This window comes from Peromyscus maniculatus, chromosome 2, assembly GCF_049852395.1.
Source record: "Peromyscus maniculatus bairdii isolate BWxNUB_F1_BW_parent chromosome 2, HU_Pman_BW_mat_3.1, whole genome shotgun sequence".
NCBI lineage: Eukaryota > Metazoa > Chordata > Mammalia > Rodentia > Cricetidae > Peromyscus > Peromyscus maniculatus.
In genome coordinates this window covers 86,050,936-86,195,114 of record NC_134853.1, presented here as the reverse complement: position 1 = coordinate 86,195,114, position 144,179 = coordinate 86,050,936, and the positions used below count along the sequence as shown (strand labels likewise).

Genomic DNA, 144,179 nt, shown 5'->3' with positions numbered 1-144,179 from the left:
ACTATATAAAACACCTAGCCCCAAAATCTCCTTTCCAACCTACACCAGGTAGAGCCTCTGTTTCAACCACATGGAAGGAAACAGATCAGAACAGAGCCCCTCTTACAAGTTGATTCATAGAGGACAGATGGACCAGCTAGTCAGTGCTTCTGCAGCTTGTGTAGGCATCAGAATCAGCAAATGGGCTTGTTAGTGCTCGGGTGCCTGGGTTCACCCACAGAGTGTCCTATTCTATAAGCCTGAACAGGGTCTAAAAATCTGCATTTCTAACACATTTCCTGATTATAGTAATTCTAATGACCCTGGAAATATATGAAAGACTTCCTAGCTAATCGAGCCCCACAACAACTTCTACCCAAATTAAGTCACTCCTTCCATATCAGTGAGGGGAGCTGGGTGGAGGACAGAGGAAAAGAATAAAAAGTTCAGGTACCTAGAGGGACTCTAGCCAATGTACCTCCCAAGTGGAGTGAGAGATGGGTGAACACACACACACACACACACACACACACACACACACACACACACACACGCACGCATGCACGCGCACACACACACCCACACACACCAACAGCTATTACATTTTTCATGTGGGTTGGCTGATCAGACAGTACTGAATTATTGGCAAAAATACTATTTTAAAGGAATTGTAGTTGTGCTTTACTATCTTGATTGTAACAATACATGTAATAGTTTCCAAAAATAGATATTCAATACTTCCAATTAAAAGTTAAGCTTATTCATTTTCAATGTTTCTGCCTATAATGGAATGAATACATGAACTAAGGGAATCAGTCTTAGCTTTAAAACACCAGCAATGATGAATTAGATTTCTCCCTGGGACTTACATGTGATCCTACTTTAAATAATTCTCAACATTTATTAAAGAACATCAATGGGATTAAGGATGTATATCAGTTAGTAGAGTGTTTTACTAAACTCTGGGTTCACTTCATAAACCAAACCACACTCAGTGTGGTCATTCGGGCCTTTAATGCTAGCTCTCGGGAGATAGGGCAAGAAGAACAGAAGTTTAAGTTTATTCTAGCTGTATAATGATGATAGTAATGTAGTAATGATGATAGCCTGGGCTACATGAAACCCTGTCTCAAAGAAATAAGGGAAGGAATGAAGAAAGGGAGGGAGGGAGGGACAGAGGGAGGGAGGGGAAGGGAGGGAGGGAGAGAGGGAAAGATTCTTACCTCCTGGCATACTGTTACTTCACAAAAAATCGTCACAGTAAATGGTACATAAAGGATTGTAGTCAATTTTGGTTTGGTTTTTTAAGTAGCTCTGAGCATGCCACATTGTCTCTCTGACCCTCTTTCTTCCGTTCTCAGACTCACAGATAACAGCATCTAAAGACAGCTTACGGATCTGTGCCCCTTCACCTTCCTCTGAAGAGCCTTGAACACTTTCTATCTCTGCAGTTCTCCTGGTGGGTGATGATTAAGAACCCTTAGAATCAGGACTGGAGAGATGGCTCAGTAGTTTATAGCACTGGCTTCTCCTCTAGAGGTCCCAGATTCAATTTCCAGCAACTACACTGCAGCTCACAACCGTCTGTAACTCCATTTTTAGGGGATCTGACAACTGCATACCAATGCACATCAAATAAAATTAAATAAATTTTTAAAAAGATACTGGCCAAAAAATCCTTAAAATCAAGCAATTTGTCTTACTGGTTAAAGAGGGGAGGAAAAATCATGGTTGTTTATTGGTGAAATGTTAGTGAAATGCTGAATGTCATCTTGGCCTTCTTTTCAGCTTCAACTGACGTGATTAAAGGAGAAGTTAAGAGTCCTCTCACCCACAGGACTGAAGACGAGATCTTTATGCTATGCAGGCAGCTGGGAGGAATTGAAACTTTCATCCAGCTCAGAATTTCTCTCGAGGTTGTAAAAGCTAAATCAAGTCAAACTGTGTCACCATCAAAGAGTTAAGAGAAATAATTCCCATCACGCAACTACTATGAGAGCACTGCTTCTCTGCCTTCTTAAGAAATTATTTAGAGGGGGGAATCAGGTCAAGAGGAAACAGCAGACATAACTGGAATAGAAAAGTGCATCAAAGATCACTTGAAAACTCATTCATCAGCCAGGAGAGGGAGTTGAGTGAGACTTAACATTTGATGCCCATAGGCAGGAACATGCTATTGAATCTAGGCAGCGCATCAAATGTCAGCAGCTATGAAAAGTCAAGTCTGGGTACAGATGATGCAGTTCACAAAACATTACACATGTGAGGGGCAGAGAAGGAAGAATCAGAGTGGTCCAAACAGGAGAATGGTTCAAACAGATGCAGAGAATACACGAGTTTCAGCCGGGTCCAATGAACACAATGTATTTCAGTGAAGATAACTGGAAAAGTAAGAACCAGAACATGGTTACTGGCTTGACCTCAGTGAGAACATGAATAGGAAAGGGGATGGAGTAGGAGGAAATCTGATTAAAATGAAATGGCAAGAGAAGGAGATGAAAAGAGATGGTAAATACAGACTGTGGGGGTAAGTTTGACAGCCTGAAGCTGGATATGTGATCAGAAACATGGAGCTTAAACAACAACAAAAAAAGGATAAAGGAAAATGAAGAGACATATACACAGTCATGCAGAGCACAGCTGAAGATGAAGCAGCTCGGGTTTCTGTGGGGTGCTCTTAGGTGAACCAATACTTACGTCTTATTCCACGATGCGTGTCCATGAATAGCCACAAGCCTGAAGGAACAGCTTACAAGAAGGTCTCTCTTCCCTCTGGACATACTCTTTGCATCTTTGGCACATTGTCTATTCAGTCTAAATATTTATAGAGACAGCTTTGCTTGTAGTAGTTGGATGTGCCCTTGCCTTGAAGGGATGTTAGAAACAGTGATATAGGACTGGAAAGATGACGACAGATGTGGGGTGTGTGGTATCGAGGGTAGGAATGCTGAGACCAAGGGTGAAGGATACTTTGATTTCTGCAGAGGTGACTGGATGGAATCTGATTTGGGGAGTAGGAATACGTGCATCATAACTCATAGTGACATCTCAAGGTGTGCAATCAAAATGGAATATTTGCACCCAATTTCTTTTTCTCTGTGCTCTGGTGTCACAGGATTGTCAGTGATGCTGACCAAGAAGAAATGGAAATGCTTTTCTTCACTTTACACCAAATGCTCAGATGCAGTGTGTGACCTGGTCCCTTTTAGGTTTCTTTCTATGTTTGTTACCTCAGAAGCCTTGACTACTCTATCCAGACACATTTTAATATTTTTTAATTAATTAATGTATCTGTATAGGTGTTTTGCCTCTGTGTATGTCTATGCACCATGCATATTACAGGTGCCCACAGAAGCTAGAAGAGGGCACTGGATCCCGTAGAACTAGAGTTAGAGATGGTTGTGAGTCACCATGCAGATGCCAATAGTCAAACCTGGGTCCTCTAGAAAAGCATCAAGTGCTCTTGATAGCTGAGCGGTCCCATCAGCCCCAGTGGTTTAATCATTTAAATTCCATACACTGGTTTCTGATTCAAGACATCGGTCCCATCTTTCCCTCTCCCCAGGGAACGGTTAGTGCAACTATCAGAAAAGTTCTTCTTTGTCACCTCCTTTAGTTTTCTGATCAAAAGACATTCACTAAAGTAGGCTTCCCTGGACACCCTTTCATAAATGAATCCTCAGCCAAACATGTTGGTGCATATCTGAAATCTCAGCACTTAGGAGACTGAGGCAGGATTGTGAGTTCCATGCCAGACTTGGCTACATAGCAAGATCCTCCCTCCTCTCCCTCCCTCACACTCTCTCTCACACAACAAACAGCTGTGTAAATTCTCAGCTTCATACCACTTTCTAGATATTTTCCTCACTGTACTCTCCTTCAGTATTACTACTTTGAATAAGATTCAGTTTAGTTATGAATACTGTACTCCTCAGATACAGGAAGAAATACTTTTGCTTCTTTGCTTCCCAAGTGCAGCATCTCTTAGTATCTGAAGAGTATCTGACCCAATGAGGTCCTACTAATTGGTTAAATTAATTATGTCTCCCCAAAAGTGCATATCATTTCTCTGACTTTGATAGATATCTCTGTCTCTGCTTCTGCACCTCACATGTGTCTGTGACATGTGACTTTATAATAAAATAAAGTAACTTTTCATATCTGACTTTCCAGCTTGTGAATGAGTTGTTAAGTTCATAAACCATGACCAATCCATTTTTTATTCCCCATACCTTCATATAGAACTGTTCTCTGAACTGACTGGAGAGGCCAAATTCTGATACCTACAAGCCAGGAAGTCAAGAATCAATGGAAAGTTCGATTCCTAGGGGTTAGAAGCTGGTCTCCTAGAAAACGAAAGAAAAATAGTTGCTATATATTACATTTTTTAAACAATTTTTAATTTTTTTGAAAATTCATGTTTCAGTACTATGTTTACAGCATTTTCCCTTCTATCTCCCCCTCCAACTCCTCATAAGCCATGCCTCCTTCTCAAATTCATGACTTCTTTGTTATTTGCGTGCGCGCGCGCACGCGCGCACACACACACGCACACACACACTATTGAGTTCATGTAGTGTTTCTCTGATGTATGTGTGTTTAGAGCAGACTACTTAGGGCTGGATAACCTGTCAAGGAACTCATTCCTAGAGAAAACCTATTATCTCTTAGCAGCTATTGGTTGCCTATAGCTCTTCAACTGGAGGGATGGCCTTGCTTTTGATCAAGATTTCTATTCAGAGTAGCAGATTTCTATTCAGAGTAGCAGATCTGATTAGAAACATTCTAAACTGGGTTCAGCCGATCTCTGTTCTGGAACTAGCCTCTGTGTGTGACAAACACTTCACTTTCTCTTGGTCCATTCTCACTAGTACAGTCACAGTTCTGACTATACTGTGAGAAACTTAAGTTTCTTCCAGGCTTCATGTGCCAGGATTCTACACACCTAGATGCAGATAATGCAATGAAAGAAGAAAATGTGGATATGGAATGGCCCTGTTCTCCTGAGAGGCAACTGCACAAGTTAGGGACACATAAAGTTGGGTGTCCAGCCAGACTCTGGAACTTAAACCTGAGGAGCTTGGGAAACACTCACCATCTATGTAAGATTCCATAAAATGGTAATAGTAATTGCTAGTCACATACTTGTAAAGAACTCCTCTCTCATGTGTCTCACAATTGGTAATTTAAGTCAAGCCAACTCAAGATCCATAATATTGTCTTACAAACACCATCCTGGAAGTTTGGGTATCTCAAATACTGCTGCCTTTTCAGTTGCCCTCAGCACAGGAGTGGACATCCTCTCTCCCAAGGCTGAAGTTTTCCAGTACTCTGCTTTGGTGTCTCTGAGCAGCATGTATTCATATCATCCTGGAAGTCTCTCGAGCTATTTCTTTTGCTAGAATTCCACAGTAAACATTCTTAGAGATGACTTACTGCCTGTGACAACTTCTGTGGCAGCCTTTCCAGAAAGAATTCCTACAGAATGAGGTCAGTCACTTACTAACCATGATTTCCATTTTTTTTTTCACCCCATTTGGTCTTCCTGATCAGATGCTGAGCAACTGTTGCCAACTTCATCAACGGGTCACTTCCAACAGCTGTGAGAGCAAAATCTTTCAGCAGTCCCAGACAGAGCCCAGAAGATCACAGGATGAAGCACAGACTCCAAATCTAGTCAGAGGGCCAATGGGGAAATTTCAAGCTAGTAGATCCAGTAACCATGGGGTGGAGAAACTGAAAATTTAGCCATGATTCTAAAGGGTTCAGAAGCATATGATTCACAAAGGTCCCTGCATTCCCACCAACCTTCTCCATTCAGCTATGATCTGGCAATGCCAGGATGATGCTGCTTCCCACCATGCATCCAGAATGCTGGGAACTCTTAAGAGAACAGAGATAAACATGCTGTAGAATACATGGACCCTCTCCCTGTCCATGATAGAGTATAAGCAGATGCTCCATGTAAATATTCTTACTGTTCTCAGGAACATGGCGGGTCTCAAAGGACTGTGCACTGAGCACTCGGGCATGTTCTCACCTTCATGGTAGTCTCAAATTGCTGAACTGTAAATGAACTTGCTAAGCCACTCTATCTTACTTCTTTTGTAGCTAAAGCTATGTGCATAATAGTTAGGAAAATACAGGTTTGTAGATAGACAGAACTAGATAACCCTTTGGGTATTACTGCCCCTATTCCCATCTTCAGAATTCATCTCCCTGTGATTTCTTACCAAAAGAACATTTCAGGAAGTGTCACATTTCATTCCATCAATCGATCTTCTATTCAGTTATCCCATAGGTCTCTATGAGGCCCTAAGAGAAATATAGGCTCTACAGTTACAGCATCAGAACTTCAGTCTTAGTCTTTTAAGCAGATCATATAAACTCTCTAGTGCTCATTTTCTTAAAGCATAAAATGGCAATAATAGCAGAATCTATATCCTGATGGAAGACATGATTAAGGGTCTATATACATAAAGTGGTATCTGGAATAAAAAAAACTCAGTAGGTGTTAGTCATTATCTCTGGTAGCAGTACTATAAAAGAAATATGTGGAAGTAATAACAGAACTAATGGTATAATAGTAGAAATATAGTGTACTACTAGTACTGTGGTCGTGATGGTGATACAACAGTACTAATACCACAGGTATGATAGTGGGAAGAGCAGTATCAGCACATTGGTAGTAATAATGTGTTATAAAACAGTGCTTGGGATAACAGAAGTAGAGTGTCTGTGGTTGTACAAGTATCATGCTGGTATAGATACAAACAGTGTAGTATACAAATCAAGTTAGAATAATAGGAACAGATAGAAGAGTGTTGTAGCATGGCAGTAATGGTAGCAATATCTGTCAAACACCAGGCACAAGCCATCCTTTGAACTCATGACACTCCTATACCCACCCTTTATATTAACTGACCATCCAAGTTAGAACAAGGCTTCCGAATTCAGAGAATATATGATACATGTTATACAAATAAGGAGATTGATGTTAAGTGAAATGGCCAACATTATCCATAAGGCCTGCCCAGATATGCTCTCCTCCATTCATATAACAAAGTAAAAGCTCTTAAACCTGCTATGCCCTCTCTGTCTGTCTACTTTTGCTTATTCTCCCTACCCTTATCTTGAGACCTTATTCATTTTATAAGACTCGCCTCCTTTTTTAAAATGTCTTTTGAGTGGTTAGGGAGGTGGCACAGTGGTTAATAGTGTGGTAATGTTCTTGCAGAGGACCCGTTTGATTCCCAGCCCCCACATCAGAAGGTTCACAAGCACTCATAACTCTAGCTCCAGAGGGTCCAATACCTCTGGCCTCCAAGGGCACCTGCTGTCACATGCCCCCCTACACACACACACACACACACACACACACACGAGTGAATGAATGAATGAATGAATAAATAAATAAATAAATAAATAAATAAATGTAAATCTTAAATAAATGTCTCTTCTGGGTGCTCTCTCTATCCTGCCTCTCAAGCTGAATTACAGCCTCACTCCTCTTCACCCTTAGTTCTTTGCAATGAGCTTTAGCCTGAGATTAGTTATACAACAACACATTGCATTTTAAGATGCAAGCATTATTCTAAGTACTTTACATATTAATTCACTTAAAACTTTGAGCTGGGTATAACAGCATGGTCTTATAAACCCAGCACTGTGGAGGAGGAAGCAGGGGAATTGTAGTTCAATGTCATCTTCATTTCTATAGTAAGCTCAAGGCCAGCCTAGACTGTGTGAGATGATGTCCCAAGAATACAAAGCATGAAGAGTCCCTGTGATGTTCTTAAAGTTAGCTTGACCTGTCTGTTTGACAGGCCATTTTTACATGCAGGGAATAGTTACTAAACAGCCACTATTGGCCGTGCACTTGCCACATATCTAACAGGATTATTTCACACCTGTCCTTCAGAAGCAGACAGGCGAGGAAGAAGTGGATAGAAGTACAGTCGGTTACAGTACTGCATGACAAGTGTCATGAAAGAAGGAGCCGTTCAAGTACATGAAAGGGAGCAAACCTTGGGTGGAGGGAGATGTCAGAGCAGGTTTCCTGGGGATTTGATGTCCTGTTTAGACTAGAAGAATGAGGAGGTTGTATAGAGACAGAGTGGAGAGTTGTGTGGGGAAGAAGTGTAAAGAAGAGCATAAACACAGAACACAAGTAGGGGTAGATGGGATCATGCAATAAGGTGAACAGTAGTGGTAACAGAGAAAAGATAGCGAGAAATCCATGGGAGTCTGCTTAAGGAGTATTAGGGGATGTATTAGGATATAAATTAAGGAGATACACTCACAAATACAGAACCAAGTAAACAGGTCAAGTCTGTTCTGACCAGGAGCAAATCCACCTGGCAGCCCAATCACACCAGGATAATACATACATACATACATACATACATAAGTAAATAAATAAATAAATGGGAGAAGGGACCTCATGACCCCTCCCTCTTTCCTTTTAAGAGGTCACATAGGATGGGCAAGAAGCACCGCCCCCTTTATGCTGTATAGCCCGAGGTCATAGGCAGAGCAAATGCCACTACAAATGATGGCACCCAAGAGGGAAACAATCTTCAGATGAAGACAGCACTCTACAAGACACATGCCTCAGGCAGCCAGTGCAATGAACCATGAGCTCCTAGAGAATGGGATTTTATATGACCTTCCAGTACCTTCTTCACATCCAGCACCATGTCCACCTCAGAGAAAATCCTAGGCAAGCATCTGTCCACTGAGGACATGCATAATATTCAGCCAATAAACAGAAATTCCATTGGGGAAATTCCCTTCCCTTGCTTCTCTTACTTTCTCAGTTTCTAGGGGACAGGGATAGAAGGGGTGTCTGCAATTACAGAGGGATGTTTTCATCCCCAAATACTGCACCTCCTGGGGCTTATTGTGCCCAAATGGCTGTCTGCTGGGATCTTCCTATAATCAATTGCCCCAGGGTTTTCTGGTTTCTGGCATGTGTTTGGTATTCCACAGATGAGAGGAGGAAAAGGCAGATTCCATTGACACGTCAAGCTGAGCCCACATGATAAGAGAAATACCGAGGGAAAGAACATGAAAATGAAACATTTTTAAAGTTCTCGGAGTACATAAATCACTCTGTAACCATGCTGTCCTGATTAGAAATCTAAAATAGAAAAAGAAAGCTCTTCTGTGCTAGCATTTCGTCAGAACCAGCAGCTCGATGCCCAGGGGAGCCAGTGTGTGAGGATCTTTGAGTTGGGAGCTGGAAGGACTGACTCAGAGAACATTACCATGCAGCCATGCAACCAGCGCTCAGGCAAAAACCCCAGCACAGAGTGTGGGCTTCCAGATCCTTGTGGTAACTTCTCATTCCAGTTGAGCTGCGAAGAAGAAACAAGCCTTCCTGGGGGGTTGGCCAACAATCGAAAGGAACGGTTCAGGGATAGGCTCATACCAGGCATGATGCCAAACCCCAAGCAGTTCTTGAGGTCACTGCCAAAGGTCTAGGCTGTTAGGGGACTGTCACTCAGCCATGGTGCAGCACACTCTGTGTCTGTGATGCTATGAGGTTCACTGTGACCACAGACCTGACCAACGTATGTATTAGGGTAGAAGAATAGATGCAGTTCTTCAGTAGAGTCTAACACTGGTCTAATCACTATGCATGGATTAGCCAGGCTGAGCTTCAAAATTCTTCAATATAAAAAAAGAAGAAAAGGAAAACTGCTGTAATAAGAACTAAGTAAAATTATACATGTAAAATAATCTACAGACACAACATAGCCCTGTTAAATTTTAGTCTCCAGTCGTACTTTCCCTCGATATCAAATTAAAATTCTTTTAGATTTTCCTTATTACTCGGTTTAAAAGGCCCCAAATGTATGGAAATGTATAAGTGTTAGCTACACTGCCTCCAACCAGATGAATAAAAAGTTACATATGCTAATCATTTGGAGGCTTGTTTATTTGGATTGGGGACAGGAAGAATGTATGTGCCTGTTGGTTGCACCATGCACATGTAGACATGTCAATGATCATTCCTCATGCTTGCCAAACCCTCTAATATAGTGATATATTACTCACCCTAATAAACTTGCCTGGGGATCGGAGGACAGAGTCAGCCACTAGATTAGACATAGAGGCCAGACAGGGGTGGCACACACCCTTGATCCTGTCACTCAGGAGGCAGAGATCCATCTGGATCTATGTGAGTTCAAGGCCACACTGGAAACAGAGCCAGGCAGTGGTGGCACACACCTTTAATCCCAGCACTAGGAAGCACACACACCTTTAATCCCAGGAAGTGATGTCTGGGCAGAGAACGGTATATAAGGCATGAGGAAATGGGGCCTAAGGCAGTTCGGCTGAGAACCTTTTGGGTGAAGACTCAGAGGATTTGTGGAGATGGTGAGGTAATAGGTGTTGGCTGTGGCTTGCTCTGCTTCTCTGATCTTTCAGCTTTCACCTCAATATCTGACTCTGTTTTTTTTTTATTATAAGACCATCTAAGATTAGAACAACACTCTAATATTTCAGGCTTTGAAAAATCCAGAATCCTGGTTATCTAAGAGGTAGATTTGGGATCCACTAAGTCAAAATGAAAATCTCAGTTCAATCCAATACTGGCTAAGTGGGTCTGGAAGCACTGCTTACCCTGTGACACTCAATGCCCTTAGCCATAAATGAATATGGTATTTCTGTCTTGCAGATTATGCATCAAATGACATCACATTTGAAATTGCCTAACACAGGAAGTGCTCATTAACATCATTCATTCTATAATGTACATCAAGTACATCCAAGGTACCAGATGTTCTAAAAAAAAAATAATAATATATCATGACCTAAATAATATCATTACATTGTGGAGCCTTTGTCTACCAGAGAAGGCAAGCAATTGATGGATAAACAAACAGATCTCTCTCGGGTGAAATAAGTGCTATGAAGAAAATGAATTGAGTAATGGATTGTACAGTGATTAAGCATGGTGATGTTAGACAGATGCCAAAGACTCCTTCCTTCTGGGTGTACACAGTTTTTCCCCCTTTGGAGTCCTAACTCTCCTACCCCCTGAGCATGGGCCTCCAGTAAAGATGAATAAGGAGTTATAATCTGATGAACTGAACCATGTGACAAACTTTAAATGAAGTCGTAGATAGCATTAGAACAGTACATGTCTATCGAGCAAGCTGGACAGAGCTGGGTATCGCTTTGGAGACTCTTGGAAAAGCACAGCTATGCTGTCTCCAGGCTTGTCACAGTTGAAATTACAGAGGCTATTCTTGGAGAATAAAACTTCTCCCCTAAAGAAGGCAATCCTCAACAACAAAATCTTTGTTGCAGAAGGACATCAGTGACCCTGTTCTGAGCTTGGTCCAAGCTGAGGGAGAGAGGAGAATGGCCAGTTGTGAAAAGATCAATTTGCTTCCAATCTACTTTTCTTATAGTCAGACAGAAAAGCTGGCTCCTTCAAGTTGCAGCATCTGTCAGAGACAGATGCCAAGTAGGGCACAGGCTGAAGAAACACCCCTGTTCCCACTGTAGTAGGCACCTTCAGCCTGGAGTAGAGTCTGTGATACTAGCTGTTCCCCAGCTGTAATGCTTTGGGGAGAACCCATATTGAAATAGCCAAGAAGGAGGCTTCAAGTTCAAGTCTGATTCAAAGCTATAGCTATTCAAACTCTTCATTCATTCATATCTGAAAATACCCAGTGTTGACCAGATGTGGGAAAGCAGGAATTCCCATATATCACAATTGGGAGTGTAAATTGGTATGACCTCTTCAGAGACCCACTTGGCAAAAACTATGGAAACTGAATGTGCATAGTTCTTTCATTGTAGCTAGATCACTCCTAGGAATTTATCCTCCAGATAAATTCTCAGAAATGCACAAAGATGAGAATGTAGGGAAGATGTTTATCACAGTGTCATTTAGGAAAGTAGGAGTCTAGAATAGCTGATCATTATGTGTTGTAGAATAAAATTTCAAGTACATGGAGATGCATGTTAAACAGACAAAAAGGAAAAGGAGAAAAACGGTATTATTTCCTATGTGTGGGAAAGTCCACTTATACAGAAAAAAAGTGTACCCCTCCTCCTGTGTGTATGTCTTACTGTCCTCTGCTAATACCTGACTCCTCCCATGCCAATCCCAACATCTGGTGGTACCAAATGACAAGAGTATCACTTAAGTCCCCACGGATATGCAAGATGTTAGAACTGAATGGCTACCAAGAAGAAATATAAAAGGATAGGGCCCACAAGGCCCTGTCTACTCATCTCTGTAGATCTGTGTCCCTGAACTAGGATGAAGTAGAAGCAATAGCCAGATGTGTACAAAGTTGCTTATATGTCTTCTGTTTTTTTCAGAGCCTCCATTTGATGGGCAACTAAGACTGTGTTCAGAGTTATCCACTTTCCCCTCTTTTCATAATGGATGACCCAATTCCTCTTTTTGTCAAATAGCACAGAGAACAAACACAAAGGAAGCTGATAGTCTCCAAAAGAAAGGAAGCCCAGTTTTTTCACAAAAAAAAACCATTTGCTCCTTTCTAACTCTAAAACATCCCCAAATTTTCCATTTGCAAATGTTACCAGCAAGTTCGCAATGAATCCCAAATGTCGAAGAAGAAAAAAAAAAAAGTAATTCTACCCATACTGCCACTAGTTAGCTGTAGAATTGTGGTCAAGCTTTCTGCTCACACTGGGAATGTTTCCCCTTCAGTCCAGATGATAAGGACTATGTGTCCTTCAGACAGCTTAGGGATAAAAACCACAGAGCACTGAGACCCATTCCTTTCAGCTTCCCATAATAAGCATAACTAATTGATCACAGCATTTTCTACAGATCTCAAATGAGTCCTCTGAATCCTTCTTGACATAGAACTCTAAGCAGTCACTAGCAATTCAAGTTGACATAAAAAAGAACCCTAATTTTATTCTCCAGATTAGGTGAGATCTGAAGTTCATTCCTGACTTGGAATTCAATTTGCATAGCAGAAGAATTCAACTGAATTGTAGCTAGTTTATAAAGGCCATCTATCTAGATCATTAAAATACAGAGTATGTCATCTGCTTCTGAGTTTTAGAAACTGGTCTACATAAGTCCATGTGAACTTGGTTTCTAGCTACTCCGTTGTCACATGTATATGTACACAATTCTATCTGGAAGAAGTAATTTAATCATAACAATTTTGAAAATATGGTTCTGTACTGACTGTATACTCAGAGATAGGAAAGGATTTTCTAAGGGACCCAGTCAGCTAGAAAAGTTTTAAGGGATATTTCCTCATGTACTGTTTATACTGTCTAAGACTTTTTCATAAATGCTTTTTCCCCTGACAAAATAAAGCAATGTCCCTCATTCTTCATTCCCCTTGAGCTGCTTTTGGGGTGGAAAAAATCAAACAAAGACAGAATTTAAACTTCTTTTTTTTTTAAATAAAGTATTTATTGATTCTTAGGGAATTTCACATCATGCACCCCAATCTTGCTTACCTCCCAATCCCTCCACATTCACCCTTCACTCCTGCAGCATGCCCCAAAAAACTTCCTTAAAATTAGTTTAAAAATAAAAACAAAACAAACAACAAAAATACTCAACTTGATCCTTGATCATCTTTACAATACCTCTTCATTCATCCTAGTGGCACTGGGAGCTATGTTGTGTCACACAGTACACTCTTTTATCCAATCAGCCCCAGGTCCAGAATGTTCATTGCTATGAGTTATTGGTCTGATTCAAGGCCTCTGACACACCATCCTCACTGGATCCTCACCAAAACTCCTCTCAGACCTCCTGCTGAAGCCCCAGTCATGGAGATCCTGCTGCTATTGTTCTGGCAGACCAATCTCTTCATTCACTCAAGCAGGTCATAGCTGAGGTGGATGTTAAGATGGCCCAATCCAAGTCCCAGGATGTCGGTCTGGGTGGTAGCTAATCTGGTCAGTCCGGGCCACTGGTACCTCCTGAGTGCAGAGTCCTGTTCTTGGGAGAGGGTGGGAACCTATTGTCGTGCCACGTCATCCAGCTATGGACAGGGCCAGGCATCCCAGAGCCAGGGAGGAGTGGTGCTGGTTCAGCGTGGCTCTCAGATTTCAACAGGCCTGCTTCCCATGACCCCCTGTGGCAACACAGGCCATGGACATGATCACAGACCCCAGCTACAGCAGGAACACAGACCCAGACGTGCTCTAGGCAGCAACCTTGGCCTAGACGACACCATGGCCCCAGGGGACAGCGCGAGACACTCAGATGAGCACGGCCCAGATTTTAAACTTCTGTTGAAACTTTGAGAAAAGGAATGAGTGATGTATGTCGTGGTAACAGATTATTTTGCAAGTCAGATGATTGCCAGGTTTTTGTTACAACAAAACTGAGCTGAAACCTAGTTAAAATTCAGCAGAGAAATCATCAAAATGCTTTGTGAAATATATTACAATCGTCGTGGAGTATAGCTAGCCTGCTATGCTATAGACCCCTCTTATCTAACCACATTTGGATACCCATTAAGTAGCTGAAGGTTCTCAACACATGGAAATCATAAATATTTGAGGTGGAAATACCCATTACCATAATTTAATCATCACAAATTTACATGTACCAAATTATTGTCCTGGACCTCATCAATTTTTTAACTATGCGCCAATTAAATACATTTTAAAATGAAAATTGATACAAAAAGTTTTTTCTTGAAAATCTGTTCACAAAATATAACATTCCACTTAATTTTTAAATGAACAGAAAATACTTTTTATAATAATTTATCCCTTCTGATCTTCAGTACATGACAAGTAAATTATAACCTTATTATACAAAGACTCTTCTTTTCCCATTGACTTATTTTTGTGGATAGATTTTGTTTTAAAATGCTTCCAAACAAAAACTGAAAAGTAGGAATAGAATTCAAATACTATAGCATGACAGCAAGCATTATATTCCAATTCTAATATATTGTTTACACTTAAAAATATTTCATTCAGAGAAACATTACCAATAGAAATCTGTGTTTCATGTTATACTTACCAAAATCTTAATAAATGCATAGTACATTAGCCAGTTGGGTACAACTAGAAATTCTTATGAGGACCCAATCTAGAAGAAATTAGTTCCTATTTGAATGTAATACTTACAGACCACTGCAGATGTGTTGATATTGACTTGTAAACATGTTTTGTTTCAGAAAAATACAATAAAGCAATTAGTGAAAGAACGTCAAAGATTAAAATGGACCTTACTAAGTCAAGCCTCTGTGGAATGGAAACATATTTAAGAGGAAAAATAATCTGAATGTTAAGAAAGATATTTTCTTTCTTTTCTTTTTTTTTTAATTTTTTTATTATTATTATTATTTTTTTTTTTTTTGGTTTTTCAAGACAGGGTTTCTCTGTGTGTAGCTTTGCGCCTTTCCTGGAACTAACTCGGTAGCCCAGGCTGGCCTCAAACTCACAGAGATCCACCTGGCTCTGCCTCCCGAGTGCTGGGATTAAAGGCGTGCGCCGCCGCCACCGCCACCACCAGGCCGAAAGACATTTTCATATATGTTTCTTTTTATTTATTTTCCAAGTAAATCATGCAAGCAGAAAGGCATGAGACTGATCTCCAAAATCCTTATGAAAAATGACGATGTGTGGTGGCATCTTCTTAGAGTCCTATTGTAGGAGAGGTGGAGAGGGTGGTCCCTGGGGATCCCTGAAGTCAGCTTAACCATCTTGTTGAGTTGAAATCCAGTGAGAGACCCTATCTCTGGAAAAGTTTTTAAAAGGTGGAAGTTGTTCTTAAAGAATGGCACCTGATAAATGAAGACCACATGAGAAAAGGAAGAAACAAAGAGCGAAAGAGGCCCACAGAAATCCACAAAGATACTCCCACAAAAGACTGCTGGCAATGGTCGAGAGACAGCCGGGACTGACCTACTCTGGTGATGGGATGGCCAAACACCCTAATAGTTGGGCCATAAACCCCATCCAAGGACTGAGGAATCTGGATGCAGACATCCACGGCTAGGCCCCTGGTAGAGCGCTGGGAGTCTAATTAGTGAGAAAGAGGAGGGTTTATATGAGCGAGAATTGTTGAAACCAAGGCTGGATAAAGCACAGGGACAAATAACCAAATGAATGGAAAAACATGAACTATGAACCAAAGGCTGAGGGTCCCCCAACTGGATCAGGCCCTCTGAATGGGTGAGACAGTCGATTGACTTGATCTGTTTGGGAGGCATCTAGGCAGTGGTACCAGGTCCTGGGCTCGTTGCATGAATTAGCTGTTTGAAACCTGGGACTTATGCAGGGACGCTTGGCTCAATCTGGGAGGAGGGTACTGGACCTGCCTGGACTGAGTCTATCAGGTCGATCCCAGTCCTCGGGGGAGACCTTGATCTGGAGGAGGTGGGAATTGGGGGTGGCCTGGGGGGAAGGGGAGGGGGGCAGGAAGGGAGAGAACAAGGGAATCTGTGGCTATTATGTAGAACTGAATAGTATTGTAAAATAAATAAAATAAAATAAAATTTAAAAAAAAAAGAAAAAAGAAAAAACAAACAAACAAACAAACAAAAAATGAATGGCACCTGAGACTGTCCTGTGGCCTCTTTCACACACATGTGCAGGCATGTGAACATACACACACAAAGGTACCCACTTAGACACCAACACACACACACACACACACACACACACACACGTAAGTGTGCATGCACATGAGCTCGCAACAATGTTTCTTTTGTTGTTTTTGTTTTCTTTTGTTTTTGTTTTTGTTTTCAGAGATAGGGTTTCCTTGTGTAGTTTTGGTGCCTGTCCTGGATCTCTCTCTGTAGACCAGGCTGGCCTCGAAATCAGAGAGATCTGCCTGGCTCTGTCTCCTGAGTGCTGGGATTAAAGGGGTGTGCCACCACCACCTGGCTGAAACAATGTTTCTAATGACAATATACCATGCTGGTATCTATGCTGATGTTTTTCTGGGGAATACAACAGAGAGTTACACAGTTTCCTCAGAGATCCTTTTTTCTTTTATTATTCTCTTATACATTCAAGACAGATTGCTGAATAGCAATGAAGACAAAGATGGTGGAAGACAAAGAGAAGAAGGAAAAGAAAAAAAAACTGTCATCTGTCTACTGTCCTCCAGTTGTAAGTGGGATTTCCTTATGCACTTATTCATTCAGCAACCCCCTTCTGACCACAGGCCCCATGTTAAGTTGTAGATTAAGGATTGGAAGCCACAAGACCAGGAAACCATAGACCCTACCTTTGAGTTCTGCTCACAGGTTATTAAAACTAAAAAAACAAAGACACAAACAAATGATTACAATATCCAGAAGTGCTACATTAGAAAACCCATGACTATGCTAGAGATTAGAGAGGATGGTGATCAGTTCACTTAAGCAGAGTCTTTGTTAGGAAGTAAGAAAGCCTAGGAGCATGTTCTAGCACAGAGCAGATGTGATTTGAGATTTTTTATGAATAAAGGGTACAGCATGAAGAAAGTAGACAATAGAGTCAACACTAAGTAAGTGGAGGCAGGAGTTACAGCTAAGGAAACAAGATGAGTACAGATTGCAAAGGATCTTGAAAGCTGTCTTAGTCTGTTAAAGTTATAACTAGACCAAAGACTAGGTGGCTTGTAAAGCATAAATTTTTGTTTCAGAGTTGTGGAAGCTGAGAAGTCCACGATCACGGCATCAGTTGAATCAGAGTCTAGTAAAAGTCCATTTCCTAGTTCTTAGATTATATTCCTTAGCTTTGTCTCCATATGGTAGAAGGGGAAAACAGCTGCCTTGGACCTCTGTTATAAGGACACTAATTCTATTCTCTGAAGCCTCTGATCTTGTTTCCTAATCAATTCCCAAAGGACCAAACTCCCAATACTATCAGACTGACAATTAGCTCTCCAAGTCTGGGTCACAGATAGACATTTGGACTATAGTGGAACCTTTGCCTAGGCATTTAGAATTTGAATTTGATCTTTTGAGGAAAATGGAGATGTAAAACCAAATAAGAACTTTAAGGTGATAATTATAGGTTACATTGAGACAGAAGACATAATTAAAAGCACATAGCTCAGCTCTAGCTACAGTGGATTAACCCCTTCAGAAGAGGTCTCTGAATCTACAAAGTACAATACATCACTAAGAATTTTGTACTTCAGTGAGGAAGAAATGAATCAAAATAGGCCTGGAATATTAATTTTAATTAATATTTATCAGATGCCTACTCTTTTACATACAAGTTTAGACAATTTGTTTTTTACAAGAAATTTGTCAAGTAACAATTACAATTCCTATTCTTTAAATGTGGGTACTGAATCATAGATGGCTTGACTATCTCACCTAAATTGACAAAATAGCTAAAGAGAGTTCAATAATCAATGAACACAAGCCATCCAGACTGCACTTATGTAGACAAAGTGCTGTCTCTATGCAAGTACTGTGGTTACTTCCTGCTGGGAACTGCAAGAATCAAATCAAATCAAAACAGTGGGCAGACAGCCTCTAGGCAAGGACCTTGCCTATACTTGTCTCAGTCTCAAGTGAAGGTAGACTATGTATGGGAGCCCACAAGCCAAGTATGGAGATGAGTGGAGTGCCAGCATGGTCTCCCTCTGTAGTTAGACCTAAAAGAAGCCCTTGAGCTTATTCCTGAGCTAAGTCTACTGGATCACCCTTCACTCTTCCTTCCTATCCTCCACATGAAAGGTATCACCATTATGAACCTCACCAAGAACATTCTCAAAACAGCCACCCTGCCCCAAGCCACCATTCTCTCTTACTTGAGTGACTACAGTGGCCCTCATCAGTGGCCCTGAATCTAAATTGCTCCTTACTTTTTACTCTACTCCACTGCATCCATTGTAGGCAGATTGATGCTTCCAAAGCATGAAGTTACCCTTATTCCTTGTTGATACCTTGGGATGGTTTCTTATCATATTCCTAGCAAAGAATCTGGGATTCTTCCCATGACCCCTGAAGGAGAACCTTCCAGGGTAGTGTGTATCACCAGTGAGAGCCCCAATATTCCTCTATGATCCAAGGCCATGGCTCTAATGCTGCATATTCTCAGCTCTATGCTTGTGAAGGGTAGAGCCCTTTGACCTCTCACATTCCATCCTTTCTTCTCCTCGACTTGAAATTATGTTCAAGTTTATGTTTCTCTAGCAAGATTTCCCCACATTTCAACCATCACTGGTTCCTAAGTGCTCTGATTGCATTGTCATAGCACTAATCATCTTGGTTAACAAGTGTCATGTTTGCTTGTCTATCTTCTCTTCTGAGCTCTTGGCACTATGATTCATCTAAATCCAATAGAGTGGCCATCAGACTACTGGATGGAAACCATTCTCTCTTTTTCCTCCACCCCCCAAAGCACGCATGTGCTTGTGGATACTCACACTTACACCCCGAGAGACAGAGAAAGAGTGGAGGAGGTTGAGGAGTGGGATTGACACGTGGAAGAGCTGTGTTTCATAAGCTGTGTCATCAAGATAAACATTCATTGCATTCGTTAAAGGTCAAGAGGAAGAGGGCTGAAGGCAGAAGATGGGGCAGGCCAGCTGACCAAGATGCACCCACACTGTGACACACAGCTGCTTGGAAACAGAGATTTGCAAGTCTAACCCTGGAATATTCTATGATATCAGCAAGCATTCTATCATAGTGAAACCCAGAACAATGCAAACCCCTTAACTTGTAGTAAAAGCGTGGAACGAGAACCTAAGATATTTAATGCCCTTATTCCTAGGATACATCACTGCTAAATTTTCCTATTTCATTTTTCTAATTTAAAATGAAACTTGGATAGATAGTGCACTACTTAAGCCAGAAAAAGAAGGAAGTGAAGGATTTCAAAGAAAGTTACCCTAATTCCTATTGTAACTGGGAAGCTTCTAGAACATGAGACATGATAAAAACAGTTTTCAGCTCTCCAGATACTTTAAATCTAGGATCTGCCATTGACTCATTTTTAATATTGAGGCTTTAACATCTGTTCATAGTCTACTTAAAAAGATTCCATGAAATCCAACATATAAAACAATTATCTCAGTACCTGACACATAAAAGCTTGTAATAAATGTTTCTCTCCTCATTTTTATAATCACATGAGAGGATGCATATGGAAGCAATTATAAAGAATCCAGGCAAAGTGGGATAATCAAGGAACAGAACTATAGATAAAGCATTTGGAATTGAAGATTGAGGAATGATTTAAAGATCAGGTGGCATGATAGATGAGGACATCATGGGAATAGGAAGAGGCAGGGTGTTGGGGAGACTCTCAGGAATCCACAAGGATGACCCCACCTGGGAGTGCTGGCAGTGGTCTAGAGGGTGCCTGAACTGGTCTACTCTGGTGACCAGCCTAGTGAATACCCTGACCGCCATCATAGAGCCTTTGTCCACTGACTGATGGAAGCAGATGCAGAGATCCAGAGATCCACGGCCAGGAAGAGCTCCGGGAATCCAATCAATCAATGAGAGAGAGGAAGGATTCTGCAGGTGGAGGACATCGAGATCATGATGGGAAGACATGCAGAGATGACCAGCCGCACTGGTGGAAGCCCATGAACTGTAGACTAGTGGCTGTGGAGCCCCCATGGGACTGGACTAGGCCCTCTTGATATGAAAGATAGTTGTTTGGCTCAAACTATTTGGGGGGCACCCAGACAGGGGCATTGGGATCCATCTCTGGTGCATAGGCAGGCTTTTGGGAATCCAGTGTCTGTGGTGTAAAACCTTGCGCAGCCTTGGTGCAGTGGGAAAGGGTTTGGATCTGCCTAGTCTCAGTATGCAGGGCTCTGCTGACTCCCCATGGGAGACCTTGATTTGGGGGATGTGGGGATGTGGAGTGGCTTAGGAGGGAGGGCTGGAGAGTGGGAGGAGAGAGGAGGGGTTCTCTGGGTGGTATGTAGAGTGAGTAGAAAATTTCTTAATAAAGAAAAATGAAAAAAAAGATCAGGTGACGCTTGGGTTGAGCACCGGAAGAGGGGGCTGCATTGTAGACAGTATGAGAAGGCGTTCTTTCCAGAACTGTGAGCTACTAAAGTGCATCACTGGAGAGTGGAAAGAAGCACTTCCTGGCTCTGCTAATTCTGATTGTGTCATTTGTTAACATTATTAAATCTCTTCCATGTGGCTCTGCTTCATATCCAAAAATAGATTATAGGAGCAACTGCATTTCTAGTGTCCACTTCATCCTTTTGCCATCCTTATCATCGCTCTCTTCCACAAAAACTGATGAATAGAAGGTACCAAGCCTTCAAATAATGGCAATGCTGCAATCCAAACTTCTCTGAAGAGTAGAAGCAGCCATCAGTCTTCTTGAGGATGGAAGGAAAGAAGATATAATTTTATTAGTGAGTCCTTGGCAAACAAGAGAATGGCAGATAGGTTTTTGGTGCCCATTTGGCGTTCATCATAGCTGTAGAAGATTTGATGAGTAGCAGAGTTTGTATGTGGAGGGCAGCTTTGAGAAACATGCCTAGTAGAATTTTCTCATCTACCAATAAGCACAGGGGTTATTGACGATGCCAAAATCACTACAGAAGAGCAACAGTTTCTTGTTGGGGCCAACTACGGGCAGTTATATAAACCAATGTTCTCTGAAAATGTCCCAAAATGATTTTGTCATTTGGGGAAGGTTTGAAAAGCTACTGAATGTGAACTACTCTCTATGAGAGTTCATAAGCTCCCATCTCCCTGTGCCCCAAACACTGCTCCTGAGTCTCTTCCACACCTGCCTGACTTCACACACTCTATCATGCCCACCAGAACACTTCCAAAACTACTTTGCTGTCAGTAGCTTTACAACTTGTTCAGGAGTAAATCAGCTAATCGTTGCCACAACTGAGCATCAGACTAGGTGACCTTCACCTCCTATCTCCCTCCACTCTAAGACTTCTTCTCCTGGACCCATTCTGTTTCCCATGCTTAATGAAGATTCTGAATAGTGGGTACTACAAGTGTAGGTCTCTGGTGCCTAATTTTATAAGCAGCATACAGGAAACACATAAAACAGGAAGTGACGGCCTCAGGTGTATATTGGGGCAGGCATGGATAGATGTTTAAGTGCTATGGGAGGCCTTTGAAACCAGATTGTATTTGCTAAAGTTTGGTGCCAACAGGATTCTCTCAAGGATACTGGCATCATTCAGCAGCTGGGAGCTCTTGGGTTACCCATGCTTTCTACAGATTAGTTCTCTCCTCATTAGGACAGAAGGGAACCACCTAGTAAGAGGCATCTTATGTAGTAGTAAGAGCTAGATCTGGAAAGGAGTGAGACTCATGCTGGAATCCTAGCTTTTCTACTGGGAGCTGCTTCCCCTTGGTTGAGCCTGCTTCACTGGACATTCATATCAACTCTGACATGATGGCAATCTACCGCTGCTGCTTCTGGGTTACAAGAGAAAGTGAGCTATACACTTCTGGCAATAGTAGGCCTATTTCAGCTGCTCCAGTATTTAAGATCCAGTAGTAGTCTGAAGGAAACCACAGTAAACTGAATGTCCCACAGTAAACTGAATGTCCCTTCCCAAAAATTTTATCTGAAAACATAGTCTCCAGTGTGATCTCAGAATGTGAAGCATGTGAGAAGTGATTAGGTCATGAATGTAGGTCTCTTGTAAATGGAATTAGGATTCTCATAATTGAAGCTCCAAAGAGCATGTTAGCTCCTTCAGCCACTGTGAAAGCAAGTGAGGAGGTGACCTTATGAGCCAGGAAGCAGATCCTCACCAAACACAGCATCTGCCAGTGTGTTGATCTTGAACTCTATAGCCTTTAAAAGTGTAAAAACTAAATCTCTCTTCTCCAAAGGCTACCCGGTCCCTGGCATTCTCTTGCGGCAAACAGCATTGACTAAGACACACATGCCATACAACTCCATGAAGATTTCTATCTTCATGTATATTTCTTTTAAAATGTTGCTGAATACTTATCACCTCTTGTAATAAGCACAATGAAACAAGAACAGTAAATCCAGGCTCTGCTCTCAACACAGGGTATGAGTATCCATTTGGCTTTGTGTATTTCTCAGCCTCCTTCCTTTGGATAGAAACTACAAACAACCCTTGCCCAGTTGCCAATCTTTGGGTGAGTCCAGGTCCTGGAAGATAAAGAGCCAACTCAGACCACACCAGGCAACTTTGGTCTCACAGCACCAGAGCTGTTGGCCATGTAATCCGATCTGGCTGGAGGGAGTGTGACTAAGTGAAAGCCCATCTGCTGTGAGGTTTCCCTGGGCTCCCAGGAGGGACCTGAGCAGGATATGAGGAGGCGGCGGTGGTGAGGTGAGGGGTCTGCATACACGGAAATGGCGAGATCCTTGGACAGAGAATGTCTCGCCACAGCAGGCGTGGGTCTCCCCAGCATGACATCATCCTGGCACTCACTCATGGTCTAATCTCTGTATGCTGCTCTTTTCATGGAAGCAGAGAACTAAAAGTATGCCTGTGTGCATGTGGATATGTGGGTGATTTATGTGGGTGTGCATCCATCCACACATGCATATTGTACATGCTGTATGTGGTGACAGAGGGTATAAGCCAGGGTTGTGCAGTCATGGCACATGGGCATTTTTTTCAGCTGGGAAAAATAGGCTGTCCTCTCCATTGTGGGTGATCAATGGCAATTCTGATCTCTGTGTTCTAATTGGTAGTGGCACCTCCATCCGCTCCACTTGTCACAGCCTAAAACATTTCCATTCAATTCTGAATTTTCCTTGCGAGGGAGATGAAACTATAGCCAGCAAAGAATTCCCACAGTGAAAGAAATCAGAACACCTTCCTTTTGAAGAAAGGGGGGAAATTCAGGACACAGTAGAGTACAGTGAGTCTCTAACTCCTTATACTGTTTTAGACACAAATTAAAACTGAGCAGGGGGTAGACAAGGCAGTTCCTAGAATCTCAGCACTGGGGAAATTGAGGCAAGAAGATTGCCACATGTTTGAGGCCAGCCTGCTTTACATAGCAAGTTTCAAGCTAATCTGATTATATATATATATATATATATATATATATATATATATATATATATATATATATATGTATATATATCATAAGACTTTGTCTCAAGAAACTTGAGTGGTTTTGAGTTGTGGGTCACATGACAGTTGTTAAGGAAGAGAAAATCCAGAAGGAATTGTGACAGAGCTCTTCATCACATTGTATCCTAAACTCATAGCAGGAGAGACTGAGCATTTACTTCCATTTCATACATGGACACTGAGGCTCAGAAAGTGAACACTTTTGTCCAGTACATACAACTGATAAACCCCTGAACTTTGACTTGGATTCAGATTTTGGACCTGGGGAGATGGCTTTTCAGATAAAAGATATTTCTGTGCAAGCATGAGGAAACTGAATTCAAATCCACAGGCTCCCGCATAAAGATTTTGGCATGGCTAGAACCCCCTGTATCTCCAGTGCAGTGAGGGGCAGAGAAGGCCTTGCTGGCCACCAACATAGCTCCAGGTTCAGTGAGAGAATCTGATTCAAGAGAATAAGGTTGAGAGTTGATAGAGGAGGCCATCCAAGATCTTCTTCTAGCCTCTGTGCATGTGTGCAAGCTACAAATAACACCGTGATAAATCAAATACAAATAAATATAAATCCTGACCTTCATGATTTATATAGCGGAACTCTGAAGCACTGGGTTCTCTCAGTCTATTACTTTGGTACCTATAATCAACACTATAACAGTATCAAAGCCTCTGATTTCAACTAAGCATTTATTAAGAACATTTTCATCTAACATCATCCTCAACTGAAGTGTGTGAGTTTGAGTATAAAAATCAGGCGTTCTAAGTGCTCATTGAGACAGAATTAACCCACACTTATGAAAACATGAGATAGTGCAAAATCTGTCCCTGAGTGGGTGACACGTACTGGCTGGGTGGAAAGAACATGTTTTAATAAATGTATTTCTAGTAAGTTAAGCTTCTCCTGCATGGGGGTTGAGGGAGAGCTGTGAACCATGAGATTCATCACTTGACAGTATGAACTTGGCTTTGTACAGCCCTGGGTTCTAATTCCCAGTCTACCTGTTGTATAATCTATCACTTTATCTGTTGTATAAGTCTGGAAAGACAATTTATAGCTGAGAGCCTCAGTTAATGCCCCAGCAAATTGCAGATTAAAGTCCCCATTCTTAGGATGGATTGGAATAACTAAAACTAGGTCCTGGGAATTAATATAGACTGCTCCATAATGTCTTGGCTTTTTTCTCTTAGATACTTTCCTCACTGCTATGACCAGATGCCTGACAAGAAGCAACTTCAGGAAGGGTTGATTGTGGTTCACAATTCTAGGGGATGCAGCTCATCACAGTGGGAGAGGTATGTCCGCAGGAAGAAGATGTGGCTGATCACATAGTATCTGCAGTCAGAAAGCAGAGCACAGGGAAAGTGGAACCAAGATAAAGACTTCAAGGTCCATTTTCAGTGACCTACCTCCTCCTACCATCAAGTCCCGCCATCAACTGGGGACCAAGTAAGTGTTCAAACACATGAACCGATGTGAGATATTCTACATTCATACAACAGGACTTTTTCAATTACATTCACCATTCTGCAATCAAATGTGTGTTTGTGTATATATGGGTTTCATAGTTGTTTTACTTGTGAGTCTGAAAGTTTTGTGAATGAGAGACCGTACCTTTTTTATTGTTCCAAGACCTTCTATGGCTCCTGGCTCAGCTAAAGTATGCTCAGTGAACATAAAGAAAGTGTTTGGATATAATCTCTTCCTGTATTCCCACCTAATACAGTGAGTTTTCAGATAATAAACCATTTAAATAATGGAAAAACTAGGTTCTCTCTTCCTCTGTGCTCCTGATCATTTTAGCTTCAACACCTATCACATTGTTTTGCAATTACTGTTTCTATGGCAATAAAATCCTTCAGAGCTAAATGGCTCACTTTCCAATCCCCATAATCTTATTCCATTACCTATACTCAGGGTGTGATACATGTCTGAGTCCAATAAGTGTTTGTAGAATTAAAAAAAAGTGATGCCTTAGGGGAAATCTGTCCACCAAGTTAGAACTCAGACAAAATTAACCTTCTCATATCTCACAACCCATAAATTCTAACTACTGCCAACTCTACCTGTACAACATCTGACAAGCAAGAACCAATGGGGGGCAGTGGAGTTATTTTTATTATTCCTGAAAAAAATATAACCAAACAATAATTATGTATCAAATTGAATTGGATGCTCTTAAAAAGAGCTGTGAGCCAAATTTCCATATCTCAAGAGGTGTCAATATCAATTATTCATACATATAACAAATATCTATATGGTAGTTTTTAAGAGTCATGAGATGCTCAAGATTATAGTTAAAGCTTCCTGGGTCTTTGAAAACGTAAAGAATGAGGCTGGGGAGATGGTTCATTGGCTAAGAGCAGTGGCTGCTCTTCCAGAGGACCCAGGTTCAATTCCCAGCACCCACACTATGGCTCACAACTATTTATAACTCCAACCCCACAGTATCCAATGCCCTTTTCAGGCTGATACTCTTTTCTGACTTCCAAGGGGCAGTAGACAGACATGTGGTACACATACAGACAGACAGGCATAGCATCCATGCACATTAAATAAATTATTAAAAAGTAATTTTAAATAGAACTTATTAGAGAAGTGTTCTTATTGACCAAAAATAAATCCCAGCTATTCATATTGTGTTGCTTGGGGCAGATAGTAGTAAAACCCTTAAGAGCCTCAGTGAAAAATTTCTCTTTTGTTGGTCTCAGCACCATTAGTGGAGGAAAACACTGATACACAAAGGAAATGGTCTGTAAATGAAGACCAAAACAGAATGCTTAGGGGCTGCAAAGTTTGGTACACCTGTGGGTATCATCTCCCCAACCAATGAAAACTCTTTGAAAACAGGAAAAGCTACTACTTCATATGTCGTTGTTCTCCACAGGAAGAAAGAAGGAAACTAGCTCCTGTTGCAGCCAGTCTACCTATAGTTAGGAGTGTTCTTCACGCAGCCCTGTCATGGTTTCATACCGACACGAAGGGCAAGACAGATCTAGTTTCTTTGCTTGTCTCCACTGTGCCATCTTCCTCTGAGTTTTCCCCAAAGTGGTGCATAGGAATTCACTTTCCCTCATGTTGTGAGCTGTCCCCTTTGCCCACTGGTTTATTCAGGAATCCAAGAATTATAGATGGTCCAGGACATTTAAGAACCATTTTCTGCCTGCTTCTGCCCTTGCAATGTCAGGAATCCTCATTGCCCAACATCTGACAGAGGACTGATCTCCAAAATATATAAAGAACTCAAGAAACTAGACATCAAAATGCCTAACAATCTCATTTTTAAAAAAAAAAAAAAATGGTCTACAGAACTAAACAGAGAATTCTCAACAGAAGGATCTCAAATGGCCGAAAGACATTTAAGGAACTGCTCAACATCCTTAGTCACCAGAGAAATACAACTCAAAATGGCTGAGATATCATCTTACACCTGTCAGAATGGCTAAAATTGAAAACAGCTTCTGTTGGGGAGGATGTGGAGAAGGGGGAACACTCCTCCACTGTTGATGTGAATGCAAACTTGTATAGCCACTTTGGAAATCAGTATGGTGGTTTCTCAGAAAATTGGGAATCAGTCTTCCTCAAGATCCAGCTATATCACTCTTGGGTATATACCCAAGGAATGCTCAATCATATCACAAGGACACATGTTCAACCATGTTCATAGCAGCATTATTCATAATAGCCAGAACAGGAAACAACCTAGATGCTCCTCAACTGAAGAATGGATTTAAAAAATGTGGTACATATACACAATGGAGTACTACTCAGTAGAGAAAAATAATGACATCATGAAATTTGGAGGCAAATGAATGGAACTAGAAAATATCATTCTGAGTGAGGTAACCCAGACTCAGAAGGACAAACATAGTATGCACTCACTCATAAGTCAATACTAGATGTAAAGCAAAGGATAACCAGACTGCAATACACAGCTTCAGGGAGACTAGCTAGCAAGGAGGACCCTAGGAAGGATGCATGGATCACCCAGTGAAGGAGAAATAGATGAAATCTACATAAGCAAATTGAGGGGGTTAATGGAGAGCAAGGATTTGGGGATAAGAAAATAGGGGAATGGGAGTTTAGAGCTGAAACAGGGACAGAGTGGGAGAGCAAGGAAAGAGATGCCATGATAAATGAAGATATCATGGGAATAGGGAGAAACAGAATGCTAAGGAAGTTTGCAGGAACTCACAAGAATGACCCCAACTTAGATAGACTACTGGCAGTAGTGGAGAGGGTGCCTGAACTACTCTGGTCATCAGATGACTGTATACCCTAACTGTCATCATAGAGCCCTCATCCAGTGACTGAAGGAAGAAGATACAGAGATCCATGGCCGGGTGCCAGGCCGAGCTCCAGTTCTATTGATGAGAGAGAGAAAGGATTCTATGAGCAAGGGACATCGAGATCATGATGGGAAAATGTACAGAGATGGCCAATCAAACTAGTGGAAATGCATGAACTGTGGACCAATAGCTGAGGAGCCCCCATGGTACTGGACTAGGCCCTCTGGATAGGTGAGATGGTTGTTTAGCTTGAACTGTTTAGGGGGCCCCCATGAAGTGGGATCAGGACCCGTCCCTGATGCATAGCCTAGTGCCTATGGTGGGACACTTTGCTCAGCCTTGGTGTAGGGAGGAGGGGCTTGGACCTGCCTCGACTGAATGTACCAGGCTCTGCTGACTCCCCATGGGAGACCTTGCCTTGGAGGAGTAGGAATGGGGGGTGAATTGTGGGGGAAGGTGGGGGGGGGCAGGAGGAGGGAGTAGAGGGGAATCTGTGGTTGGTATGTAAAATTAATAGAAAATCTCTTAACAATAAAAAAAGAAAATACATGCATATAATCTATATCTAGAATCAAACAGCCCTGCTCCTTCCATACCCAGCTGTGATACTAGGATTTGGGCAAGGCCTGGGAACTCCCCTTAGAACACAATCTCAGGATGTGCTCCACAACTGACCAAAAAAAATTTTTTTTTCTCCTCACCTGTGATGGCACTATATTACAAGAAGATGCCAGTTTCATATTTCATAAAACCTGCAATTACTCATACATACTGTCCCATGGAAAGTCTGTTAGCTAAATTTTGCCCATGATCATGTATATTACAATATATTAACTTCAGGTCTTCCCAGTCTGAGCTGTTTGATATTGTCACTTTTTTTTAAATTTTTCTATCTGCTTGCTATATTAATATTATTCAAATTTGGAACTAGTGACATTTTGAGCCAGATAGTGCTTTTCCATGAGATGTCATCCTGTACATTACAAAGTTTTAACAGAGTCCCGGCCATAGGTCCACTTGGTGCTAATAGCAACTCAAAATTGTGGCAGCTAAAATATCCATAGGCGTCACTAAACATCACTGGGGAACAAACATACCCCTAGTTGAGAAATGTCTTTAAAGACAAAATTCACAAGGGTGAGATTGTGTCTGCCATGCCTGTAACTATGTTCTCAACATTTACTAGGGATTGTGTGTCCCATCCATGTGTATAGACTGGACAGACAAGTCATCGAAAGAATGAATCCGTGAAAGTATTATCCTGTCCTTTCCCAATTCCCTCTCCATGAGAGAGAGAGAGAGAGAGAGAGAGAGAGAGAGGGGGGGGGGGTAACTAAAAAGTGAAGACACAGATAATATTAAGACACCATAAGAAATGGAATCCCACACAAAGTGAAGAGTCTTGGATCCTAACCACACACCTGACACCAGCTGTGGTTATCCTTTTTGGTCAAGTAACTTCTCTTCCTCAGGTCTCCATTTAAACTAATAAAGATATTTATCCATAAAGTGCTACAAAAATTAAATCAGTTTAGCACAAGTAAAGTTCTAAGGATAAAAGCAGCACATAATAAATAACTACAAACAGTACTTGAAGTGATAAAGAAAACCTACTTTCCTTCTTGAGAGTCCCTTTCTAAAGCTACTATCCTCGTATACTTCCTAGTTGTGGGGCTAACAACACTACACCTCTTCCCCTTGCTCCATGTTAATCTCCCTGGCTTCCTAGAGCCTGTGCCTGTCCTTTACTACTCAATATCACCTTGTAGAATCTCCTTGGTCAGTGTAGTATTAGTATCTTTGCATCATTATAAAACTATATGGCTGATACAAACTATTAAAGAAGCAAAAAGAGGTTTATCTTGGTTTATACTTTCAGGGATTCAAGTCCAAGACCAGACATCTCTTTGGTTTAGACATATACCCAAGGTGGATAAGACAGAAGAAAAGGATCCATTTTCTATGGCTATCAGAACAGTATGAGCTGGGGCACCTCACTGCCCTTTCAGAAGACTGCCATGACAAGATTGACAGTGGGCAAAGCCTTAAAATTTAGTCAAAGTTAAGTCCAAGTGTAGAATTTATCTTTGTCACAGACTTGTGGATATAGCTCAGAATGTACTATGTGTAACTCTATTCTTGTGGGTCAAATATGGCTGTTCAAGAACAATTTCACATCAGATTGGTTGTCAATAAGATCATAGCTTGCAAAAGAACCAAGGCACTTCCATTTGCTTCCAAAGCAATTCTTTACTGCTGACTCCAGTCCTTTACACCAGGCTCTCAGCAGGTCTTGCCTGGCAATGCTTTTCCACTTAACTGAGCCCCTGACGGAATCCACTTCAAAGCAAGCCCCCTTCAGTTGTTCTTACCATGCAGCTGTCTCACTGATTCATCCTGGCCCCCATCCCTGCCTGTCCACAGGGATTATCAAGGCTTTGCTGTCATTTCCTTATAAAGTATTTCCATGCAAGGAAGCTTCTGTCATCTGTCTCAGTGAGTCATCTTTCTATACCCACTTCAGAGCACTCCAATGTACCATTCATCCATAAGCCAAGTTCAATCCTGGCCTAGACAGGTGTTTCTGGAGATCTGTAAAGTCTTCAAACTCCCCGTATGGAGGGTGCTCTACAGGATGGTTTCTGCAAAGCTTACTGAGTGTCTAGTGAGCGGATCCCCAGATACAACAGCCACATCTGCCAAGGTTGCTGATTTCAGTGGAAACCAGAGAGAAACTGAAGAGAAAGACCAGACCTGTGGGCTGTTTTCAGAAGTACTAAGGGAACAAGGAGCCTGGTATGGTTCCACTCAACTTGCTCCTCTCAAATCCCTTTTGATGTTTTCCCTGGCTGTGTCGGGGCAGTCAGATGTGTGAGAAGGAGTTCTGAAGCTATGCACTAGGCCATTTTGTATGGTTGTACGGAGAACTAGACTAGCTCCTTTCCCCACGTGGGATGCTGAATCAGGATGAGCAGACATGGATGCAGACCTCAGCTGTCCCACAGAGTGTGAGACATGCAGGCAAAGCTCTATGCCCCACTTTCTCATGTCCGGCTTAAGCATAATCATCCCCTAGCCCTTCAGTTTGACAAAGCATCCTGTGGAGGAATCCTTGTAGTTATCGATGAGTATCCGCCCACATAAAGCCTGACACTTCTTGGAGTCAGGCTGCCCCTCAGATGATAAGGATGAAATGTGTCAGTTCAGATTCTATCTTCTTTTCTGTCCTAAATCACTCAACACTTCAAAGTTCCCACATCAACAGACCACTGCAAAAACTGTCTGATTGAGGAAGAAGGTTGCAACTCCCAGGCAATTTTCCTATTCTCTGTTCTCTGGACCAACCTGTGCAATTAAATAAAAGGAGCTGCAATAAAAGAATATTTAGGAAAACACAGATGTGTGTTTACGTCATGGAACTACATGCATGTAGAAGTGTCATTTCAAATTTCAAAGGACATTAATATGATCTCTCACTGATAATCTCAGACAATCAAAAATGATCAAAGCCCCACTGTGCAGAAGACAGAAATAATAACATCTCAGAGATACTGTCCTTAGATCCATCTCTATTGGTGTTCTATCAAATTATTCCCAAGGTTAATGAATTCAAACTGAAGAAATGTATTCTCTTATAGCTATGAATGGCAGAAGCACGGAGAGTTTAAGTAATGAACTTAAAAGTAGTAAAATCTTTCTAGAGACTACAGAGAATCACTCTTGCCTCTTTCAACTTTTGGTGACCACTGGCATGACCTGGCTTGTGGACACAATACCTTATAATCTATGGACCCTTGCCATATTGCATTCTTATTCCCTGTGGTAGTTACCAACCCACCCACCCTGACTTCCTCTAATGGGTACACTTGCAATTACATCCAGGGCAATACTCCCATCTCAACATCCTTAAGGACACTTCTCTACAACCACAAAATACCCTTTGTCACACAAGGTAATACTCACAGGTCTTGTGGATGAAGTCTTTAACCCCATGGTCCAAACACCTCCCTGTTGACCTCACCTCCCAATACTGCCTCAGTGCAATCAACTTTCAATATGAGTTGGGGGACAGGAGTGAAGAAACCATATTCAGAACATAGTAGGTGGGGAAGAAGTACAGGTAAGGACTGTTTAGTCAGAATAGAGGGACAGCCTAGGGTTCTTCTCATAAGGACAAGTAACGAGTCATATAGCTATATGAGGCTAGTCCACCAACTCCCGGGTTCTGCTGAGGCAGCTTCTATCTCTGAGTTGGCTGAAATTAGCTGACTCTGCATGGGGGAATCATCCTGCTTGAGAATCAGAATGTGCATCCTTAAAAAGCGATGAAAGAACAAAGATATTCTTCAACATATGCTGTTGGAGGGCAGGCAAAGGGAGTTCTACTTTTCAAAGGCAATTAATAATATTAGTTCCAGACATTAATCTCTCAGAGCAACATTGAACATCCTTGCAGGAAAGTATTCATTTTTATAAGTTCTTGCCTCCGGTACATTGTGTGAATAAGCATCAATACACACACAAGAGAAATAAAGAGAAGGAGAGAGACAGAGAGAAACAGAGACAGAGACAGAGAGAGACGGAGGGTGTTCATATGTGTGGTAAGAAAGAAATGTAATTCCTGAAAGCTGTGTGAGCAGAGTGATTGCTACAAATTGGCCAAGAAGGGATCTCCACATTCTGTCCCAAAAGGAAATATGTATTTTTTATTTTCTCGTTTATTTTATTAATCCTTTATACTTGAATGAGTACATTTCTAGAAAATATGTCCAAGATTATCTTTTCAGGTTACAAATGAGTAAAAAAAGAAAGAGAGAGAGAATCTCAGGCTAGACTAAGTCCCTGATTTCTAGTGGCTGACAGCACCACTAGAAAGAAAAGAAAGAAAGAGCATAAGCATTTGACAAAGTATTGTTTCTTAAACTTTGAGGAAAATGTCAAGAAGCACCAGTCATTTTTGTTACATTTATATCCAAGGAATCTAGGAAAGATGAATAACTCACCCTAGGTCCCCTTCTTAATTCAAACATAGTAGTAGTTGAAATAGGATTAGAACCAAGATCACACTGGATAGCCACACAATTTCAGAATTAGCACAGTCACTTTGCTACCTCCCGTTGCCCCAGAGGTCAAAGCAATATAGCCAAGTCCTCCTCACATCATTAGGTCACCATGCTCAGACTCCAAAATCACTCACCACAATCCATCTGAGTCTAAGAATGTCATCTTTGCCTCTGAGTGACTACCAGTTAAATATACATAAACACACCCCTAATATTGTTAGAAATTTGGGAAGGGGAAATCTTCTTGAAGGATTTGAAATCTTTCACTATAATTTATTATCCATGTACCATAGTGTTTATCTCACATCCCCATTCTTCACAACTCTCATTTGAAATAAATGGGGTAATGATAGAATCTATCCAACAGGCTCATGGTAAAGAACTGGAGATTTAACACATGCAAACAGCCCAAGTAGTGCCTAAATCACAGCAACAGCTCCATAAATGTTAACCACCATCATTCTTTGATGTCCACAGAAGAAATCTAAGAAAAAATATAGGAAAAGCCACACTTCTTTGCATGTATCCCACCCAGCTGTGGGAAATCAAGCCACGAAGTTCAATCTTTATTAATTTCACAGCTATACATTCCTGTGACCTGTATAAAGCTCAAGACACTTGTACTTACCACCACAGCCTATGCTCAGACCAATGAACATGACCAAAGCCACCTTCCATCCCTCTCTGTAGAGAATACAGAACTCAGATCCTCTGGATTGACTTTTGGCCAAAACTGCTCTATTAAGATATTACTCTGGCACCGGGCGGTGGTGGCGCACGCCTTTAATCCCAGCACTCGGGAGGCAGAGCCAGGCGGATCTCTGTGAGTTCGAGGCCAGCCTGGACTACCAAGTGAGTCCCAGGAAAGGCGCAAAGCTACACAGAGAAACCCTGTCTCGAAAAACCAAAAAAAAAAAAAAAGATATTACTCTGTCTCTTCAGACTCTGAATAAAAAAAAAATCTGCCTTAAAATGTGAACAAGATAGTACCATGGGACATCAACTTCCTTGCCCTCCAAACCCCGCACTGCTAATCCATGCAAAGCTAGGTATTTCAGACAGAAGATTGGACTCACATTTTCATAATACAATATAGCTATGTCAGACAGTGCTTGCTGTGGGATGGTCTGTATGTCAAATGCTCTGATTGGTCAATAAATAAAACACTGATTGGCCAGTGGCCAGGCAGGAAGTATAGGCAGAACTAACAGAGAGGAAAATTGAGAGAACAGGAAGGTGGGAGGAGACACTGCCAGCCGCCGCCATGACAAGCAGCATGTGAAGATGCCAGTAAGCCATGAGCCACGTGGCAAGGTAAAGATTTATAGAAATGGATTAATTTAAGATGTAAGAACTAGATAGCTAGAAGCCTGAGCCATTAGGCCAAACAGTTTAAACAATATAAGTCTCTATGTGTTTACTTGGTTGGGTCAAAGTGGCTGTGGGACTGGTGGGTGAGAGAGATTTGTCCTGACTGTGGACCAGGCAGGACTGGAGAAAACTCCAGCTACAAGTGCTTCAGCTGAATTTTTCACAGAAGATAAGGAATTGAAACATCAGTCACTATCAACATCAAGAACCCAGCATAGGCCACCAGTATGCAGAGAATTTTCTCTCTTGATCCTTATGTGAGCTTCATACCAACCCTGGGAGGTACTCAGGGTTTGGGGTTTTATCTGAGTCTCACCAAAACTGAAAATGAACTTGAGAGAAGGTACAGATTTTTTCCTTGAAATGATTTACCTTCTGAATATTCCAGCTGAATGGAACCCAAGACTGACTGTGCCGCCTTATGTCTTTACCATATTCCCTATCATGAATCCAAGTCAATTGGTGTGCCAGTCATTTTTGTGGAAGCATGAATGGACTTCCTGTGGTTTGGGCATGTGCAGTAGGAAAAATGTTGCCTGCCTTCGAGGAGCTGTCATGGAATGGCTAAGAAAATGGACAAGGAAATCAGTGATAACATTCATGGCTGTAATCATCAAGAAAATAATTTTAAAGAATGATTTTGTTGTTCACCTCCAAAATATATTATATGTGCTGTTTTGAAAAAGAATGTTATTCAAAATTATTAGCAAATGTCAGGGTATAAGCATTGGCCATAAACAGATGCTAGCTATAAACATCTGTGCCAGTAAACAGACAGCAAGACAGTGCCAGCCATCAGGTGTCCATGGCCTAGTAGAGCAAGGAGCTAAGGGAGACAGTGTGCACTGTATTAACAATGAAAAATGGCAGTGTAAATGAGCACAGAGGAGGAGTCCTTCTGTCTGGATGCAAGAGCTCTGGAAACATTCTCAGAAAATGCCATGAAATGAAACTTGAAAATATAATTTATCATGAGGATGAAACATGGCTCCTCCTAGCAAACTGGATAGACAAAGGCACTCAGGCTTCTAAATTAGTTCTTTAAATTTCAACTTTTATTTGAGCTTCTAATATCCTTAGAAAGTGCCCATTTGATATCAAGCCAAAGAGCTAGTGGGTGGAAAAGACATGCCCAAAGTCACACCTTCAATAAATCACTTCTGGAACTTGAACTCAATATCAAAGCACTTTTTACCCAGTTTCCACCACACAACTGACTTGGTTAATTGTGTACCTGACTTATCCTCTTGTACCAGGCAAACTCCCATCTGTCTTGTTTATCATTCAGTAACATCTTTGAGGGTTTGGGGTTTTGCTTTTTTATTAGTTAGTTGGTTTTTCTTGTTGTGTGGGAAAGTGAGAAGAGGTAAAAAAAATAATAGTAATCAGTGAAGATGTTCAGACAAGATGGGAAAAGTTCACTCTAAGCAATGACTTTCATTGGAGGACAGTCTATGTTAGATCTAAGCTATTTCAATTTGTTTGAGAAGATTTCTGATCACTATAGAGTCATATGGAACTTTGAGATGAGTTTTGGCATGCTAAATCAGTCCCAAGAGGAAGAGGATAAGGGTAGGGGCAGCAGAGGAGAATGTCATCAGAGTTGGGAGCCAGAGATGCTGACAGGAAGTGATCACTTGACTTCCTCCAGAAAGCTAGTTCTGGCCAATATTCTATTCACTGTCCAGTCCATCTTGAAAAAAAATGTGCTACGTGTAACAGACCATTAAGAAAAAAAGAATTATCTCACCTGTGTCAATCATCCATACTCTGGCCTCCAACAACAGCCTCCACCAGCAACCCATGAATGAGAAGAGCAAACAAGCAATAACAAAGTCATCCTTGGCAGGAATTGATGCACAGAGGTGATGTTCACAAGCCTTCATTCTGCCCTCTCAAATGGGAAAAAAAAATGCTCACAGTACTGAGAAGGATATACCCATGCAAGACCAGATGCCAAAAACCATGGTGTCCTTTCCCAAATGGGAAGATGAGTGACTATTAATTTATATGAGCATCCTCTGCCTTAATGCCTGGTAGATTTTGGAGGCTCAGTTCCAACTGCTGCATGAGCAGCAGCCATACTGGCCTATGTTTAGTCGTTTCTTCTTGCTGAGATCCCTTTCCTTATCAGTGCAATGAATGTATTGGACATTATAATCCAATGCTTCCTTAGGTTCTGTTTCTATCCCTTAAGGTAGAAAGAGAAAAAGACTAATTATAAAGCACAGTATGTCAAATAGTTGTGTCCATTACATCATATATTCAACAACTACTCCCTCAGCTTCTACAATGTCCAAGTCTCTTTATTAGGCACAAAGACAGACAGCCCTAATCATAGACCCACAGGAAGCCTAACATCTAGGATAGAAAATTAGAAATACACGTGTAAAACTACATCATGTGTTACTGATGAGTATACTAACAGAGCTGAGCTACGTGCATGGGAGCATTTTTGTTATTATTTTTTATCTATTTGTTTTCAGAGAATTTACAAGTTTGTTTCATCAACTTGACATAAACCTAGACGTAGCTGGGGAAAGGAAATCTTAATTGAAGAAATGCCACCATAAGATTGTACTATAGGCAAATATTTAATATGGTCTCTTAATGACTGATGTGGTAGGGCCATCCCACTGCAGGTCGTGTGTATCAGGAATCTTAAAAGTTCTTATTAATAAAATCAAACCTGATGCCAGTTATTGGGGTGAATACTGGAAGGTCAGAGAGACAGAACAAGCCACAGCTATCTCACCTCACCAGTTCCTCAGCTGGTCCTGTTTCCTCAGACTGGAAGCCTCTGAGTCCTCATTCAGAATGAATCCCAGCTAAACTGTGCTGCTTCAAAGCCTGAAAGCTTAACCAGCCGAATGCTTAACTAGGCCAAAATGCTTCTTTCTAGTTTCTGGTCCTCACGCCTATATATCTTTCTGCTTTCTACCACCACTCTCTGGGATTAAAGGCTGGCTTTCTGGGATTAAAGGCGTGTGTCACCATGCTTGGCTGTTTCCAATGTGGCCATGAACTCACAGAGATCCAGAGGGATTTCTATCTCTGGAATGCTAAAATTAAAGGTGTGAGTGCCACCATTTTCTAGCCTTTGTATCTAGTGGCTGTCTGTTCTCTGACCCCAGATAAGTTTATCAGGGTGCACGATATTTTGGGGAACACAGTACCACCACAGTAGTGCCACTCTTAAACTAGTGGTACTGTGCACTATAAGAAAGCAGGCTGAGCAAGCAATGAGAAGTAAGCCAGTAAGAAGCACTCCTACATGACATCTGCTTCAATTCCTACCTCCAGGTTCCTACTTTTAATTCCTGCCTTGACTTTCTTCAATGATATAATTGTGACCTGAGAATTGTAAATGAAATAAGTCTTTTCTTCCTTTTAGCCACAGTATTTTATCATTGTAACTAAGACAAGCAGATTCTCACTACATAGCCCAAACTGGCCTGGAACTTGATATGTAGACCAGGCTGGCCTTTAACTCACAGAGGTTTGTATATTTCTGCCTCCTCAGTGCTGGGATCAAAAGGATGAGATAACACACCTGGCCTGGAAGGATTTTTGTTGTTGTTGTTGTTTTGTTTTGTTTTGTTTTTGTTTTTGTTTTTCGAGACAGGGTTTCTCTGTGTAGCTTTGCGCCTTTCCTGGAACTCACTTGGTAGCCCAGGCTGGCCTCGAACTCACAGAGATCCGCCTGCCTCTGCCTCCTGAGTGCTGGGATTAAAGGCATGCGCCACCACCACCTGGCAAGATTTTTAATAAACAAATCTATGCAGGAAGCTTCAAAGTAAAGTTGGATCAGAACCAGATGACAAACGATTATGAGAGATGGACATGAGCATAAGTAAAGTTCAGCACAAACAAAGGCTCATGTCTTGGAGAGTACATGATCTACACAGACCCATATTCCCAGAACAAAGGCTTCAAAAATAATTAGATGGCCATTAGATGGCCAGGAAGAACTCCTGGATAGCAAATGGAACAGTTAGTTACCCAAGGGAGTAGACAACCTATGGTGTGGTAGAAAATTCTCAACAGCTATTCATCTTATAGGAAATTAATATCTACAATGTATGAAAATCTTAAATACACATACACACACACACACACACACACACACACACACACACACACACACACACAAATTCAATGAGCCAACGAGCAAAGGAGCTGAACAAACAGTTTCCAAAAGAGGTAGCAATAAATACATTGGAACCACTTAGCCCCCTTCACCATCAGGGAAATATCCAGTTGCTCTGAGAATCCATCTGACCCCTGTCAGAATGGCTGTCTCAAGAAAACAAAACCTAACCATCTTGGCTAGGGTGTCTTATACCTAGTGGGAATGCAAATTCATTTTGTCCAATAACTGAAAATCAGTGTCAGGACATCTTCAATAAATTGAAACCAGGACTGCCATATGATCCATGGGGCATATAGTCTAAAATATCAGAGTCAGCTTACTGTGGAGATACTGGAATACTAGCATAACCACCTTGATCATGGAGCTGTCACAATCCATCGAAGTGTCACCAATAGAAGAGAGGATAAAGAAAAGGCAGTAGGTATGCCCAGTGGAGTTTTATTTAGTCATAAAGAAGACTACAGCAATGTCATCTGTAGGAAAATGGATAGAACTGGAGATCACGTGCTAACTGAAATAAGCTAAACTCACGAAGACAAACGCCAATGCTTTCTCTCGTATATGTAATTTAGGAGAGAAAAAACAAGCAAAAGGAGGAATATCAGTGATACTGAAGGACAAGGATAGGAAAGGCATTAGACAACTGAACATCAAAGTGTATTGTGTGCACAATGGAAATGGCACGACCAACACATTACTTTGTGTAAGTACCATATGCAAAAATAAAAATGGTCCAAGGGGGACAGAACAAGGCCAAGTCTTGGTGGACTTCCTCACTTCAAGGCCAAGGTATAGCTAGAATTAACACGTTTCATAGCTTTTTGGAGAAAACATTTTTTGTCGGTGGTGAAAAGGTATCTTGTTTTTGTTTGTTATTAGGGGTTTTGGTTGGTTGGTTGTGTTTGTTTGTCTTTGAGAAAAGATCTCATTCTGTAGCCCAGGCTAGCCTCAGACTCCTGGTGATCCTCTCAAATGCCAGAATTACTAAAGAGTGAGCCTCCACACCCAATTGAAAATGCATTGTACAAGTAGACTGTACTGCAAATGTGTCTATGGTGTCACGATATGCCCCTGTGGTAGCTGACGGTTGTATTCTTAAGTGTCAGAGTTACTGGCTGTTTCCTTCCTCAGAACGAGCCTGGTCACATTTGGTTCTGCTTTCCTCTGATTGGTTAAACAGTTTATAGTAGCTGTGAATCAGTGGCCTGGGATGTAGAACATTGTGAGAAGAAGCCCAACTAATCATCCAGTTTTTTTTAGCAGACTCTCTCAACTTATTTAAATACCTTCTTCAAATACCTGTAATTAATTACCAATAAATTGATTGTATGTTGTGTGTAAACATAACTCGTAGGACACATGGCATAATACACTTCCAACACTTTATTTGCTAGCTGAGAAGATGTAGCCTGGGTCCACTTAGGAAAGCCCAGAGGCATGGAAGCGCTCACTAGTGGTGGAAAGACAGGCTCGTGCCACTGAAATATGTTTTGGCTAAATGCAGAAGGAAAAAATTCTCCAAACAACCAACATTTGAATCGGCCAAAATGGTTTAAAATTTCAAATGAGTTCAAAAGTACAAATGTTTTATGACATGATGATTTATGGGCTTTCTTGCTGTCTGGGGAGTAGGGGTGTAGGAGTCATTTAAGCAGAAAGTCCTAGAATCCTGGAGTTGGTGCTAATGTAGGGATAGCCTAATCACGTTTTTTGCCTTTTTAAACCACTAGGGAAACTGAGACCAACTGTTATGATAAAGGCTGAAGGGTGGTATCAACCAGTATTAAAGGTAAGTGGATGGTTGAAACCTCCATTACTAACTGTTAATTAAAATATCAGAAGTCTCTTCTGAATGACAGAACAAAAGAGATGCATTTCCCATAGTCCAACATGGCAGTGGAATCTGTACTACCATGGGACAGTCTCCTATTGAAGTGTCAACACTCACTATTTCTGGTCAGTAGTATGTCATGGAGCCATGAGTTGACAATCCTTCTCAGGCAGAGACCACCGATGATGCCATTAAACTACTTCTCTAAAGTGAGGGCTACAAGCTCTGTCCCCAACAAGGCCAGACATACCTGTCCCTTGAGGGTGGCTGTTCCTACTCTCTCCCTGCAAACGCCCCCATGTGCCCTCTGGCTACTCTAAGTTGCTGAATATCAAACCCAGAGATGACTCAGTAGTGATCTTTGACCTTAAAGATGAAGTTGTTACTTTTTGAAAAGGATTACTGAGTTTTTCTTTTTTAGAAAAAAGTCTGGATTGAGCATCTCTGGGCACTGGGAGCTCAGGAGTCACCCCCAAGAGACCCTGCTAAGTAGAAGGCACTTAGCACTTGGCATAAACAATGTCAAAAGTGGCTCCTGCAGGACACTGGGATCAGGATAATGATTCCTCCGGGCAGCTGGGCATGGCTGGCTCCCACTTCAGAAAAGCCCACTCTTCTAAGTTTCCAGCGTGATCCCCACCTGCTGAGAACCGATCTTGGGTTATCTCCGTGGGGCCAAGAGAAACCTGAGCTGCCCTGGACTTGTGCAGCCCTCTGTCTCCTCTTTCCAGGAACTGGGTTCAGCCCTTGGGCTTTTTCTGAGGTGCCACCCGGCAGCTGCTGTCCAGAGCCCAAGGGAACCCAGGTCGGGTTTCCAGCTTGCTAGAGTCCAGGAGCAGAGCCAGGATCCCGTTCCCTCTTGCTCAGCTCCAGAGGCTTCTGTTTCACAATTAGAATACTTGAGTGTGGAGCAAAGCAAAAATCACACTTTGCTAACAGCTACTCTGCGGGGGCGGAGGGAACTGGAATCCCTACTCTTTTTGTTGTTCACTGTAAATTGTATGCAAATGGTCCGTTAGCTGGCTGGGTGCCTGGAGTGAGTGCGTCTTTCATGAGCTAACCCTGCTCCTCTGAGAGGGCTGTTCCTTTAACTCGCAAACTGAAAAAAAAAAAAAAGAAAAAAAAATGGGAAAGGATGTCTGGAGGCGAGGCGTCCCATTACAGAGGAAGGAGCTCCCTATATAAGCCAGCCAAAGCTGGCTGCTCTGGCCACAGCCTGCCTACTGTCACACGCCTCTCCCGCGCAGACATACACCCCAGCCTCTGGTGGGCACAAAGACCGGGCTTGGGGAGGCGCTGCGCCCCGTGGGAAGTCGCCGCGGCTCAGCCCAGGTACTTCTTCAGGGAGCCTATGTGCCCAGCGACCTAGATTTCCCCGACCTGGAAAAGGTGAGTCTGTTGATCCCATCATCCAGGGTCTTTCTGATGTGCCTTTGGCATTCCTGGTACTCAGTAAGTTGTGGGTTTGTAACTATAAAACTTCTCTTTTATTTCCACTCCCGGTAAAAGAGTGTTTCTCTGGGTGCAGTCTACGTGCCCTGGTTATCCCGGCTTGCCGTCCTTCTCGCTTGTATTTGGTGCTGATCTGTCAATAGTCACCACTCAGAGGAACTTCTGGTAAAGTTTTTCTCTCTGCTTTTCTTTAGAGGAAAAAATAAGAGTTTTTCTCTTAACCCTTTACCTAGCTGATTCACACCTGTGGATTTTTCCCCTGTTGAATGTTAGAAAAGTGGTGTTTGAACGAGGCGTTCTCTCACAGTCACGGGGTGGAATGATAAAGGATTGTAGTAGGAAGAACACAATTGTGTATCCTAACAGTCTCAGCACTTGACAGCTTTCCATCACCCCCACCCCCACCCCATTTTGGTCTTCACAATGCCCACTCTGTGTAAAGGTAAGCGTTAGGATACCAAAGTGAGGAGATGAGTTCTAGGCACCAATGAACCAAAGTGAGAAGATGAGTTCTGGGCACAGATGAACAACCCACAGGCTGCCAGATGAGACTGGTGGGCAAGCTTATGGAGCAGGGTGCCAATCTCTGGTGAAAAGCTCCTGGTTCACCAACCTCAGGTGGGGCCTTTGCATGTTTAGAAGTTCAGGGCTATCCAAATCCCATATTGCTCCCAAATCAGGGTCTTTCTTTAAACTTCATAGGGGGAAGCCTCTGGTAACATCTTTCCTAAATATGGGAAGACACCTCCCCTGGCAAACTTTGAAAAAAACACGGAGATTCTTTGATGCCATCTGTGCTGCAGGGGGCTTCAGAGGTCTGGTTTTGTCCCCAGAGGTGACTTGGGCATTCCCACTAGTGCCGCCACAATACTAAAGAGACAGGAAAATATGTAACCTCTGTGGACCTTAGTTTCCACTACTCTAAATTGGGGACAACAGCTGCCCTTATAATGAGGAGCAAATGAGGTACAAAAAGAGTGGATGAGTAACTGGGCAAGCTCTGTCATGGCCCAAAGCTGCCTTCATGCTGGAAGTGAAAAGCATCACTTACCCAATTCTGGAGTGTTTCTGCTTACCCCCACCCCCAGTCTTTGTCTTTTTATCTTGCCCAATCTGAGAGTGCCTGGCAGGTATTTTATAAGAGGTTGTGTTGGCACCATTAGAAGACAAGGTGGCAGCCTAGGTCTGGATGTGAATGTGGATCTCTGACTCCAGAAAGTCCTCAGATCAGACATTACAGGCTCAAGAGCTTGGCTATGGAGTGCTGTGTGGCTGGTGATTCTTCAGAAATGCTTTGCATCAAAAGGCGAGCTAGACAGGGTGCTCTCTTTAAGAATGAATGCCTCTTTTTCATGCTTTTGTGGACCTTTTCTCCTTGCTTTTTAGAGCTTTACCCTATGAACCCTATGAAAGCTGCTTCCCACCCTAGCACCTTGTCCTGAGATAGAACAAGCCACATCGGGATTGGGGAGGGGTTTGTTCAGTCTAAATAAACTGATGGAAAGTGTTCCTTCCCATATGAGCCAAGCCCTTTGCAGGGCATGAGAGGCAGTGTGCCTTGGCTTTGTGCATTCCAAGAAAGTGACCGCATCTGGGGAAAGAAGGGGGTGCAGAGTGTGAATATTCTCTGGGTTGCTCAAATGGTATGACCAGGAGAGAGAACCGAAAAGGGTGTTCCCAAGGTCTCTGATCACCCACCCTCCACTTTGTTCAAAACACTTAGCTTCCTGCTCCTAGGCCCTCCTTACCCTGTCTCAAGAGGTGACCAGGTTTCCAGCCATCAGTTTTGTCATTCATACAATGTGGGTGAGGAATTACCTCTCCTAGGGCTCTGTGGCAGTCACCTGGTATAGACGGGCTGGCTCTGAGAGAGAGGTAATTCTGTTTACCTGATGGTCAGTTCACAGACACCTTCAATACCCATGTTCTAAACAAATGTTGGTCAAGTTTAACAATGGAAGTATTTACTAATAGAATTTGGAGAATAACTCCAGTTTCTGACAGTTAAACATGAGGCTGTTTGGGCTGACATGGGGTTAAAGGGTCCAAACCTCACCCCATTGTTCATCTCCTGAAACATTTTTACCAGATTGCAAACAACAGGACACACAGCTTCAGATCTCACAGCCAGGCAGTGCTCGTTCAGGTTGGAGTCCTAAACTCCACCAGCTGTGTGAGTAAGGACAGTTCCCCAAATGAAACTGTAGACAGGAATTTTAGAGGTGTGAGAAAGCCTGGTTATTTTAATCAATGTCAGCCATAGACACCACCAGCATGTAGTCAGCCCAGTGTGTAAGCTGTGGGCTCTTGATGTCTCCTTGGGTATCATAGCCCCAAAAGATCGCAGCATATCTCTGAAACATGGATGTACTTATGAGACATAGAAACTCAGAGTGCAAAGAGTTTGAGTCTTAGAACTTAAGCCATGGGGCCAGAATCTCAGCCCATGTCTCTGCTCAGAGGCATATTGTGCCTCTGCTGTGTTCCTTTTCAATGTATCAGCTTCATATATAGCCCTCAGAAGGAAAGCACTTCCTTTTTGACTAAGTATGCTCCTCCAGGCAGACTGTGGCCACTCATAAATACAGCAATAGCCTGATCATATAACCAGAATAGAATTTGGAAAGGGAATTCAAGCTGACAGAATGACTCCCTGCCACCCGCCCCCGGAATCCTACCCTTTCTGATCTTCACAATGAACTAAAAGCACCTCTTGGATTCTCTTCCTGCATTTCCATGAACTGACAAACCAGAGTTTCTGATGGAAAAACATCCCCAGAATGCACAAAGCACAAAGGCTCCTCCATACTGAGGCTATTTCGGTTTGAAAAGTAGAACTTGAGCTACAAATATTTAGTTGGCTCTCAACACACAGTTCCTCTCTGAAAAATCAAACACAGACACACACAAAAAAGCTAACAGTCAGGGCTGACAGCGTGACACATGTATGATGGGGAAGACAGTCTATGGTGTCTCACCTAATTTTCTGATACTGCAAATGATGAACTAACAGCTCCATTTAATGGAAGGAGAAATTAAGGCTCAAGGAAGCTGAGTGGCTCAGCTCAGGTCTTTCCATAAAAGAGTCAGAACTGGCTGCAAACACGAGCTCTCTAAGTAAAACCCTACTGTTTTGTCTCTTATGCCACACTGCCTCCTGACGTCAGGCTTGGCTAACCAAGTGCAGAGCCCTACATGGTGTCCTTTGGGGGATGGCCAAAAGAGTACAGAAGACTCCAGCTGGCATCAGTGCCTCTTGATTTCACAGAGGAGCCCTGCAGCTATCATTTTTCATGGTGCACAGGAAAGGTTAGCTGGTGGTGGTGCAACTCACTGCCCAGAAACAGAAATATTCAAAGAGACAGAGAGGGGGAAGGGGAGGGAGGTAGATGGAGAGGTAGCATTCATGTCATTTCTGGTGACTTGCATGTCAGAAAAGTCAGCACACACTTTCCCAGGCTGTGGAGGTGGAACCTTCAAATGGAAGAACAGAACAGAGCCATACCTGAATCTTCTAAGGTGTAGTTCAGCTGGCTGTGTGGTTTGAAAGGGGCTACTGGGGAGAAAAAAAAATGGGGCTATGCCTAGCCTCTGAGGAATGAATCTCAGGACAGTGAGGGAGTAAGATTAGATAGTCTCCAAACTACAGATTCTGCCAAAGCCTCAGAGAGAAAGGTTATGATTCAAACACCTCTAACTGTGGAAGATAGTTGGGAATCCCCTTGAATCCCATCCCAGACCAGCCTGAACACCTTCAACATGTGGGAAATATTAGACGGAGGCCCCTTTCCAAGAAGGAAAACCCCTTAGTGTAGTGAGACTAGCCTCCTGCAAACTCTATTTCTTTCCAACACAAAACACACTGGTGGCTTTGCCTACTGTAAATTCTGCACACACTCTAAGACTGCTTGTGGAGGATAGACCACTACATAGTGACCTGATGACCTGATTTTAACCCTGGTGACCAGACTTTTGTTCAGTGGTGCCATTAAATCTGATAATCTTTGTTCTGTTTCCTTCCGCTCTGCCATATACACTTCCCAGACTTTAAGAGCCACCTAGAGTCCAGTGCTCTCATTGCCATCTTTGACCTCCACTATGAAACAAAAGCAAAATGCCCACACTGAAAATAGGTTGTGAATGGAAAATCCTTTCCATGTGTATTTTCACTCTATTTGTGAGTGGAATTTTTAAAAATATTATTTCCTTCCAAGCTGTCTCAGATGTTAGAAATTTCCTGACAGTCTCAGGTCCTGAAATGTGGCCATTATAACTCAAATAGCTTTGGCTGGTCCTTTAACCGTCCTCGAACAGAATGCCAAGAGACAAAGGTATTTCATAAGACTGGCAAGTAGATAGTTTGCTCCAGAATCAGCCAAAGGTCACCTTTTATGCAGAGGAGGGAAGGTGGCTTCTGCTAGAAGCTCTAAGGATGTTCCAACATGTCTCCAATGAAGGAGAATGAGGGACAATTGGGAAAGTAGCAGCATTAGTTACTGTGTTCATCATCACAGGGACAAATACCTGTCAGGAAGCAACTAGGGAGGGGAAAGGTCTTTTTGGCTTACAGTTTGTAGGGACACAGCCCATCATGGAAGGGAAGGCATGGTAATAGAGGCTTGAGGCAGCTGGACACACAGTATCCATGCTCAGGAAGCAGAGTCATCAAAGCTGGTGCTCAACTAGCTTTCTCTTTTGTATGAAGTGCAGAAACCCCAGTCCGTGGACTGATGCCACCCTCACTTAGCATAGATCTTCACACTTCAGTTAACCTAGTCTAAAAAATGGCTCACAGATGTGCCCAGAGGTTTGTTTCTAGACTAGTTTTCAAATCCTATCAAGTTGATGATCAAAATTAGCCAACACACTAAATTTTGCCATATAGTCTACCAGTACTGCCCCATTTTACCACTGCCCATTATTTCCAATATCATTGCCATTCCTTTATTGAAATAGTGGGGAGCTGGGCTGAATCAGTTTAAGTAGCTTACTCAATACTATGCAGACAGATTGCAGGGAGGACCTCAACCCAAACTCAGTTCCAAGTCTCTAGAAGCTGGTAATGACCATTAGGGTAAGCAAGCCATGCCAGGCACCATGCTTCTGCTCATCCTGTCTTAGGGAGCTTGTTATCTCCGCAGTCTATGTGCAGGCATCAGACACTCAGAATGTAATGTCTATGAAGTGTCCTGCTATTCCTAACACAACAGGGGTTGGCTTCTGAAGGTGTGGTGAGAAGCTCTTTCACAAGTCTGTTTCACGACTTACCAAGTTTCCCTGTGAGCAGGACAGATCTTCACAACATAACATACTCATGAAGCAATACATTTATGAAATACTTCTATGCACATCACTTTCATGCACTCCCAGCACGTATATAAGACTTTGCAGGAAGGCAAACCGAGGTCTTTGTTACTTGCGTAAAACAGAAAGCAAAGGCATTCAGAGCTCCTTCCCTGTGTTTCTCTCACTATGCAGTATGGCTTCTAAGGAATCAATCCAAGTTTCCAGCTAATAAAAACAGTTTAGAGACAACTGGCTATTTGGTAGACAAATATTTATATTTTTAAGATTTATTTTATTTTTAATTATGTATATGCATGTGTGTCTCTGTAAGGGTAATGCACAAGAGGACAATTTCCCTTGGAGGTCAAAAGAGGGTGTCAGATCCCTGAAGCTGGAGTTGTAGGCAGTTGTGAGCATTCCTACTTAGACTCCAAGAACTGAACTCAGCTCCTCTGAAAGAGCAGCATAAGCCATCTCTACAGCCTCATACTTGCATTTTTACAGAAGTAGTTCAGTAAGACAGGCAACACTTAAATTGGTGAGTGAATTATGGATGAAGGCCTTTTGACAAGTCTGTGGATACTATGCAGTGTAAGAATCAAATTTTATCACCCAGCACATGTGCAAGAGAGTTGAGGTAACACTTGTTAGATTAAACAATGGAAGAGGCTCAAGACTGTGGGGAAAAGCATTAGTTTTATTCAAAATGTTAAGGCTACAGATACTTGAGGAACACTGAATGAAAGCACAGGGTTAGGGGAGTTTGGGAAGATAGGCACTATGCCACTATTGCATGTCACCTGCAGAAGCAACCTGCTATGTGCAGAGGGAGACAGCTCAGAGTTCCACTAGACCATCTGCTGGCCAGAGATCCTTGCAAAGACCAAATGTGAGCACCAGTATATGAAATGATAATATTTTTAAAAAACAGAAATGTGTACAGCTGATAACAAAGCCACCTAGGGAAGTAGAACTCTGGTGCTGTGAACTACAGAAGGTGCTTTAACATAACAGAAGGAGTCTGCCTTCTGGAGAGGACCGGAAGCCAGAACAGCTCCAGAAGTGGGCAGGAGCATCATGAATAGCTTCCCCTACCCTGTGTCACTAACAAGTGTACAGAAGTAGTGGAACACAGAAATGTTACAGGACAGTGCTCTTGCGGGAAGGTTACTTTTGCTAAAATGTACAGAATGTCGAAGATGAAGAGGCTAATTGATGGGCATCCCCAAAGCCCGGAGCTTGCAGCTCGGCTACACAATGACCATGAGGTGATTCAGGTGATGCCATGGAGAGATGGAGAGGTGAGGCAAGGGGCCACATTCAACCTTCTTTCAAGTACATTTATCTGTTTTGTGCATGGAACTCCCACATGAGACAATATTTGTTAAAACTCTTCTCTGGCACAAGAAGAAGAAGGGAGAGGAAGAGGTAGAGGAGGAGGAGGAGGAGGAGGAGGAAGAGGAGGAAAATGTTTGTACAAATCACTGACCTACTTTAACATCTTATTTTAAAAATGGTGAAACTGAGACATGGAGAAGAGCGAGCTTTTCCTAAGATGTCATGCCAGGTGGCAGTGGGTCAAGGCAGAATCTTGGGTCTTCTGATTTTGCTTTTAGGATCCAGGGACAACATAAAACTCTGCAGTGAACACATTCTCTTACAAAAAAAATATGAACTGTCTTGTTCTCTAAACAGTATAGCATATGTGGAGTGACTAACAACTCCATTAGTTATTTACTCATCGCAAAGCATCGTCATTTAAAACAACAGTAATTGTCTTACGGCTTCTTTAGCTCTGGAATCAGAGCACAGCTGGGCTGAGCTGAGCTTTCTAGGTTAATTTGTCATTGCTGTTGGCCTGGGTTTGGGTCATATCTTAAAGCTTGACTGGGGTATGGTCAGCTTCCAGGCTGTGTTTATTGGCTGGGCTCTGTTCCTCAGAATTTTCTAGTCTGAAGGTTTCAGTCCCATGCTGTCTTAATTCCTTCCCTCATGGGGCATTTCAACAAAGCCCTTTATCTCGCTCAAGCCAAGAAGAGAAGAGAAGAGAAGAGAAGAGAAGAGAAGAGAAGAGAAGAGAAGAGAAGAGAAGAGAAGGAGGAGGAAGGAGGAAGGAGGAAGAAAAAGGAGGAGGAGGAGGAGGAGAGCAACAACAACAGGAGGAGGAGGAGGAGGAGGAGGAAGAGGAGAAAACATTTGGTTTCAACTAAAGGAAAATCTTTAGGCTGTACCACAAGGAAAGGCAGATACACAAGTATGGGTCTTTTGAGGGGCAGTGTCAGTGCAGTCATTTTTGAGTCAGCCTGCTACAGTCTCCAACAATCCAGTGTCATCATTCCCTGCATCTTCTTATAGATGACAAATTCATTCATCCCATCTGCACTTCTATTAATGGGCAATAAGTAATTGTGTCAACCACTAAGTGAATTGTGTCTTAACTTTTCTCATCATTAGTAAGGTAAGTTATCACAGATCATTGAAGTAGCACTGACTTCCTTCAAATATCACCCCAAGCTAACATTTTGCAAGACAATAACTCCAAATGTATTAGTCAAAATTCTGTAAAAGAACAGAACTGATTAAATATCAAAAAGAGATTTGTTATTTTGGCTCACATGATGTGATCTGAGTACCCCAACAATGACTGTCTCACACTGAGGCATCCAGTAGTTGTTGAGTTCATAAGACTGGATGTCTCAGCAGTCCCATCTGGTACTAAAGGCCTGGAAGATTCCTGGAGAACCACTGGCCCTCAGTCTGTGTTGGGATTCCAGAGAAGCTGTTTCTACTATTGCTAAAGGAATGCCTTAGCAGCAGGATAGATTAATGTGTCAGGAAAAGTGAGGACAAGCAGGTAAAAAGTCAAGTTTTCTTCTCCCATGACCTTTCATATGGGCTGCCACCAGAAGGTACTGCCCGGATTTAAGTGAGGAATCTTCCTGTGTCAAATAATCTGATCAAGAAAATCCCTCACAGGAATGCCCAGTAGCTTGGATTTTAGTTGATTCTAGATTTAGTCAATTGACAAGGAAGATTAGCCATCACACTGCATATGTTTTATTGAAAGGCAAAACATTCAAGGTGACAAATTAACCGAATTCCTTCTCTCCAATCTAGCTCTTGCAGCATATAAATTAAGACTAAAATGTGGAATTCTGTTTTTTTTCTTTCCTTTCTACTATATACAGTATTTTGTGTTCTCTATTGCTGTTATGGTTTGAATATGAAATGTTGCCCAAGATTTGTGCTCTGAATACTTAATTATGAGTTGCTGTCACTATTCAGGATACTAACAATTCTATAGTCTACTATAGAACTTTCAAGAGATGGGGCCTCGCAGGCAGAAATAGTATGCCTTTGAAAGCTCTACCCAATCCCACTCCCTGTCTTTATCTCTGTCTTGGTGCTTCCCGGTTGGTTTTATGTGAGCAGTTTCTGTCACATGCTTCAGCCACCACACCTTCTGGTGAGTCAGGGTTCTCTTGAGAAACAAAACTGATAGTATGAATATATATTTTAAAGTATTATTATATTGGCTTACAAGATATGGTCTAGGTAGTCCAACAATAGCTGTCTTCATACTGGAGAGTCAGAGAAATTGTGGCTACTCAGTCCACAAGAATGGGTGCTCCGGAAGACCCAATCTGGTATAAAGACCTGGAAGCATCCTAAAGAGCCACTAGTCTTCAGTCCATATTGGAAATCTGAAGAATCTGGGTCCTCATGTCTGTGAAAGATGGAAGCAGCAGAGGTAGTAGTGGCAACAGAGTAGATGCAGTCACCAACTCGAAGAGAATGCAAGCAGGCAAAAAGGAAATAGCTTTTCCCTAGGGTCTTCTTATATATGAACATCACAGGAAGGCACCATATATGCTAGGGGAGAATCCTTCCCCTTCAGTTAAATTTTCTAGGAAATATCCTCACATACCTGCCTTGATACATGCCTCTGAGTTGATTCCAGATCAAGTCAAGTTGAAAACCAGGATTAATCATCAGAAGTCCACCCCTCGCTAAACTGACACCCAACCACATCTCCTTATGTTATGCTTAAATTCTAAATGAAGATTATAAAAGGGTCACAATTCTGCTAAGCATGATGTAACCATCTGTAAATGTGCTACACCACCCCCACCCACCATCCACAATAGACGGCAAAGTCTCTTGAGGAATGCTTAGTCTTTTACTGTCTCATAGCTTCAGAAATATATTCTGTCTTGATGAACTAAAACTCTCTGAAACAGTGAGCCAAAATGAACTTTTCCTCCCTTAAGTTGTTTCTGTTGGGGATTTTAATCAAATCAATGAAAAAGTAATTAACACAAGTCAATCACTTCACTGCCACCTGCCATCATTCTCAGCATCTTATAAATGGGCCAGTGCAACAGATTCCTACCAGGGTCCCATCACACCAGCTTTCCCCTTTGATCTGTGTCACAGTTTAGGATTATAGAGGTCAGAATATCTATGCCAAATATTCCCAAGTAGTTATTTTCTACAAAGAAAATTAACACCACCTAACTGACATTCAAGATTTCCCATGATCCAGATCTCTGACTGCCCAGGTTCTGTGCCTCAGCCACCACCATCCTGTGCACACCTGGCTCTGATACTTTTTTTCCTTGTGAATGTCATTCCCTCTTACATAGAATGGCATTCTTTATGTTTTACACCTAATTCATCTTCTCTCTTCAATTGTTAGTTCAGGTGCCACCTCCTCCAGGTACATAAATGTCCCTCCCCTGTCTCCTTTGCACAACCTGACATATTCCACCATCCCCTGCATCAAATTGCCATTGCTATCCAACAGACCAAGATTTCTGACAAGGCAGTTCTTAAGAGATGTTTCTTACCTGATTCACCTGAAACTCAGTATGACTTGAAGTTAACCTTAAATACCTGATAAAAGTCCTTGTTCCCAAGATTCAAAGATCCCATTTCACATGAGGCTTGCTTAGAAAAACTAGAGTTAGACATTATTTACATGGTTCATCCTCTGGGCTCACACCTAGGCAGGGTGGTAACATACCTTATGCCTGAAGGAAGCCATGCCAGTCGTGGGACAGAAAACCATGTCAGGACAAGGACTGTGTTAACTTTCAAAGCTGGTCCCAAAAATAACTGCTGCCATTACTTAGGATTTGGCAAAAGCCAGTACCAAGGACAGAGGACATCTGTCCAGGGATTTGAAACTGAGTCAGAGTATGGATCAGTCAACAACTAGTGAGAGGAGTGGATAGTCTCAGGGAAGATATGAGGACAAAGATATCTGTCTTTGGACATGAAGAAAATCACAACCCGTGGGAAGGGATGAATCATAAATAAGAGTATGGCTTTGGTATCTGAAAGATCTGGGTTCAAAACACTTGTGTTTGCTAGGCAAACTTGACTAAATAACTGCCCCAAGTTTCACTACATATATATGGCACAATATAACAACACCTGTTTTAGAAGATCATGGTAGTTATTAAATGATATTGTGTATTATATTGCTTATCAAGGAAACTGGCATGTGACATAGATGGTCACAGAGGTTGACACCTGTTTTTAAGGTGGTTCTTGGTGCTAAGACCCCACTGGGTAAGAAGTTCTCTAATTGTATCCTGTGAAACAGATCCTTATGAGAGTCCCTTAAAGAGCATTCTCTGGCCAGTGAGTTTGGCAAACACTTGACAACATCCTGGAAATTCAGGGCTCACATAGTCATTTCATCTGTAGTGCTAAAGGCTGAAAACACAGTAAAAAAAAAACAATATGGCAATATCCTATAATTCACTATAGTGGTGTCCTATTCTATATGGTCTTCGATGACAACATTTTGTGGACTAGGTAGTGTGGAAACAACAGAAATCTACTTTTCTGGAGACTTACAAATCTTAAGAATAAAGCACCAGTAGATTCTGTGTTTTTGGGGTGCCCACATCCTGGATCATAGATTAAGATTTACAACAGTTCCTACCCTGGATGGAAGAGACTAGGAAGCATCCCTGGTGCATCATTTTGAAGAACATTGATCCCTAAACTGATGGCAGCCCTGACACCCTTCTCCTCATGACATCTGCCTTAAAATGTGTTGGACCATAGTCTGGAAAACTCTACACCAGAGTACCAGGCTCCACATACTCTTAAGGGAACTGTAAATTTGCCCTCACACATCTAAATTGACAGTGAAAAGCCAAACAAACCACTTGAGCCAAAACAGGCATGCCTGGGTCAGGAAACCTAGTTGGAGAGGCAGAGACATGCAGAGTGTCATCCCAATTAGCAACTCTTTCTGGCTAAGGTACCCAGTGAGCACAGCCAAACCTCAGCAGATTCTGCAACCCTGTCTAGGGCAAAGGGAACTTGCCAACACATACCCAGGAGCTAATAACCACTTGCAAACAGCTCACCTTGGCTTCAGCGTCCTCCAAAGAAGAAGTGTACAAAGTGGGAGCGCCAGCCAGAGCTCAAAGAGAAAGGCAGAGGTCAAATGCTCTGGGACTTACACATGGACAACCACCAGACAGCTGCTAGGGGGTATGGGAAGCAGAAGATAAAGGAATCCTTTTGCACCCCTCGTCTTTTTGCTTACTGGGCAGCTCAAATGTTAAGTTTTCACTTTTTTAAGAACTGAAAAAAACTGTTTGAGGAGCTCCACAGTGTGGCACAATGAGTTGAAATTTCACGCATCAGAGCCACGAGAGGGGCTTCAAAAGAACTGCCTCTGTTTCATAGGCTAGTTCTTGAGCTACCTCAAGTCTCAGTTTGACTCCTAAACAGGCTTAGTAAGTAATACTCAGCTCGCTATATTCTCAGAACAATGATAAGATCAATAAGAAAAGCTTAAACATAACGTGTGGCCCAAGACAAGTGCAAGTGTGTGCACAGGAACAGGCACATGCCTTTGTAGAAGTCAAAGGACAACAAGGGAGTCAGTTCTCTTTCTTTCACGTGGGTCCTAGGGATTGAACTCAGGTCATCAGAACTGAAGGCAGATGCCTTTATCCATTAAACTATTTCACCAGCTCACAAGACAGGTTTACGGTAGTTAAATTTAAAAAAAAAAGTGTTGGTTTTACTGCCTATCCATCTATATTTGGTTTTAAAACAGCAGCAGTGATAATTACTATATTCTGGCAGGAGTCAGCAAACTGTGAATTAGCAGCCTATTTTTGTAAATAGTGTTGTATTAAAACACAGCCATGTTTGTTTGGCTTGTTTTCTATAACAATATTCTCTACAGTAGTAAAGTTGGATACTTGTGGAGTCTATTAGTTACTTTTATGTCTATGCAACTAAGGTACTTGACAGAAATGACATATATAGGCTAGAAGGTTTATTTGGGTCCATGGTTTCAAAGTTATACTCCAGGATGGCAGGGGAGGCTTGCAGCTCAGGGCTCAGTCTGAGGTGTCAGAAGCATGCAGCCCTCACTCACGTACCTAAAGGACAGTGAGCACAGGACATTAGACTGAAAGGGGCAGTGGCTATAAACCCACAATGGTCCTTCTCCCTAGCCTCCTTCCACCAGCCAGACCCTGCATCCAAAAAGGCTCTGCAGCCTTCAAATTAGTCCCACAGCTGAGGACCAAGTTTTAAACTGTGAACCAAAGGATATGGTCCCGATTCAAACCCTAGGAGAAAGAGGTGATCTGACAGCACATTTACTCTCTGCTCATTTAAGGAAATGTTGACTGACCCTTCCAATCAGTATGCTGGATTTCTAGGAACAGTTTTCAGTCACTATAACCCCAACAAACTGCATGTTATTACACACATAATGAGAATGAGACAGAAATAAAAGTTAGTCTGATTAGTCTTCCAGCACAGGTAGGGACACAACACAAAACTCTATACTAGATGGAAGTTTAGAAGAGTGACAGACACTTCTGTGACCTACCCTCCCTTTATCCATTTTGTGTCCTCTCTTTCTCTCTTACTCTCTTCCTCCCTCCCTCTTCCCCTCCCTTCTTTACCCTCTCGCTTTCTCTCTCCCCTCCTTTATAGCTGAAGTTTTTCTGGTCCTGCCCAGCTCCCATGTCCCCTCGGTACCACAGCCGCTCAGACCCAAATGAACACATAGAGGCTTACATTATTTAGGAACTGTATGGCCTAATGGCTCAGGCTTCTTGCTAGCTAGCTCTTACATCTTGAATTAACCCATTTCTTTAAATCTATACTTTGCCACGTGGCTCGGGGCTTACCAGTACCTTTACATCTTGCTTCTCATGGCAGCGGCTGGCAGCAGCTCTTCTGCCCTCCTTTCTCCTTCCTCCCTCTCTAGTTAGAATGTCCCGCCTAACCTTGTTCTGCCATTGGCCAAACAGCTTTATTTATCAACTAATCAGAGCAACACATATTCACAGCATACAGAACAACATCACCAATCACTTCTTCCTCTCCCTTTCCTTCTCCCTATGGTCTCTCCTAATCCTGCTTCCTCAGGTTAAATATCCCCCCTCCCCCACACCATATGCTGAAAAAAATGATTCTGCCCAGAAGGAACTTAATTCCCTTTTCTTACTTGTACATTTGCTTGTTTAGACATGAAATGCTGCTTATTTTTGTTTCCTGTTTCTGTGTAAAGCAACTTAAGGGAGAAGGGATTGATTTTGTTCACAATTCTGGATCCATCATTTTAGGAAAATCAAAGCATCATCACTTGAAGCATTACATTACATTCAAGGTCAAAAGAAGGGAATTGAGTTAAAGTATGCATGTATGTATTCAGATCACTTTCTCTGCTCTTCTACAATCCAGGATACCTTGGCTAGGGAATGGTACCACCCATGATGGGCAGATCATTCTGCCTCAATTAACATAATCAATCAAACAAACAAACCCACAACCCCATCTAGACAATCCCTCATTGAGTCTTTCTTCCTAGGTGATTCAGGATTGTGTCCTTAACAAACCTAATCTAATATTTCTTACCTTCAGAAAAGAATTTTGTGGTGGTGGTTGTTGTTTGCTTGTTTAGTTGGTTGGTTTGGTTGTTTGATTTGTTTTGGGTTTTTTGGATACAAGATTTCTCTGTGTAACAGCCCTGACTGTCCTAGAACTCACTTGATAGACCAAACTGGCCTCAAATTCCCAGAGATCCTCCTGCCTCTGCCTCCCAAGTGCTGGGAGCTGGAGTTAAAGGCATGCACCACCACAACCTAGTCCAGAAAAGAAAGTTTTAAGTGTCAGAGTTTCTGAAATACTCTTACAATCTGATTGATTTCTTGGCAATACATAGTGCAAAGCCCAATTTTTCAGGACCTCTTGATTTTTAAGCTCCTCTGTCTGGTGCTTCCCACTTTATCATCCTCTCATTCATTAATCTTCTCTCTGGGCCAACTGAAGGAGGGCAGGCTGTTCCCAGCAGCTCTAGAAATCTGCTGGAGATTTAGACATTTTAGTTCACTTGGCTTTGTGCCCTCTCCTCAAGTCCAAAATGGTAAATGAAACTACCATGTGCACTCCATTTTCCCAACTCCATTCTCCCTCTCTATGACCCCAACAAATGCATCCACATTAATGAAACTGAGTGTTCCTCCAATATATATTACATAAATGTTAATTCCGTAAACCAAACAATAAATCTTGTTTCAAAAAACCACCTGGTAGAAGAAAAAGAACCTAAACTTTGGCCTCATGAGACAGTACCCTTCATTCTGATTCAAGTAGCACTGAACTGATGACTTGCTCAACAGTCTCAAGCCTGTGCATCTGATAGCAGGAAAATATAAAGAGTGTTCCCAGATTGCCTAAGCTTGAATCATGATGAAAAGACATTTGTAAATGGCCAAGCACCAAATAAATAATACTGATTTTTTTTCCACTTTGGGTTCAGTTGCTTAAGATCTTCCTGGGGCTTCACCTTTGATGATAGACAGCTACTGGCCAGGTATAGCATCATTTCTAACTAACATATGAGAGACTGAAAGGGGAGAAGGTCTAGGTTTGCTCTGTACCAGTGCTTGCCTCCCTTGTGTGCCATCAAACCCAATCCTGTGACGTACTTCAAACACAAAAGAATCAAGTATGTTTGGGAAACACGCTGTAAACGATCTTCTTGGAGGTTTCCACAAACTCATAAAAGACCCTGGAAAATCCTGAAGTAAAGAAAGATGCGTAATTTGTTTGCCTTAAAATGACATTGGTTTTAAAAATAGCCTTTCCAAACATGATTAACTAGGAAATACTTTTTGCTCCACATTAATACCTCCCAGCATGCCACAGATTACATGTTAGGAAATAAGCTCCTGCACTAACTAAGCCCAAGTCTGAGCTCAGACTTATCTCTATTTTTCTGGCTCTCGTGCAGCCTCATGAAGACTTTTTACTGTTAATATTTGGGGGGAAGGAGGTGCAAACCCTGGGTTCTTTTGAAGTTAGTCCTTTGAACTTCGTCATGCAAACCATCCTTTGGCATTTCTAGATTGCTGCAGGAAAACTGGGGGTTAAGAATGTTGTCTGTGACTGGTGAGTCATTTCACCTGAATTAAACTCTGCTGTACCCCTTTCTAGTTATATGACCTCAGTTTTCTCATCCTTGAGGAGTGAAAAAGAAAGGAAGCTGTATCAGGGATCTTAGGGAGGAGCCAGTGAAATAACCCATCTAGGGCACAGGAAGGACAGATGTTTTCAATCAGGGAGGCTGGTTATTATTTTAGCTTTTAGGTGATCCCGGTTTGAGAGAGGAAAAGTAGACACTGCATGTCTGCATGCCTTTTTTGGAACCACACTAATTAATTACTGGAGTGGACTTAGTTTTCCATAGTGTCTGGTTCTTGCTACCAATCTTAGAGACCTATTTTTATTTCAGGAGTCCACTGCTATCAAAGTGCATCAAGGCTGGTTTATCTTGATGCCTCCTGGGTTTGGTAATTGTCAGTGTTTCTCTCTGGCTCCATCTGACAGCAAACTTCAGTCCAGCAGAATTCCATTCATTCAAATACCAGGACGATTATTTCAGAAAAGGTTTCTGAACACTCTAGTGCCCCAATGCCAAATAATTAGCGCATGTGTTCACACTGCCCTGCTCCTGTGTTGCACTCTATCTATAACCTGTGCCTCCTGAATAAATATCTTTAATTTTTCACCCTTGGCTCAAGTATTTGAGACCTGTGAAAGATAGCCAACTGCATTTTATAAAATTCTGGTAGAAATAGAAAATAGAGGAGCTATTGTTCCAGGATAAATGAATTCAAATTTATTTTTGAAAAGATTTTTCCAGAATTTTATAGGAATCTATAGTATTGCCATTTGGTCAGACCTACTTTTTATTTTCTTTTATGTCTAGGCAAGAAGCAGAAGAGAGAACACTACTGCTCTGCAGAAATTTTATTTCAAAAATTGAAACCAGACCATAGCAAGGTAGCTTGTGGTCTGAATGTATCAATAGACCTAGTCATTTTTCATCAGAGCTGTTCTTAGGTATACTAAACCACAAATATGAATCTCATTATGGTGTCTAGATGGAAATATTTTATGGATTAAAAATTTGGGCATTTAATTTGGTTGGTAATGAAACTTCTTTTCAAGGAATGGGAGGAAGGGAGCCACAAAATACCACCAGTGATTCATCCAAATACCTTATGAAAGGAAAAATCAATATAATATCTGGGTACCTTTGTATTTAATATTGGCCATTTTGCTTGGGTCTAAAGTGGAATGCTAAATTTGGTTAGACAGAACTATTGCCAAATTAGCAACAGTTCGCAGATCATTACGACCAAGAGCGTTCTAAAACTGGGGTTCACTGTATTCTAGGTGCAGTCTTTGGTGCTAGGTATACAGGGCTAGACACCTCATATAACAGTCCTTGTCTTTGTGGAACCAAAACCCCTATATAATCTAACTCTATGTGGACAAATCATAACTAAATCAGCCTACCATAAAAATGAAACAGAATCTACACATTTCTAAAGACATCAAAGTCTCTCAGCACCTTTTTAAACAATAGTATTATTCGGTTCAGATGAGAGGATAGGAGATAACTAACTTCTAATAACAGAGGTTATTTTAGTCTCAGTTGTAGGACAGATGAAGTCTATCCACTCAACAGTAGGGCAAGTGGGCTTTCTAGAAGTCTTCAAGCACCAGGAATCCCATCCAAAAATATGTTAGATTCAGTAGCAACTCAAAGGTGCCCATCAGCTTGCTTCACTCCGCAGCAGCACATCGGGTTCTGGTCCCAGGGGACTGACAGGCTCACCTTCAGCCTGCCATTGGAAGGTCAGATGGACAGAGCAGCACCTGCTCTTAAATGCTAACGCCCTTCTTTGGCCTCCAATGCAAAAGCCAAAGAGAGATGATGGACTCTGAGGGACTTGGGTTCATACCCTCACTCCTCAGTGTCATCCCAGTACACGCATGTGACATAAAACTATACTTCAGTTTCTTCATCTGCAAAATGAAGACAAAATTTTCACCTTGTGATTTGGAAAGAATTTGAAATTGTATATTCAAAATGCTTAGCTCAAATTCTGGAAAAGTACAGCCAATAGCTAAAACATAACAATCTTGTGTCCTTCTATTATCACCATTGGTATACTTCTTGGTCTTCCAAGGCCTCCTCAGTGAGTATTCGGTTCATCTAGGCCTTTCCTCCTCCAGTATGCCCTCCATGAGCTCCTTAACCAAGAATACCACTCCCTTCCTTAACCCTTTCATTGAGGCTGGTACTGTCCCTGCCCTTATTCATGCATATTCTCCTAAATTCCATGATGATGTCTGAGACCAGGGCACAGCTCCTTACTCAGTCCCTCTTGCCCAGTGTCCCGCACACTGTGAAGCCCACAATGAGTGAGAAGCAGTTATCACTGGAGAGAATCTCAACATACCTGTTTTTTTCTATTGACTTAGAACCACACAACATGTTCCCGGTTTTTAGTGATACTTGAGAGTATCATGACCATTTAAAACAACCATGAATAGGCTGAGAAGAAGTTATAGTAGTGACTGTACAGAGGGAGATTTTAAACTTTTTTATTATAGAGAACACATTTGTTTTGGCTACTGTGGTATCACTCATGCTTAACTAGGGGCTTGGCACATGGTAGGTATTTGATAAGGATGGATGGGTGGATGGGATAAAGATATACAGAATCAGAAATTCTAGAAAGTTCTTAGCACAGTAGCCCTCCCAGTTTTTCCCTGATAGTTGTCTCTGGAGATCATTACAATGGACTCAGGCTAAGCATTAATGGAAACTTTTCATATGCACTTCCTTGTTTTTATTATTTTTATTTTAGTTTTGAGACTATAATATAATTATAGTGTTTCTCTCTCCCCCTTTCTCCCTCCAAGTCTTGCCATATCCCCCTCCCTGCTACTCTTCAAATTCATGGCTTTTGTTTTCTTTGTTATTGCATACATCTATGAATATGTACACACACAGATATTCCTACCGATAACTTGTTTGGTCCATATAATATTACTTACATGTATGTTTTCAGGGTTGGCCTTTTGGCACTGGATAACCCATTGGTGCATTCTTCCCTGGAGAGGACCACCTCTCTGGTTCCCAGCATTCCACAGTTACTTAAAGCTCTTTGTGTAGGGTTGAGGCCTCCTGGGCTTTCCCCGTCCACTTTCTCGTGTTCATTGGTATCATCTTCATTCAGCTGCTTTTTGGTTAGTCATGTTGGTGAGACTTTATGGGTATAGCTTCAGACATTACTAGGAGACACAATCTCACAGAAAGTTCCCCTATCCTCTGGCTCGCACAATCTTTCTGCCCTCCCTCCGCTTCTGCAGTGTTCCCTGAACCTTATGTGTGGGAATGTTTTGTAGATACATCCATCAGGACTGGGCGCTACAAGTATGCATTTTGATTGGCTGTGGGCTCCTGTAGTGGTCTCCCTCTGTTGTAAAGAGAAATTTCCTTAGCCTATTTTATGTTTTTTTTCCCAGTTTTACTAAGGTAGAGTTGAAAAGCACTGATGTATAATGTGATTATTGATAGACACATAGATAGAAATGGTTTACACAATATAAAGGTAATAAACAACGTATCTACTCATATAGCTGCTTTGTTTATATATGCTAATAACACCAAAGACCTGCTATCTTAGCAAATTCCAAATACACAATGTAGTATTACTAATCTATTTCAACATAAGGATTCTCATAAATAAGTATATGCTATGGAAACTGTGTATGGTTGCTTAGGGTAATAAATGCCGTATAATCCTACAGTGGGACTTCCCACAAGTATCTCATCATTTGTCAACAACATCTGCATGTGCATCAAATGCATGGGTACCACTAATGTGCCACTTTTAGACTCAGTGATCCTTTACTATTGGTTGTAATCCCTGCTCAAGATTCTGATTCTATAATCTGATTTCTGTCTGTGTATGGAAAGCACTGTGAAGCTAGGACAAGTGTTTTCCATTAAGAGAACAGTTTTGAAAGACTAAACCACAGACAGTCTGTTCTGAAGAAATCGCTGGCCCGGTATCATGGACAACCATCCCAGCAGCAGCTCTGGGCCTCAGAGAAGCCTTGGCCAAAGTTCTGACCTCCCAGAAAAGAGCTCCACCCAACTCATTCACTCCCTTGTTCCTGCTACTGAATTAGACTAAGGCTAAGGGAATCCCGGGTCTGGAGCCACAGTCTTTTCCTTCTCCTAAGGATTTCAGAATGTCCCAGGTACTAGGCTAACTGAAACCCTGAGGATTGTACATTTCCATAGAGGAAGTCACAGTGGGAACTAGAGAGATGATTCAGTAAGTAAAGGTGTTAACAATATAAGCCTGGTTACCTGAGTTCAGATCCCTAGAACTATGTAAATAACCAGATGAAATAGCAACAGTATGTAATCCCAGCGCTCCTTCAGCAGGATGAGAGACAGAGACAGAATCACTTGGAAGTTCATGGACCAGTTAGCCCAGTATGCTCAGTGCAGCAGAGATGCAAGAAAAACCTTGCCTCTAACAGGGTGGAAGATGATAACTGGCTCCCAAAAGTTGGCCTCTGCCCACCCCATATGCACACATGCATGCATACAGACACGCATGCAAAACTAAATAATTCTTTTAAAAAAAATAGGAAGATGGGGAAAGATAAATAAACAGCGGGCTTAAGAAAAATATGAATTGGTGTTTGGAGAAGGAAGGACTTCTCAACAGTACCTTAAGAATTTATTTTCAGTCGGAGAGCAGCCTTTTGCTAAACTCCTTCTCCAAACAAGACACAAACAATGCCCACTAGATATAAAGCCTACTTTCTTTTAATTCAGAGCTAAGAAGTGTTTTGCATAAATTATCTCATTTCTTCTCACCTGCAGTTGGTATTTGTGTTGTCATTTTACAGATGCTAACATAGAGGCCCAGACAAGCATTGTCTTATATCCCCTGCCATAGCTACTAAGTGGAATTATGTGGAATTGCTATCACCCAGTCATGTTTTATCTCAAGACAACTTGCAACTCCCATGACTCATAATAATAGGAAGAACAAAGTCAAGCTATAATGATATTTAACTTCCCCAAGAGCAGATGTTCTCAAACATCATATAGTCTCTTTTATGACATTTGTCCATTTTAGCATTTATAATTCCTTTCAGGAAAAATCTGTTTTCATGTCTGCTTCCTTGACTGACCTGTGACTTCATTAATAGCAACACAGAGCTTTCCATCACTGGTCTCTGAAATTCTCTACTATTCCAAGGCTATTCCAAGGCCTATTATGACATCATTTAACTAATCTCTATTGAAAGAAAAAAAACAAAAATTTTTAAATGAATTAAGTGACAAGTTTCTGGGACAATTGGCAGTCCCACTGACATGTTCCTAGGTACCAATTAAGGCACTGGCACTCTATCTCAAATAGATAATGACTAGCCAGTGCTGAAATTCAGGCCCTCAGGGTTCAAAAGGATCTTCAGCTTGTCAGTTTTCTCTGTGTTTTTTCACCCAGAGTGTGCTGGACTCACTCAAGTGAGGGGGTCAGATATCCTTGGAAAACAAATCCACACTTAAGGCTGTTTCCTGGCTCCTGGTTCTTCCTGACACATTCCAAGAAGGAATTTATGGATGCTGGGAGGGACAAAGGGCGAGGAATTTGTAGACCATTTTAGAAGCCTGTGTTAACAGCCCCATGCTTGACTGACTGAGCACAATAAAATTCGTTTCCCTGTAAGCCAGAAGAAAATTTTGCTGTAATACCTTAGAGTTGCCAAAATGATGTGGAAACAAATTTCATCTGCATTTGAAAAAATGGAATTATTGTTGTCTATCCAAGTCAAGGACTTTCCATGTATGTACCTAAGTCAAAAAGATAAACACATTCCATGAGCTACTAATCACACTTTCACCAGAAGTGTCTCTCCAACCACATAAAGCTATCCAGATAAAGATGATACTGTCTAAAACAGAAACCATGTATTGTGTATTCTCCAGCTGTGACCAGGGAAAATATTCAAGGATGAACTCCTTTATCTCACAATAGTCTCTGGCCTGTGGAGAGATGTCAAAAAATAACCCTTAGTTTATCTCATGCTGTTCCTTAAAGGTTAAAATCTCCAAGTGCTGATGTGCACATTCTTGTCATCAATTTTGTCATCTATAAACTACAACAGCACTTGTTCCTTTGGAGACATGAAGACAACACCAGACCCATTTCCCTGGGATTGATGTGTGCTAATCCTGCCCAACTTAACGTTGGCTTTCTCAGCTTTGAGTAAAGAAGCCCAAGTTATCAGCCTCTGACAATATGTTCCAGTCCCTTTATTATCACTCACTTCCCATGAATAGAAGAGTCTAGGGGGCTGGAGAGATGATGCTGCCATTAAGAGCATTTGCTGCACTTCTAGGGGATTTGGGTGTGATTCCCAGCACCTACATGGAAGCTCACAACTACCTATAACTTGAGTTGCAAAGGGTTCGACTCCCTCTTCTGGCCACAAGAGTTAACAAGCATTCATGTGGTTTACTGATACATATTAGGTAAACACATAATAAATCTTTTCAATGATAATCATCTATCTGTGTTTTTTATGGTCTTTGTAGATTAAATTGTCCCTCCTGAAATTATAAAAGCACAGTTATCCAATCTTGACTCCCCATGTCTAACCTAATCTCTCAAACTGCAGCCTCAACTAATTTCCCCAAACTCTGCCCTCAAAGAAGACATAAACCAGCCAGTTGTCTGCATGCAGGAGAATATTTTGTATTGCTAACATCATTACTTCTCTCCATTTCTACCCTCTCTAGAGCACATCTTTCTACTTCTAGCAAATTGATCTTCACAAGACTTACTTTCTCATACACCAGTGATTTCTACAGCTTCTCTAATCCAGGTCCAAGTTGCCACTGAATTTGGGAATGGATTACAGAAAGAGGTCAAGTTCTGGCTTAAGCAAAAGGAACTGTTAGCACAGATTCTATGTTATGATCCCAAAGTGCAACAGAATGACGTGTCTTGTTGACTGAGTGTCTATAATGGGCCAGACAATGTACTCAAGCTTTAGTACAGATCTCTAGTCCTTGCTTGATTCCCTCTGATGTGTGTGTGTGTTGTTGTTGTTGTTGTTGTTATTGTTGCAGAAGCCAGACGTCAACCTCAAATGCCTTTTATCAGTTTCAATTTCCTCAAGGACCATGAACTTCGCTTGTGATTGTGTGTGTGTGTGTGTGTGTGTGTGTGTGTGTGTGTGTGTGTGTTTTATTTGTTTGTTTGGTTTGTTTGTTTGTCTGTTTTTGAGATTAGGCCTCTTACTGCCAAAAGTTACTAAGCCAGAAAGTGCTTAGATGTGTCTTCTATAACACTGAAGATGTGGTTAACTGTTCCCAAATCACAGAAGCATCCCCAATCCTCTGAGCACCATGAGCTTATGTGACAGGTAATCCTCCCCTATGGATCTCTTAACCACACAATGAAATAACCTCCTTCTTCCCACATTGTCCTTAATTTTTACTTTAGGGTCTCAACCAATAGCTCAAGCACATGTCATAGTGAAAGAAAACCATAGGTAACTTTATATCAACTATAGATTACTCCCATATGTATGTATAAGTCATTGTTTTGTAAGTCTTAAAATCAGCCTGAGTTTAGAGAGGCACTCATATTTTCACACAGTAATTTCTCAACCACCTTTGACAGTTCCCCTCTCCTTTCTGAATGTCTATCGTATGAGTAATTATGTGACAGATAAATAAGATAGCTTAGCAGTCAGAACTACTTGGAGGTATATCTTTCTCCACGCTTGGTCTCATATACTCCTGACTACTTACTTCTCAACATAAATTGCATCCTTTCCAATAACCCATACTCTGCCATTCTTTGGACCCTTCCTTTGTTTTTCAAAGCCATAAGCAGTTGACTCCTGTACCCAGAAAACAAATCATCTGCACTCTTGTTTTTCTTTGTTCCCTAAATACTGAAGGAATTATTCCATTTTCTCCCTAGTTCTGTTGCTAAGTCCTAAAAGAGTAGACACTTTGTCTTATATTTATTTCTACCACCCACAGAACTTTGGTTGCTATAGAAAATTCAGTATAAATTCTGTGTGTACCGGTCAATCTGAAGCTCATAAAGCTCATGAACATCTCTTAATTTGGACACTTGGTTCAAAAGTATTCTGTCAAGTTCTTCTGAAGTCAAGACTGTGAGTTGTTCTGGAAAGATAAATCAAGGAGAAGAGGGTCTGAGGTGAAAAGAATAAAATAAATATGTGAGAGCCATGTGACTAGGAAGAAGCAGTTGGAATTAAAGCATCATTTCTCCTCTGAGTCCTTTGCCTTCCCCTCTGTCTCCCATGCTAGAGAAACAGCAGTGCTTACCTCAGCCTGGAGACTGAGTAATTACAATCAGGAGTCACTGAACATCTCCTGGTGCAAGCCTTCACAGCACCATAAAAATTCCCTCAGAAGGCATGACTAGTCAATACTGGGAGACAATGAATGATTTCTACATAATGTTCTCATTACATCAGTCTTTTAACCCTGCCATTGGCCCTGATTTCCACAGTAAAAAGTGAAATAAGGAAGAAAATTAAATAACCCATGCCCAACTTATTCTAACATTTTGCTATGGTTTTCTATTCTCTACCGTCACCTTACATTTCTGAAAGTTGAATAATGCATAACATCATTCCTTCAAACTTGCAAGATTCTTCTAGGGGGAATATAAAAGCTTCAGACACCTGAGACATTAAATGAAACTTTACCCAGAATTGCAGCTGCTCTACAGTGTGCGTCAGTGGTACACACAAATAACTATTGTTTTTCTTTGTTTAAATAGATTGTTCTTCTAAGAAGATTGAGGAGTATTCTATTAAGTACATCTAAATATCAAATCCTACTAGAAGTGAAGACAGCTTACAGATCTAAAGACATCTAGCCAATCCAACCTCCACCATGGGGGCCATGACCTGGCTATTGCCAGGCATCTTTCTAGCTTTGCTTGCCCACACTTCTGAAGGTGGGGTCATCAAGAAAGTCATCCGGCACAAGCGACAGAGTGGGGTAAACATGACCCTGCCAGAGGACAATCAGCCAGTGGTGTTCAACCACGTCTACAACATCAAGTTGCCCATGGGCTCCCAGTGCTCAGTGGATCTGGAGTCAGTGAATGGAGAGAAAGACCTAACCCCCACCCCAGAGTCCAGTGGAAGCTTCCAGGAACACACAGTGGATGGAGAAAACCAGATTGTGTTCACACACCGCATCAACATCCCCCGCCGGGCCTGTGGCTGTGCTGCAGCTCCAGATGTGAAGGAGCTCCTGAGCAGGTTGGAGGAGCTGGAGATGCTGGTATCTTCTCTAAGGGAGCAGTGCACCATGGGTACAGGCTGTTGTCTCCAACCTGCAGAAGGTAAGAGCCGGGATTGGTTGTCCTGTTTCTGTGCAAACAGGAAAAATGATGAGCAGAAAAGAATCCATGAGTGGTTTCTAACCATAGTTTCCTGAGAAACTAGACAGTCACAATGTTCATTTAAAAAAATGAGGTCCAGTAAATGCGGAGAGTGCAACCATCTCTCTTCTGTTCTTGGAAAAGTCATGGTAATAATAGTTCTCACACCAATTTTCCAGCTTTTGAAAAAATCTGCTTCTTAAGGCCCTATTTTACTTTAATTGTATCTTTTAGATTTATTAGTATGGACAGTTGGCTCAGCAGTTAAGAGTATTTGCTCTCCCAGAGGATCCAGGTTCCATTCCCATCACCTACATGGACACTCACAGCATCTGTTACTCCACTCTCAGGGGATCGACACATTCTTCTAACCTCAGCGTGCACCAGGCACACAAGTGGTACATGCACACACATACAGGCAAAGCACTCTACACACAAAATAATAAAATAAACAAATCTAAGTATTAAGATTTATGGTTTTACTATTTCCATGTGTGTATGTCTGTGTGTGACTGTGTGCACATATGTGTGTGTTTACAGGTATGCATTCTTGTATACATGCACTAAGGCCAGAAGAGCATTGAGAATCCTTCTCTATCACTCTCTGACTATTCATTTGAGGTAGCATCTCTCCTTGAACTTAGGGTTCTCATTTTCTCAGCTAGGTTAGAAACCAGCAAGCCCCAGTGATCCCCTTGTCTCTACTCACCCAGGAGATGAGATTATCGGCATAAATGAGACACACAGCTCTTGGGCACTGGGATCTGAATGCTGCTCCTCATGATTACACAGCAAGTACTCTGAAATGCTGAGCCGTTGTCTCTCCAGTGCCCACTTTAATTATACCTTAGTCAAACATGTTTGACCCTGAAATCTAATTCTTAGTTACCCTAAAATGTCTGAGAATAACCCACCATTCCTTCTCCCGAGAGTACCTTCTCAAAGAGACTGCTGTAGCCCCATCCCTTCATTGTATAAATAGGGAAGCAAAGACCCGGAGAGCAGTGAGATTCTCGGGGTCCTGCTGAGTTAACATGATCTTCCACAATCCTCTGTTCTTACAGATGCATGTTTCTGTCTGGGTGATGCTGCGTCTGAGGGAATCGGGAAGAGCGTATTCAAATATGATAGAACACAGTGTGATGATGTGAAGGTGGTCTGGTCAAGGCTGGTACATACAGCCACCTCTATGCACCCGATACTGTGATTATCTTGTATGATCCTCCAAACAATCCTTTAAGATAGGGTTAACATCCTCCTGTAAATCTAAAAACTGGATTTGAAAAGTTGACCAACTGTCACAGGATAACTGGATGACAAAGAAGGACATAGACTTTGGGTGTGCCTGGGTGTCTTCACTCTCCTTGAAGAATATCCTGGGCCCTTGTGCATCCATTCCAGGAGTTCTGCTGCTTTGGAGTTAATTAATTCCATTCACCAAGGTTCATGGAACTACAGAAGCTTTAACTTCAAATCAGAAATGAGTATCTGTTTCTACCACTTAGAAAATGCTTGCCGGGCGGTGGTAGCGCACGCCTTTAATCCCAGCACTCGGGAGGCAGAGCCAGGCGGATCTCTGTGAGTTCGAGGCCAGCCTGGGGTACCAAGTGAGCTCCAGGAAAGGCGCAAAGCTACGCAGAGAAACCCTGTCTCGAAAAACCAAAAAAAAAAAAAAAAAAAAAAAAAAAAAAAAAAAAAAAAAAAAAAAAAAAAAAAAAGAAAATAAAATAAAAAAGAAAATGCTATCAGAAGGGAAATTGATTAACTATTTCAAGAATGGACCTGACTGCTGTATGCAAGGAGTGCTGTGAGATGCTAGGCTTCTAAGGCAATTTTAATAAGTTTATCTTTATTAATAAACCAATTTGTTTTCTAGCTGTCAACCCCCTTGGGAGGAAATGCAAGCAAAAAGACACAGTAGGTTTAATGATAGTGTAGATTGAATGTGAATTCCTTCTTATTTTCTCCACTGAGCACCTGCTCTCCAAGCCAGTTGATGCCTAAACATGAAGCTGAATTTGGGTTAGGGTTTTTCATGTGATCAAGAAACTTCTCTGGTGGAACTCTGCTAAGTACCTGTTATCTTCCCTGCAGGCCGTCTGGACTCTAGGCCCTTCTGCAGTGGCCGAGGAAACTTCAGCGCCGAAGGATGTGGCTGTGTCTGTGAACCAGGCTGGAAAGGCCCCAACTGCTCTGAGCCCGAATGTCCCGGAAACTGTAACCTCCGAGGCCAGTGCCTTGACGGACAGTGTGTCTGTGACCAGGGTTTCACGGGTGAGGACTGCAGCCAGCTGGCCTGTCCCAATGACTGCAACGACCAGGGCAGGTGTGTGAACGGAGTCTGTGTGTGCTTTGAAGGCTATGCCGGGGTTGACTGTGGCCTAGAAGTCTGCCCGGTGCCCTGCAGTGAGGAACATGGGATGTGTGTGGACGGCCAGTGTGTGTGCAAGGATGGCTTTGCTGGTGATGATTGCAATGAGCCCCTGTGCCTCAACAACTGCTACAACCGTGGGCGGTGCGTAGAGAACGAGTGCGTGTGTGATGAGGGCTTCACAGGTGAGGACTGCAGTGAGCTCATCTGCCCCAATGACTGCTTCGACCGCGGCCGCTGTGTCAACGGCACCTGCTACTGTGAGGAAGGTTTCACGGGCGAAGACTGCGGTGAGCTCACCTGCCCCAACAACTGCCAGGGCCATGGCCAGTGCGAGGAGGGACAGTGTGTTTGCGACGAGGGCTTTGCCGGTGCAGACTGCAGTGAAAAGCGGTGTCCTGCAGATTGCCACCACCGTGGCCGCTGCCTCAATGGGCAGTGTGAGTGTGATGATGGGTTCACAGGGGCCGACTGTGGGGACCTACAGTGCCCCAACGGCTGCAGTGGGCACGGTCGCTGCGTCAATGGGCAGTGTGTGTGTGATGAGGGCTACGCTGGAGAAGACTGCAGCCAGCAGCGATGCCCGAATGACTGCCACAACCGGGGCCTTTGTGTACAGGGCAAGTGCATATGTGAACAAGGCTTCAAGGGCTTTGACTGTAGTGAGATGAGCTGTCCCAATGACTGCCACGGCCACGGCCGCTGTGTGAACGGCATGTGCGTCTGTGATGATGACCACACTGGGGAAGACTGCAGAGACCGACGCTGTCCCCGGGACTGCAGCCAGCGGGGCCACTGTGTAGCTGGACAATGCATATGTGAGGATGGCTTCACCGGTCCTGACTGTGCTGAGCTCTCCTGCCCCAATGACTGCCATGGTCATGGCCGCTGTGTGAATGGCCAGTGCATCTGCCATGAGGGCTTCACTGGCAAAGACTGTAAAGAGCAAAGGTGCCCCAGTGACTGCCACGGCCAAGGCCGCTGTGAGGACGGCCAGTGCATCTGTCATGAAGGCTTCACAGGCCTGGACTGTGGGCAACGCTCCTGCCCCAGTGACTGCAGCAATCTGGGACAATGTGTTTCAGGCCGCTGCATCTGCAATGAAGGCTACATGGGCGAAGACTGCTCTGAGGGTGAGTATCAGCAAGCTGGCATCAGGTGGTCCTGATGATGTACATCCCGGATGCCTATCAGAGAACAATCTTTGGATTTATCAACACACCAATTTTTTAATGCATCCTGTTAGTGCATTTCTGTTAAACACACACTCTTTTTCTGACCCTTTGAGGGGTTGTGGTCAGTCTCTTGGCACAGGGCAATCTGGACTCAAAGGCTCAACAAGTGATATTGTTGTCCAAAGGATTCAGAGCTGATACTTAAACCTATCTACCTCATCTATATTGAGTCTACCATCCAATGCCCTTTTCTAAGTATCAGCTTCCTTTCCTTCTCTGCTCTGGCTTTAAACCAACAGCAAACAAACTTCTTCCATTTGAAGGGAAATGATAATTCAGCTGGACTGAATAGACATTGCGGTTAAATAAGGTGAAGTTATTAATGCAGTTTGCTGGTTACCTGGGAACTAGACCTGTCCCTTACGTTTTCTTTTGGTGCTAGCTTTATCCAAGGTCTGTGAGCATCTCCCAAAGGAACACTGTTCCCAGCAGTTAGCACAAGCAGAGAGATAAAGTATTATTCAGGAAACATTGACTAAATGAAAACACAGTAAAGAACAAAGACACTCATGTTCAAAGACAGTCTTCTCTATTTCTCTCATCTGCATATCATGATTGAGAACATCTTCCAAAGGTATATAGGAACAAATAAATAGCCCAAGTGTTTAGTATGGTAGAGTTGCACAGGCTTAGCAAAGAAATGTGAGCCCCAAACCTGATGAAGACAACTGCAGGAAAACCTCTTGGCCTCACTCACATCTAGGGAACAGAAGAGTCTGGCTAGATGAACCTTTTAAGACTACTCACAGGAGGGCAGGCTGAGATAATGCTTTCCTGTACCCATGGTCTAAGTCTGGGGTAGGACCCAGAAAGTGGAGAAGTGGGAGGAACCAGGTCACATGCAGAGTTGAAAGCAAAACTCTAGGCCAGGGATTTCAGCAGGAAGACAATGGACTAATGGATTACAAAGCTACTTCTGATGTCAAAGGTCTACAAACCCAGCCACTACAGAAGCTGAGATACGGGATCTCAAGTTTAAGAAATAGAGGAGGGGAATTTGGTTACAGGAAACGTGACAGAACCCCTTTAAATATTATTTTAGATTTGTTTATTTTATTTTATAGGTATTAGTGTTTGTCTTACATGTATGTATATGCACCATAGGTGAGCCTGTACGTGAAGATGTTAAAAGAGAGCATCAGACCCCCTGGGACTGGAGTTATGGGCAATTGTGAGCCACCATGTGGGTGATGGAAATGAAATCCTGGTCCTCTGCAAGAGCAAAAGTGCATAATCTCTCTACCACTAGTATGCACAGGACCCTAGGTTTGAAGAACACTAAAAAGAAAAGATTAATCATAGCAGGGTTCTGGCTGAGTCCGGAATGTTAGGAGCAACGTGAAGAAGAGACAACCTCAAGTCTCTATTGCAAACAATAGAAGAGACTTGTCAAGGGAGTTAAACCCATAGGGCACTAGAGGTATTCTCTTGACCCTCAATATCCTTTCTTCTTCTTCCCAGTGTCCCCTCCCAAAGACCTTATTGTGACAGAAGTAACAGAAGAGACTGTAAACCTGGCATGGGACAATGAGATGCGGGTCACTGAGTATCTCATTATGTACACACCCACCCATGCTGATGGCCTGGAGATGCAGTTCCGTGTGCCTGGGGACCAGACGTCCACTACCATCAGGGAGCTGGAGCCAGGAGTGGAGTACTTCATCCGTGTGTTCGCCATCTTGGAGAACAAGAGGAGCATCCCTGTCAGTGCCAGGGTTGCCACCTGTGAGTAGTCAAGGGATTCTGTATAGACCCACCAGGCCTTGGCCTAGCTCTGTAGCACTATACACACTTTGTTTTAGTGCTCAATAGATACTAACAAACTTCACCCAATGAGATAAAAGTATTCGTTTATGAGGAAACTGAGACTAAATAGTTTATTATCTCATCTCAAACCCCACAGCTAACAAAGATGGAGTTGGGCTTTAACCTGGGCAGTCTTGGAAGAGTAGACTTAGCCATCTTAGCATCATTATATGGAGTTATGTTCTACCAAATTCACTGTCTGTTTCAAGTTGTTCTTGTAAGAGTCTCACATTGGTGCAATTACTTTCATGCCCGAAAAGCAAGCTGTGGCTAGAAACTGGCCCTTACTTGCTTAGTAATAACAGCATCAGCCTCTCCTTACTGACTGTACACTGCATGCCAAGAGCCAGGCCAGCAGACTTCACGGAACGTATCACTCAGTCTTTGGTTCATTCCCAAGGCAGACACAGTTAGTTACCACCTTCTCCCAGGAAAAGAAATGAATGATCTCAGCGCTTTGTGTAAACCTTGTCGAAAGTCACAATGTTATCAGTGGGGGAGTTAGATGCTGGTCTGTGTCTGCTTCCAAATCCTATGCATGCTTTGTTAGTTCAACCATATGACACTGCAAATAGACAGTCATATGATTTCTCATAATAGGGATTTTCATATTTCCTCACATAATACACAGCATGCCAGAAGAACCTTTAAGTAGACTCCAGATCTGGTTATCGGCCTCAAAGTGACAGCTATCCATCATGGGTTTAGCGGATCCATAGCTGCACGGCCTCTACTGATCATGCCCTCCTTACATCCCAGTTGTGCTGTTTCTTACAGACTTGCCTGCACCCGAAGGACTAAAATTCAAATCTATCAAGGAGACATCCGTGGAAGTAGAGTGGGATCCTCTAGACATTGCTTTCGAGACTTGGGAGATCATCTTCCGGAATATGGTGAGGAGCTCCAAGGAGGAGGAGTGTTTGACATAGAGGATCCACAGGGTCATCAAAAGTTCCTCCAGACATTCGTATCACTCAGCTTCCTTAGCTTTGTGTGGAAGACTGGGCACTATCACTTTGTGTGTTCACATACATAGTTGAAGTTGATTTTCCCCTACCATTAGTAAGTGAAAAAGTGTAGCACCTAGGGATGAAAGTCCAGATGAATGTAAATTAAGTCATCTATAGGTGCCATCTTTCAAATCTCCATTTGAAGGCAACAGAACCAGAGCCAGTCTATCCCATACAGTATCTCCTGGGATGTCTCAAATTTGAGTAGATATCCCAAAGCCCCAAAGAGCAGCTAAAGCAGGTTGCTGGTCATAACTTGGGCCCTGTTCCCAATTATCTGTGAGCCCACGGGACAATCTGCCAACTTCTCTGATGTCAACCACTGGATTATCGAAGGATAGGTTGAGTGGTGGCTCTCACTCTATGCCATTTGACAGGGTAAGTGCAGGTGTGTGCAGGAGGAAGGAATGAACTCAAGAAGCAGCCTTCCCATCCTTGTATTCTCAGCATTGAACTTCCCAATCTGCTGTGAGACAAAGGGGCAACCAATGAATAAGTGAAACAAAAGGCAGAAATAAATAAAGCATGTAAATGAAAGGCTGTTACAGCCTCTGAATCTTAGCACTGTGCTTCCATCTTGCAGAATAAAGAAGATGAGGAAGAGATCACCAAAAGCTTAAGGCGACCAGAGACCTCTTACCGACAAACTGGCCTTGCTCCTGGGCAAGAATATGAAATATCTTTGCACATTGTGAAAAACAACACCCGAGGCCCAGGCTTGAAGAAAGTGACCACAACCCGTGAGTATCACCCGAGACCCATGATAGAGCTGTGTCTCATTGTGCTTTCTGGCTTAAGGCATGCCCTCTGACACAGCAGACGCATCAGTGAGAGTTTGCTTAAGTGTAATTCTGCAGGTTTGTGGTTTCGCCTTAGACTTGGCTATGTGGTGTTTGTCCTTGACTGGGATCACTCGTGTATCTCTATGGACTGGGACTGCTTGGCCTAGGATGGCCCCAGTCAAGATAGTTACCTGTAATCCTAGTACTCTGCTGGCTGAAACAGGAGTATTGACATGAGTTCAAGACCATCCTAGGCTCCATAGTGAAGTCCAGGATAGTGTAAGCTAGAGAGTAAGACACTGTCTCAATAAAACAAAAGCAAAGCACAACAAGATGGTGATTTTCTATTCTGTGGGGTGTTGGCATGTTGGTGTGGCTGTGGAGTAGACTCCAAACTGGCATTTCTATCACTACTCTCAGAGTAAATACTCAGTCCAGTCCAAGTATGAGAGACAGAGAAACAGATATATCTCCTCTCTAAAGTTCCTCAAGGTCACATTCTCAGAAACTGTGGGTGCAGAAAGAGACATTATTGAGATTATCACCAGCCATCTACCACATTATCTCATTTAATGCTCATACTAAGTCTCCCATGACAGAGGTGAGCCATGTGTTCATGGTAGTGTGCATGAAGAGTAGTGACTAAGCCTTGGAGAAGGTGAATCACTTTACCATCATGCAGTCCAGACAGTCATGGTCATGACTCTAAGCATTGCTGCTTTTAGAACCTTTATTCCACTAGCCTTGACTACACTGTGGTTGTTGCAGAATATTGATTTCATGTCTCAATAGAAACCTAAAGAAAATCTTACTTGAAGGGCTTAGAGCGATATTTCAGTCAGAAGAACACTGGCTACACAAGCATGAGAACCCGAGTTCAGTCCACAGCAGTCACATAAGAAGCCAGGCATGCAGACAAATAATGTAATCCAGAGCTGAGGAGTGGGGAAAGGAGCATCCCTGAGACTTGCTGGTCAGACCAAGGCTAGCCAGAGCCCTGTCTCAAAGAGCGAGGCGGACGGTTTCTAATGAATGATACCTGAGGTTGACCTGACCTACAAACGTGCGCGCGTGCACACACACACATACACACACACACACATATTCTTTCACAAATATATACACACACACTCATACACATTTATACAATACATATAACTCACACACATATACACATATATCCAAACACACACTCACGTAAATACACACATAAACTCATATATTCACATACACACACATACACTTTCACAATGTCACACACAAACACATACACACTTACAAATTCACACACACATTGTCAAACACATACATACACATATACACACACACATACACATACACACACACACACACACACACACACACACACACACACAGAAATTCTTAGGGTGGAATAGGATTTAACACAACTAGAGACTTCTATGGGCTAAAAGTGAATTTGGAATTGTCCTAACAGGAAACAATTTTTTAAAAAGATAAAGGAAGAATAGAGAAAACAATCCCGCTTTGCTGTTTAGTACAAAAATGTCTTATTTTCTTCAAGAGAACAGATGTGCCAGCTCTTTGAGAAATTAACACTTGTTGGCAGGGGGTTGCTGGGAAATTTAAATCTGTTGACGAATGGCAAGAAGGAACATCTTGCACTTGGACGCTTGCACATTTTGCATAGCTCAGGGCCAATTCAGGGGACCATCTCCTTCGTAAGCAAGTGTTTTCCATCATCCTGACAAGAACTCTCTGTGGTAGGTACAAGGCAGGTACCGACAGGAAAAAATCATTAGATCACCAGCAAGGCAGCGAAGAGATCAAGGAAATGCTTATCCACTGCAGAAAAGCACACTGAAGAGACAGATGGCATTTCTTTTACCTGCCATTTGCTCTTTAATCCAAATTTGAGTCTTGGCTGCTTTATATCCTGCTTGTTGAAGGACAAAAGCCCAGCCTTGGAAGTTCCAGAACATGTAAATACCAACATTGATGGACACACACTTTCCTGTTCCTTTTGCAGAAGTTTCTGAGATTTTTTTTTTTCCCAGAATTAAAGAACCTTAACTTTTTGTTGCAAAATGCATTTTATTCTTTCTCTCTGGCATCTCAAGGAGGTTTATTGTGATCATTTTTGACACGTAAATGCCGATGAAATCCATTGTCCTATGAAAGTGAAAGGGTGTGGTGTCCTGAGTTTAAATTCCTTCCTCACCATTCTCTATCACTTTAAAATATCCACTTCTTTAAGTCTTGGATCCAATGTTTGGAAAAAATGGCTTCATAGCATCTTTCTCATGAAGTTGTCACAAGCATGAGGCACAGATGGCACAGAACCATGAGACAGGGCCAGCACAGAGTGATGTCAGTCTTCACTGTTCAAGGGATCCAAAGTTGGGGGTGTCAGTATCCTTAGCCACAACCCAACCTCCTTAGCAGTTTAAGTGGCCTTGTGGCTTACTTGTGACTGTAAGAATGCAAGGCAGTGTCATTGCCCACATATAACATCATTCTCATGATTTTGTGGATTCATTAACCACTAGCTGATACATAACCACTTAGACTGCAAAAATAAACCATGAAGCATCCTCATAATATATCAGAAACTGGTCCTCTTCCTATACTCTGCATGAATACCAGCTGCCTGTTCAAAAGTGCTTTTTAGGTGGATGCTGAAAGCATAGACTATACTGCTTTTAAAAATAAGAAACATATTAAATGCCCAGGATGACCTGAGGATCACAAATGCCAAACGTCATTTTCTGAATAAAGGAATGACCCAATCTTAAATGTATCTAAACTGTATAAACATCTTTAACAAGACAGTGAGATAAGGGTTCTATCACAAAACTCTCTCAGGGCAGTAGTGGCTACAAGGAGGGCGGATGCACATACCTGGTTACAACAGAGGGGACGAGGCTCCTGCCTAGGCTGTGACATATAAGTGGCATTTGAAAGGATGGACAGGACAGGTTTGGTGAAGGGCCATCTCAGGAGATGAAACATAAGAACAGCCTTGGAAATACTCAGAGGTAAGGAAGCATGGGATCAAGGAAGATGGGACCGGAAATGAGTTTCACAGGGCCACACAGGACACCCAGGATGAGGAGACAATAAGGGGCAAGGCTTGAAATAGCAGTGACTCCTACCTACCCTAGTTCTTTTTGTCAAAAACAACTTCGAGGCTGGCAAGGTGGCTCAGCTGGGGGAAGGGGGTTTATCACTGAGCCTGATAACCTGAATTCAACCTCCAGGTCCCACATGGTGGAAGAAAAAACCAAACCCCAGAAATTGCCTTCTGAACTCGAAATATGGGTTGTGTGTGTACATGCAACAGACACACACACACACACACACACACACACACACACACACACACAAATAAATGTAGTAAAAACATTTCAACCCCTCAGGACAGCCCATTGTCTCATATCTCCTCCATAATCCTAACAGAAAAGTTATCTGTCATCCAGGAAATTTTGCCTAATGAAATCAGACTTGGCTGAGGAGAGGACTCAGCTGGTAAAGGCTTTGCCTTGCAAACAGGAGGACTTGACATCTCATTAAAAATCTGGGTTGATGGTATGCTCCTGTAGTACCAGTTCTGCAGTGCTGGCAAACTGGAGATAGGTAGAACCTGGCTTACTAGGTGAGTTTTGGGTCCATGAAAGACTGGGGCTCAAGAAAATAGGTGGGCATCCATGAGGAATGACACTTGAGGTTGTTCTCTGACCTCTGTATACACACACACACACACACACACACACACACACACACACACACACACACAATTTCTTCAGTTCATGAGAACAGTAGCTGCTAACAGTGATGCTCATGGTGATGCCAGCAAAGGAAGGACTTCTACCATGGATCTGCCGTGTGCCAGGCTCCATTCTAGATGCTTTATAGGCTTCATCTGTTTTATTATTTATAAAATGAGCACAAGAGCCCTCGAGGTAGATACCATAGTCTCTTCATGGAGCTTGCCCAACAGAAACTGAGACTCCCTAGGGCAAAAGAAAGTAAGGGATCATTATGAATCAAATGCCTACCATGGTCTGCTGCAAAGCACTCCCCACCCTATGCTCAGCCCCTGCTCCTGGCCTTGACCTCTGAAGCTGCTGTTCTCTTGCTGGTCACAGGCCTGGATGCCCCCAGCCAGATCGAGGTGAGAGACGTCACAGACACCACAGCCTTGATCACCTGGTTCAAGCCCCTGGCTGAGATTGATAGCATCGAGCTCTCCTATGGCATCAAGGACGTGCCTGGAGACCGCACCACCATTGACCTCACACATGAGGAGAACCAGTATTCCATTGGGAACCTGAAGCCTGATACCGAGTATGAGGTGTCCCTTGTCTCCCGAAGGGTGGACATGTCGAGCAACCCTGCCAAGGAGACCTTCACCACAGGTGAGGCCTGCCCTGCTGACAGGTGCAGAAAAGACAGAGAACCAGCACAGAGAGTTCTGTCCTCCTCTATCTGTGAGTCCTCCAGGCTCATGTGACACTGAAGACAGGCAAGAGGGCCTGGCCACCTCTGTAACTGGTGACTTTTTCAAAGAAAAAAAAAAAGGCTTAAATAACCTTCCAAAACATACCCAGGCACACATGTACATACGTGCATATATGCGTGCATGTATGAGAGAGACAGAGCTGGGAGTGAGAAGTGGAGAAGAGAAAAGAGAGAGGGGCTGGTCTGATGCTCCAGACAAATTCCTGGTTAAAATGTAGTGGCTCAGTGGGTAAAGGCATTTGCCTGACACCTTGGCAAATGGCATTACTTCAGAGGTGTCCAAATGCCAAGCATTCATTCTGTACACACTTTATAGGAGCTTAGTAAGAAGCAGGTGGTCAGCACTAAGTTACTGAGAGTACACTGACTCAACAGAGCAGTTTTCACACTCACAGGCTTATTTTGGGAGCTTTGTATTGTTCTTCAGACACACAAAAAAAAGTTTAAAAAATGCCGCTGATTAAAAATGCCATATATCAATCATTAAGAAATGAGTCAGGCCTGTGTTCTTTGTTTAAATTCATGTATCAGCTACCAGGACAGGAGCTGGGAGGGGGAAGATTCTAACATTCCCATCCACTGGCAGGTGCCTTTTGAATCTCTGATAGAAATGTCAAATCTCCTACTCTCCTGGTGCCTGGCATAATGCCAATCTTCCTTTCTCTTCCTAAACAGGCCTGGATGCGCCCAAGAATCTTCGCCGTGTCTCCCAGACAGACAGCAGCATCACCCTGGAATGGCGGAATGTCAAAGCGGACATCGACAGTTACAGAATTAAGTACGCACCTATCTCAGGAGGTGACCATGCTGAAGCTGATGTTCCAAAGAGCCAGCAAGCCACAACCAAAACCACTCTCACAGGTGAGCTCTGACCAGAAGGATGGGAGCCTGCTGCCATGTGCCCCTGTTTTCCAACCTGCCAGAGATCAGGTTCTAGCCATTCCTCCCACTGTAAATGCTTCAAGTTAGTTTGTAACAGGGGATGGGCGTAAGGAAATCACAGTGGCCAGGTCCGGTCTGGGGTCACTCTTATAGTCCTCTGAGAGCCTGAACTCTTCTAGACTGATCCCCACCTGCACATTCTCTTTCAGGTCTGAGGCCAGGAACTGAATATGGGGTTGGCGTTTCTGCTGTGAAGGGAGACAAGGAGAGTGATCCAGCAACCATCAATGCAGCCACAGGTAAGGTACACGGGAGTCCCACCATTGCTGAAGTAGACTGAACAGGCAAGACAGAGCTGATGAGAGAAGTTTACTTACAAATTAAAAGTAGGAAGCCAAGGGAGAAAGGGGTCTCTAGTACCAAGGAGCTCAAGGGAACTACCCTAACACAATGCTCTATAGAAGAAAGGGAAAAAAAAGAAATTTGAAAGAAAAATTGGAATCATACCTCATAAAAATGCCTACATTTTTATTTTGCCAACCTACCATTTTAAAATAAGCCAGTTTAATTGGTACACATACGAAGGTTTACCCTTAGCACTTGAGAAAATACCTCCATCGGGCAAATAGCCAAATAGCCATATAGACAGTGCAGCCCCAGGGTTCCCATTGTATCCTATAGTGCCAACCCTGGATAAAAACCAGCAAGAAGCAAGGGCTAAAGTGTTGGGAACCATTGCTTCTTTCCTAAAGTGTTTTTCTGAAAAATCCGTATTTTGCAAAGAAAACTTCCCCTCTGTCTCCCACCAGCTTCCACTGGACCTCTCCTGGCACTGTGAGGGGAGGAGGGGTTGGGGGTGTATGTGAGATGTAGATCAGACTTGGTTGGGCTTCCTTGGGATGCAAAGTCTAGTGCTGTGCATTTATATGCACCGTCTTTATTTATGTATATTTATAACATATTCATATGTGTGCATAAGACAATTTATATGCAATTAATGAGATATTATTCAAAGACACTTCTGAACCCTTCACTTGGTTCCTCTCCAAGTAATAGACTGCATAAATGAAGGATAATTCTATTATTGGATATAAACTTTTGGCTTTAGATTTCAGCATTGTCGCATACACGGTGTGTGTGTGTGTGTGCGTGTGTTAGTCCTGGATATCACATAACATGTAGGTTTGTAAAAACATGGACAACAGAGACTCAGAATCATTGCATTGCATCCTGAGTATCCATGTTGGACTATCCCACAATAGCCTCTTTCCTCTTGCCCTTTCTGCATATCCCTGGGAATTCTATTAGCATCCTCCATCACAGCTATAATTTCACCATTTCACAGACATTAAATCAGTAGAATGGGGCTGGAGAGATTACTTAGTCCTTAAAAGATGGGCTCACAACCAAAACTGTAAGTGGGATGTATCAGTCCATTTGGGCTGCAGCAACAAAATGCCTTAGACCAGGTGGCTTTATAAAGAAAATGATCTCTTTCTCACAGTCTTGGTGCTAAGAAGAAAAGCTAAAAAGGGCCAGAAAATTCAGTGCCTGTTGAAGGCACTCTGTCTTGTCCATTGAGATGTCTGTGTTTGCTGTCTTTGCTGTGTCTTCAGATGACAGAATGGACTGGAGTCTTTCTGAGGTCTCTGTGGTTAGGCCACTGAACCTATCCATGGGGCCTTATGATGATCCTCACATCTGAATAGCATCCTTTTGGGCATTAGGTTTCAATATATTGGTTTTAAGGGGACACAGTCTACAGTCCATAACAAAATAGCATGTCATATTTTGAAACTGGCTTTTGTCCTTTCTTGAGACCAAGAGTCTGTCTCTTGGAAATACTTTGTTAAGTAGTACCTCATAGTTTGGATAAACAACTACATTTTAATTTTCCTCCAAGTCCCAAAAGGTAGTATGTAATGGCACCCGTCTATAAAAGGTTGATCAGGTGACTATCTTGCAGCTACACAACGCCATTTTCTTTGCAGCCTAAAGCAGATCCTTCCTGATTCTCTCCCCAGAAATTGATGCACCCAAGGATTTGCAGGTGTCTGAAACCACACAGGACAGTCTGACTCTATTCTGGAAGACACCATTGGCCAAGTTCGACCGATACCGCCTCAACTACAGCCTCCCCACAGGCCAGTCGATAGAGGTCCAGTTGCCAAAGGATGCTACCTCCCATGTCCTGACAGATCTGGAGCCAGGGCAAGAATACACTCTCCTCCTCACTGCCGAGAAGGGCAGGCACAAGAGCAAGCCTGCACGTGTGAAGGCATCCACAGGTAGGTGACCCTGAAATCCCCCAAGCCCTCTGCTGACTCTGGGTGGCAGAGCTTTGCATCAGCTGGCTGGTCTGGAATGTGATGCCCAGGGGAGAAACCTGCTCCTTTCTCTCCTCAAGAAGCCCACTCCACCACACTGAAATGGCAGCATCCTTGTCTCTCCTGAAGGTTGACTTTTCCTCCTGTCAGTCAGCTGAACCAAGTTCCCTCATTAAAAAATGCTGACTTTTAAGCATTTCTGACTGGGAGAATGCAAAGCATTAGGATCTGTGTTTGACTTGTCTCTTGTTGCTCTTTTTAGAATGGTGTGCTCCATGGAATCTTTTAAATTCCTTAGTTCTCTTCTTTAATATAATGACAATTTTACTTTTCATTGCCTTAAAGATGCCTGGGATGTTGGGAGTCATTGTTTGGACTTCTTCCTTGGAGTGTTTTTTATTACAGGTCTCTTGTTTTCCTCAAGATGGCCCAGGAGAGTTGCTCTTGTTTCCCAAGCCTGCCTCAGCACCCTTCTCACTTTCTTGACAGGAGTCAAGAAGGGGTTCCTGGCTCTCCCAGGCTGATCCAGAGTCCCTTCCAGCAATGCTAGCCTGCTCACCAATCTTCCTTCCTATCACATTTCTTTAGGAATTGAAGAGAGAATCTGGGGGAAAATGATTCTTTCTATATGAAAAAATGACACATTCAATTTTAGCTATTAAGTTTTCAAGATTCTTTGAGGTTCAGCAATCATGATAGTCTTCGCTTCCATTTTCATTAGCAAGCATGTAATAAGCAGCTACTACATACACTACACTGTGAAGGTGTCAGAGGAAAAATGTGTCCCGTGGTCATCATGGCCTGGTTGACTCCCATACTGCTTCTCGGAGTCTTTGGAGAAAACTAGAAGTTGAGAAGATCAGAGAACACAAAGGAAGAAAGAGATCAGGAGGATCAGGAGTCATTAGTTGGTTACATGACACAGATGTCACCAGCTGGGCCTCAATAATCTAAAGGGGATGACAATGGGGCAATTTAGAAATGCCTTACAGGACCTGTGTTACTTATTAATATCTTCAACTCAATACAACAGAATTCTTGGATGTCTGTCCCTCCATTAAGTGAATCTTCTGCCAGGTAGTACAAGAGAGTACATAATAATTTCAAATTGTTGAGGATCCAGCTTGCTTCTGCCTTACTATTGCACCATTTTTAGGGCTTGGCTCCTCTTCTCAAAATGACATCAATATCACAATATAGCTGCTGCAATAGTATCATCCCATCCATGTTGTAGACAGCAGAATGGAGGAAGAAACTTTGCTCCAAACCATGGATCTTTGGAGAGATTTTATCAGTCCTTTCTCTCTACAAGTCATTGGTTATTTTTAACTCTAAGTAACTCTGAGAAAGATAGTCTCCTATCAGAACATGTCACTGTATATCAGTTATTTTTTAAGGAAAATAGAGAAATTTATGAAACAAAGGAACAGGCTCTAACCCTGTGAAATGAATTCAGCGGTTAATTCTGTGAATGGTGCAGAGTGCTCCCACTGAGCTATGAGTGGCGGACGCTGTCAGAGATGCATGGAAGGAAAAGCTAATCAAAGGTAGGGAAATAGAATCGAATAGAGATGGATCTTATAGACAGACTTTAATTATTCAGCCTTATATGAGCTTATTCAATGTTTCAAGGCATAAAAAAATGAATCAAAAAGGTAAGAAGGAAGAAAATGCTCTCCTCCTTCCTCCATTCCCCTCTTCTCCTCTGCTCTCTCCTCTTTCCAGAGTCATTATTTCAACCCGCAGAAGAAAGGAACGCCAGCCCTGCATCTCTAGAGTCAAAGGCAGATACTACTTCTAATCTGTGGATGTTGTGAGAAAATGGAGAATCGGTGGCCCAAGCGTAGGCCTCTTCCATGCACCATATAGCAAATATGGTTAATCTTCCTACACATAGTTCTACCTGCATGGCTAGCTTATTCTACCAGAAATCAAAAGAGCAAATAACTTTTGCATGGGCTGGGTGGCCCTTCAGACTCTGGACTCTCTGGCCTAGCTTCCACTACTTATGTCCTTGGCCATCACATGACAATCACCCTGTTTGTTCACTGAGCCTGCCTCCACCCCAAGCCTTAGGACCCTTTGTTATATTCCTCTCCCAGTTTTCCATATAGCATTCTCTCTAGTCTCACAGACTTCAAGTGTTCCTTGAAACAAAGGCATCCACTGAACACTCTGTGAAAGTACTCATCCTGACCCATCCCTGCTGCTGCTCCAAGGTTCCTTGGGCACTTAATGTCTTGAGAGTGGGCAGTAACCACCTCATTGTCTCTGACCTCCTCCCACCCATGGCCAGAATGTAGGGACAGTCTCCTTTGTCTGCTGCTGCCTGCAGTATCTGGAACACATCCAAAGCAAGACTGAGTGTCACAAACATCTGCAGAGATCCAGCTGCCCTGAGGCCAGCATCACCACATTTTGTTTTCTCCTTTTAGTCCTTCTCTGCTTTAGCAGCTGATTAACACCCTTCAGGACAAAGGGGCAGGGTAGTCATTCCCTAGGAATTCCTTAAGTCTGTTTAATATGGCTGTTACAAAGAGTGAGAATAAAAGGAGGAAGGGACAGAAGGAGAGAGATAAAGAGAAGATAAAGAGAGTGGGGTAAGGAAAAAGACATGCTCCCTTTCAGCATATAAGAAAAATCAGTGTGTGCTAGCTATATTCTCTTCTCCCTCTCCCTCCTCCCAACTCTCCTGTCTTCTCATCCCTTCTCTCAGTTTTTCCTCTCCTCTTTCTTCTTTTGCATTCTCATGAACTAAACTCAGCCTAAAACCAAAGCTATGAATTCATTGTGATCAGGAAGAGACATAAGGAAGGACAATAGGCAGGAGCCAAGGGCCATGAAGCTTATTTCCACAACCACCTAAGACTCACTAGTGGCACCCCAGTGACTCGAATGAATTTGGGAGACAGAAAACTGAAATTTTGGTCCTAACCACAGTTTCAAGTATTAGAGAACATTTTGCTCTGATTTACCATTTTGACTTTCTATGGATCAAACTAAAGTTTAGCCAAATATTTACCCTATCAGTGCTCATTTTTTAATATACTGATTGCCTGCAGCATCAGACAGAATAGGGGCACATTCAGGAGAGAAGGACACTAGAAACAGCGCATTGCAGTTAGAAAGATGAACCCAAAACTCAGGGGATGTCATTCTACTGTGGCAGAGGCAGGGAGGAGGGTAGAGGCAGGTCCCCATCTCCCACCGGCCAAAGGGGGCAAAGAGTCAGGGGAATCTCAGAAAAGATGTTACTGGCTGAGTCCTCACAGAGCAAAAGGAAGGATGTGTGGGGAGGTGCAGTCTCATTGCCAAAAGGTAGAACAGCATCTGATCTGCGAGGCTCAGAATCATAAGATGCTACATAGTCATGAAATAAGCTTGGCCAGGCTGTGTGCCCAAGTAGAAGAACATGAGGCTTAAGGCCTGATGGGGACGGCTGCAAAGTATGGACGCTCAGGGGCTTTAGCTCCATTCTTGGTAATTACTGAGAAACACCAGAAAGTTTCAGGTCAGTCAAGACTTTCTATTTCGAGTATGTTCTCTCTAGAAAATGAGCATGGATCCATTTGCAGCCTTGCTGTGGTCTTCAGACTTGCATTGAACCTTCCCCTTGCTGTGAAAGGATCACTCTCTCACAAATACAAAGAGCAAGCAGGCTGCCAAACAGTGGTGACCACCATCTATCTGATGGTGGGAATCTGAAGGGCTAAAGGCACGGCCAGAAATTCCTCACTGCAGCTGCTCAGCCAACTATGAGCACAGATGACACAAGATTTGGAAATTCTGGTTTCCTAGCCCCACTGACATTGCTCGGAGGGTAGATTCCAAAGCACAGCTGTGAGAGAATAACAATAGCCTTTTCATCATGGGATGCCAGGAAAGCTGGGGTGCAAGCAGGCAATGGGAACCCTTGGCTGAGGCTGCACTGAGCCATAAATACATCATTCATATTGGAAATGAAGAGTCAGCACTTACATACAGCTGTCCAGTACCCACTTCAACTATCCTTAGTCAGAGCACCCCACACACTTCTCCCACAGTTGTCATTCATCTAAGTTTATTAGTGGAAGTTTCACTCTTTACTTATCTGAGCCTGTCTGTGTTTGGTAGCCAGGTCAGGGGTGGTCCGCCAACAGCATCCATTGTAGATGTGACCACACACCACTCACAGGTAGCAAGTCTTAGATCTTTCTTGATATACCTATGGAAGAGAAAGGGGGAAGGTGGAGGAATCGATAGCCAAACTAGATGGAAGCTGAGCACCACATCTACTGCTGTTGACAGAAGTAAAGCACAGTGTGAGGGTCACCAAGTTGGAGCATCAGTGACACGGACAAAACCTGAAGTCCAGAAATGAAAGGAGTCTCAGCAGGAAGAGGCACGCTCTAATGTGCGGCTCCTCCTCTCTTTGTATCTGTGGACGCTCTAACAGCTTCACCTGTGGTGATCCCAAATCTCTCCTCTCTTCTTCCTCCTTCTCCTCCTCTACATCAGGCAGTTCTCCCTGTACTGCACACAGCCTCACATCCAAAATCCTTTTCTTAGGAAACAATATGATTTATGTCATGATGAGAGACAAGCTTAAGACAAACACCTGGCGAGGAAAGGTTGTGACTTCGTCCACAACATGGTGCCAATTCACAATGCCAGCTAAGTTTCTGATTAGTGATTTTGGACAGCAGGAGAAGGGGGGAAAAGGAGGAAAATGAGCTAAGAAGAAGAGTGTGGGAGACAGAAGCAGCTAGCTTGGATTTTTGTGTTTTGTTTTTTGTTTTGCTTAGGTATCAGCTTGCCTTATATCTCTTTTCACATAAGGACGTTTAGAATACTTGAGAAAGGCAGACTGAGAATTGAGCTGGCTTAAATCCCAACACCAAAAATTGAATCATGTTTGGAGGCCCTGATTCTGGCCTCACGAGGGCACACAGGTTTAAACGTAACTGACCCTCTTCATGTCTCCCAAATCCATACATATCACCTTGAGTTTGAGATCTCCCTCATAGGGAGTATGTGTGGGTGGCTAAGAACTTGGACATGTGCTCCAAGACGTAAATTTGGGTTAAAAGAAGAATACATAGACTGTAGTTCAATGTTAGGTGTCATAAGTAAATGTTTTCTGTACAAGGACGCATGATACTCTAGACTTTGGTGGCCAGGCCGTCTCTGTGACAATTACTCAGTCATGATATCTCAACACAAAAGCACCCATCAGCCATGTAGAAGTGAAAATGTGTGGCTATGTTCCACTAAAGCTCCATTTCTAGCACAAAAATTTGAATTTCATTTGACTTCTAGGCATTGTGAATTATTCTTTGAATTTTTTTAATCAATGATTTCCAAATGTAAAAGTTGGTATGAGCCTACTAACTCTCAAATTAGGCATCAAGCCAGATGTACCCCACTAGTTTGTCCTAGTTCATGTACCCATATTCCATAGGTAAAAATATACTTAAAAAAGAAATTTGAAGCATTATACCATTAGTAGTATGAGATGACTGGAAAAACTAAATTAAATAGATTCTAGAGACACAATGGGTATTTCCTACTGACTGAATGACCCCTGTCAATTTGCAGGCTGGCTTTTCCAAGTTAAAAGGCTGTTTTCATGGTCATGTAGGGCTCATTTGAAATCAGCAGCCATGTAAACAGGAAAAATGACTTGTTTTTTCAAAGGAGAAAAGGCAGTTCCTACCCTCCCAATTTCAGGATCCATTTCCAGAGAGATCTTTGTCTGCAGGTCACACACAGTCCACTTAAACTTAGCACAGGCAAATGACCCCATAGGCAGATTCTGACAAAAGAGACTGCCACATTTCTGTGTTCTGGAGACAAAGATGATATATCCAATTATAATAGAGCCTAATAAATTGCCTCTCTCCAGTCCTAGCCAATAAGGAATGGCATTTCAAAAGCATGTCAGCTGTCTTGGTTCAGCCTTAGCAGTAATATTATCTCTACACTGGAGTGATTTGAAAAAATTTATCTGAGCCCCAGAAACTGAAAGGTCCAAACTAAACTGCATCAGACCTTTCAGGAGAGGTCGAGGCAGCACAAAGAGAAGCCTAAGCAGATCTAAGGGTGCAAAGCACAGAGTGCTGGACAATGACCCAAGACCAGCTGAGGCTAAATTATAATAAAAACTACTTTGCCAACTGGAAACTGAAGTGTGGAGTCTAACTAACACCTATCTAGAGTTTCCTAGAACACTTTTCAATAGGAAAATGTATTTCCAAGAGAAAACACAGCTATGTACAAAGGCAAAATCAGTACCATACTATTTATTGCATTTTATGAGGACAGCGCTGCTGGGAATTCAGTGACAGCGGCTTGGCGCAGACTCTACTGGCTTTGGCCAATGGATTTGTTGCGTTCTTAAAGGGCAAGCATTTGAGAAATAATATAATTGACCTTGTCTCTGTCATTGTTCAGAACAAGCGCCTTCCCTGGAAAATCTCACCGTGACTGAGGCTGGCTGGGATGGCCTCAGACTCAACTGGACTGCAGATGACCTGGCCTATGAGTACTTTGTCATTCAGGTGCAGGAGGCCAACAAGGTGGAGACTGCTCACAACTTCACAGTACGTGGCAACCTCCGGGCTGCAGACATCCCGGGTCTCAAGGCTGCCACTCCTTATAGAGTCTCCATCTATGGGGTAGCCCGAGGCTCTCAAACACCAGTGATCTCTGCTGAGGCCTCCACAGGTACTTTCTACCTTCATATCTAAAGCTTCTGATTTTCCCAACAGGAAACTGACCAAGGATAATCGCACGCCATGAATTTTGAAATGGCTGTGTCCACCACAAGCTGTAGTGCCATGGGGCCTGATGCTGGATAGTCAGGCCATCAAGTAACGCAGTTCCAAGGCCATCTTAACATTTCACATAAGTACCACATTGCTGTTGTATGGAGTCTATCATCTGGGACAGTCCACATAAACCAGGCATGGTGACTCTACATTAGGGCTGACTAAGGGCTGCAGCCAAAAGGAAACTAGCCAGAGAATTGATTCCTGAATTCCCTGAAATTTAGGACAATTTCTCCATAATCTAAGAAAACAAATACTCCCCTCCACCTTTCTTCTGCTCTTTCTAAAGCTTAGAAACTTGCATGGTGCATGTTTGTCTTAAGAAAGTCGTGTTTTCAGGGGATATGAATGAAGCCTGTTTGTGTTCAGGACTCCGTAGATCTCACAATGCAGTTTAAACCCCTTCTCTGTCCTTCTCTAGGGAAAACTCCCGATTTGGGAGAAGTCTCTGTCGCTGAGGTGGGCTGGGATGCCCTCAAGCTCAACTGGACTGCTCCAGAAGGGGCCTATCAGAACTTTTTCATTCAGGTGCTAGAGGCTGACACGACTCAGCCTGTCCAGAACGTCACAGTCCCTGGAGGACTGAGGTCAGTGGACCTGCCTGGGCTCAAAGCGGCCACTCGCTATCATGTCACCATCCGAGGGGTCACTCAGGACTTCAGCACGGCCCCTCTCTCTATTGAAGTCTTGACAGGTACTCCAGAATCATTCACTCCTTTTCTCTCACTCTTGTCTCTGCTCCAGGGGAATCAAATCTGTAAATGGGGCTTATCCCCTTCCATGTTGGGGAAGTACCAGTGAATCACTCTTGCTTTGTTCCAAATGTCTTATCCATTATTTGGCCAGCTCCTGCACTAACCCTAGTAGCTAGTTCCATGGAAAATTCCACCTAATCTTCTTTTTCAAAAAAAAAAAAAAAAAGAGAGAGGTGACTTCTCTTGCAAAGTAAGTTTTAATTATAACAGCTAAGAAGCTGGAAAGCACAATTTGTAAGTGAAAAATAAAATCGATCTGAGCTCATTTTAAGACTACTCAAGAGCTTCCCAGGGCGGTGGTGGCACACACCTTTAATCCCAGCACTCGCGGGCGGATCTCTGTGAGTTCGAGGCCAGCCTGGTCTACAAAGTGAGTTCCAGGAAAGGCGCAAAACTACACAGAGAAACCCTGTCTCAAAAAAAAAAAAAAAAAAAAAAAAAAAAAAAAAAAAAAAAGCTTCCCATAGCCCTATTTGTGTGTCAAGAATGGAAGTTTTGAGCAATTCCAAAAACTACCTTTCATTCCCAAAGGCTGAAAGAAAACATGGCTTTATTGCCAACAACAGGAATATGCTCAATATTGAAGTAAATAACACATCTGTAGTCAACACCAACCAGACAGCTCATCCCAGCTTCAGCCAAACCCCATCTCACCTGAACCCCAGAATGCAGTTCCCTTTTTAGTAATTCCATCCCTCTGTGTCCTCACACAGAAGAATTTCCAGGTCTGGGAAACCTCACAGTAACGGGCTTAGCTGGGATGCTCTCAGCCTGGACTGGACCACACCAGACAGGACTTATGACCAGTTAGTTATCACTTGGGTCCATGAAACTGGCCCCGCAAAAGGAACTCACCACTTCACCATTCCTGGTAGCCTATACTCCACAGAAATCCAAGGCCTCAGTATTCCCTTCACAGTCACCCTGCATGGTAATATCAGGGTCCTACACACTAAACCGCTTATTATAGAGGTCAGCAGAGGGACATGACCCTTCTGGACCAGAAATGTGATATATGACAGCCTATTCTTAGAGTAGGAAAAATTCCTCATAGTTTGGAAGTCTTACCTAAATATGATTGCAGGTGACATGAATCTGTAACTTAGCAGGTCTGGAATAAACTTCCATATTACAGGCTGAATATTATTTCTGGATGTATTGCTTTGTATCCCTGGACCTTCTTTTCTCATGTTTAAAACAAAAATAATATCCCTGCTTTAGACCCCTGCTGTGAGAAATAGGTAAACTAAGAAATAAAAGCTCTTGACAAAGTGTCCATCATCTAGCCAGTGTTGAACTGTGAACAACTAAGGTCATAGTCGTGTTATTCAGGGTCCTCCAGAGGAACCGAACTTGTAGAATGAATGAATGAATATATATATATATATTCATATATATATATATATATATATATATATATATATATATATATATATACATATGGAATTTATTAGAATAGCTTACAAGCTATAATCCAACAGTGGCTGTCTAGCAACAGAAGGTCCAAGAATCCAGTAATGGTTCAGTCCACGAGGCTGAATGTCTCAGCTGGCCTTTAGTATACACTGGAATCCCGAAATAGTCGGCTCTAATGCCAGTGATGGAATGGACTTGCCAGTGAGAGTGAGAGCAAGCAGGCAGAGAGGGTGTATCCTTCCTCTGTGTGCTCTATACAGGCTGCCAGCAGAAGGGGTGGCCCAGAGGAAAGCTGGATCGTCCCACATCAAAAGATCAGGATTAAAGAGTCTTCCAACTTCAAATGATTTAATTAAGAAAAAAACCCTCACAGGTGTACCCAGCTGCTTGAGTTTTACATAATTCCAGATGTATGAAGCTGACAACCAAGAATAGCCTCCACAGTTGTAAAGCCAACCATAATAAGGAATAGCACAGGCAGCAGGCTTCTGATACAGGGACCAGAACTTTCTAAAGAAGTCTTTTCATTACTGCCCTCAGAGGCATTAAGTAATACCAAGTTCCTAGTCAGATCTCTTTAGATCTGGGAAATGATCTAGCCATTTTGGGCAGAAATTATCCAAGACTCTCTCTATAAAAGACCCTTGGGATATGAACATTTCCTAGAAGCGACAGTGCATTAAGTTCAGTGCTGTTCATTTAAGCTGAAGAAAAAAAAAAAGCAATTCATCTCAATTTGTCCCTTGAAAATATGCTGTTCCATCTATCACAGAAAGCTGTGTGCTATTCATAAAGGGTCCAGAAATAGCTTCCAAGTGGGCTGCAATAGATGGTCAAAAGTGTGGTGATAAAGCTGTAGTACTTGGCCCTTCTCCATGTGCTTAGTATTTTAACAATGCCACCAAATCACCTAATTCACACCATCGGTTTTCATGCATACACACATACATACATATATACATACACACACACACACACACACACACACACACACATATATATATACTTAATTATATATATATATATATAAAGTAAATTTGGCCATTGCTGTGAAGTACACACATGCCAGATATAAGGAAGAGGATAGCAATCATTTACCTAAGTTGGCCAGGTTATCATTTTGCCTTATTCACTGTGTTGAGATAAAATACAGGGCCTCTGAGATATATGATCTGGGTTGGAGATGCTGATGACTGGCATTTATAGTCTGCAAGCCTTGGTCTGAAGCTGCACAGCTCCTTTAGTAAGTGGGAATTCCCAGTGAAGTCTTCTGTGCATCAGATAAACAGTTCTAAGTGAGTGTGCCTGTGTCCCCAGCCCCTCCAGAAAAGCCCCAGCTCTGTGTGGGACACCTACCTTTAAGGATCCTGGGACAATTCAGAACAAGAGTTAAGCACTTTAAAAAAAAAAGTTGAGACCTCTGCAGATAAATTCCTCCCCAACTTCTAACTCATGGCTACTTCCATTTTAAGAAGGCGAAGAGATGAGCATGCACTTCAGTTTGTAAAGGGCTTGCCTCTCAAGCATGAGGACCAGAGTTCAACCCTCAGTGCCTGCATAATGGTACAGGGGTATATATAGCTATAATACTAGATGGGGGAATTGGACACAAGATCTTTGATGTTTGCTGGAGAGCGGATTAAGCTGAACTGGTGTACTCCAGATTCAGTGTGAGACCCTGTCAAAAGCTAAGGTGGGGAGTAATTGAGGAAGACACCTGATGCTAACTCTGGCCTCCTGCACATTTGTACACACAACTGCATACATATAAACACACTCCTCCCTCCCTCTCTCTCAGAATGAGAGCCTGAGACTGTACCAAATCCAAAATAAGGAATTTTTCCTCACCCCAAATTCATACTTTCTTAATCAGCAGCAATGACCACATTAAATATCCTTCCTACATAGTAAAACAAAACTAAGAGTGGGCCCTGCTTTGCACCATTTACTGGGCAACACAGAATTACTTTTAATTAAAAGAAGGCATGCTCATTTCACCCAGTCTTGCTTTTGTGACACATGCATCATGCCAAAGGTTAATGATGTAGGAGAGTGAGAGCCAAGCCAAGAAAAGCTCAGAGGTAAACCAGAAGGTTTGTCAGAACCTGAGACAGTGCATGTTTCAGAAGTCCAGGTGCAGTGCAGGTAACCAGCCATAAGATGTTCTTTAACCTCAAGTAATAAAACGAGGGAAGTCAGTCTCTCCCATGTGACTGCGATGTCCCAAAACACATCCTCAGGCTCAATCTTTGATGTTGCCATTTATCAGACACTTGCTATGCTTAATGTATGATATGAAGATGTTGATAACTATCAAGTCATCGTCATAGAACCTAATGATATGGTACCATCAGTTCTATTTAAAACTGAAGGCTCAGAGAGAAAACAAGATGCCCAAGACAACACAACTTGACAATACCTGTGTCAGAATTCTAACCCAGATCTATGGACCTCCAAATCCTGTGCTTTTAACTACTACTTCCTCATCCCCTCCCCAACCCCATCTTGTCCCTGTTTCCTTTAGCCATTGGCTGTGCATTTCTGGAAACTTCCATGTTTCTGCCCTTCACGGAGGCATGATTCAAATTTTCCTTTTCTGACTGACTATTTTCAATGCTTCAACAAAACTATAATCAGAGTAGCAAAATCTGAATACAAAATTACCCAGAGACCAGGAGTTACCAAAACCAAAACAAATCTTTCTTTCTTTCCTCCTTTTGCTTTCCGGGAGTTGTGGGGTTGTGGGGCATTTGGCTTTCTTGCTCTGTTTGCAGCACTGACAGAAACCTCTCTGCCTTCTCCAGAGGAGCTCCCTCATCTGGGAAGCTTATCCGTGACTGAGGTCAGCTGGGATGGCCTCAGACTCAACTGGACTGCAGGTGACCTGGCCTATGAGTACTTTGTCATTCAGGTACAGGAGGCCAACAATGTGGAAGCTGCTCAGAATCTCACAGTGCCCGGCAGCCTCAGGGCTGTGGACATCCCGGGTCTCAAGGCTGCCACTCCTTATAGAGTCTCCATCTATGGGGTGATCCAGGGTTATAGAACACCAATGCTCTCTGCTGATGCCTCCACAGGTATTTTCTCCCATGCCCATGCTCAGTCCTCATGGTTCTCTGCTCCCGATTTCTCTCTCTCTCTCTCTCTCTCTCTCTCTCTCTCTCTCTCTCTCTCTCTCTCTCTCTCTCTCTCTCTCAGTCTCTAGAGACTAAGAGGTAGCAACAGAAGTAGCTTTTCTCCATGGCTGAATCCTTTTCATGCATGATGCTTGCTCAGAGCCCTCTCTGTGAGCTGTTCCTTCACCCAAATGCCTTGGCCACAGCAATGATGAGGCATGTAAGATACTGCTCCTTCTGGCCTCCAGCATCCTCTCTCATGATTTACCTGGACAATCCTCCAATGGCATCTCTGCATGAAGGCCTTTGGGGAACCAGCCTGTTGGTTTTAACTCCCATCTCCAAGCCTGACAAAGAAAAAGCCCATCTTCCCACACATGAATTTTGATAGAGAACATACCATTTATTTTAGAGACTCTTTTGTTGTTTGAAAATGATGCTGCACTATTTCAAAATCCCTCCTGGAGAGTGGCCCTACAGTGCTTACACTTAACCAATGATTCTTTTAAACTAAGTGAGAAGAACAAGAGAACTGAATTACCCTCCTGTAGGCAACTGCCTCAGATGCCGAGTCGTTGTTAGAACACCAAATTACTAAGTCGCTGACCAACAAGAGGAAACATCCTACAATGATGGTTGGAGGACATACCAAAGAGAACGTTTTTTTAGCAGTAGGACACTCAGTAGCCCTAGGAGAAAGGAGTATCCCAGGCTACAAATGTAACAGTGCTGATATCCCCTTTTTGCTCTGTGAACCAAGGGTTGTTCCCTGAAACATTGGTCCTTGAGTGGCAAGTTCTCAATCCCAACACCAGTGGTGCATTCTGGTTTGCTCATCACACTATTCCAGTTATAAAGCATTCAATGGTCCCTGGGAGTCTGCCCAAGAGAACAGCCCTCCCTAACCCTGTTTTCCACAGCTCATCTTACGGTGTGCCCTGATGAGTTGTTTTCCATGAGACTGCCTCCCCTTTTTATATAGTCACTGTGACTAAACTCTCACAGCAAACGTTTACATCTTTGTTGATTCAAAGGGACAGCTCTGCGATTTTGCCTCACTCATTGGAGCATTGTCACTGATACATACCCAAAACACGGGCAACCACTATGTGGACAGTGACCTCAGAATGCCTGGAGATTGCAGTTGAGGCTTTCCTGAATGTTCCTCTGGGTTCTTTCTGACATCCACAAACTACTCCTTCCCAGAAGGCAGAGCAATCACCCACCACTTCTGATCTTTCCTGCAGATCTTGTGGTTTGGATGGCATCTGTATTCTGTTTTATGGTAGCAGCATTCCTGTCTCTGATGAGTTAGCTCGTGGAGGGGAAGGGCTGTAACTCATCTGTGTCTCTGAGATTAGGGGTCTTACTCCTTACTGGACAGGTACACAAACCTCTCCCATGCACACCTTTTGCATGCTATATTGTTACCGCTCAGAAAAGCAAAAGCACCGGCGGGACATCTCTTAGGCGAAGTGTTATTTGTTGGCTAAAGTGGGCTGTCTGAACTGCTTGGCTCAGCTGTCTTGGCTGGCAATGAAGGACTAGCCTTCTTGGCCCACATAGACACAAGGAAGAAAGGACATGCTATTTTAACAGATGATGAGAATGGCTGGCTATCCCTTATCTAAAGTATGAAAAATTACCAAGAGTTACACTGAGAGGTGGGTGGATCCTTTCAAGCGACAAAATCAGATGCCTCCAGGTCCCACCCATGGAGGGCCATAGTGTCAGAATTACTTAGCACTCATTTAGATAGATGGGCACTCTCTCAGAGCAAAGGATAGCTAAAGCAGGAATCCAAGCAATTTTGGTCCCTGGGTGCAGCTCAAGAGCCTAGAAGCTGTCAGGCCTCTTATCTTTTGACTGATGGCCAATGACCCTGAGGCAGGGCTCTTGGAGGCAGGTCCTGCTAAGAAGAAGCCATTCCCACTGAGACAAGTCAGCCTGTCCTGAAGTGTCTTGCCAGGCCTGATCATGAGTGGCAAATGCAGAGTAGAGAAATCTAATACCATACCTTTCTTTGTTCATTTTTCTCTTAACAAAACCCTTTTCTCTTTCATTGGCACTGACTTTTACTGGTAGCATTGCTTTGTCTCGCTGTAACCCTGAACTATGAGATCTTTCTCCCCAGGCATGGTTTTATTAACCACCTCCACTTCAAAATACAGTCAAACAACTAATCAGTTTGTTTCTTCTCTCTTACCCTCCCATTTTTCAGCCAACGAACCTGAAATTGGAAACTTAACTGTTTCTGACGTCACTCCCGAGAGCTTCAATCTCTCTTGGACGGCAACCGACGGGATCTTCGACATGTTTACTATTGAAATTATTGATTCCAATAGGTTGCTGCAGACTGCAGAACATAATATATCTGGTGCTGAACGAACTGCCCACATCTCAGGGCTTCCCCCTAGTACTGATTTCATTATCTACCTCTCTGGAATTGCTCCCAGCATCCGGACCAAAACCATCAGTACCACAGCCACCACAGGTACATGAGCATTTGTTTCTGACACTCTATCTCTCCACAGTCTTTGTCAGCAGGATGAAGCTACTTCATTTCACTGGCCAATGGGGTACAAGCCATGGAATACTAGCTTTCCTAGGTTGATGGGATGCACCATTGCCTAACAGAATTCTCTTCCAACAGCCACCTAAATGGTACTTTTGCAGGAATCCATGTGTCTGATTTATCATAAGCAGATCATTATAAGTATCATATGATGCTTTATCCAGGTTGCCATAAAGCATTGAAGAAAGGAACTCTCTCCTTGGTAACTTCCAAATCATCATGAGGATTGTCCTGGGCTTGCAAAGATGTCTCTTTCAGTCAAATTTACATTGTTTTGTTATCCTAGCTTCTTTGCCTCCCTAGAGCCTTGAATAGCCTCATACCCAATTATCCTAGTAATTTAAGGAAATTGTCAACAGTGTCCTGTTTGTTGTTGTTTGTTTGTTTGTTTTCTCCAGTTGGGAAAATTAAAAGAAAAAGCAAAGGTAGTTAACTCATCAGATAAGCAGGAGGTAGTCACATCATCTACATCACCTCAACCTCAATGCCAGCTGTAGAGGAAAAACTGCCCCCTGTCCAGAATGTTGAGAGACACATAACAAAAAGGAGATGATAGTCATATTCAGATAAGGAGAAGTCCCAAAGGGAGCAAACTGTTCTTGCTCTTGATACCTACTACTGTGGCATGTGTTCTGTGCCAGATGATTTCTGTTGTGCAGCAAGAAGGAATCATCTGTGAATTTAAGGAGGAAAGGTTTGTCCACTCTAGCAGTATTCTTAGCACATTTGAGGCAATGCCTTCTCTTTATAGTTAAATTGGTGCACCCCACACTATATATATATATATATATATAATGTGTGTGTGTGTGTGTGTGTGTGTGTGTGTGTGTGTGTGTGTGTGTGTATAAAATGCAGTTTTTTCCTATAGTTCACAAAAGAGGGTCTATGTTCTGGGGAACCCAAGAAAAGGATTGTTATTACAACATCAAAATTATCTTCTACTTAGGTCACCAATGGTTGACAGAGACCTCATTTGTATGCTATTTTAGACTGCAAACTATGATCAGGGTGGTAGAAAGAGGGAGCCAGGAATACTTGGTCCCCAGACCATTAATATTAAAGTATAATAAAACAGAGGGGGCAAAAATCAGTCAAACATATGCACTTGGTTTGAATTGGTTTTCAACAAAGAACAATTCCTTATCTGAAAGGTGGAGTCTAAAACCTTACGAATTTAGTCTTCTGTATTTTAATTTTGATTATAATAGTGATTCAGATGGACATATTTTCGTATATAATCTTCTTGCTTTCATAGACAGCTTTCTTCCTAGCCACATCCCTACCTCAAATATGACCTTAGGAACTTGCCCTTAATAGCTTTCTTATAGAAGTTAGCTGTTTTGATCATACTCTGTCCTGTGTTATCCTGAAACTCTGCCATCCCTAGCCTCAAACAAGTCTTCTTCTAATTACACCATTTACCTGCACAGGCCAATAGGTAGGCAGCATCCTCAGATTCTCAGTCCGTGCAGCCACAAGTGCTTCCCACTGGGGGTTCTTCAGTCTCCATTGAGCCCCTTCTGAACAACGTTTTAAAAATCAGCTACTGCCCATTTTTCATCCTCTTACTTCTACCAGATCCTTCTCAGTTTAATAAAACTATCTAACCAGAGCTTTACAGCTTTAAAATAAATGTCACCACAAATTAAGGAACTTTGGAGTCTAAATGCTCTTCCCTAAATAGCCACTCCCATCTGGAGTTGCTCTGTTTGTATTGAGTTAACATGACTCATTTTCTTTCAATTCCTAAACCATCTTTTCCTCCACCCTTAAGTGATATTTCCTCATAGTATCCATTCTCATCTGCCTGTGATCTTTCTAATCAATGTCTCCTGTGTCTCACTCAAAGGACTGTGTGTGTGCTGTTTTGGGTCAAAGTGATCTACAGTCTTTTTCCATCTGCCAGGATTTTATATATCAGTGCCCTTAGAATGTTAAGAAAGAGACCCTAAATTGCAACCAAAACACCTCATGGGAAGACCAGTCATGGCCATCTTGTTCTTGAGATTTTCGTTTGTCTGGATTCGTGACAAATAGGCTGCTCTCTTTTGACATCTACTCTGTCAAGCATACACTGTCACCCACTCTTGTCTGTTCCAAAGCACCAGAACTTTCTTCCCATCCATCAACTTGTCAAAATCACAGTGCATGTGGTGAATATGCAGAGCACTCAATCTTTAAACATGTCTGTCTCTCTTAGAAGCAGACAGCATGTCAAGGAAGTCTTTGTAAAGGTTTGACAAGGTGGGAGAAAAATGTCCCTTGTTTGCATGGAATGCTGGACACACCCTAACTAGCATTCTCTTCCTGGGATTTGTCTTCTGTCTCACATTTCAGTGTGGCTGCATCCTCTGGGCATTGAATGAAGGTAACACTAACCTCAGGAACCAAGGCCCCCGTCTGCATGATGAATGCTCAGGCACTAACAATCTTCTTGCAGTCCCGCAAGAAGAGTCATAGGCTGCATCTTTAATTCAGGAGATTGCTTCTACAACAAAAGATGGTGGAGAACTCATTCCATCTGGAAGACTTCATCCTCTCTGTGGTTGAAAAAACTTGCCAATGTGGTAGTGAAAACTCCAGCATTATCAACACCTCAAATTGACAGGGAAGAACAGCCGTGCCATTGCTATGGCTGTAAGCTGTTCCTGAGCCAGATGGGTTTGACCCTTAGAGACCTTAGAATAGTTGTGCCAGGCCGTTTTGCAGTTAAAATTCACTCAAAGGAGCCCATTCTTATCTCTGAATATCGGAGCTGAAGGGAAACAGCTTCCAGGTTTGGAAAAATAGTCTGCCTCTTTCCAACCCTAAATCCTATTACTAGCTCAGTCTTCTAGGACTACTGCTTCTCTTTAAAATGCAACCTGGTTTGACTTACTTCACATTATTATTATTCAATAAATGACTAGGAGTCTGGTACCACATACATCTCAGTTGACACTAGTTGTGAAGGGCTGTTATGTTAATATGCTCATTATTGACTGTTTAAGGGACAAGAGAAGTTTTACCTCAACAGAGCTCCCTTTTTAAAGTGGTTCCATTAAATAAATTCCCTAATCAAGGAACTCTAGCTTAACTTCAAGTTTCCTCCAGCTTTTATAGCTACCAGATGTTCGTTAATAGAAATCATCTTCACTTTCACAGCATTTGGGGTGAAATATGGATTTTCCTAATATGCATACATTCCAATGCCCTTGATGAAATTCCACATAAGTATGGATGTTAGCCTTTAATTTGTGCATCAATACAGGTCAGATGAACACTAAGAAAACCCCAAGAAGTACTCTCTAAAGGATGCTCAGTAGGACAGCAGCTTCTTGAGGCACTGGGAGAGATTCCTAAGATAGGGGATTCATTGGTCACTAAGTCTATGCAATGCTGGGGTGAACTAGATTGCATAGATTCATTTAAAGAACAAACTTATCAAAGCCTTTGAAGGGAAACATGCTCTGGGAATCTTTATGGTAAAAGAAAATGGTTGCTGATTATGGATGATTATGATTATGCTTCAGCCTGGAGCTCTCTTTCCCTGGGACATCTTGTAAGGCCAGTGGCCCTCAGAGATTTGGGAAAATATAGCCACATTAACTTTTTTATGAGTCCTGTCTATACTTCTGATGACTGGTTAGCTTCCATTCATAAATGACTGCCAAAGCTCTTTCACTTTATATGAGCATCTGCAGAAAAAGCAGTAACTTCTTAATCATATAGCCAATGCAAGCAAAGACACTGCCTAACATTCTTTTTTATTTACTTTTTCTGCAAGTATTTGGATATATACATACATTCAAATTCTACGGCAAAATTCTGAAGAAATCTACTGCTTCCTTTAATAATACCTCTCTCTTTGTTTCTGCCCATGTTCCTTCCCTTCAGAGCCAGAACCACAGTTGAGCACGCTAATCCTTAGCAATATTACTCCTGACAGCTTCAACGTGTCATGGACCACACAAGCTGGGCTTTTTGCAAAGATTGTTATCAATGTGAGCGATGCTCATTCACTGCATGAGTCTCAGCAACTCACAGTCCCGGGAGACGCACAGCAAGCTCACATCACGGGCTTGGTGGAGAACACTGCCTATGATGTCAGTGTGACAGGGACCACCTGGGCTGGTGACCCCACCAGACCCCTCACTGCCTTTGTTGTTACAGGTATTCAAAGGTTCTCATTGTCTCTTTAGGATTCTGGGAAAAGGAGATAGGCATTCTAAAGGAAAATCCAATCCCAAACATAGTCTTGACTCCATATGCAAATGTCTTTATTTTTATTTTTAATCTACTTGTTATATATATATTACAAGTTAATTAATATATGTTGCAAAGTAATATTTAACATATGTATATATTGTAGAATCACTAAAGCAAATCAAATAATGTATCAATCATGCCATCTACCTTTTGTGATGAGGATATTTAAAATCTAACCTTTCAACAGTTTTGGAACATCCAAGTTGTTATTATTAACTGAGGCCACTATTCTGTGCAATAGCTCATCCAAGCTTATTCCTCTTGTCCAATTGAACTTTGTACCTTTTGACCAATGGCAATCGGTCAACCCCAGCCTTTGGTAACCACTCTTCTCCTCTCTGCTTCCATCTATTCAATTCATTTAGAGTCTTCAAAAAAAGAGAGATCATGAAGTGATTTCTTTTCCTGTGTCTGACTTATCTTAATGTGCTCCAGGTTTACCTGTGGAGTCAATAATGACAGAAGTCTCTGCATATTCATATATATATATACACATATATATATGTATATATACATATATATAGTGTATTTACCATATTTTCTTACCAGCTTATCCACTGATAGGAATGGGTTGCTAACAATAGCAAAGACACCAAATGTAAATTTCTAACCCTGAAAAGCAATGCCACTCCTCAGAAGGAGAGGACTATCACAGCCCCTCATGGGAGCTCTTACACTTGTATAGAGCTTCAGGAATCTTCGTGCCCATTTTATAGGATGTTTTATCCACAACACAGAGAGTCTGAATAAAGAGTAAAACCTATATTAGTGAAAATCTATAGCAGAAATTTTGCCCATAAATTATGGCAGGTAGGATGTAAAGTGCCTATCCTAGTATCCTTGAAGTCCTCCAAATACTATAGCTTGTCATTTAAAAAAGAAAAAAAAAAAATCCCAAACCAAACAAAAAACTTACAAGCCAAGCACAACAAACTGACAAGTTCAACCTAGGAAGTCAGGTTAATGCTAAACTTTCCCTACCTATCAAATCTGACCTGTGGCATCTCTTTGAATCACACAAAGGCATGACGCCTATTGTTTGTCCTGATCTTACCTAAGTCAATGGTAAAGGTTTCACATGGTTTCAGAAAAGTAAATTTCTAACCTGACAAACCTCAAAAAAATGCTTAGAAATTCTCTTCTACTAATGGTAACTCTAAGAAGACAGATGTTGTCATCTGCCTTTACTAAGCCAGTCCTTCCCAGAGTCTAAATTACTATAAGTGAGATATGTCAATAAGTACAACTAAATATTTATGGTAGCTGAGATCAAGCCTGGTTGATTTCTAAAACTCTCTTACATCATCTTACCAACACAGCCTTGGCAAGTTGCAAATTTATTTGAACCCCAATTTCCTTATGTTAGGGAAGAGAGAGCCCGCTGGTGCTCCTGTCCACCTACATTAAGAATCCAGCAAACACAGGTCAAATGTAACTACTTTGCATCCTCTGGATGTCCTATGGATACTATGTCCCTCCTGCTGTTTGCCAACAGTAAAGCTGTCTTTTTCAAAGTAAACAACAAGGCTGGGGTGTAGCTCAGAGGTGAAGTCCTTTGCCCAGCATGAGTAAGGTCTTAAATTTCTCTTCATCCCTGCACATAAATAACTAAAAGAACCAACAAGCCCAGATGAAACAATAGAAACATGCATTACAATTTCCTCTTAGTAGAACATTGGGTGTATAGCATAAGACTTTAAATGCTTATTTTATTTTTCTATTCAATCATCAAATGTGAACGTAAGCCGTTTCTTAAGTACAGTGGAAAATGAGAGGTGAGTCTTCCTACCCTGAGCACACAGATCCCATCAGGCCCTTACTTGTCACCTTCTGCAGGACCTCCCACAGAACAGAGAGAAGAGAGGGAGGCAGAAAGAGCCACTCTCAGGAAGGAAGCGTAGATCCAGTTACAGTATTGTTTCTGCTAATCCATAATGTGAAAAGACTCTTCACTTTGAAAGAGGCATACCAAAAAAGAAAAAAAATGAATAGGAAAGACTGGGGGTGTCGGGGGAGACAAGCATTTGACTGACTAATTAGCCTGAAAGTACCTGTTTTCACTGGAATTCACTGCTTTGATGGCATGGAGTTACAGAGGGCAGCTATAAAAGAAAGTCAGCTCTTATCTAAACAAAAGCAACATTTGAGACCCTTGTTTTACAAACCAAGACTGTTTGAACAGTAAATATGATTTCATCTTTGCTTTGATAAAGTTACAATTCTTGGGAAATCTTCTCATGAAAAAAAAAAATCTCGCAAAACAAACAGCAACTATTTCCAAATCACCACAGGAAGTCCAAGACATAGCAAAATTTAAGTCTCTGCGTCTGGATGAAGGCATTCATAGCAGATGCCAATTACTTCTTTTTTTTTTTTTTTTTTTTTTTTTTTTTTTTTTTTTTTTTTTGGTTTTTTGAGACAGGGTTTCTCTGTGTAGCTTTGCGCCTTTCCTGGAGCTTGCTTTGGAGACCAGGCTGGCCTCGAACTCACAGAGATCCGCCTGCCTCTGCCTCCCAAGTGCTGGGATTAAAGGCGTGCGCCACCAACGCCCGGCGCCAATTACTTCTTTTTAAAACATTTTCTTTATATCTCAGAGATTAGTAAAAGATTATTTATCACTTTGAAACTTCTCAATTAGCTGGAAAAAAAGAAAGGTAGGAAGGAAGGAAGGAAGGAAGGAAGGAAGGAAGGAAGGAAGGAAGGAAGGAAGGAAGGAAGGAAGGAAGGAAGGAAGTTAGATTCAGCATTGCTGTGGAGTGCCATTGTACTGGAGAGGATGTGTTGGGGCTTCTCCTCCAATCTTCTCTATGCCTCAGGATGTGCCAGCACTGGGGCTTTACTAATTTAGGCACTGGGTTAGGATGTGGAAAGAATACTGAACTCAGAGTAAGAAGCCCATGTTGGATCCCAGCTTACCCATGTACTAGATCTGGGACCTTGGACAAGTCTTCCTTTTCCCATTAATGTAATGAAGGTTAGCAGGCTGGTAGCAATGCCTCCCTTACAGTATCATTATGTTACACTGGATCAAGGATGTGCAGCCTCCTCAACTGGGAGTTTTTTTTTTTTTTTCCAGAAACTTGGCTGCCATAAGGTCACTCTTTGGGAAACCCAAAAGGTGTGTGAAAAGACCCCTTGGCAACTAGGGGGAAAAAAGTGTCTGGGACATAGATGTTTGGTGAATGGTGGGCAAGGCATGAAAACAAAACATGTTCTTGCTTTCTAACTTTACCCAGAAAAGTAAACAGCACAAGAATTGCCAAACCTTAGAATCTCTTCCTGGACCATAAACGTAAACTGCTAATTTGGACAAACAACAACACAACAAATCTTACTGGTTGATCCCGTGATCCAAGCTTATGAAGCTGGGTCACTCACTAATTGGCCCAATTGACTAGATTGAAAATATGAACCAGAGTAAGATATGAAAAATATCAAAAAAGAGAGTATGCTTGCAACAACAATAAAAAAATTTGATTTGCTTTAAAATCAGAAACAGCAAAAAATATATAAAGGTCCCAAACTGATGCAAGGTGTCATATTTCTATAGTGAAAAGTGCATGGCCTGAGTGCAAGACCTTGCTCTATCACATGCTAGATTCAACCACTTAGAAACTTTTTTTTAACCTATGAATGGGAATGACACTTGCTGCATAATCTTGTTGAGAAAATCACCCTACATAACATCATCAGGTATCCAAGACATTATTGCTAAATGTTTCTTTTCTGAGCATCTAACTTATGGGATGATTGACTGGGAACCTATCACTGTTCTTGGAGTCATGAGCATTAACTCATGGGATGATTGGCTAGGAATCTATCAGTGTTCTGGGAGTCATGAGCATTAACTCATGGGATGATTGACTGGGAATCTATCACTGTTCTTGGAGTCAGGAGCATCAGCTCATGGGATGATTGGCTGGGCATCAGTCTATCAGTGTTCTGGGAGTCATATGCTGCCCTAGCCAAATCAAGGCTGCTAACCTGAGTCATTTTCACCCCTCCCTTCTTTCAGAGGCCTTGCCCCTTCTGGAAAATTTAACCATTTCCGACACTAATCCCTACGGGTTCACAGTTTCCTGGATGGCATCGGAGAATGCCTTTGACAGCTTTGTAGTAACGGTGGTGGATTCTGGGAAGCTGCTGGACCCCCAGGAATTCACACTTTCAGGAACCCAGAGGAAGCTGGAGCTTAGAGGCCTCATAACTGGTATTGGCTATGAGGTCCTGGTCTCTGGCTTCACCCAAGGGCATCAAACCAAGCCCTTGAGGGCTGAGGCTGTTACAGGTATTTCAGTTCAAGAGAGCCATATTCTCTTCTCCCTAGTCCCTTTTTGTGTAGTCTGTTCACAGGACCACTGTGATATTAACATTTCGTCTGTATTCCCAACTTAATCCACAAATGTGGCTTGTTCTTTCATGTTTTCCCCATGCTTTCTCTTGTTTCCAATATCTAATTAGTACTCGTTCCTCCCATCCTAGAAAGGAGAAGGTCGAAATGTTTCCCTTCAATGTTCCAAGTCCTTTAGTCCATGTCTTGCCCAATGCCCTCACATGCTTACTCCACTGACCTCCCTTTGTGTCCATCCTGATTGGTCCCCAGCTATATTTCAGCCTTCTCAAAAGAAATATACCAATGAGTATATTTTGAAAAAGTATTTTAAAATCTTTGCTATCTGAGTCTCAACCTGGGATCTTAACCAATCTGCCTAGTTGTCGTATCATTGGAAACTAAATGAATTCATTAAATTGGTCTTTTATAAAAACTAATATCAAAGAGGTTCTTCAACACAGACTAAATCCATAATGTTCTCAAGACTAATACTTCCTACAGAAATATCACATTAACGATCTTAACAGTCAAAAATCTGTGTTTCCCAAAGTATTTCTAGAGAAAACAAGCTCTGGGGACTGTTCAAAGGTCTCATTTGATGACATTTCATTTTCAGATAAGTTTGAAAGCAGGATCTTTGACCGCACAGGCTTTTCAGAATATCTTACTGCGTATCTCACAGGGAGCAGTATCCCCCAAACTTGTTTGACAAGAGATACTTTGTAAAGGAAAGGGATAAAACAGGAATAGTTTGTTCTGAACACGCTTTGGGAAACCCAGCTTCAGATTGATTTCGACATCGAGTTTTGTCTAGTTACCAAAATGAAACCCTGGGTAGAAAGTATGTTTAAATATATTCCATGAGGTTTCAAGCCTCCTTCTACCATCTAAACACTTACTTGATGCCTAAACCAGCAAGAAAATAAAATGGACGGAAAAGAAAGTGAAGAATGGCAGCTTTCTTCTGTGTAGCAGCTCCTGCGAACAAAGCCAAAAGACCAGAGTATTTTAAGTCATTTTGCTCAGGCTTGAGGGAAATATGATCATCAGAATCATTATGGACAGTTCCACAGATCATTAAAGTTGGTTTATTTGTCTTTTCAAAAGAAAAGAGAAGGCGCTCACAGAGGATGGGCACTCAGCCACTGGAAGACAGAGAGCAAATGTAAACAAGTTATGGCTTTGAACTTGTTTAATAATGCCTGGGAGGGGCCAATGCTAAGTCCAGATGTGGATTTATGCAGTTACTTTCAGACAAAACTCACAGATGCAAGAGTATGCTTGGCTTGTATTGAATGTGTCAACTCCATGTTTTCCCTCTCCTCACCCTACTAGACATATTAATATGGAATGATTTCCTTTCCTGCTATCTCAGGACACTCTGTCTCTGAAAACTGAGGCATCACTGCATTCTGATTATCCACCAGAAAGAAGACTGTATGGACTGCAAATTAATGCTCTGTTTCCTCCTTCTCCCACCACTTTCTCTCCCTCTAGAAGCTGAACCGGAAGTTGACAACCTTCTAGTTTCAGATGTCACTCCAGGCGGTTTCCGTCTGTCCTGGACTGCTGATGAAGGGATTTTCGACAGTTTTGTTCTCAGGATCAGAGATACTAAAAAGCAATCCGAACCACAAGAAATAACCCTCCCTTCCCCCGAACGTACCAGGGACATAACAGGTCTCAGAGAGGCCACTGAGTATGAAATTGAACTCTATGGAATAAGCGGTGGAAGGCGATCCCAGCCTGTCAGTGCCATAGCAACAACAGGTACTGTAAACAAACAGGTGCCATAGCAATGATGGATACTATTAACAAACAAGAGAGGAGAGAGGAAAGTCTAGAATCCCCTTCCTGTAGGGCTGTGTAATTACAAGAGCTCTTGATGCAGACAGGCTGGAATTTGCATCCTGGTTCCTTCAAGACTGGGTGGGCAAGTCTTTACATCAAAAAAGAGTTTGATGACAATTACCTAGCAGGGTGGTAAGGATTCAGTGAATTAATTCATGTAAAACCCATGGCGTGGGATCTGGCATGTAGCAAAGGCTCTGTGAAGGAGAGCTAGTCATGGTATCTCTCATATATCGTCATCTTGGCAACTACAGGACATTTTAAATTCCAAAAACTCTTCCTTCTTTTCACTGTACATATCCAAGAACACAATCCTTTGTTCTTTGGTCAAATATTCCAGTTGCACTAGGTGAGGGACAATGGAGACATGGTACCCAGATCTGCAAAGATTAATGTTTATGAGATGTCCTACGTGAACCATCAATACCATGGCTAGCAAACTGAATGATGGAGCGGGCAAGACTATAAGGACAGTCTTCCTGAGATTCATGAACTTGAATGGACACATTTAGCATATGTAAGCGCCCTCTAGAGGGGAAATAAGACCCTATTCCCTGTCAGCTATGCCAAGGAGAAAGGAAAAGATGGCTAGATGCATAGTTGTTATGGCCATAAAACTTATGTGACTCTTTAGAGGGAGAAAGAAAGACCTGGAAGTATGGTCATACTTTTAGAAAATGGAGGGAAGAGTCAAGATGGCATTCTATAGAGACAGCTACCTCAAAGGAAGTAGAGGAAGAAATCAGAAAATCCTAGGGAAAGGATAAAACCTGAGAAATGATCAGCTAGCTACACACAGAGGGCCTCAGCCTCCTCTATTGATGCACCAAGAATCTGAGACCCAGAAAACTGAAGTGCTGTGCCTAAGGTCATTCTACTATGAAGAGCTTATTTTGAGTGTTACTGTAGTTATTTTAATAAGCAAACCGGATGACCAATAACTAATGAATGTATATACTTACTTGTCTGACAGACACTGAGCCTATTAGGCCCAATTTCCTACTCTCTATGTTAAGACATGTTTTGTTGTATTGGGAGTGCAGGAGTGGGTTTGTGGTGAGAGAGAGAGAGAGAGAGAGAGAGAGAGAGAGAGAGAGAGAGAGAGTGACAGAGACAGAGAGACAGTATAGACAGAGATATACTGTGTGTCCCTTATATATGTGTGATATGGTATGTGCACAAGTGTGAGTATGCAGGTGCCCAAGCCTACGTGTGCACAGGAGCCAGGAGCGGAAGTGAGGTGTCCTGCTCTATCACTCTCTACCTTGAGACAAAGTTTGTCACTGACCCTGGAGCTGGACTTACAGCCAGAAAGCTCCAGAGATCAGAGAGAGAGAGAGAGAGAGAGAGAGAGAGAGAGAGAGAGAGAGAGAGAGAGAGAGAGAGAGCAATAGAATTATACACACAAGGCGATGCCTGGATTCTTTACGCAGGTGCAGGAGATTTCATCTCAGGGTCAGGACCTCCCTTCCCACCAAGCCATCTCCCAGGCCACCTTGTTTTTTCATGCGATAGCTCTGACTGAGACTAGGGGCTCAGCAGTTCAGGTAGCCTGGCAGGCGAGCAAGTCCCAGGGATCCTGTCACTACTTCCCTAAAGGATTAGATTACAAGTGTGACATCATGCCATTCTCCACATGGCTGCTGAGGGTTGAACTCAGGGCAGAATGCTTGCGCAGTAAGCACACTACAGGCTGAATTATCTTCCCAGCACCAAGACAGACATGTTATTGTATTAAGAGACAGGATGTAAGGGGCTGCAAGAATCAACCCACAGAAACTATAACCAGTACTTGTAGACATGGAGACAGTGCATTAATTTAGTGGGAGGGAAAGCACGGCTCCTCTTGCACACAGCCTCCCCACTTCATGCATTGGTGGCCCGGTGTTTAGCACAGCTGCCTTCCAGAGTCCCCCAGCCCAACTTTGATCTCCTTCTCCCCGTGGCTGCCACAGAATGGCTCCAGATCAGAGGCACAGACTGATCTTGGTTTATAAACACTGCTCTTCAAAGTTTACATCTGATCACTGATTATTGTTTTGCTGAGTTTTTTTTCTCTAGAAGCCCTGTAGTTCTAAAGGAAAAAAAAGAAATTAGCATGAGTTGATTTGCTTTCTTAAGAACAAAAGGAAAGGCAGAGCCTGCTTCTTTGGGGAAGACCCCCTCTGAGCCTCCCCTCTATGGGGTCTTAAATTCACAGCCAAAGAGAAAAGAGCATATATGCATATGAACTGTGTGTAACCATGCTTGTGTCCATGTGCGCCTGCGCATCCATGCTCTGGAACTAGGAGAGGCCAGAAGAGGTCGTCTAAACACAGCAAGTACATGCCTAACGTCACCTTCAGCCCCTAGCTTCAAACTCCCTTGAATTTGCTCATCCCCTTTTTCCTCTCTTTCTTCTGTGAACCCTCCTCAACGTCAGGCTGTCCCCCTCTTACCTCCTGATAACGGTCTGCCATGATTCCCCTTTATAAGAGATCTCTGTCTGGCTACCAGCTGTCCACACTTGAGTACCCAGAACTGCAGGGAAGGCAGTGCAACCTAGCGGTTAGCCAGTGGTCTCTGAACAAACTCTCAGAGACTAGGCGTGTTTCTCGAGCTTAGCATCTGTGTGACCTTGGGCAAGTCTCAAGCCCCTCATCTGGAAAACAAAACTCAACTCAAAGGTCAGCATAAGATTTAAACATGACACAAAGAGTGACTGTTTAACTCTTTCCTTGCCTGTTTTAACAATGCTAGCTATTACATGCTTGATGAACTGGAAATTGTATTTCTAATAGACAACAAAATCCAAGAGTTAAAAAGAAAATAGCGGTGGGGTCTGGCTGTGTCGCTGCACATGGTTCTACCTCGAGGCAGTACATATTACCGCTTTTTCTTGTCTCCAGAAGTATGTAAATACACAGAATTCAACAGACACTGAATTCTCTGAGCACTGTGTTTGAAGGCATCACTCACTCCTGGTGTTTTGTGCTGCATGTGCACGTCTTATCAGTGGACCTGAGATGATCCCATAGTCACCATTTAGTCGTCCTCCTATGTATGGACACTTGGCTTATTATTTGTGGTGTTCCTCTGTCCGTGCACTAGCAGGAGCTTCTCTTCCCCACTGTGGTCAGACCTCCATAGAGAGACGCTCCCTCCTCCTCTAGGAAGAAAAGCACCGCCAGACCCCTGTGCATGATCCTGAGAGTCCCTCCAAATTAGGCAAGCAGCCCATTAACAGAGAATCATGATTGCCCTTCTCTTTCAGAGACTCCCGCAGCCAACCAATGGTGCTCACATAAGAACCTGAAAAGATTTTCTTGGTCTGTCCGTACACATATGTTCCTGCAGCTCTCTTCAGTCTGAAGGCCTAAAGTGTAATTAACACCTCTTTTCTCACCCTCCAGAACAAAGGCCCCGCTGTAACCTGCCCACATTTCCCAGTCAGGCAGGCACCCTCTGAACTCTTCAGCTCCATTTCAATCAAGATGAACTTGAAGACACACCACAGAGTTGCAATTACATCATTTTGAAAGCCCGATCAGCATATTTCAAAAATACCTGCTTAGCGAAACTCCCTCCCTATGATATAACGCAGGCTTTTCATGTCTGATGCCTCTGATTCAGAGTCACACCTTTTCCCAAGAAGCATAAAGACGAAAACCACCAACTGAAAAGCACAAGCTTTATGCCACACACACAGCCAGACATGTCGCTAAATGTCTAGTACACAGGCAGACCGAGGGAGAACCACCTTCAGCCCCATTTCACAGATGTAAATACTGAGCCTCAGTGTGCTAAGGTCTTTTTAGGGTGTAAAGCCAAGGTGGAACTCTTACCAAGGTTATTTCTGCTCCAGAGTTCTTGTCCATAAACCCACCAGCTGTCCTCTTAACTGAGCACAAACCTAATGCGTATTAAGTAACCAACACAAATTTGTGGAAAGGGAACTAATTTCTAAATGGTTAACAATTGCCGCTGATAAAGGCATTCATTATGGATTTTGAGAGGCAAGGCTTTATGTGGAGAGCAAGCAGAGGCCCTTTGAGAGCTTTTTTTGAAAAATCAATTCCATGTATTTAGCTAATGGAAGTTCTTTTTTTTTTTTTTAATTGAGTCTAATTATAAAGAAAGCATTACCTAGGTCTTCCCTACATTTTGTTGTTGTTTTGTTTTGTTTTGTTTTGTTTTGTGTGTGTGTGTGTGTGTGTGTGTGTGTGTGTGTGTGTGTGATGAATGTGTATTCACACATGTGTCACCATAGATGTTTGAGAGATGTAGGTACATGTGTGTGCTCATGCTTACAGAGCCAGAGGATGGATATCATCCTCTATCACCCTGCACCTTATATACAGAGACAATATCTCTCACTAAAACCCAGAGCTTGCCAATTCAGTGGATCTAGCTACCTGAAGCTCATAGAAGGGAATGGATATCTTGCCTCTACTTCCTTAGGACCCGGGTTACAGGTGGGTCACTGTGTCTACCCAGCTTTTATGTGGATACTGGGCATCTAAACTCAGATTCTCACATTTGTGAAGCTAGAGTTTTACCTGTTAAGCCACATCCCTAGCCCCTTCCCCAGCTTTTAAATAGACGTGATTCCATTGTTCTGTGCTTAGCTATCTGTTGTAAGGCTCAAGATTTGAGGACCCTATTCACAGCAGAAAGTTACACACTGAAGTTCTTCAGTATGAAAATATCATGCCCAGTGGAATTCCACCACGGTTGTGACATTGCTACTGATGATACCCGGCTGCTCTCCTACCACCTCTTTTACCAAACACATTCCCCTGAGTATATAATAGACCAGGCCACTGATTCTTACAGCGTATAAGACAGTGTAGATATTGTCGGCATTTTCTGAATGAGAAACTGAGATCTAGAGGAGAAAGCTTTGTCTACAAGATACCAGCTTCTAAAATGTGGCATAACCTACATCAACCAGCAAGGTTTCCAGTTAGAACAAGTCAGTGAATCAAGCAGACAGGGAAATCTTCCAAGGCAGAGTTCACGCACATCAGTAGGGTCTGCTCACAGCTAGACTCATCTAGCTCCTCTCTGGGGGTACCTGACAGTGCAGGGTAGCCTGTGTAACAAAGGGTCACATAAGGAAGAAAAGAAAAAGGACAATTACATCTAGTGAATTCTCTGCATGCCAGAGGCTATGCTAAGGGTTTTACATCCATTATCTCCACTAATCCTTAGAACATTCCTGTGGGTACCACTTTCCCCATTGGAGAGATGTAGCAACCAAAGCTCATAGAAGGGAAGGGACTTGCCCCAGGTTGCCCAGCCTCTCAGTGGTATTTGAACAATTAAGATCTTGTAGGTTCCTGGGACCCTGTGGTTTAAAAAAAAAAAAAAAAAGACTTGCCATGGACAGGTTGAATTAAAAAGAAAATAAAGGCAGCCACAGAGACCCGGGTCACAGAAGAAAGTTGTAGGAGGAGATGAGGAGATGTCTCTGATCAGAGAAAAGGACAGAAATGGATAGGAAAAAATTTCTCTCCTCAAATCTCTATGTGCCTCTAAACTTAATGACCACAGTGGGTTGAAGCAGGGAAGCGATAAGGAAGCAGGCTATCTAGGGTCCAGAAATTGTTTCCTGGGCTAGTATGTCAGCTGAAGCAGGCAGAATCCTAAGCCAAAAAATACAGAGAAAAGCCAAAGGAAACCAAATTTGGAGAGGAGAAAGTAAGGCAGCAGAAATGTCCCCTGGGCATGGGCTTCCCACAGGCAGACAGACCCCATGTCCACTGATGGGAGCTTTAGTGATGACCTGACTTTGCTTCTTGGCTTTGGAGCTCCTTGAAGATTCAGGAGTGGGTTGTCAAGACTAGTTCCCAAGCAAGCTTAATTTCTGAATGCCATGCTGTTCTTGGATCAGCGGCCCTATCCAGTGATCCAGAAACGTCCCATTGGAAGAATGTAGTTAGAGAAGGAAAGCTTACTTTGGTCCTCTGTATAAAGCTACAAATGCATTTTCATCTCGGGCATTTCTATATGAGAAGTAAGCCTTGTGATTTGGAAAACTATATGTTTTTAAGACTTAGCATTAAAAAGAAACAGAAAACAAAGATCTGAAAAATACTAAAAATGAAATCAAAGAAAGTTATTCAGGTCTGTGGAGGCACTCTCCTTGCCTCTATGGAAGCCAGCAAACATGCTAACATCCATCTTTGGTGAAGTCAAACCGTGAAGCCCAGTCACTCCTGGTCTACACAGTCACTGTATCTGTAGTGGATTTTCTTTCATGTCACAATGTGAGCATGTATCACGCATTCTCTATTCCTAAGGCTTGGCTCGTACATCAACTCCAGATACTATGTTTTTCCTGGTAAGAAACCCAGGAAAAATTACTGATGGACAAGATAGGTGATGTTTCAGAGTTCCTATCTTATTTTTTCCTTGACAGCCATGGGTTCTCCAAAGGAAATCATGTTCTCAGACATCACTGACAGCGCAGCCACGGTCAGCTGGAAGGCACCTACTGCCCAAGTGGAGAGCTTCCGGATTACCTATGTGCCTATGACAGGAGGTAGGGGACCTGTGGATGAAAGAGGGTGGGAAGAGCATGCAAGATTACAATTAAATGGTGAATGAGACCCTGGTTGTTCTTATCACACCCCCCCCACACACCCCCCAAAAAAAATCATGGCTAATGAAAACCACTTCCCTCTCTCTGAGACCATCTAGAAAGACTTCTTTTGTGAAGTTCTGTAAGACATTTGAAAGACACTATCTTAGGGAAAGTCACTTGATTAACACCCTTTCTGGTCTTGAAATTGTAAAAACATCTTCCAGGAAATTGGTTCCCCCTATTGTTTGAACACAAGAACAGAAGATTTGCATCCTGCTTCCCTCTTTGATCACAGTCATCTGGAAAGCTAGTCTGAGCTATGTGTAAGGTTTTGCCCTTGGGGCCTGCATCTGCCTGGCTCACTACAGACTTAGCCAAGTTACCACTCAGAACACAGAGACTTTAATGAAGACCTCGGGAAGTATAGCCCGAACACAGCTTTTCATGGTGACTCTCATCCTCCCGAAAACTGTGACCCTTGGGTACAGTTCCTCGTGTTGTGGTGACTCCCAATCATACACTTATTTTTGTTGCTGTTTCATAACTGTAATTTTGCTAACTTTATGAATTGCAAAGTAGATATCTGTGTTTTCTGGTGGTCTTAGGCAACCCCTGTGAAAGGGTCTGGATCCACAGGTTGAAAACCGACATCCTAGTATGTAGCAAGCTGCCCATGGTTGGATGTTTGCAAAGGCACACTGGTTGGTAGCATCAGCACCGTAGCATCTCCATGAGGAGTTTGAACAGCTGGTTTGCAAACTCTTCACGAGTCCTGAAATTTTAAGAAATATAATTTCCAGACTCCCTAATAAATTTAAGAGCACAAACTTAACTGGGACCATCTTTATATCATGAATAGAATCTCTCAAAGTAAGGGAGAGATTAGTATTCTAAGTGAAGTCAATGAGTTAAGTATTCCAGATATAGGCTACACTGTAAGCTTCACATAGAGTTCATGGAGGGGAAAAAAATAAAGAAAAAAAAAATTGTGCAACATGCCAACACCTTCCCGAAAGGAAACTTGCCATTTTTAGTATACTGTGACTTCATGATTTTTTCCTTTCCTGACTGGGTTTTTGGCATCTGCACCAATGGAAAAAGCATTATACAAAAGTAAGGGCTTTTCCTTCATGCCAGTGGGTGGGAGAAAAGGAGAGGAAGTCAAGAAAATGAAATTTTATAAAGATATCATTTCATCTCTCAGTTGGATACACCTATTCAGCCGTGATGAATAAGTGTGAAAGAGTCTCCCCATCCCTGATCTTGCTTTGTTGGTTTCCAGGTGCCCCCTCTATGGTGACCGTGGATGGAACTGATACTGAGACCCGTCTGGTGAAGCTCACTCCTGGGGTAGAGTACCACGTCAGCATTATTGCCATGAAGGGCTTTGAAGAAAGTGATCCCGTCTCGGGGTCACTAACCACAGGTGTGTGCAGTAATCGGTGTTTTATCCTTACCCTCAGCTTGATGACTCATGACTGAGAATTTCAGAAAGCTGGCTCCAGTGGAAAGTGAGCTGGAATTAGAACATCCGGTGCCTCCCTCTGGCTCATCCTTAGCCTCTAGTAAATGGAGTTGCCCAGAGACATCCCGGATGTCCTCTGGCCTCCATTTCGTTAGCTACTGTGGGAAAGAGTCAAGTGTAGGAATCATACTGAGCTGAGTTGAAACCCCAAATCTTGTATGTGTTAGCCACATGAGCTGTCAGTTAACTGCTCTGAGGTCTTATTAACTTCTCTGTAGAATGGGCATGATTTTGCTTCCCTCATTAGTGTTGCAGGATCAGTAAGCATAAGTGGGACTTCACCTATGCCCTCATTCCTTCTCCCTGTTGCCTAGAAGCATTGTGAACACTGCAGAACACGTGCTTCCCAAGAGATGGGATGGTGAGAACTGTGATGTAGCTGTATTGGTTTAAATATTAAGGCAACTTCATGTAGTTAAAGGGGAGATTTATTTTGTGGGGTAACTTACAAGTGAAGGGATAGGTAACAGGGTCTGGGAAAGATGAAGCTCAGTCCAGGGATGTTCTCTGGAGAACTCTGCTCAATCTACCTCCAGTGTCCAGAATCTAGGAACCAAGAGGTCTGGCCCATCTGGATCTCGGGTCTTCAGGGGTCCTCTCTCGGCTCTGCCTCATAGGCATGACAGTTACCAAAGCCTCAATGGGGGTGGCACTTCCAGGTCAAAGCTGGAATGGCTACCCACAACATCTAGCCGTTCCCTGTTTGGCAGCTGCTGCATTCAAGACACTGTTGACAAACCCTTGGCATTGCATCCTCTTTGCATTGCATCCTCACTGCCATTTGCATTCCCAGCTTATAGAAGACCTGAGGGACAAGGAGATTACAAAGCACCAGGACTAGAACTGTGGAACCAAACTCAAACATAGGTCACTCGGACTAACCCTGTCAACCATTTAAAATAGAGGCTGTTTTTCTATTAAAATCTAATTTGAGAATAATGGATTTTATTGTGGGAGAATGAAGTGGAAAATTTCTCTTCAGAAGTCTCTGTCTCTAAACAATTTATCCTTTGAGATATGACAAATTGTCCAACCCAGTTCATTCAGTGATCCAAAGAATAGGGGCCCCCAGCAAATTTCAAAAATATACCAATTGCATACAAGAGTTGGTAATATACAATTAAAACATCCCATCTGCACTCCAAGTCCTGTCTGCTTTTTACTCAGGCTTCTGTTTTCCCAAAGAAATCTTGCATTCATGATTCTCCACAGCCACAGACACAAAAGCTGGGTGTGTCTCCTCCCAAGGCCTCGTCATCGCCAGTTAAAGAAGGATCTGTACACACATGAAGAAGCAGGAAGATACTCGGAGGGCATTGGGTTAGCTCCCCAACACTGGCTTGTCACTCCCTGACTTAAGCCAGTTCTCAGAGGCTCAGGTGCCAATCTATGACCTGAACCTGTGATGATAGCTGTCTTCATCTCCTAGGCTGTTGCGGGAGTAATTAGGTGATTGGTATAAAAAGTACAAGAGAGATACCACATTCAGGCCAACTTTCAAGAAAGAAGCACTGAGCAAAGAATGAGCTCCCTTAAAACAGGCGGGAGATTAAGACCCATGGAATATCCTTTGTCAGTACAGGTCATTTGAAAATAACCCCTAAGGGCCAGAGAGGTGGCTCACCTTTTAAGAACATCCACTATCCTTGCAGAGAACTCAAAGCTGATTCTTAAAATTCATATCTGAAGCCTTGAACAACTGTACTCACATGCACATACCCCATAAAGGTACACACATAATTTTTTAAAAAATAAGCTTTAAAAAATCACCCCTAACTTCCAAAGAGCTTCCTTTTGTTGTTTGTTGGTGGTGGTGGTGGGTTTTGAAGCAGTCTTATTATATGGCCCTGGCTGGCCATCAATTCACAATCCTCCTGCCTCGTCCTGCCAGGTCGGAGAATTACAGGATAAAACCTTTAACAAGCATGTCATTGACAACTGAAATCCTGAGAGTTTCCCTTGCCCTTTCTCTCCCTATGGTAGCCACCACTGACAACTGAACCAGTGAAGAGGCCTTTCCAAGGACACAGAGCACAGGCGAATAAACTACAATAGAATTTGAGCTCAGAGAACTCCAGATTATTCAGTATAAAATCCCCTAAATACAGATATCACCCAAAGCCCAGAAAAGCCTCTGGCAGTACTGAACATACAAGTCTCCTCTATATGTGTTCCTTTCCTGGAAAATGGGACATGATGATAACCCTTGTCACACATTCAGCACTGTTCAGGATCTGACAACCCATAATATCACATATACGTCAAAATCACACCAAGAAAAAAGCCGGCCAGTGTTATCATGCCCGTCTTACAAGTGAGGAAATAGAGACCCAAACTAACACAGCAACAAGGGAAGGAGTCATGATATAAGCTAGATTAGCTTGTTCCACATGCCTGACTCTGTGAACCATACAAGCAGGTGTCCTCTGATATTACCCAACATGGTGAGCCCTCTCCCACACTTCTTTCCAGCTCTGGATGGTCCATCCGGCCTGCTGGCAGCGAACATCACAGACTCAGAAGCCTTGGCCATGTGGCAGCCAGCCATTGCCACTGTGGACAGTTACATCATCTCCTACACAGGGGAGAGAGGTAAGGCCCTGTCCCACATTCTCTACACTCTTTTGAGGGTTTGTCTTGCTGGAAACTCCTCTCATTCTCCTTTCAACATGCCACAGAATAACAAAACTTAGCAGTGTACTGGAAAAGCCAGTACATATCCTTGCATCTCGCCACTGCATCCTCAGGAGAGTTGGGTAAGCCATTCAAGGGGAGGAAAGCAGGTGCTTTTCTGCATGTTTTTCTAACTAGACTCTTGAGTTACTCTTCTCATTGCTGTGACAGAATACATGACAACCAACTGAATGGAGAAAAGGTTAATTCTGGCTTCTAATTCAAGAAGATAATTCCCATACAGCAGACAAGTCCTGGCAGCAGGAGCAGGAAGCTGCTGGCCATATTGTATCCACAGTCAGAAAACAGAGAGTAAATGGAAAATAGGGCAGGCAATAAAACCTTAAGGCTTACCTCAAATGGCTCACTTCCTTCGGCCGATTCTACTTCCTCAAGGTACCACAGCCTTCTCAAGCAAGGAAATCTAATTCTGTCTTATTGGACACTAAGGATCCAAAGGTTCTGAAAGGCTTTGTCGGGGCTCTGTCACCTCCAGATAACATTGGGAGGTCCTGGGGTGCCTAGTCTTCTCAGAGGCCACTGGAGGACCTAACTAAAACAAATTTGATTGAAAAAATCTGATTTTCCCCTCCCTTTGCAAAGAGCAATATCAGCTTACCCAGTGGGCAAGTTAAACTCTTGCTGAGACCATCAGCCAAACACAGCTACCAAAAGGTAAATCAAATGCAAGGAAAAAAGAGCCCCTTTCAAGAAACCCATACCCACTTTCATGATGAGCTGTTCTAGAAAGCGTTCTGTTACTTCATTTCCCACATTGCTTATCTTACGGCTCATGATTATTTGGCTTTCACTGACAATATTCCATGACACCATAATCTAGGCCTGGGGGCTCTGAAAATCTTAATTTAGCCCCACCCTGAAAATACTTCTTTGTAAGAACAGCAAAAGTGGTGAAGGGGGAGACTCGGTTTACCCACTTTACTCTTTGTATTTCCCTGTGTGGAAATTCTGAATCCCCTAAAACATCCACTAAGGAGGGGAGGAAATCATGGAAATTTTAGATCAGGACTAATCAAGAGCCTAGCCAAGGAGAGCAGGACTTGTTGATAATGAGGCAAAGTGACCAACTTGTGCAGTTTGTCAATGACTCCCCCAGTTTCAATACTTAAAGGTCTACCTGGGAAACCCCCGATCTTAACAAAGCAAAATGAGAGTCCCCTATGATTATCAGATGAATATTTTTGCCAAGGAAATATAATTCTTGCCCACTGGACATGAAGGAACCAGTAGCCTGAAAGCCATTGTCAGGCTCTGGGTGTTATTATTGTCAGCCCTCATCCTTGAGGATTCAGTGGTCCTTGATTTGGCAGCATTTGGTACTTTGTAACAGGAAGCATACACAAAGAAAAAGGTGGGAAGCCAGAAGTGGAACAGGCTAAATTTGAGTCTGAGTAGCCGAGCCCCAGAGATGCTCCCTGCTTCTCTCCTATAGCTTATTCCCATGACTCAAGCAAACACTTTTTCAGCCACTCATACCACACTGCATGGGCAAACATCTCCCTGTCTTTCCATCTGTTGACTGAAAAAGTCCAGCCTCTGTATGATCCATCTTTTGTCAAGGAGTGCTCAAGAGAGAGAAAGGAATGTGAGTTGTCTCAGAACTCAAACCTATTGTGCTGTGGGGTCACTGAAAGGTTCTGTCTTAGAGAAGGTTTAGATACTGTTTGCCAAGAGGTAAAACTGCCACATATGTGTGTTTCACACTTAGTGCCAGAAGTTACACGCACAGTGTCTGGGAACACAGTGGAGTATGAACTACATGATCTGGAGCCTGCCACAGAGTACACACTGAGGATCTTTGCAGAGAAAGGCCACCAGAAGAGCTCTGCCATCACTACCAAGTTCACCACAGGTACGAAGGCAACCAGAGTAGAGGTCCTCCTTTCTGAATTGCCCACCCACAGCCTACAACTTAAACCACATCCCTCCCCTGCTCTTCCTCCTTAAGTCAGGCCCTTGCAATGTAATGACATCAGTATGAGTTAAACTCACCAGCGCCCACTCAATCAAGACCCAAAGAAGCACACTATTTCCTCTTGAACTGAAATGACCCCATGGATGAGGAAAGGATATTTAAAGGAAGGTTTTTTAAGTGGAAAAACACTCTCTACTGGCCCTAAACCCAGCATTTAATGATCCATGAGCCAGGCAGGAAAACAGTTTTTAAGAAGTTTTCAGGCTAATTTTCTTAGATGTTCATGGGGATTTATGTATTGAGATCATTACATAAAATTTGGGGAAGTAATGGATTGTCCCTTCTGTTGGGGTGAGGGCCAATATTAGTATTCCTCAGTCCTCTCAGTTAGAAACAAGGAGTCAGTAATGATCTTCACAGCTCTGTCTTTCTCCCGGAATCCAACCAAAACCAACCAGGAATGTGTTGGGTTTATGAACACCCAGGGTGATAGGACTCATATAAACTCTGACTTTGGAGACTGTGGGTTCAACTTCCTCATCTACAGTCAAGGAGGCTCCTCTTGCCCAAGGTCATGTTCAATGTTAGAAAAGGGACTTGAGCCCAGTTCCCTTCCTACCTCTCCTCTACATCTGCTAACTCACGTGCTACACACTGTCTTCTCCAGACCTCGATTCCCCAAGAGACTTGGCTGCTACTGAGATTCAGTCAGAAACTGCCCTCCTCACCTGGAGACCACCCCGGGCATCAGTTACTGGTTACCTCCTGGTCTATGAATCTCTGGACGGTGCAGTCAAGGTATCTGTAAATCACACATTGCTGTGCAAAACATCTGCATACTTGTCAAAGTAGGAAAGAACTACCTGGTTCTGTTTCTCCAGTTCAATGCAACTAGGGACCTAGAATAAACTAGTAGAGACTGGACTTGGTACCGGGCCTTGTGAGTCATGCTCTCTCTCCTCTCTCACTTTAACCAGACCCAAGTTATCTGAGAGGCAGCCAAGATCAACAGCAGTGTTTTATAAGACTTAATATTCTAGGAGTTGGGCTCAAGGTCATTTAATGTTTCATGGGGGAAACACCAACAGCATCTTTTGTATCTTTGCCATGTACAATGTCACCACCTGACCTTCTATGATGCATCCCACCGCATCCTTGCAATGCCACTTGTTAATACCAGCCACATCTATTGTTAATATTGCCTATGTTCTCTCCCCCGTGAACTTTTCTTTATTTCTAAGCTAGCTTACTTACTCTGTTCATACTTAGCTTTGTCCAGTTTCTCCTTTATGTTTCATGTATCAGCTTCACTTTAGCTGAGAAATAGATATCTCTGCTGTTGTAGCCTACAGCTCATATCATGGCACTTCCAAATTTCATTACTTTTGTTGCTGTGGTTTCATCTGGTGTGGTTTGGTCTGGTCTCCCTTCTTCATGCTAGAAACTTCTTCCCAATATCTGTTGGTCTTTGTTTATCCTTTCATACTTGAGCCAAGAAGGAAAAAGCTGATTAGACAGTTGAGCTGCACATAGGATTTGTCAATGTTGAGGGTCAAGGTAGAGATCAGCTGTGTCCCTGGCAATTTGTGGGGTCACCCCATAGAGCTTGGGTTCTTACTGTGCACAAGTTTCACTTGATCTTGGACTTCCAGTGTGGTATCTTGACCTTCTCACTAGCTCTTACTGGTAGATGTGAGTCCAGAGCCTCCACTCTAACACAGATGCTCTAGAGAGTGAACCTCACCCTTGCATCTGTCCCAGGAGGGGACTGGGAGAATGGGAAATCTAACTATTTCTCATGCAAAGCTTTAAACGTACTAAACCTTTGTTGAGTCGCATCCCACATAGCCTGCAAAGGCAGCTCTGCAGTTATACACATGCGTCAGGAACTTGCTGGATGCTTCAGTGTGTGTCAGCCAGCCTCTGGTGGCTCTGCCCTCCAGTTAGTCCCTAGCTCTCTCTGCTCTGGCCCTGCAGGAACTGTGTGTTCTACTACATACCTTCTGCCCTGCAAGGTTCATAGGATCTCCTTGTTTCTATCTCTTCCTCCTCTCCCTCACTTACGCAGTTTCACCCCTTATGCTTGACTCACATTTTAGCAGGTATGAGGAACAAGTAGAGGCATATTGATACTTCCAATCTGCCATGTTTAACCAGAAGTAGACACATTTCTAGTTACCTCCCAGCCTCTCTGGAGTTGGTATACAATGAACGATTTCACAGTATGAATTGAAGCTGGGTCCTTATCTTCATGTTGTCCCTGTTCATACCTATAAGATAAGTGCAATGCACTCCCAGTCCTGAGGTCTTCTCCAGGTCTGGGGTTCTAGGATCATACTTCCCTGGATCATGAGTCTCATTTCAGGCTATCCTAGTCACTTAGAAGACTGAACACAGAAGCATAGAGCAGAATGCAACTCTATCCTCAGGCAGTTCAGTGAGCCTGGCTTTGTACCTGAAAGTTGATCCCTTCCCAAGGACCAGATCTGAGATCCACACATAGGTCACTGGGTCACTAGGATTCAGTGAACACCTATGAATCATGGATAAGGTGTTAGGAGACCCGAAGAATGTAACAGCATCCTCTACCACCAACAAATTATGGGATTGGGAACAAGTGTCTCATCTTGTGTGAAATTCAATACCCATATCATACAAACATGAATAGCATACCCCCCTAGTTCCTAGGAAGTGAGAGAATCTTCCAGGGGCTTCCACAATGACCTATTAGTGACTAAACGCAACTAGCTATGCCAATGGATTGTAGAGAGGAGTTGTGTTTGGCTGCCAGGATGGAGGTTGGATTCCAGTCTCAGCCACCAAGGTCATCTGCTAGTGAGGATCAGACAAAGTGCATCTTCTACAAACTGAGCTCAGTCACCAATCTAGACAGTAACCCAGGGACCAGCCACAAGTGTAGTGTGGGTCACACATCTCTCCTTCCTGGGTCAGTTCAAGCCTACATCCTGTCCCACCTACTGGGCTATCACCATTATCTTCTGACTCAAGAGCTCCTAAGAGTGACTTCTGGCTTCCTAGATATACATCTGCCTCCCCACCCTGTGATAATTCAGCTAGCCTGGGCTAAGGTTAAGCTGTGATAAAGAGTGAACCCACTTTAGGAATTGCTGACCTAAATGGTCTCAATGTCTCTTGCCCCTTGTGCAGTTCACCTTACCATCAACTTAAGCTTCTTAAGCATCAACAGTTTAAGCCTATTCAAAAACCTTTGACACTCCCCACCCTCATTCCTTGTAAGGATAAACTCCAAACTGCATAGCATCCCATGAAAGGTGTTTTGTAATCCTTCTTTGCCCATTTCCATTACCACCACCACCACCACCCGCATCTTAAACTAAGTGAGGTTGAAGTAAAGTATAACTTCTATGCTATTTTAACTTTCTCTACCTTTCTGGCCCCAGAACCTTTACTCATGCAGCACTCCTCCTATCTCTGTCATTCCACATGGAATCTGGCATGTAGTGGGTACTGGGTGGATTTTTGCTGAGTGGCTTGATGATTGCATGGGTCAGTGAAAGAGGGCATCCCTACCATGAGACTATCTGGGACCAAAATGATCCTTTCTCCTGCCCACAGGAAGTCATTGTGGGACCGGATACCACCTCCTACAGCCTGGCAGACCTGAGTCCATCCACCCACTACACAGTGAGGATCCAAGCACTGAATGGATCCCTAAGGAGCAGGCTGATCCAAACCATCTTTACCACAAGTAAGGGGTCCATGGAGGAACATGGTCTTAAAGTCTGACCCTGTGGCAGTGAATCAACCTTCCACTTCCTCTTCAGCTTCTATGTTCCATTTTTCAAACAAAGATCTCTAAAATGTATCAATTCCCTACTAGTGTTTGTAAGCCTGGGGAACCTGTATGTATGCACAAGGTTACAGATATCCTGGTGGAAGGCAAGGGGGAAGCTAACTGGAGCTCATCTAGATGCAGTTCTTGTCTCTGTTGCCTGCTGGATATAGCTTAGAAGTCATTTACACTCCATGAGCCTTAGTATTTTCATCTCTATGATGTGATAAAAAAAAAAAAAAAAAAAAAAAAAAAAAAAAAAACCTACCCCTTCTTCACAAGTCCTTCATGTGAGAAGATGAGGTGTTATATTTGAATTCCTAGCTCAGTGTATGGCTCTTATACTGTTGAGTGTAATATGCACTCCCTCTCCTTCAGCATGAAGGAGCACAGGCTTAGAGAAGCAGGAGCTGTTTGTCTATAGGAACCTGGCTGCTGCACAGCTGAGCTGCAGTCTGTTTTGACTCTCCCTCTCCCTCTGCTCTTCATCTTTCTCTTCATCCTGCAGTTGGACTCCTGTACCCATTCCCCAGGGACTGCTCTCAAGCAATGTTGAATGGTGACACCACCTCTGGCCTCTACACCATCTACATAAATGGTGACAAGAGCCAAGCACTGGAAGTCTACTGCGATATGACCTCTGATGGAGGTGGATGGATCGTAAGTACCACAGTAGATTCCAGAGCTCCTAGACAGGGGCTTGGGTGGGGGGAAATGGAAAATATCCTCTTCACTGTGCCCTCTGACATACACATACATAAGATATTGCAAGATAGTCCCTGTCACATAGAAGCCCCCATAATTGTCTACTTAAACAAAAAGCAAGGGCTGGAGATGTCGTTGAGATAGTAGATTGCTTGCCTGGAATGTACAAAGTTCTGAGTTCAGTCCCCAGCACTGCACAAAGCCAAGTATGGTAAGTAAATGTTTCCTTGTACTCAAGGAGGGGGAGGCAGAAGGATTGGGAGTTTCAGGCCATCCTGAAATGTCAGTTTGAAGCCATTCTGGGCTGCTTGAGACCCTGACAGAATGAAAGAGAGAGAGAGAAGTGGGGTATGATGGTGGAAGAATGAAGGGAGGGGGAAAGAACTGGGGGTTAAAGAGAGTAGCATAGGAAATCACTGTTTTCTAATGTATCTATTCTGTCCTCAAACAACTTTGAGGTGAGAGACAATGACAATCAAACCTACTACTTATATCCTAGCTAGCTGAGTAGTTACTCTCTATCAGGTATGTGTTAAGAATTTCAGGATTTATTTCAATCCCATGGCCATATTGGCTGTATAGGATATATTCTTTTATTAATAAGCCTTGTTTGTAGGTCATCTCCCCCAACCTCTCCTTCATTGTCAACATCAGTGTGATGTATCGTGAAGACTAATGAGAGGCAATGATGTATCACTGCTACCAGAACTGAGTAGTATTTTCAGTCCCTAGTTTTCAGAACACCGAAACTCGGGGCAGGTGGGGGACGGCATGATGTGTCCAAAGTCACAAGGCAAACAAGCAGTGAACAGAGCTGGAGATGGGTGCTCTTCCCACAGTCTGGTGTTCCTCCTTCCAGAAAGACATCTTCTCTTCCCTTCCATCATTTAAGTGTGCCCACATGCATTATGTTGTAGGTTTTCCTGAGACGCAAAAATGGACGTGAGGACTTCTATCGAAATTGGAAGGCCTATGCCGCTGGGTTTGGGGACCGCAGAGAAGAATTCTGGCTTGGTAATGCAGCCCTGAAAGTTTGTGTCAGACATGCCTATTTCTGTCTTCCTGGTTACTTGTCCTCCTGTAGTGACCAATGGGGAAAGGAAAGGATTAGAAGGAAAAAACGTTTTGTGTGAGACACAGAGTGTTGGGATAATTAACTACTCTACGTCATAAAAATAAAAGTGTTATCAAGCCAGGCCTTGTGGATGAACCTAGCATTAAGTCAAACACTAAACTAGTTATGGAACCAACCTCCCTGTTGCCATGGCCAGCTTCCCTCTTGAGCTCCAGACTCTGAGAAGGGTCTCATGGTCATAATCTCTTACCCAGAACATCCCTGCAAAGAGGAGAACTCCCATCTTGCTAATGAGGAAACAGATCCTTAAGGAGGTTGTATGGTTATCTATGATAATCTCTCCAATGTCACAAATACACTGTAATTCAAACTATCCAAGCCCATAGTGGCATCATGCATCATGGACACTTTTGAGCAAGCTATCTACACAGAACATTGTTCTCTGCACCATTGTCTGCCTGAGCCTGAGACTTCCCATCCCAGTGTTATCCATTGCTTCACATCAGATAGGAATTTTAAAGTGTATAACTCATGTCCCTAGGCTTATCATCTTTGATCTCCCCAATACAATAGGAAGTTGATAAGAAAATGTGTTGAATGTTTTCTTTTGAGGCTCAGAGACATGACATTTGTTTTGCCTGGCATCATATCAGCAAACAGAGAAGGTTTCAAGCCCAAGTCTGTGTAACATGTCCCACTTTGGAATGTTTGCCTGCCGCCTTGGTCACCTGTGCTTCCTTATCAACCCTTGCATGTCATCCACAGGACTGGATAACCTGAGCAAAATCACAGCCCAAGGGGAGTACGAGCTCCGGGTGGACCTACAGGACCATGGGGAGTCAGCCTTTGCTGTGTATGACAGGTTCAGTGTGGGAGATGCCAAGAGTCGCTACAAGCTCAAAGTAGAAGGATACAGCGGAACAGCAGGTATGGGGTAGCCACACTGTGAGGCTCTGAAGTCCTGGGATTCCCTCATGAAGGAATGAAGTCCTGTGGATTCCTTCAGTCACCATTCCTTCATGTTTTCCCTTCCTCACCCATCTACTTACTTGAATCGACAGATATTTGAATGTCTTCTGGATGCTAATCCAGAAGAGCTATGATTAAAAGGGTCTGGGCCAAAATCTACAGCATCTGTCTCTGAGATATAGAGTAGGTCAGGAGTCATGTCAGCTGTGGTTGAGTTATAATGACTCATCATTTAAAAAAAATATATGTTTCTGCTGGACGGTGGTGGTGCACGCCTTTAATTCCAACACTCGGGAGGCAGAGGCAGGTGGATCTCTGTGAGTTTGAGGCCAGCCTAGGCTACAGAGTGAGTTCCAGGAAAGGCACCAAAGCTACACAGAGAAAACCTGTCTCGAAAAACAAAACAAAGCAAAAAATATATTTCTTGTCCCTTTGTAGTTAATAGCTGTAGAGTGATAGGGAAATGATCTTTCAAAGGCCCCCATCTTCACCAGAGCCTCCTCAGGATTCTCTGTGATAGCTATGTGATGTCTCTGAGGATCTGCTAATGTACAAATTCTGATGTAACCAGATGTTCAGGGGGTGTCGCTGAGATACTGTGTTTCTCATAAGTTCCCTGGTGATGCCTAGACTGTCCCTGGCATGGCTAGACTCTCAACTGTCAAGTGACCTTTCCTTCTTCACTTAGATCATAACACTACTTTTGAAAATGGCTTTGACTTGAAGTGGCCTTTGTGCAGGTTTCTGGTTCCACATTAGAGCAGCAGCAAATAAGGAAGCCATTCTTAGCAAGGCTATGAGGTGGCACTCCTTTGTAGGCATTTTTCAACTGGGCTGCCCCCAACTCCCATTGAATCCTCGCAAACGTCTTTTAGGAAAATGATATAAAGATGAGGAAAGTGGCTTGGGAAAACTCAAGGATTTGCCCAAGATGCAACAACTCATAAAGGAGTGTGTGTGTGTGTGTGTGTGTGTGTGTGTGTGTGTACACATGCATGCCTGTGGTGAGCAGTGGTAAAAAGGAGGGGCCAGGTCAAGGATACAGACCACCTTATGTAAGCCATGGCCTCTCTGGGTGGTCTTATTTTATGCTTATGAAAACAGGAGACAGATTTGCAACCCCTCCGAGAGCCCTTCTAGAAAGGGAAAAGTCTTCACCTTTGACTAATGGGTGTTAAAGCCAGGCCGTGGTGGAAAAGGGCACAAAGCTCCTTTGAGAGGCAATTTAGTAGGAAGGAAGAGAAATAGACAGGGGTGGAAATTATTTTAGTGCTTACATGCCTCAAGAAAATCTGACACTTTCTCACCTGACAATAAATAACTCTTTGGTTGAGATCGATTCAGGAGGGAAGGATCTTGTTACATGGCAAGAAAATCCACCAACCAACAAGAATGTGGCCTGTGTCAACTCTTTACCTCTCTGATGAAGAACACTGCCTTTCCCTTCACTCAGAGCATCCTCTTCATACGTGCTTTAGTGGTAGTACCTCACAGGAATAGTCATCAATATCTACTTGCTCTCTGTATGTTATGGGTAGCATCTTTAGTTAAAAAGACTCCTGGGGTCCTTTGACAGATTACTGCAAGATCTCAGCATCAAATACCTGGATGTCCTGGAATGTCTGCACACAGCTGAATGGCTTAGGAGTAAGGAGGACCCAGACAAAATTCCCAAACAGCACTATATGAAAATGAGGTTTACCAGCCTGGTAAACACTTTTATAAAATGATTGTGTAATACCCAGGCTATCTGACAATATTTAGAGACTGAAGGTCTTAATTATGACTGTAGCCAGATATGTTTGTATATGAGGGACAAGCCTACTGTTACTATTTTTGTTTTGTTTATTGGCACAGGGTCTCACTATGTAGCCCATGCTGGCCTCAAACATGTGTGCTTCCTGCCTTAACCCACCCACTCTCATGCTGGGATTACAGATGTTCACCACCATGCCTGACTCACACATCATAATTAAATGAAATTTTCTCACCTTATTTTCCTCAGTCTTTTATGCAAAGAAAATGTAGACAAGTCATAAACAACAGCCCTGGCTGTTTGCATGCCAGTCTCCCTGTCCAGAAAAATTATCACATCCAGCGTTCGAACAGCACTGTGAGGCAGACAGAATCCAGGGGATGGCTATATTTTAGAGATGAGTAAACTGAGGCTTAGAAGGATGCTTGCCTTGTGTCAGGTCACAGTTAGAAAGCCAAAGAGATGGGACTTGAATGGAACCTTCCAGAGTCACCTACAGCCTTCTTTCTTACAATAGGACAGTGCTTTTTGCCAGAGATAAGTGTTGAGGGTGACACCCATGTCCCATGCTTCAATTCTCATTCTGGATCTGAGGTTCAGTGCCAGCATACCCATGGATCTTTCAGTAGTCACCTTTGGTTCCCCCCTTCACAACCTTGGGTGATAGTTCAGCTGCGATTTGGGGGTGTCTTTATTCTCTCTACTGCTCTCAATCAGGTGACTCCATGAACTACCACAATGGCAGATCCTTCTCCACCTATGACAAGGACACAGACTCGGCCATCACCAACTGCGCTCTGTCCTACAAAGGAGCTTTCTGGTATAAGAACTGTCATCGTGTCAACCTGATGGGCAGATATGGGGACAACAACCACAGTCAGGTGAGTAGTCTGTGACAGCTCACAGTTGACAAGGCTGGGGAAGCAAGGTGTGGGTGAGGGAAGGGCCCTTCAACTAGAAAATGTGTTATCTTTCATCACAGTGAGAAGTCCCAATGGCACGGCAGATCAGCTAAGATAAAACAGCACATATTCACTCCTGAGGAGCCCAGGGGGAGCTGACCGCTGTCCGAATAGGTCACAAATTTAGAATTTCCCCTCAAATAAAATTACTGTTGGAACTCTATAAAGCTGATGACAGTGAATGCTATTCCAGGGAAGCAGGGGTGATGTAGACCCTAGGAGAGCTTAGACCCACAAGCATCTTCATAGTCCCAAGAAAGATCTGGGATGAAGGCATGAACTTCAAATCCCCTTTGTTTTACAAAGGTGCGAACACCCTGTGAGAGATGAGCCTCCTGATTTTGGAAGCGTACCTAAACCTCTGTATGCCTAAGTGCCCTGATTTTTCCCTGAACCCCGTATAACTCTGGTGCAGCTCCCACCATCACAAACTTTTAAGCTCTTTAGAAACAAGTGAAGGAACCAAACTCAGAAGTCCACCTTGCTGAGCTCTGTCTGCACTAGCAGGAGCCCAAAAGTGAACGATGTCAAGTGGAGCTACTTAATCATGGCTATCCCCAGGCACTAGCTCCTTCCCCAGGGAGAAGGGAAAGCATGGTCTCCAGGTCACACCATGCTTAACCCTAACCAGGTCTGTCCATCAAGATCCCAGTGGCTTTATAAAAATACAATGGCCCTGGTTACATGTTACAATCCCAACCTTTTAGATTTGATGCTGTCAGGTAGGGTGTGGCATAGCAGCCTCCAGAGTGTTTGTGTTTTTGTTGCTCTTAATTTGGGAATAGGATGTTTGGGGATAAGCTCCACAGGTAATTCTTGACATGCAGCAGGTACTAGAGGTTGCTAGTTTTTATTAATCATTTTTTTCAATGTGTTTATGACTCAGTCAACTAGGTACTAGAGAACAATACCCATGAGCTTAAACATAAATCTTACCTTGATATAACATCAAACACTTCCCAAGCTCTCCAATCTTCTATATCTCCTGCACTTATAATCTTCACCCTATGAGAGACTCAGGGAGTGGTTTTTTGTTTCTGTTAAGAAGAATCAAGAGTAGAAGAAGACCTCCTTACATCGATCTTTGGCTCTATCTATCTCACTGCCTTGTCCCCTAACACCAGTGTGACACAGATTGCTCTGTAACCAAACACACAAAACTTCAAGTCAAAAAAGACCATGTCATTTATTCTCCTTCCATCCAACTTTCAAAGCAAAGAAGGTGTGTGAGGTCACAAAGAGCCCACACGAGCTCAGACCCATGTCTCGCTCTGCTAAGATCAGCACGTAGCCTCTGTGAGGTCTCTTTCCCTCTCCGGCTTCAGATTCCTCCTTTATACAAGGATTCTTGACTTCTAGCCAGCCTTGAACTTTTATGAGAAGAAAGAGAAGGTCAGCAGGTGGAACAAGCCGTCAGGTTACAGGACCTTACTATAACTGAATAGTTGCAAGTACATTTATGCACGAAATGAACCAGCCATTCTCAGATCCCACCCCCTTCGGGCTCAGAGACAGATGGCCTCCTACCACCAAATGCCAAAAGTTAGAATCAAACTAAAAAAAAAGAATCTCATAATTTCTCTCATCTCACTAGTCATTACTTTGTCTGTGGACATGTTCCTTGTAGCTCTACTCCATTTGCAGGGAGAAAGGTCAGTGGCAAGGGGTGGTGGCTTCTGGAAACACAGCCTGAAGCTGTGGTGACCTGGCCTGTAACAGCCCCTACATGCTCTTGAGGGCAGATCCAACCATCTCTAGACCCCGTTAAGGAGCCATATGTGGAATCAGAAGCCTGGGTACAAATACTCTCTTATAGAAAAATCTTTGGCAACATCTCAAAGATATATGTGTTTCCTTGAGGTGAGGTCCATAAAACTTATTCTATAAAGTCCCCAGCACTGTGACAGCATGTCCACAAACTCATTTAACCTTTAAGGATCTTTTTGCAAGGTTGATAGTACTATATCTCAAGAAAGACAAATTACATGTAGTAAAACTGAGGCCCACAGGCCTTGATCACTTGTTCAAGGCCCTTTGTCTCTCATACAAGTATATACACATGTTTGTGTGTGTGTGTGTGTGTGTGTGTGTGAATGTCAACTCTGAATGACTCTAACTATGGGTAGAGAGTTAGTTTAGATTCAGCCCACTCTTTTGAAAGTTTTCACAGCACAGACCAGCAAAGATAAGGGTCCAGAGGCAGCTGCCTGTGAAATACAAAGCAATTATAAGCTGAAATAAAACTCTTTTTGTTTGGATAACTAAATGATGATGATCCACAAACCTGTTTCCAAATGCAAACGAACCCTGTGGTCTCTGGTTTTTTGCAGGGTGTTAACTGGTTCCATTGGAAGGGCCACGAGTACTCCATCCAGTTTGCTGAGATGAAGCTGAGACCCAGCAGCTTCCGAAATCTTGAAGGCAGGCGGAAGCGAGCATAACTTCCAGGAACAGCTGAGTGAGAGAGGAATGAGGCCCAGAGAAAGGAAAGGACTTTACCAAAGCATCAACACAACCAGTCCAACAGTCAAGCTATCGCTGGGCATTTGGTGGGCGTCCAGTCCGACGACAGATCACCGAGGCACTGGCACAGGCCCCTCTGCAGTTACTTCCTTTGCACCAAAGACAACAGTCTGCAACCAGTTTCTGCTTTGCTGTTTGATTGAGCAAAGTCTTCCAGTGACAGCAACACCGTGATTTTTTTTTTTTTTTTTTACTTCTCTTGGGTGGTTCTGGGAATGGGAGAGGGGTAGGCTGGCTATACAGTGGATGTAGTCATTTTTAGGACCAGCCACATTTTACACAAAGCTGTATAATTAATTGTTATTGAATGGGGTAGCGCAGATTAAAAACGTGGTCATTGGACGTTACCCCTTACCCCCTGTTGTTTGTACATTTCATACAACTGAAGCCAGAAAAGTGGTACTGTCTAAACTTCAAGGATATTAATATTATTAATATAATAATGGTGATGGTAATGATGAAAACTGAGGACTTTTTAAGAGATGTTCCCTTCCCAAATGCAGCTGGACAGTACCTGATTGTATTTTTTTTTAATAAAAGCACAAGTACTTTCGAGTTTCGTCTGTCCTTTTGATTTTTGTTGTCAAGTCTGAATTGCACCAAAAGCAGTATATCAGAACAAAGAGAGGAATGTTGGAAAGGGGACGGAAGGGAGGGCGGTGCTCAGTTGCCAAGGAAGAGGAGAGGGGAGATGGGGCAGAGAGGGGAGTAAACAAAACTGTAACAAGGCTGAAAGAACTTACACGCTAAGCTCGAGCTTCATGCTTGGCATTTTAACGATTTGTATTTTTCTTTTTTTAGTTATGATTTGTGCTTTAAAGACACTGTGATGCCCATTTTCCAATGCAGCCTAGAAATTCTATGGTAAGGAAAGGATTGATAACACAGGCACACTTCCCAAACTCTAATCCCCAAGTCCCCTAACTTCTCTGAACCTCAATTTCCTATTCTGCGAATGAAATGCCCGCTTCGTATTTCATAGTATTTCCATGAAGAATAAACGGTGCGGCCAGGAGAGGACTCTGACATGGTGTTTGGCATACACTAAGGCGATAAGTGTGGGCTATCTCTACTGTGAGTTTCTATGGGGTGACTCATAGGCTTGGCTCTGGCTGCTTACCCAATTAACTAGACTAGAACTCTGTGTAAACCAGTGCCTTTGACCCCAGTGTGTCTGCTCCCTCCCTGGCCCCCATGAAAGACTCTCCTTCTTGTTCCTTGGTGTGCCACGGGGGCAGAATTCTAGCTGCAAATTAAAAGAGTAAGTGAAATTCAACCGTCTGGCGTTTGGGGCACTCTTGAGTTCTTAAATCTAGAAAAGATGCCTGGACTGTCTCCTTCTCCCTCTACACCAAAGGACCTAAGAGGAAGAGCGCTCCAAACTCAGCCCAGACACTTAGTAGTGCCATGTACTCCCCACCCAGAATTCCCCACCCTGCACTCCCCACCCAGCCCAGCAGGCCTGTGCCTGCTCAGCAACGCAGTGAGTCAGGATCATGGGCAGCAACATTGCCCTTCTAACCAGGCGCAGGGCAATTCCTAGCTCATCATCTTAGAGATTCTCAGCAAACTGACTTATTTAATGAAAGTATTTGGGCTGCTGGGCCTCGTTCAAATGGAATGTGGTGGTTCAGAAGCCAGGATGAAAGGAATTCATGGCTCCAGCCAGATCTTCCGCTGCTGAGTTTATCTTGCTTTAATAAATGCTGTCATGTTATATACACAATTTACTGTTCCAGATCATAAGACCCATCACCTGCGACCCAGCCATAGCAACGTTCTCCTGGCTTCACAAATCCAAATAAACGGCTCCCTGTAACAACCAGGCCTTAAGTGGGAGGCTTAACTCTCCCCTGGCCACTGACTTGGAAGAGTCTAAGCCCAAATCCCATCTGTCTTCAGGACTGTGGGTAGACCTAGCTAGTAAGATGCCTCCTAGAACCCACACAAGAATCAAATCCTCATTAGTAAAGGGACCACATCAAACAGGAGTCCTTAGTTACAGCCTTGTGGAGAGCTTGGGAATCCTTAAAGGGAGGCTGGCTAAGAGAGGCTTCTGAGACCACATTGTTCAAAGCCCAACACATACTTCAGTCCCTGACCCTGTGGCTTTTTCAGGCGACTGCCTCCATCTGGAAAAGTCTCTTAAAACTACACTCTGCACTCAAGGTCATGTCTCACTGACACGAAGCAGACATAGTCACCATGGAATTTAATATCCAGGGTCCATTGTCCCTACGATCTTCACCTCATCCACTCTTCTTTCTCCCCATTCCATGCCACACTAAAAACTCCAAGGTTGTTAGCGCAAGTCATACCAAAGCCTCCCAGGTTCTGGTGGAGTGTGGTAAATGCGAGGCACCAGCATTATATTGAAGGGGGGTAGAGGGCAAGTCAGGGAACTTATCTTTCCACTCCGTCTCTGTGTTATCACTGTAGGCTGACACAGCCTCTCCTAAGGTTCAACAATGGCCAGTTGACTGTCAACACAACTCTCTTCCCCACTGAGGTTCAGATAGCTGACCTCCTGAATTTACCCGTTCTGGCCTCAAATGCTGCTGCTGCTGCTGCTGCTGCTGTTGCTGCTGCTGCTGCTGCTGTTGCTGCTGCTGCTGCTGTTGCTGCTGCTGCTGCACAGTTGCAGACTTGGGGGGCTGTGCTGGTCCTGTGGTTCTGTTCTACTGTTAGCACCTTTGGAAGACTCCCTTGCTCAGACTTCTCAGGGACCTTGACAGGTGGATCACTCTTGGGGCTGCCTGGGTGCTTGGTGTCACTGCTAATCCCGTGCTTCTCCTGTAGATTCTCAGTTGTCTCTCTTCTCTCTGTCTATAGTGGCCATTTGTCATTTAACGGATTCCCGGTGTCCAAATTCCTGTCTATATTTAGAAGACTTTCCGGCGGATAAGGAACCTATCGTCCATCATGAAGACCATGGGGAAAACACTGCTTTGTCCTCCTGGTTGGCAATTAGATACTCACAGGGGAACTTTCATTATTGACCAAGAATGCATCAATAAAACAAAGGGTCCCTGGGATTTACTTCCCCATAGTATTTAGCAACAAGGTCCCCTAAGTAGTGTCTGTGACTGCCATCCATGGTAGGATATTCTACTGGAAGGGCCACAAATGCCCAGTCCAGTTTGCTGAGTTGAAGCTGTGAGCCCAACAGCTCCTCCTCACATGTGGAAGGTAGACACCATCACCATTAGAGGTAAACACTGCCCTTTGTGCTCTGTGCCTTCCGGAGTGGTGCTTTGGAGGACCTGATGGGGAAGACTCTCCTGATGCTTCCTTGATAAACATGACTTGGTTGGCAAAACCTAGAAGATTAGTAAGGCGTAAGGCAGTCTGCCTTTGAGGACTGATGACTAGATAATAGTAATATTAATAATAATAATTATTATTATTTAATCCATTCATAGATTCAGACTTTGAACAGACTATTAAGAGATAGTACAACAGTGGACGTGAGATGTAGAGGGGGAATTTTGGCCAGTGGGCATGCCTTTGAAGGATCTATCTTAGCCCCGCCCCCTCCCTATTTCACATTTCTTCTGAGCTTCCATCATGATATTCTTCCTTACCACAGACCCAGAAACAGTGGATCCAGCAGGCCGTGGTTGGAACAGTCTTCATAGGCTCATAAGTTTGAACACTTGGCCCCCCAGTCAGTGGTACTGTCGAAGAAGGTTGGGGGAACCCTAGGAAACGAAATCTCAGTGAAGGAAGCAGTTCACTGGGGGGTGGGACTTAGGATTTCACAGACCCTCCCTCTTCCTGTTAGCTCTCTGATTAGTGCTTGCAGTTGTTATGTGGCCAGATGGCCTTCTCTTGCTGCCAAGTCTTCCCTGTCATGGTGGAATGTGTCCCCTGAAACTACAAGGAAGAATATAAACCTTTCATTTTGGAAGTTGCTCCTTCCCAGGCATGTTGTTGCAGCAATGAAAAAAAAAAGAAAGAAAGAAAAGAAAAGAAACTAATACAAATGGAAACCTCTCAAGCAGTGAGTGAGGCTCTGAAGCATCCTTCTGCCTTGGAAGTGTTTCTTCTAGGTATTGCTAGAGCAATAAGCACACCTAAGGAAGGAACACGTGACCTGAGATCTAAATCCATCGGAGCTCACCAAGAGAAAGAGGAAGTCCGGGAAGTGGAGAGCAGAGCATGTCTGCAAGGCTGCCCTGCTGCACAGAGATCCTCAGAGGCGCCAGGGCAGGAAGAGGTACCACATTTCCTGCGATTGCGTTACTGCAACAAAATACCCAATACAAGCAAATTAAGGAAAGGAAGGGATAGCTTGGCCCACAGATTGGGATTATGATTCTCCATGGGTGGGGAGGCTATGGTACCAAGAACAACAGCAGCTATAAAGCAGAAGATCACAGCCTGTCCACAACAAGCAAGCAGAGGGACATGGATGCTGATGCTCAGCTGGTTTTCTTCTTGTTTCTACTTGATCCCGTCCAGGATCCCAGAACATGGGGGCGGGGGAGGGGCAGGGTTTGCTATGCACTTCCAGGGTACTTCTCACTCTTCCGTTGATCCTCTCTGGAAACACCCTCACAGACACACCCAGACCTGTGCCTCATTAATCCCCTGTGAATTTCTTAACCTAATCAAGTCAACAATGGAAATTACTCATCACAGACAACGAACAGATGAGGCTACAATGGGCAGCAGAGACCCACCACACAACCCTCATGAGTCCAGAATAAGGATCTTTAAAAATCTGGTTTTTGTTGAATTCAATGAAACGCTGTTGGAGGAGGAGTATCATGTTCAAGCCCTTTCCCCTAAAACCATTTCGGGGTGCAGCTTGGAAGTGGGCTGGAGATGTGGTGGATGAGGGGGCCACGGAGGACAAGTCAGGGGCTCAGGTGAAGGGTCATAAACTCTGGCTGAGTGGGCTGTGCAGATGGAGCATGGGACTCTGGGAGGCGTTCACGGGCAGCGCTCACAGATTTGGGACTGCAGAAAGCTTCTCCATGCCCTGCCCCTATTCTGAACTGCTTGCAATAATTACCAGGGATTGATTTTTCAGAACTCAGGTGTTAGTTTCTGTTGGGGCAGCCCAATTAGGGAGGTAGGAAGCAGAGCGGAGGCCTCATTCACCTGGGAACAGGGGGGCAACAGGGTCCTGAGGTGCTAGAGCTTTGCTTCTTGGAACTAGGTGAGAAACTCTCTCACGGTGACTATGCTTAGCATGCGGCCTAGTAGTGAGGTCCAGGTGAAGCGTGTGCTGGATGGCAGGGGTGAAGTTGGTAGGAACAGCGGCGAAGGCATCCGCAGGACCTTAACTCCAAGGCTTAGTGTCCACGGACTGCAGCTGAGCGTTACTGAAGACACTGCGCCCAGGCCTGGCACAGACAGCCTTGCTCCCTCACAAGTGCAGTTTTTCACTAGAAAGGTGTGTGCCCATCCTCTCGTGTCCTTCCACCTGGGAATGTCACCTGTGCTTGCTGCCAGGGTTTGTGTTGGTGTCTAGTACCAGCGTCCAGCAGAGGGCTCCCTCTCCTGCTCCTCCTGCCGCCCCCAAGAAGCCCGCAGATGAATTCAATCTCTGGAAAGGAAGCCGAGCGAGGCTCATTTTGGAGTCACCTCATTTCCGCCAGGGCTAGAAAGGAAAGCTTAATAATTTACAGTGAACACATCCGGGATCGGGGGGACTTCAAAGTAAGTAGATCCCATACGCGCACACCACATTTGCAACTACGGGCTGGAAAGATGAGTCTCTGAACAGTGAAATGACTTCCCTCAAGTTCACCCAACCCCTAAGTGCCAGAGTTTATGAATGTGAAAAGACCCCTTTGGCCTAGGCACCTTGAGGAGGAGTGCCCATATTGATCTTTATCCCTTTATCCACTCTGCTGTTCTGAACACTCAGAACACCTGCCATGTGCCTGTTCCCTCACCTCAGGTCACAGTTCGCCAAACAGTGTGAGCTGGTGTGATGCCCCTTCTGTAAAGTGGTGATCATCGTATAGAGAGCCAGGCTTGCATCCCAAGCTTTCCTAATGCCAAGTCATGCTGGAATGCAGACCCAATTTTTCTGAATATCTTATAAAATTAGATTTTAGAATGTCTATCTTGATGAGATGGGGGAAGAGGAAGATGAGATTGGTAGTAGGGACAGTGATAGACTAGAAAAACTGTCCATGCGGGTTTCTAGCACTAAAATTGAAAGACAAGGTGAGCGTCTCGGGTAAGTACTTAAATCAACCACCAGGTGGCAGCCTCCTCCCATTTTAGGAGGGCACTGACCCTGGGCGTTCCTTATGGAGATGTTTGATGCCTATTGGGGCTCAAGGAAAGGGGACTAGGTGGGCGATTTGCAGACGACTCTGTTCAAACAATTTCTTCCCCTTCACAATAACTTTCTCCAGAGAGGACTCCAATACTTCCCAGAAACTTATGAGAAACTTGGCTGACCAGCACTTCCTTCCCAATTCCTCATCTGCTTTTCACCAGCAAATGTGTCGGGGTACAGGAGCATTGACCGGCAGGAGGTGTTTCTGGCCCAGGGACCATTTTCCATTCTGATTTGACAAGGACCCTGGAAAGAATCACCATCCTCTACAACCAGCTGAGAGACGGACTCCGTTGTACCCAAAGCCCATTTCTGGTTTCCTTTTGTTTGCTAGCCCTTTCTTGTTGGTGATAGAGACACCTGTGGACATTCCCGTTGTCCTGGCCTGTCTTTGACCTCTTACCGATGACATTTCGAGCACATAGACTTCCGGCACGGAGCGAGACATGTGGAGAACTGTGGACCTGACTTGTCCCCATTGCTATTGCTATACCTGTTGCTGTTGACTTCTTGCTATACCTGTTGCTGTTGACTTTCTCTCCACCTGTTTGGGCATTGGTCCTTACACATCCTCTTGAGTAGCATGAGCAGCGATCTTGACTCCATAGTCAAGAGCCCTGGGTCCTCAGTACCTGCCTCCTAGAACCAATCTCCATCCCAAAGAACTGTACGGTGTTCTCTTCAAATAGTCATTTGTGCTGCTCTGTGGCTCACATCCTCTGATGTTTGCCTTCTGGTTCAGAGAAAAACCCACAACATAACAGTGGCTTTGAAGACATCTACTTCCCCACCGTATGATGCTCTGGGTGTAATGACCTCCCACTATGCACAGTCACTACAGGCTCTTGATCAAGAATGCTCTTCCCTTGGCTTGGGTATGGCTCTTTTCAGCTTTGAGGCATAGTCTAATGACACTTTCCTCCCCCTCCACCCCCTCACCCCCCCCACACACACACATACCATCCACATCACTCCTTTTTTCCACAGCACGTCTTTCCACCTGTTTGCTTATTTGTGTGTACGCTCTCTGGAAATCAGTCTCTGTCCACGTTTCCTTTACCTTGTCTCTAGCGCTGAGAACAGAGCTGCCCCGTCATTTCCTAGCATTACTGGTTTGCTGACTGAACATGAGCAGTCCCAGGAGGAGGGCCCAGCAGTTCTATTAGCTCTGCTTACTGTCTGCTCCAGTCGAGGGTTGACTGTGTCCCATATCTCCAGCTCATAGTGTACCGCTGGAAAAAACAAAAGTGATCTTGACGCCACCTGTAATCATCATGGATTTGAATTCAGATCAGCCTCACCTATGCCATGAACTTAACAAAAGGGAATGGAAGAGTGTGATGTAAAGAAATAGTCACAAAATTGCTCTTTGGAGACTTCTAGAGACAGCCTTTCCCACCAAAATTGTCCTCCAGAGGACAGATCAGGCAGAAAATCAAAAATCAGGGGAGGGAGTACTGCGGACCTCAGTGTTTTCTAAGACAAAGAACATTATACACCCAACCAAGGTAAAGTAACTTCTTCCAGGACTCTCCATCCACGTGGTCCCTCAGGAGCATCCTCCCAGTGTCAGAACAGGGAAGCAGCATCTCTCAAGAACCAGAGGAAAGAAGGCACATTCACTGAGCTCTCAAACCTTTAGATACTAAAGGTCAATAAGAGGATGAGGGGAGGGAGAGGGGAATTTCCCAGGCATGGTGGGAGCAGCATCAACCTGGCTTCTCTTTGTTGTGAGCTCAAGAGATGCTCAAGAGTTCTTTTGGTCAAAGGAGGCCTTTACCACCCCTGAAGGCATTCATCTGTGCTCTGTATGGACTTCCTGCCTCTAGGCTTTCTAAGTAGCTAGCAGAGGAGAGTAAGAAGAAGCCCCAGGTGTATGAAAAGAGCCTCAGAGTCAGAAAGAGAGAGTGGAGACAACTTCACAGAGGCTGATGACCGTGCTCCACTGGGCAGCCCTCAGATGAGCAGGAGGTCCAGGAATGGACAGATATGTCACCCAAATGCCCAAGTCAGTGGTATTAGGAGTAGGAGCCTTCCACTCAGTGAAACCGATGAGGCATCAGAGACTGAGGACTCATGAGTGTGTCATTTGCTGTGGTCTGATCAACACTCTAGCATCTCATCACTGTCACGTCTCCACTTCTCCATTGTCGGGTCTCAATTGTACAGCATTCATTTTATCTCCACTGTAGCACTTCACTCAGGTACCAAATCTTCAATGCTGCATCTCCAGTTGGATGTAGAGGCCATTCCATTTAGAAGTCTTCATTGAAAAAAATCAATTTAGAACAACTGCCTGGAAGGTACTTGGAAGAATTCAGAGATCACATCAGGCTTGGTAGAGAAGAAGTTTTCACTTAATTGATAGCTGTGGTATTATGTTTGCCATCCTTAGAATGAAGTGTATTTAGACCTCCAGGAGAGTGAGCAGACTAGAAGCTACCTCTTCAGGAAGAGGTTGATGGAATAGTGAACAGAGATATGCTGTCTGTTTTAAAACCACCCCTGTCGTAGAAAGAGCAGACTCATCTGTTGAGTGACAGAGAGACGCAGAATCTGATCGTGAACTCCACAGGAGCAGAAGCTATACTAAATGAGGAAGGCTTGGAAGGACCAAAGTCATCCAGATTCTCATAGCAACATCATGCCCGTCACTGGCGCTGCCAGGGTCTTGGGTGCTGGTGGTGACTCAGAGCACAGCAGGTGAGCAGGTGGAGACCCCATCCCCAGTTCTACAGTCAACTGCGTGTGAGCCTCTGGCTCAGCGCCCATTGCATACAAAGCACTGAAGATGCTCCTGCCCCAGGTTTTCAGCCCCCAGCCTTCATCCCAAATGCAATGGACTGACAGACAGACATGAAAACTAGAGACATCTGGAGATTCATGTGCTCTTCTCTGGGAGAACAGAGGAGGTCAGGCAAAGCCCTTCCTCTGGGGACCATGTCAGCAGGAGCCACACTTACAAAGTGATAAAAAAAACAAAACAAAACAAAAAAAAAACCTGTCACTTCTGGTTTCCACAAACATGCTTCTTACTGGGGGTAAAAAGTGGGCAGCCCCAGCCATGAACAGTTCCTGGAGCATGTCTCTGTCTCCTGGGTTGGAATCACTTGTACAAGAGATTATTCTTGGGCAAGTTTTTCTGTTACATGAGCTTTTCCAAACCTTATGTAGGAAGCTACAAGGATCTTAAGATACAGTCAAAGGCTTGTGTCTTTAAAGGGGATCTTTACTGGAAAAAGACCTTAACACCTCCTTCCAGCCTCAGGTACCACATAATCCCTTTTCTTCTCCAACTAATCCATCGGGTATCCAGCAAGAGCTTAAGTCACTTAGTGCTAGTAACAGATGTTTTCAATGCTAAGACTAGAGTTCAGGTAAAAGAAGACCCCTGACCATGGAGCCTCGCCTGCCAGACAGTGAGAGTGTTGACATGGGAATTATTTCTTAGAGGTCTGTGTGACAGCTGTCACTGGTGAGAAAATTAGCGCTGTGCTCATCCGTGAATGGATCCATCTGTTCGTTTCAAATCCTCATTCTGCTACAGAACTAGCCATGTTCACTTGTCAAGCTACATAACTTCTCTGGGTCTCAAATGTTTTCTTCTATAAATCAGAAATAATAATAACTATCTCATGTGGCTGCAATAAATACAGCAATAGACGTACAATATCCCAGACACTGTCTTCCATAGAGTTGTACTAAAGCAAATGGCAAATCGTATCTCGCCTTTACCCCCAGCAACCATCCTTCACACAGAATAAATGACCAACATCCATTTGACCGGCTGGTCAGTGGGTGGAGCTAATGGGAACGCTTTCAGTTCATTTAAGTGGAAGCCTAGGCAGGTTAGGTCAAGTGCATTGTACCTTGTAGCTGCTTGGCTGAAGAACGTGAAGCCGGCAGAGAAAAACAAATACAGACTGTAAATACACCTCTGCTAAGCGTGAGGAGCAGCCCCAGTCATATTTCACTCCCATCATGACTTCTGATTTGGTATTCTAGTCTCATGAGGCAAAGGCCCAGGTCCTCTAAAGGATCGCATAAGAGGTTCGCTTCTAACAGCTTGTCAGAATAAAGCTGAATATGATGAACTGTACTCAAGGGAATCACAAGAGAGATTCCTCCTGCGCCGGGTCCCCTCCCCCCAATTTGCCCCCTCCACGAGTATATTCCTGCAGACTAATATCCGTTCAGTGCTGCCCAAGAAGTCAAATGGATACCAGCCAATGTTTTCTTTGCTGAAAGGAGAGCAAGGACAGAGTCATTGGCTGTGTATTTCTGTCACTGTGGCTCGAGTCTGCAGCGTGGTCTGTTTCTTCTAGTTCCTTCCACCAGTCTCTAATCTCCTTTTCATTCCAATGTAATTTTGTCCTCTATTCTATATGTAAGACACTAAAAACCCTTCCCTAAAGACGGAAGAATGCTTAAAATACGAAATCGTGCAGATTCTCATTCTGAAAAGGCTCCTGCATGTCTCTTGTTTAGATTTGCCATCCTGACATGAAAGGTGGGCCAAATGGACTAAAACAATGCCTGATTGACAGCACTCACTGCTCAAGCTGCTTCCCATGTCGTAGCGCATCTAACCTTCATCTCCACGCTACCGTCTCCACTATACAGAGCAGAAAACTGAGGCAGGGTAAGCCAGTGTCCCTGAGAAGGTAGTCCGCGTCATGCAATCAGAATTCAAGTGAAACACGATGACTCAGAACCTTATTACAGAAGGAATGACCGTGGATGTGAACGTAATTAATACACAGCTAATGGTGGAAAGATCATCAGCCTGCACAGCCCAGACGCTGCTGGCAATGACAGGGAAACAGGCCTCGTTCCTTCGGCTACTGGCATCTCGTCTGCCATGAGGAGGTACAGAATCTGAATGCATCAGAGATGGAGAGCAAGAGGTCATTTGTTGTTATAAGCCTATTTGGAGAAAGAAAAAAATCTATACGGCAAAGGAACAGGTGCCTTAATGATGTGTCTGCCTGCAGAGTGGGCAATGTCACTCCGTAGCCTTCCCTGCAGAGGCGAGAATTGAGATGAGGATCATGAAGTCACTATAAAGTAAAACCTGCATCCTCGGCCGCTGGAATGTGTCGCACTGAATTCAGGGATGCCGGCCCTGCTGATGGAGGCATGGCTGTCTACCTGCTTGCCCAGAGAGTCAGTGCTGGTAGAAGATGTTTCCCACTCCGTTCCAGACTGTCCAGAGCACCAGGGGCAATTTCAGGATTCTTAGCAGTAGCTGCTGATTTCACTTTGAGCAAGGACTCAAAAAGCCCTGTTTCAGGTCCTGGATTCACATTACATTTAGGTTTGGAGGACAGACTGTAACTACATAAACAGGAATCTGCATTAAGGCTCTAAGGAAGTGATCACTTCCCCCAGACCCCAGTGACATCGTGCATATGGCTACACTAAGGAATAGGACCCAGATACAGAGAAACACTATCAAGCTGCTCTAAAAAACTCCATGCCATCTCTACCTCTGCCGGTATAAGCCTGGCTGTCTTGTCTCTGATAGATATCCTACACCTGCTTCCCACTGACTCTTTGCTAGTTGGTCTCTGTGCTGCCTATGTTTAGCTCTGTAGAATTCCTTCCCCTCATCTCCTGATATCTTCTATCCCACACATAATAATCATTTGGACCATAGCATGCCATATTACGCCTGCTTCTTAACCTGGAATCTGACCTCTCTCTTTGCATGATTACCCAAGCCAAGTCTGCCACCAGTCTGGTTTGAACCTATGCCATGACCTAGACACACTGTGAGCTGGTAGGTTTTAAGCTGCTCTGACCCAGATACTAGAAAAGGGACATAGGGAAAAATGGCATAGGATAGAGGAATTGTGGCAGCCACCTTCAGATAGGATGTCAAGATAGCTGTCTTTAAAACCGGGACATTTGAGTCTAGACTTGTGTGACTGGAGGCACAGTCCTTGCGGAGGCCTGGAGTGGGAAACAGCTCACTAATAAGCCAGCATCTGCCGACATGTTTTTGTATTCGTTCCACATCACATGTGAGCATGCTCTTCCTTTAAGCGTGCATCTATGTCTCTCCATTTCCCTGCCTTGGGGCTTTCTCAAGA

The 144,179-nt window shown here is 43.2% G+C and overlaps 1 protein-coding gene across 8 annotated transcripts; it reads left to right on the top strand.

Moving 5' to 3' along the window:
- Positions 1 to 41,898: 41,898 nt before the first annotated feature.
- On the top strand, positions 41,899 to 132,335 carry Tnc (tenascin C). Of its 8 annotated transcripts, XM_042271288.2 has the most exons (27): positions 66,665 to 67,219; positions 69,353 to 70,762; positions 72,326 to 72,589; positions 73,448 to 73,563; positions 74,264 to 74,420; positions 78,590 to 78,859; positions 79,638 to 79,823; positions 80,054 to 80,143; positions 81,869 to 82,132; positions 88,604 to 88,876; positions 89,402 to 89,674; positions 93,956 to 94,228; positions 96,489 to 96,761; positions 100,719 to 100,994; positions 105,106 to 105,378; positions 106,921 to 107,193; positions 113,678 to 113,800; positions 115,125 to 115,268; positions 117,840 to 117,959; positions 119,770 to 119,913; positions 120,644 to 120,774; positions 123,574 to 123,706; positions 124,299 to 124,450; positions 125,413 to 125,509; positions 126,336 to 126,497; positions 129,013 to 129,176; positions 131,588 to 132,335. In XM_042271288.2, the coding sequence occupies exons 1-27, from the start codon at positions 66,763 to 66,765 to the stop codon at positions 131,696 to 131,698; spliced, it is 6,609 nt and encodes a 2,202-aa protein (XP_042127222.1). In that variant the 5' UTR covers positions 66,665 to 66,762; the 3' UTR covers positions 131,699 to 132,335. The 8 variants fall into 8 exon arrangements, with proteins under 8 accessions (XP_006979628.1, XP_015853714.1, XP_042127222.1 ...); XM_006979566.4 differs by lacking the exons at positions 100,719 to 100,994; positions 105,106 to 105,378 and adding an exon at positions 41,899 to 42,080 and having other exon boundaries at positions 66,647 to 67,219; XM_076564357.1 differs by lacking the exon at positions 88,604 to 88,876.
- Positions 132,336 to 144,179: the final 11,844 nt, after the last annotated feature.

Coding starts and splice junctions, on each gene's coding strand:
- Tnc (XM_042271288.2), top strand. CDS start 66,763: ATGGGGGCCATGACCTGGCTATTGCCAGGCATCTTTCTAGCTTTGCTT. Junction 70,763..72,325: donor GGGCGAAGACTGCTCTGAGG/GTGAGTATCAGC, acceptor TCTTCTTCCCAG/TGTCCCCTCCCAAAGACCTT. Junction 117,960..119,769: donor CTCCTACACAGGGGAGAGAG/GTAAGGCCCTGT, acceptor TTTCACACTTAG/TGCCAGAAGTTACACGCACA.